At 36.1% G+C, this 144179-nt stretch overlaps 6 protein-coding genes across 10 annotated transcripts in view; 5 read left to right on the forward strand and 1 right to left on the reverse strand.

Annotated features, from left to right (window-relative positions):
• Positions 1–22792: 22792 nt before the first annotated feature.
• On the forward strand, positions 22793–44123 carry LOC126706832 (calmodulin-binding transcription activator 2). 2 transcript variants are annotated; one of them, XM_050406385.1, is made up of 13 exons: positions 22793–22978; positions 25288–25407; positions 27829–27944; positions 28189–28277; positions 29170–29212; positions 30266–30443; positions 30561–30686; positions 30796–31103; positions 34292–34828; positions 35425–36119; positions 36674–37244; positions 38047–38370; positions 43702–44123. In XM_050406385.1, the coding sequence occupies exons 1-13, from the start codon at positions 22939–22941 to the stop codon at positions 43822–43824; spliced, it is 3270 nt and encodes a 1089-aa protein (XP_050262342.1). In that variant the 5' UTR covers positions 22793–22938; the 3' UTR covers positions 43825–44123. The 2 variants fall into 2 exon arrangements, with proteins under 2 accessions (XP_050262342.1, XP_050262343.1); XM_050406386.1 differs by lacking the exon at positions 22793–22978 and having other exon boundaries at positions 25366–25407; positions 28180–28277.
• Positions 44124–49044: 4921 nt separating this feature from the next.
• Positions 49045–56432, reverse strand: LOC126706813 (tobamovirus multiplication protein 1-like). 3 transcript variants are annotated; one of them, XM_050406366.1, is made up of 11 exons: positions 55947–56430; positions 53471–53527; positions 53304–53356; positions 51993–52085; positions 51838–51909; positions 51504–51576; positions 51218–51263; positions 51068–51131; positions 50686–50739; positions 50529–50606; positions 49045–49607 (listed from the first exon to the last, which is right to left on the reverse strand). In XM_050406366.1, exons 1-11 carry the CDS (start codon positions 56008–56010, stop codon positions 49515–49517), a joined length of 747 nt encoding a protein of 248 aa, XP_050262323.1. In that variant the 5' UTR covers positions 56011–56430; the 3' UTR covers positions 49045–49514. The 3 variants fall into 3 exon arrangements, with proteins under 3 accessions (XP_050262323.1, XP_050262321.1, XP_050262322.1); XM_050406364.1 differs by having other exon boundaries at positions 53437–53527; positions 55947–56429; XM_050406365.1 differs by lacking the exon at positions 51993–52085 and having other exon boundaries at positions 53437–53527; positions 55947–56432.
• A 21994-nt stretch (positions 56433–78426) lies between these two features.
• On the forward strand, positions 78427–79218 carry LOC126704831 (uncharacterized). Its single transcript, XM_050403827.1, has one exon. It carries the CDS (start codon positions 78427–78429, stop codon positions 79216–79218), a length of 792 nt encoding a protein of 263 aa, XP_050259784.1.
• Positions 79219–88817: 9599 nt separating this feature from the next.
• LOC126707303 (probable protein phosphatase 2C 9) lies at positions 88818–98562 on the forward strand. Of its 2 annotated transcripts, none has more exons than XM_050406896.1 (6): positions 88818–89175; positions 89269–89424; positions 90991–91227; positions 91620–91896; positions 97691–97845; positions 97932–98562. In XM_050406896.1, the coding sequence occupies exons 2-6, from the start codon at positions 89389–89391 to the stop codon at positions 98070–98072; spliced, it is 846 nt and encodes a 281-aa protein (XP_050262853.1). In that variant the 5' UTR covers positions 88818–89175; positions 89269–89388; the 3' UTR covers positions 98073–98562. The 2 variants fall into 2 exon arrangements, with proteins under 2 accessions (XP_050262853.1, XP_050262854.1); XM_050406897.1 differs by having other exon boundaries at positions 88818–89147.
• An 18121-nt stretch (positions 98563–116683) lies between these two features.
• Positions 116684–117202, forward strand: LOC126704832 (uncharacterized). Its single transcript, XM_050403828.1, has one exon. The coding sequence runs from the start codon at positions 116684–116686 to the stop codon at positions 117200–117202; it is 519 nt and encodes a 172-aa protein (XP_050259785.1).
• Positions 117203–134421: 17219 nt separating this feature from the next.
• Positions 134422–144179, forward strand: part of LOC126705644 (outer envelope protein 64, mitochondrial) — a 13739-nt gene continuing 3981 nt past the window's right edge. The window contains exons 1-11 of the mRNA XM_050404750.1: positions 134422–134785; positions 134999–135151; positions 135253–135377; positions 136450–136575; positions 136968–137150; positions 137370–137514; positions 138636–138804; positions 139238–139372; positions 139467–139667; positions 141195–141322; positions 141410–141461. Of these exons, the coding sequence (XP_050260707.1) occupies positions 134529–134785; positions 134999–135151; positions 135253–135377; positions 136450–136575; positions 136968–137150; positions 137370–137514; positions 138636–138804; positions 139238–139372; positions 139467–139667; positions 141195–141322; positions 141410–141461 (1674 nt within the window). The 5' untranslated portion in view covers positions 134422–134528. The remainder of the gene's footprint in view (positions 134786–134998; positions 135152–135252; positions 135378–136449; positions 136576–136967; positions 137151–137369; positions 137515–138635; positions 138805–139237; positions 139373–139466; positions 139668–141194; positions 141323–141409; positions 141462–144179) is intronic.

The following is a 144179-nucleotide window of genomic DNA, read 5'->3' on the forward strand; positions in this document are numbered from 1 at the left end:
GCTTTTCTAATCTTGATTCTTGTGTGGTTAGTGGCACAGATGCTGAACAATTTTGCTAAAAACACTTTTTTCTCTTTTTTTTTTGGTAACTTGTTAAGATAGTAATCGTATATATAATTTCTGTAGGGTCACGTTTTACAGTCCAAGCCCAAAACGTATGGGATGTTGGCCCAATGAGTCCAATACAATAAATTTGTAGAGAATGGGTTGGAAAACTAGGATTTAGTAAATCGGATAATCGACCAATAGATTTTGATGACAAAAAGAGAAAGATAACAGAAGTTTACTAGGGAAAAACATCCTCGGATTCGTTCAAGGAGACTAATTCTTAAATATAGCTCTTAAAGCTTTGTTACAGGTCTCGTTTCTTAGTTGCTATGGTCTCTTTCCTTTTTTTCTTTCCACCCCCCCCCCCTTTATCAGGGTCTCTCCTCCATTTTATACTATCCTACATTCATTTCCACCATCTACCTGTAGATTTAGACTAATAGTGCTAATACTTGTCCCATCAGTCCCTTCCTAAAGTCTTTGGAAGTGGTTGTAAGGCTGAAAAGCACAGTTCAGTTAGCTGCAGAGCATTCAATGTGATGGTAGCAACTTTCTCCTAGATATTTCAAGGCCTTGCTTTGTCTTGTTCCTTTTTAATACCTATCATTTTCCATGGAATGGTCTGGAATGTTGCTCTTAATGGCAGACCATGCCTTCTATCCTCGGCCTTGCCTAGCCAAGGAGAGGTTCTTCCTCGGACCACCCCCGGGGTGGCTCTGATTAGATTTCATTTCTTCACTTATTAACACATATCCTTCTGAAGGTGTTTGCTCGTCCTCGGGTTGTTTAATGTCCTCAGATTGGGCCCCTGCCCCAATATATACATGGACATGGGCTCCCTGGCCTTTCACCCCCACAATAGCCCCTCGAGATTCTTCTTTCCTACTCCCTGGGAGGAAAGAAGGATTTCGATGTGATGATAGCTCCTTTGCGCCCATTTTACATCACCTATGACTGTATAGATATCTTTTTAACTATCCAAGTCACGTTCCTGATGTTTCAGTATACGAAGCGCGCCTTAATTAAATTCTTGTGGCTCCATTTTCCCTGCGTTCTACGATGTGATGCAGATCCAACGGTTGAGGATTTTGTTGGAAATTGAGCGGGATTTTTCCAACTTGTGACTCTCTCTTTGAATTTCGAGCGAATTAACTCCCACTAGATTTTGCCTTCTATATAAGGCGTTCCAAAGGAATTGTTCTTCTTCACTTTACAGATCTTTGAGTTCTCTAGAAATCTTAAGTTTTCAACCCTTCAGGGCTTCCAAAGGATCCAACCAAGATGGTGACCAAGGCCTAGGGAATGAGGTGGCCAAGGATAAAGGTAAGGGCAAAGAAACCAAGCCCTCCTCAGAAACCAAGGATGCTACCAAGGCCCAGGATGATGCAGTCAAGGCGAAGGAAGCAGAGGCCAAAGATGTTCCTGCCTTTCAACCGAGCATGAAAGAAGACTCTCCTCCTCCAGCCAAGGCCCAAGGCAAGTGTAGATCGCATCAGATTTTTGGTGTGACAAAGTTTAGGTTTCATCTGGCAACATATATCATGTGTGCATAAATGTAAAAACGATCCAAGATTGATCAAGCAAATCAACAAGAACAAGGATAGACAGGTTTCCTGTTTTTCAGCCTTGATAGCAGAACATCTTGTAGTTAGGAGAAAAAAGGGGTCTCAATGAGGGATTTCTCTTTCTCTTCGTCACCCTAACCTTCTCCTTCTGTTCTGTAGTGGAAGTTTGCCGCTATGTATAATGTACCTTTCCTTTATTTAATAAAAAGGGCTGCACTTTTTACTTTATGAATTTTTCATTTCTCTGCAATAACTATTTTACGAATGGTGGTGTTGTTATTTTTCCCTCTAATGGGACTTAGAATTGATGCTGTTAACGATAATGAAAAGTTGTCACCCTGACTTTATTAAAGCCGACAGTAGCGCATGGCTACTAACTTAAATAAATTAACTACGTAGAAATAATAAGGAAAATGACCATGTGCTTATGCTGCGAACTGTGCAACCATCAAAGAATGTTGAATCCAAAGCAAGTGATCCGAGAGGACCATCATGTATTAAGGTTCTGTTCAATATTTATAAAGATGTCATAGTATTAATTTCTCCCAAGCATTTGGTCCGAGGACCTAGGCATGCCTTAGGTTCTGTTTAATCACTTTTCAGAGATGTCATAGTGTCAATTTCCCCCAAGCATGTGGTCCGAGGACCTAGGCATGCCTTAGGTTCTGTTTAATCACTTTTCAGAGATGTCATAGTGTCAATTTCCCCCAAGCATCTGGTTCGAGGACCTAGGCATGCCTTAGGTTCTGTTTAATCACTTTTCAGAGATGTCATAGTATTAATTTCTCCCAAGCATCTGGTCCGAGGACCTAGGCATGCCTTAGGTTCTGTTTAATCACTTTTCAGAGATGTCATAGTGTTAATTTCCCCCAAGCATCTGGTCCGAGGATCTAGGCATGCCTTAGGTTCATTTTAATCACTTTTCAGAGATGTCATAGTGTTAATTTCCCCCAAGCATCTGGCCCGATGACCTAGGCATACCTTAGGTTCTGTTTAATCACTTTTCAGAGATGTCATAGAGCTAGCCCCACTCCGAATCCCCTTTGATTTGTAGTACCATCAACATATATCCTCCTAGACAAAGGATCCTGTGCAGTGAGGCCATGCCAACTGATTTTCCATTCATGTGTCGTGCTTCTGTCACTTCTTCTAATGAGGGTTTAGCGAATTTGGCCACCAAGTCCGGGAGGACCTGGCCATTGACAGAGGTACAATGTATGTACTTGATATCAAAAGCCCCCAATATTGTACCCCACGTGCCAATCCTCCACGTAGCATGCATCATTGCCGAAATGGTCTCCTCCGCCAATGATCGACATCCCGCTGCATCGCCTCGGTATGTTGAGCGTTAAACTCGCTAAAACATTAGATTTTCCCATAGACGACGCCAAGTATAGGGTCACGATTTACAGTCCAAGCCCAAAACGTATGGGATGTTGGCCCAATGAGCCCAATACAATAAATTTGTAGAGAATGGGTTGGAAAACTGGGCTTTAGTGAATCGGATAATCGACCAATAGATTTTGATGACAAAGAGAGAAAGATAACATAAGTTTACTAGGGAAAAACACCATTGGATTTGTCCGAGGAGACTGATTCTTAAATATAGCTCTTAAAGCTTTGTTACAGGTCTCGTTTCTTAGTTGCTATGGTCTCTTTCCTTTTTTTCTTTCCACCCCCCCCCTCTTTATCAGGGTTTCTCCTCTATTTTATACTATCCTCCATTCATTTCCACCGTCCACCTGTAGATTTAGACTAATAGTAATACTTGTCCCATCAGTCCATCTCTAAAGTCTTTGGAAGTGGTTGTAAGGCTGAAAAGCACAATTCAATTAGCTGTAGAGTATTCAATGTGATAGTAGCAACTTTCTCTTAGATATTTCAAGGTCTTCCTTTGTCTTGTTCCTTCTTAATACCTATCCTCTTTCATGGAATGGTCTGGAATGTTGCTCTTGATGGCAGACCATGCCTTCTATCCTCGGCCTTGCCTAGCCGAGAAGGGGTTCTTCCTCGGACCACCCACCACCCCCAGGGTGGCTTTGATCAGATTTCATTTCTTCACTTATTAACACAGATCCTTTTGAAGGTGTTTGCCAGTCCTTGGGTTGTTTAATGTCCTCGGATTGGGCCCCTGGCCCAATATATACATGGATATGGGCTCCCTGGCCTTTCACCCCCACAATTTCAATTAAAGTCCAATTTTGTGTCACGTGTCTAATTTATAAATTTTTATTTTTGTATCTTGTTCTCAAAAAAAAAAAAAAAAATTATACCAAGTTAATTATTCATTGAAAAAAACAAAGAGTAAACAAATCATACACCTAATTTAATCCTTTTTTTTTGGTCTAAATACCTATGATCTAAACCACCTTAAAGTTGATCTTGGGATAATATGTGGCATTTTATGGACTATGTAAACAGCTAGAAGCTTTGTGTGGGCATGATAAATTTCATTTTAATACCCAATAAAATGAAAAATATTTGTTATTGACCAAATTATAATTGTACACAGGTTAATTAGGATCAAAACAACTCCTTAAAGTTGTATGATAGAATATTCAAAATAAGTGCTAACAAAAAATTACGTGAAATTATCATATGGTTTAAGCTTTTTTTTTTTTTTTTTTAGAAAGTGGTTTAAGTTCCACTTTAAGTTAAATATAAGATACAATCAAAAGAGAGTTAAAATAAATAAAAAATAAAAAAAAAAACCTAAAAATATTAAAATACTATAGCTAAATATATGATATACAAATCTAGTGTATGTAGAATTGTAGCCTCACAATGCGGGCTACATGCTAGTTTTTTTTTTTTTTTTTTTGGAGAAAGACTACATGCTAGTTGTAAATAATAAATAATGATTTTTATATGGATCCAATAATTAATATCACTTTTATTTTTCATCACTCACAACTTATCACTTCAACAAATTAGAATAAAATTGTGTTATTAGTTGTATTAAAACAATCTTATTAGGGTGTCGAAATTAATTACCAATGCAGCTGAAACTTCAATATATATTGTGCAAATTTGGCTTCATAATGTTTGGTCACAATAAATTTTAGCATTACATTCTTTATGATCAATGCATAACATTCTTATAGAAGTAATATTATTTTATTCCAACCATAAATCACTTTGATATTGTAAAAAAAAAAAATTATGATACAAAATTGTTTGAACATAACTTATTTTGTCAAACATAATGAACAAAACACTTATTATATATATAAACTTATTAAATGCAAAGCATTAATTGAATTGAAATTGCAATGAAGAAATAATACCAGTTATGATTAATGTTTGCAAATGTGGGCCGCAAGGGGCAAAGGTTAGGTCCAGTGCGCCGTGCATGATCTGTTAGGATTATAACACATTTTTATTTTTGACCATGTGTCATGATCTTAACAAATCCAATACACAAAATTACTCAATTCAAGTCAAGTTTAGCCGATATTGAGTTTTTTTTTTTTTTTTTTTTTTTAAATTAAAGAATTTAGAGTATCATGAATTATGGACCATGAATTTGTATGGGAATAAAATGTCTTTCTTTTGGGAAAATGTATGATCAGTAGCCTAGTCATTACTTCTTCTTCTTCTCTTTGCCTATATATATATATATATATATGGGGAATGAATACGAGCCTGGGTTGAGAACCAAAAGCCCAATAAGATCATTTTTGTAAGGGTAAATCCAACCCAAAGGCACGAATAAGGATGAAGTGATTTGATAGACAGAAGAGAACCTCCTAGAATCATTTCCACAAAGGCCCGAACTACTATGATTACCGAGGTCAGTTGCCGAGGTGATGAACTGAGCCCTCCCTGTGACAGTTGACAAAAGGATCACGGGTAACCAATTCTCCTCTGAACCAAGATGCCACCTTCCATTAAACTCACCCCAGGAAGCACAAAAAAAGGATAAGCACCACCAAGGGTCTATTTGGGATCCGTTTATTTTGCTAAAACTGAAAACTTTTTGTTGAAAGTATTATAGATAAAGGTAGAAGTTAGCTGAAATAGTATAGTAAAGACCATGAATAGTAGCAAAAATAAGCCAAATAGTAAAATAAGCTGGCTTTTTAATTTTTGCCAAACACACACTAAAACAATCACCTCCACATTAATGAAGTTTTACACATAATCTCTACCACTTTAAATGCTAATTGACTAGTCTGAACAGTGGAAACATCCTTAAAAGTCCTATTTCATGATCAAAGAGTGGCAGAACAGAGGGGTGATGGGACAAGTATCCCCCAAATCCAACTGGAAACAGGCTAGCTGGGAAGAGAGGGTAGGGAAAAATGACTATAAAAGGTGGAGAGGTGCAACATGAGAAGGGATTCAAAAAAGTTTGGTGAGTAAGCTTAGAGAAGAACAAAAGAGAGAAAGTTGTAATAAAACAATATGTCTAAGAGATTTTAATCTTTTATCCTATCCCTTGTACCTCCGAAATCCAGTTTGTATATCTATAAAAGTCTTCTTTGGTCCTTCTTATCTTTCAATTTGCTGTTTAGATTTTCCATTGTGGAATATTTGCCCATCTTTTTATAAATTAATTGGGTAAATCATCTTTGTTATCACTTTTCTCATAGTGGTTGTTTTTGAACCCGCAATATATATAAATATATATATATATATATATATATTGCTTTAGGATCAAATTATATATATAAGAAGAGTAATGTTAGATATACAAACTTTTTTTTACAAATTTTTTTATAAATTGTTGATGTGGTGAATTTATTGGTAAATAAAAAAATGATGTTAATGGTGGGTTTTGATGAAAACCAATAAGAAGTTAGCTACATCAACAGTTTGTAAAAATATCGTAAAATAGTTTGCAACTGTAGCATTTCTCATAATTAATTTTGTATCTCATATGATCAAGGTGGAATAAAAAATTTTAGTTGAGAAGGGCCAAGTTTCAATATCTTTTTTGATGGAACAAAATAAATTATGATCGAGTTAGGAATGAAAACATGCAAATGCACTAGATTTGGAAAGCCAATGATTAGTTGATTACTTCCAAGAATTTCTCTTGGCTCAAGAAGAACAGAGATAGGCTCCTTTAGCGTTCCGTAGTGAAGTAAGATGGCATCCCTCTTACTACCCAGTTTACAAAGTAAATTCTAATGGTGCAATATCGTGATTACAATGCTGTTGGAATTAGGGTAATTGTGAGAGACTCGGCTGGCTATGTTATTGGTGCCCTCACCCAAATAATTCCACTTTCCTCATGTGTATAATTCCTCTAGCACCCAATCCCAAAAAACTGTGTACATCTCCCACTTTTTTTTTATGAACACTGTTGTGTCTATTCTGTCATATCCTTTGTCAATAAGTTTATGAACACTATTCTCTATTCTCTCATAGCCTCTACCAATAAGGAGTGGATATCAAACTCATTTGCAAATGGCATCCTTAAAACATGGCCAATCACAAAGTCAAACCACGCACTGCTGATATTAGATACTCACAGACTTTTAGCTTTTCGCAAAGACAAACATGTGTTTGATAAATTGGAAGCAATAATCAAAGATCAAACAGCCAGAGGTTTGAGTATTTCTACCTGCATGCAAGGATTTTGACATGGGTGTTTTTAGGAAGAAATAAACTCTTTACATACAAAGAAGCTGACGACTCCATTAAGCCCGTCAGCTTCGTACGCATGCGAAGTATTATGAAATTGACATCGCCATAAGCCGACAACATTACCATAATACCCGACGGTATCTATATGAGATGATGAGAATCCCCAGGCTGATGAAAAGAGAGAGGCTGACGAGAGTAAAAGAAGTCGACAGGAATAAAGAGCATGACAAATCTAGCATGGCCTTGCTTGACCCCCACGGATATCTATACAAGGAAATATCTTGCACCCCACGATTAACCGTAATCGAGGGAATCCCTATAAGGAAAGGATCCCATCAATTACATGTATTTATGAAGATCTTCCCTACAAGAAAAGACCCTCTCCGCCAAGAAACGAATGCCAGCTCTACGCTATTATAAAAACCCCAAAACCCTCACAAACCAAGGTAAGCATAATTTACCCCAGTTCTGGCACTCTAAAGTTGTGAAAGTTCTCTAACTTAACCTTCGGAGGGTATTTGACTGGTACCACACCGGTACTCTTTGCAAGGTCTTCTTTGTTTCTGTTTCGCAGGTTCTGTTTAGAGTACGTGAGGACCGTGTGGCTCACTGACGATTTTTGGCATCATCAGATTTGATAATCAATTTAGGTTTAAAAAGTTGATGCTAACACTACAACTATGTGTTTAGGATGAATTGAACATAGTTTTTAGGCTAAAATGCAAAACTCACTCTCTAAATTCCACAACTTTTTATTTTAGTCCTTTAAGTTTGCATGTTGTCATTTCAGTCCTCTAAGTTTCAATCCTTCTTAATCTAGTCCTTCGTTATCATTCCATTCACTCATGCCATTAACTTGCCCAAAACGACGTCATTTTGGCCTTAATTTAATATTTAAATTCTATTTTATTATTTATATCGTAATTAAAAAAGTTAATTAAAAAAAATAAAAATAAAAACCCAGACATTAAGGGGGTGTTTGGTACATGCACTTAAAATATGAAAACATGTGTGGAAATACGTGTGGGTGAAAAACTGTGTAGAAATACATGTAATGTTATTTAAAAATTAAAAACATGTGTTTGAGTGGCTGTACCAAACGGGGTTTAAAATAGCAAACAAGAGAGGACAGAGCTATCGAGTATTGAGACCAAAAGGGAGAAAGAGAGACCAAGAGACCGAGAGGGAAAGTGAGAGATAGATTGAGCGGAGCCGCCAAGTATTGGCCTGAGTCGAGCTACCGAAATACGTCCTCTTTCTCTCCCTCGATCTGTCTCTCGCTCTCGCTCTCAATCTCTTGATCTCTCAAACAGGTACAATACAACTACAATTTAGGACCACTACTTGAGTGTTGTAATTCATGGCTAAGTAACGTTGGGAAGAAAATCAGTTAGAATTGAAAACCCATTTCCAACTCATATGTACTACATAAATAATTGATGTGGTGAAAAGTGTCATAACCCATATGTGAAATAACCTAGATCTTACCAGAGTGGTTGAAGTATATTGGTAGAGGAGGATGTTGGTTTTCATTTAGAGTAGTTGTAGTCCGTCATCAATTCTTACCAGAGATGCTTCAGTAGTGAAATAACCAATTCTAAATTAAGGCCAAAACGACATAGTTTTTGGGCAAGTTAACGGCAGGAATAGATGGAATATTAACTGAGGACTGAATTGAGGAGGATTAAAACTTAGAAGACTAAAATGATAGAATACAAACTTAAAGGACTGAAATGAAAAGTGGTGAAACTTAGAAGTTGAGCTTTGCATTTTGACATAGTTAAAGAGCAAGAAATTTAGTGATTGAAGCTTGAATTGATGAGTTTAAATGAGTTTCTAACACCTCAAGGTTGATAATTTTGGATTATCAAATTAGATTTTGATAAGATGATGTTTGGAAAAAAAAAAAAATATATATATATATATATTTATATCTATGATAAGACGTTGGAAATTTGAAGTCGGAGAGGCATGTGCCTATTGGCTGGCAATGAGTGCTGAATATCGGCACTTGTCCTGGGTGACCAAATGTCAATGGCACTCAGTGCCCAACAAGGACATAGCTAGAAATTTATATTTAAGGGGTTGGTTTGTTGTAAATTTTTTTTTTAGAATCTCCACAACAAAAATTGTAGTATTAATACAATAATCATAATTCAAAATTTTATTGAATACAGAATTATCAATTTTGATATATCATCATATTCTTAACAATTATTTAGATCACTATAGATATATACAAAAATTTTCACTATTGTTTTATAAACTATCAACCCATCATTATTTGTAATATTGAAAATTTCCTATATTTTAATTTTTTAATGAATTATTTAACACCTAATGTCAAAAAAAAAAAAAATCAACTTAAAAAAATGATGACATAGAGAGATAAAATATATTATAATATAGCAATACAAAAATTGAAGAACAAAATCTTGATAAACAAAACATATTCATTAAACTAATTAGAAAGGCAAAAACTCATATGGTCAGATTCATATCATAATAATAATAATAAAAACAAAAATACAAAACCGTATGACCATTATCATATATATATATATATATAACAAAACTTGAGTTTATTTGGTTGTGTTGAAAAGTGAGTTGACATATTGACTTGAGAGAGGCCAATGTAGGCTGGCAGCAATAGGGAGAAAGAAGTACTAAAGGTAGCTTCTTGAGGTTGAAAAAAATGGAAAAAAGGTAGGTTTTTGTTTGAAGAAGTGATTAAATGACGCTCTTTTGAAATAGTATGTTATTATGCATTGGGTACACAACAAATCATTTGGACAATTGGGGGGCTAGCTAGTATATTATTTGAGGATTTTGTGGACTTTGAATCATATATCTATTGGACTTTGTTGAGATCTTAGGAATAATTGGGGGGCTGGTCATATTTTTTGAGGGGACCCATTGCCTATTACTTCCTTGTTGGATCAGACCTATAGCCTAAAACTACCATAATAGTAGAAGAAAATTAAGGGTTTATTTGGTAATATTGTTTTAGTAATGTTTTTTAAGTGTTGTAGAGATACGTGTGGATGAAAAAATGTTGTGGAAATACATGTTGTGCTGTTTAAATAACGAAAAATGTTGTTTAAACAACACAACCAAACAAATCCTAAAATTTGGGGGGAAGACTCCCCCCCCCCCCCCCTCCCCCCCAAGCAATAAGGTAACTCTGCCCCTAGTGCCCAAGTCCAAGAGTTAATTGACATTTGGACATAGGGTTCCAATCTTGATCAGTTTCAATTTTATTGCAGTTTTGAACTCAAAAAAAAAAAAAAAAATTGCAATTTTAACTTTTTCCACATTAGTTTTTCAGTATTTTTTTTTTTTAGAAGACATTAGTTTTTCAGTTTAATCCGACTTTGGGACCTAAAATTTACTCTTTTCAGGGTCAGATATTTAGGATATGATTGATTTTAATTAAATACATATTTCTAAGAAATTTAATTTAATTATAAAAAACAAAAGCTGTACTATTTATCCATTATAATTAAACAATCTATTCTTAATGGTGCACCCTTAATAATAACTAAATCTTTAAAGGGCCAAACAAAATTAACTAATCACAATCATATGTATCCCGTCTTAATTGTAGGAATGTATTAAATGTTGAATCTTGTTTCTAACTATAACTTTTAGTCTGGTAATCTAATCGAAGTAAATTATATATGGGTTTGACCATTAGGATTTCTAAATTATTTCAACGAACTATTGAAAATCCAACAGTGAAAATTATGTTTTTAACCTTATGTCATGAAATGATAATTTTACCCTTAGACAGAGGTTTGGTTTTGGCGTTCATGGCAGAGAAAATACTTTTACCCCACTCTGTAGCTTATGTAGAAGCAATGGCCGCAGTGAGGGCTTTAAGTTTTGTTTAGGAATTCAGTCTTTTATCCATTGTTTTGGAGGGGGACTCTGAAGTGATCATTAAAGCTCCTAGTAGTGAGGATGAGTCATTTGCTTCATATGGTCACCTTATTGTTGAGGCCAAATTATTTACAAATGCCTTCTGTTTTCTAGTTTTTTTCATATTCGTAGACAATGTAACTCTTTAGTTCGTGACCTTACTAGACATGTTAGCGGTTTATCGATGTGGCTGAAAGATGTTCCTCCACATATCAATAATGTACTCATAGTGGATTATGACTAATTTTATTAAATAATAATACCAGGCATTCTTCTAAAAAAAAGTTGCAAAATGGGATATCTGTTTAGGGCATGTTTGGTTGTGTTGTTTAAACAACAGTTTTCATTGTTTAAACAACACAACGCGTATTTTCACAACACTTTTTTCACCCACGCGTATTTCTACAATATTTAAACAACGTTATTAGAATAACATTACCAAACGGGTCATTACTCATTTTGGTTTCTATATGTATCTTTCTCTACTCTTTCTGTTGTTCCCTCCACTTCTACCTACATACAAACATATAAAAACAAAATATTTTTATATGACACTTGACGCAATGCTATTTTTGGGACTCACTGGGATTCCCTACCTCCAAACATGTAAAAACAAAATATTTTTATATGACACTTGACGCAATGTTATTTTTGGGACTCACTGCGATTCACCTCGCCTTGCTTGGTGGGATGTATATATTAAGGAAGTTGAAGTCTGTAATTGTCTTTTGGAAGTCTGTTTGTACCGTGTTTTATTATGTCTATATTTTTGTAGTTGTATTTTGATTGAAGTTGGTTCTGTGTTTGTCTTGTATTTGTATTTTGTTATGACACTAGTGTTTATCCTGTACTGCAAGTTTAGCTTTCAATAAAATCCTCAGATAATGCAATATACATATATATATATATATATATATATTATCTCTTTTTGAGAGCTAGCTATCAAATAACATGTGAGGAATGTGTACACCATAGATTCCCTTTCCCCAAGTATTTAATACATTGTTGGGAATTCCTACACCATAAAAATACCTAGATCCTAACCTTTAGTTTTTTTTTTTTTTTAAATCATTTAGATTGTTAGGGAACAGTATTTTGTAATATATTTATAATAGTTTTAAAGTGAAGACAATTGTGAGTTCAACAATGAAAGAAGCATTTGCTCGTTTAGTTTCCTAGGGATCAAGATCAAGTTTTTTTTTGATGAAAAGACAGTAACTTTATTAAGAAGAAGATAAAAGCAGTACATCTTGAGCCAAAACGGACTCAATGAAGTCTGGATTTTTCTCTATCCAAGTTACATAATTGTCAATATTCTTGGCATGTTGAGCCAATATGTGAGCTGGCCGATTCCCTGTTCGCTTAACATGTGAAAACTGGAAAGACCTGAATGCCTGTACCTTCTTACCAATGCCTGTAGATCAAGTTTGATTAAATAATCTTTGATATATTCAATTATGGACGCTTCACTCTTAGCTTGCTATAAGGCCGTTCATAAAAATATTAAAAAAAGAAAAAGAAAAAGAAAAAAAAGCTTGCTATAAATAAGGCCAGCTCTGATGTTTTATATAATTTAAAAGCATAAGTGTGTCACTATAAATACTTGCTATTACTTCTCTCAAAAAAAAAAAAAAAAAAAAATACTTGCTATTACTATTTTCATTTGCCAAAAAAATGCAATTAAACATTATATATATGTCTCCCAAATCTGTTTATTGCTTTCTCATCTTCTTCATTTATATCTTCATCCTTGTCCTTTTTCATTTATATCTTCATCCTTGTCCTTTTTTTTTTTTTTGGTAAAGGAGGATATATGCATTAAAACTAAATCTATTACAAAAGGCCCCTTCGATGTCCAAGGTGCAGAGCCGATCCACCACAGGCGGTGGATGGGCAAACAAAATGAAAGGGACATCACTATTACTACCAATTCGGGCTAAGGCATCTGTGCTTTGATTTGCTTCCCTGTACGCGTGTTCAACTCGTAGATTTGGGAACTTCCTCAAGGGGAGCCTGCAATTAGTAAGCAAGGGTTCAAGAGATAAATTAACAATAGAGTTTTTCATCAATTGAACAACAGCAAGAGCATCAAGTTCAACAATAAGATTATGCATGTTCTCCGTTGTTGCCATTTGTAACCCATCCCGAAGAGCCCATAGTTCAGCTGTGACACTATTCACCTTCCCACAATTTCTGGCAAATCCATTAATCCAGTTGCCATGTTCATTCCTCAGTATTCCTCCCCCCCCCCCCGGCCGCCCAGCGCTGTCACGGGATGATCCATCAGTATTTAGCTTCGTCCAACTAGCTGGTGGCTTCTGCCAAGAGATTGCCTGTATGTGCTTCTCGGCTTGCACCTTACCCACAACTATTATGGCAAAAAATTCAGCTGCCTTCTGTTTGCATTGCATATGGAATTTCTCATCAACAACTCCTTTCCTAAAGATGTAAGCATTTCTGTGCAACCATAAATGCCAAACACCCATTAGGGAAGGTGATCTTCCATGGTATACCATGCTGGGAGCTCACGGATGTGCAATTCAAATGAAGCCAGACCCCCAAATCTTCTAAAAAATAATTTCTACAATTAGCCGCACCCTTAGCTTATTCTAGAAATTCCTTGCATAATGACAGTCCCTAATGATATGCTGAAGTATTTCAGCTTCCCTTTGACAAATGGGGCAGATTGTATCAAGAGTAAAACCCCTAAAACCCAACACTTCACAAGTAAGCACACTATTATGGATGCTCAACCATAAAAAGAACATTATCCTAGGCATTGTGGCAACCTTCCAAATCCATTCACAAGCGATAGACGAAAGGTTCAAGGGATTTAACCCTTTAGCTAATAAATAGGTAGATTTTAAAGTAAAGGAGCCATCCTTTGAGAAGGCCCAACAAGAGACATCTTCTGTGTTCAGATCCAAATAGAAGGGGACTTCTTGAATCTGATTGCGCAACTCTTCCGAGAGTTCAAAAGATAACACACTCTGAAACCAATTACTTCCTTGGTCTCTAATATCCACTACCAGCAAGTCAACTTCCTCCCTAGTCAAAGGGCCTTGAATACAGGATCTCAAAGGGCCAAAAAGGAGCCAAAAGTTAGCCCAAAGGTTGGTTGAGGCCCTATTTTTAATAATCCATTTAATGCCTCTTTTAAAGATAGGGCCCCCTTTCTTGCATGCAGGCCATGTCCTGGAACAAGGGAGCTTCCTACCCACTTCAGTAATTCTTAGGTTTGTGAAGTATTTATTCATCAGCACTCTTGCCCACGGAGCTTCTTGCTCATTGGCTAGCCTCCAACAGAGCTTTGCAAGGTATGCTTCATTCCTAGACTGCATTTCCACCATTTCGAGTCCCCCTCTATCTCTAGGAAGAGTCACAGTATTCCAATTCACAAGGTGGAGCTTCCTTTTCTCCTCCGTTAACCCCCAAAGAAAATTTCTATGCAATTTATCCACTGCTTGGCACACTTTGACTAGAAGCGCGCAACATTGCATGTAGTATTCCACAATGGGAGTGGAAGTCGAATTAATAAGCACTCTCTTCCCTGCAGGAGATAAAATCCAAGCCTTCCAACCAACAAGCTTGTCTTGAACTCTCTTAATCACGAAATTATAAGCATTTCCATTCTTCCCCTTATGAAGTATAGGAAAGCCTAAATAACGTCCCAAGTTGTTGGTGGCTTGGATGCCTAGTTGTTGACAAATATCCAATTTCACTTGAACACTAACATTTGGAGAAAAGAAGATTTTTGACTTGTTCTTATTAACTTTCTACCCTGCCATATCACAAAGAGAACCAAGTGCTATTGTAATGGCTTCACAATTCTTAGTATTTGCTTTTGCAAACAACAATAGATCGTTTGCAAAAAAAAAAAATGTGAGAGAATCCGGGTCCTCCTGAGGATGCTTTCACCCTCATCCATTGCTTAGAATCACACAAGTCTTCAATTTGAGCATTCAAATACTCCATACACAGCAGAAAATGATAGGGGACAGCGGATCGCCCTACCTTATCCCCCTAGAAGGTGTAAAGGGGGAAAGTTTCTCTCCATTGAAGAGCAGAGAGGTGGAAGAAGAGGAAATGCAGCTCATTATCAATTTAGTAATGTTTGGAGGGAACCCAAAGCAAGTGAGCACCTTTCGGATGAAGCACCATTCAAGCCTATCGTACGCTTTTTCCAAGTCTATTTTGACTACCATGAATCCTTCTTTACCTTTGTGCTTATTCAAGGAATAAATTATTTCTTGTGCAATAATTACATTATCCAAACCTCGCCTACCAGCCACAAAAGCTATTTGACATGTGGAGATCAGATTGGGCATGTGTGGATGAAGCCTTTGGACCAGAATTTTTGTGAGTAGCTTGTACACAGTGTTGCATAATCTAATGGGTCTGAAATGGATGATGGTTTCAGGGTCCTTCTATTTCAGGATGAGAGCAATGAGGATTTGGTTAAGGAATGCTGGCATCTCACGTGAAAGGAAAATATTCATCACTTTATCCTTCACCAAATCTCCAACACAGTTCCAATGCCTTTGGAAGAAGCCCGCATGAAGACCATCAGGCCCCGGGGCTTTATACGACTTCATGGATTTCAAGGCTTCATAAATTTCAGCATTTGATGGGATGCTAGCCAACTCCATGGCCTCATGTTCCAATAGTCTACAATAGTCCATCTCTAGAGTCATGTCTCTCGTGCTAAGAAGGCATTCAGTTGTATAAAGCTTCAAAAAACCCTCTCGAAAATATTGCTTTGTTTCCTCCAAATCATAAATCCATTCCTCATTCTCCAATTTAACACAAGATATTCTGTTGGCTGATCTGCGTATAATGGTGGAGAGGTGGAAATAAGAGGTGTTTCTTTCCCCGGCAATGAGCCAATTGGTTCTCGCTTTCATTGCCCAAAGCTCCTCTTCCCATTGTAGAATTTGATTAAACTCTTCAGATTCAAGACGCCTTTTTTTTCCAAAAAATATTGCCGAAGACTTCCTTATTCCACTTCCTAGCTTTCCTTGTGAACTAATGTATGGCTCTATCCAAGGCATTCTCCTTCCAAGCCCCATGGACAAGGTCCTGAAATTCTGGATGATGGTTCCACATTGATTGAAAGCGGAAAGGTCTTTCCCCACTAGCAGGGGGAGGCTCAGTAACTTTCAACAACAGCGAGCAATGGTAAGAATTAATGCGGGCTAGGTAAGAAACATTGGCTTTTGGAAAAAGTGCTTTCCCGTGAGGGAGTAGGCCAACATCTATCCAACCTCTCTTGAATCAAATTCCCTATGCCTCACTTATTAGTCTATGTATATTTAGGCCCCGAGAAACCTAAGTCCAGCAAGTTACAGTGATCCATGCACTCTTTGTATTCTCGGACTTTTCTAACACTCAAAGAATTACCCCCAAACTTCTCACTTTCCTCAAGCACTTCATTAAAATCACCCATGAGGATCCACGGCAAGTCATGGTGATCAGAAACTTTTTTAAGGTTATCCCACAAAATGCACCTATTTTTAAACTTGGGACTAGCATATATTGCACTTAATAACCAAGAGGAAGACAAAGATTGTACCTGAAGGAGTGCGTGGATCTCTTGTTCAGATTGAGAGAGCACTTCCACTTGCACCAAAGAGGATTTCTAGAGTAGCCAAATTCCCACCACGAACCCAATGGTCTTCGACATAGCAAACCCATCAAAAGGAAGACCTTGGATAACTTCTTCAGCTTTATAACCACTTATTCTAGTCTCAGTAATTACCATGACCACAGGATTGTGCCAACTAATGAGATTAGCCACCGTTTGCTTAAATGTGGGTTTAAGCGCACCCTTACAATTCCAAATAATTATATTCATGATTGGATGAGGATTAGAGAACTTGTCAAACAACTCAACAGTGGAGTGATTCCCCATCACCCTCCACCTCCATCTCTCCATCAACACCTGCTTCGATCGGACTTCCTCGGGAAAAATCGTCACAGCATGATTCAAAATCCCCATCTCTACTTGGTTGGTTCTCACAAGCATGGTTCCCCTTATCACTAGCATCAAGAATTGGATGAGCTTCACCCTGTGGACATGCCCCATCACCGCACACTCCATCGGTGTGTTTCTAAGAACTATCCTCTCCGTGATCACCGGTTCGACGTCCTGCACTTCGAGCTCTGTCAGTGATTTTTCCGAGAAACATGAGATAATTAACCTCCTAATCCTATCTATTGTTGTTTGATTATAAAATTTGCTTAAATAATTGGGTTCTATTGTTTGAAATTAAAATTTCCACTCCATTTTGCCTATTTAACGAAGTTAGTTCACTTACCTCTTTTATAGGTTTTTCTTCTACTTCTTTGATAGTGGCATGCAATGTAGATACATAATGCAAGAGAACTCCAGCTGGGAATAGGATGTGCAAGCTCTTTTATGATGAACGTAGAAGTCAAACATGGAGTGGAATGTGCATTGATTCAATTCGTTGTTCTAATCAATGGAGTGAATAATTCAAACCCTACTTTCACAAAAAATCAATTGGTGTCTTGGCCTGATGATAAAGAACAATCATAATGGAGTGAACACTATAAATTACAATATTATTATATCTATAAAAAATAACAAAAATAAATAAATCATGATGAGTTGCAATAAAATTTAAAAGTAATTTCCATCCCCTAATAACTTCAATCTTGCTATAGAGCTTTTTGGTTTATCTAGCCTTATCAATAATAATTTTAGAAAACTAAACACTTTGTTATCACATAAAAGTCATTGGTTAATGATGAAAAGGCAAGAAGGGCCTTCATGTATTAATGTTAGTTATATTGTCATAGTTTTTGTGTTTTGTTATGGTAAGTGTGCTTACAAATGGTTATGCAACACCGACTGACAAGGTTTGGGATACTTATGGAACAATGTTATTTTTTTGGTTGGAGATAATATAATGATAATCTATGTTATGAAAGTAATTTATCTATGTTATGGTTGCTTTTTTTTTTTTTTTTTTTTTTTTTTTTTTTGTGGTTAGGAATGATGTTTTTTTATTTAGTATATGTATTACAAGTGCCTTCAATATATATTCCCTGAAGGAATATATCTTTGCATGGATGATGCTTTATCATTTTAGTTTTTGGTATGATGGATGGCTTTGTCTTTATTCAGTATATATGTTTATTGGTGCCTTGAATATATTCCTTGAAGGAATACATCTATGTTTGGATGTATTATCTATGTTATGGATGGTTTATCTCTATCCAAGATATATGTATTTTTTGGAAGTTAAGTAATAATAATAATTTTTTTTTTTTCATTTTACATTGTGTCAAACACTTGAAAATATTTTACATAGCTTTTTCATGTACACAGCCAAACACTATAAAATGACAATGTTTTCTGGAAAATATTTTACGCTGAAACTAATGGGAAGCATAAGAGTAAATTGCATTTCCTAGCCTAATTTATCATATCAATTTTAATAGTCTTTAACTTTAACAATAAGCAATCAACCTTCTAAAGTTTGGAGTAATGCAGGGCGTGATATGCTCAGTTAGTTAAATCAAAGATTCGACATAAATCAGCTACACATTAAAAAAAAGGAAGAAGATATAGTAGTAAATAAGGATTGGTGCGGAAAAGAAAAAGGGGTGGCCCCTAAAGGGTAATCACCTATAATTATCAATTAGAAATCAGAAACATATGAGAGAGTATTTGATTTAAAAAAAAAAAAAAATTATTTGTCAGTGTTCTCTGCAGTGGAGTTGAGTGTTTCCTCACAATCAAATGTGTGGCTTGGTCATGATGAATGTCATTAGTGACTAGTAGCATTGAGTAGTGTCTACTACATTCAGTTGAGTGACATCTAGGAACTATCATTCTTACCGATTATATTAATTTTTTATTTTACAAAAAGATCAAGGCATGACCTATATCTCATCTCATTTGCATTACTTTGACATTGTTTGAACATGATTTGATTGCGATCAAGGCCCTATTTAGTATATCATTTTAAACACATGTTTTCAATTTTTAAACAACATTATACTTATTTTCACACATTTTTTTACCCACATGTATTTCCAAAAAAATTGAAAACTGTTGTTTAGACGCACGTACCAAATGGGCCCCAAATCACTATTAAGCTTTATGACATTTTTTCCGAAATTGGCTAATTGTTTGGTTAATTTTTAAATAATTTCACGATGTCTTACGGATATCTTACGTTTTAAGTATGATATAAGCCCATGAGCAACCATTTTAAAGAGAATTTAATTGTCTTTCATTACTTGAATTTTTCACAATCAAGCTGCCTTATTTTTTACTAACTCTTGGTCAAACTACAATCAAAATTGTTCAAAGATGTCCAAATTATGTATTTAAGTATGATAAGATCGTAGACGAACTCAGGATTTCAAGTTAGTGAGGCCAAAGTATAAGGAAAAAAAATTCAAATAGGCATCCATATATTATATTACAAACTATCAACCAAGATAAATACATAAAATTATTGTTTCTTAATACATTAAGATGCAATCATCTATTAACAAAAACAAAAGACACAAAATACTATTGTTTGTTAATACATAAAAGTGCAATCATCTATGAAAAGAGAACTTAACCCTCTCTTTTTTATTTTTATTTCTGAGTTTGGTTTATAACTATCGGGCTAATAGGTTTTTTTATTTTTTTTATTTAATAATAATTTTTTTAAGTTTTGTTTTTGTTAAATCTTTAGGTTGGGCAATTGCCAGTTGGACTGGGCTAATTGGAGGGGAAGGGGGCCTAAAGTTTTGGAATTAGGGGGCCCAATAACAAAAATTAAAAAAAGGGTCATGATAACGAGTGTCTTTAGGGTATTGGTTAACAATCCAGTTAAATAAAGTTTTTATGGGGAAAAAAAAAGTAATTAATGTTTTGACAACTTTTTTTTTATTTTTCATAAAAGTGATGTCAAAACTTTTCTAAAATGGATTGTTAGCCAATGCCCTAAGGCACTCATTAGCATTTCCCTTAATATATATATATATATATATATATCCACTAAAAATATTCTTAGTATCAGGGGGGCTTGGGCCCCTTGGCCTTGGCTCCATCCTTGGATAAGATGAAATTTAGTGTGCGTTTGCGTAGTTGATTTTCTGTGTGCATTTGTGTAGTTGATTTTCTGTGTGCGTTTGCGTTTCACTTGGTTGGTCCCATGGCACTGTTCATGGACCAGCCAAGTGATGAAAAACGCGTGGCACTTTTCCCATGGCACTATTCCGCAATAAAAAAAATATTTTGCTACAGTATTTTCAGTAATAAATTTTCAGTTTTCAGCAAATAAGCGGTATCCAAACACACCTTTAGTGTTTCATGATGAATTTTAGGCATGTTTGACCATTGGTTAAACTTTGGTGAATGTTAGGTCAAGTAGTTTTGTAATTTTGGCTTTTTAATTTACAAAATCAGTTAATTCACCATATGATTAGGACAAATTAATTTAGTCTTTGTGATTCCCTTGGCTTACAAATAAATGTGTGACTTTTGAGATTTTCCATAATTTAAAATATTTTCAATAAAATTAAGGGTAGATAAAATACGTCATCAATAATAACAAAAATGAATATATTATTTGTGCACAATATGATATGAACATTAAATAATAAAATACCTGGCTTTTGGGTTAGGTGAAATAGATGCCTAACACTTTATTATTCTATAACCTAGACTTTGAATTTAGATTTTGGGTTGTTAAACCGGTTCTTTATTTATGTAATTTTTATTTTATAGGTTGTAACTAGGAAAGTAAAATATGTAATTTTTTTTCTAGGTTGTAACTAGGAGAATAAGTCATGTTATTTTTTCTTTTCTAATTAGGATAAAAAACTATTCATTTTTTTAATAAAAAATTAGTTAATTTCTTGAACAATTTATTTGTAAATTTAATTTGTATTCAATTAAAATGAATTACCAATTTAAGGAAATGTTAGTGGAATTTGAACACAAACACATAATTACTAATTTTGCATCTCAAAAAGCATGAGAAAAAGATTTTAAATAAAAAAATCAAATTATAAATATTATTTAATTAAAATTTAAATATAAGAAAAATGCTCCATTTAAGTGCCTCTTTAGGCCTTAAAATGGGTTGACCAATGAGCATACCCCCATTCCACCCACCCCATTTATTTATTTATATTTATTTATCATTCCTAATTTTCATGGTACCAAGTAAGAAAAAAAACTCCCATTTTTCATCAAGATACTCTTTACTTAAACCAAAAGGACTAACATATTTCATGATATTTGAGTATTTCTAATAAAACATTTAGAGATATTCATAATTCAAATTCTCTTATATGAATACAAATCCTCTTTCATATTTTTTGTGTTCTATTTATGTTCCATAAATCACAATTTATTATAAATTTAGCTGACTTATAAAATAACCAAAATTTGAAATGAAAAAAAATAAAAAATAAAAACACACAGCATATCATGATTTGTATAGCATAAATGAGACAGAAAATTTATATTCTTCTTACACCCTATTATCGAATTATTAAAAAAAAAAAAAAAAAAAACACCGCGTAAGAGTGGTGCCGTGTGGGTTGGAGGAAACGGTGGAGATGGTGTATTAAAGAGATGCGAAGCTTTTTAGGTTGGTAGACTTGACCCGAAGATCTAGCTAGAAGCGAAGTGGAAAGGGCAAAAAAAGATAGCGACAACAACTGGTGAAGGAATTAAGGAAAGGAAACCACTTTCCCTGAACTTTCCTTAAATTTGCCACACGTCTAAACATCACTCACCCAACTCAAACGTCATTCTTGACTTTCTAATCCTAAACTTGAAACTTCTGCGCTGTCTTTCATTAGCGGAATCTAAAATATTCCACTTTTATTATCAAAACCACCCACCTACAAAAACAATCATTCCAAAACCATTATGGTAGATTTTTAAAATTTTTTTTTTTTTATAAATTTAAAAATTTTAGATTCTACGTAAATTCCTACGAGAATAATGTGGTGGATGGAATTTTGAAGTCCGGATTTATTGCGTGTCCTTCAATTTTATCGAGCTTGTTATCCGAATATCTTTAAAGGTGTATCATCATAAATAAATATTATCTGTCCTAAAATATTTCATTTTATACTTAGTTAATTGTAAAAACTTATGGTCGGTAATGGGTTATTTGGTAACGTTGTTTTTGTAACGATGTTTTTACTTTTTAGAAATATGTGTGGATGAAAAAGTATATAAAAATGTATGTAATATTGTTTAAAAATTAAAAACATATTATTAAACTACTAAAAATTTTTATAAAACAATTAAGTGTATGTTTGACAAAAATTATTTTTGCCAACTTATTTTACTATTTAATTTATTTTTACTACTATTTATGGGATTCATTGCACTTTTTGATATTATTCATGGGTCCCATTATACTATTTTAGCTAACTTTTATCTTTATCTATAATACTTTCAGTAATTTTTTTTTTAATTTTATCAAAATAAGCATATTCTAAATAAAATCTAAATTTATATATATCATATCATGAATTCATGATTAAATAAACGTGTAAAGTGGGACACGCAAAATATAGGTGATGACTTATATTCCATAATCATCATTTCCATGATAAGCATTCAAAATTAAAATACAACAAGAAATCTTGCATTCAAGGATTTTTACACTTTTACTCACGTCATTTGGAACGCACGCTGACTCAGAAAGAAAAACCGAAACAAAAAGAGCGCTCTCTCTCTCTCTCTCTCTCAACAGTGTCATTAGAAGTCTTTCGTTTCCATCAAGACTCTCTCTCTCTGAGTGTTCCCTAAACCATGGCGGAGCGTGGATCGTACGGTCTGCCTCCTCGACTAGGTTTGATTTCTCACCTCTCTTTTTATTTATGGCTGATTTTATTCATTGGATCCCCTTCAGTATTTTCTCATTTCAATGAGTTTAGGTTTTTTTTTTTCTTTGATTACCTTTTAGATTTAGCGTTTTCGTTTAGGTTTTGCAGACTTTTTTTTTTTTTTTTTTGGGGCTTTAACTAAGCTTAGTATTATTAGTTTAATGGTTAATGGTATTTAATTGAGTTGCATTACTTCTCAAAGATTAATCTGAAAAATGGGGATTAATTTGTATCTGAGTGGTTTACTATAACAAATTTATAGATTACAACATGCATGCTGGTCAGCTTGTGTGAATAAGTTTTTTTTTTTTTTTTTTTTAGTAATTGAAAAATTAAGGATAAAAAAGATTACTTTGGATCTTGTTATTGCTTTTTCTTATTGTTGTTGTTGTGTATTTTTTTTCCCCTTTTTGGGTTTTTTCAACAATATAGCTAATTCTGCTTTTGATTAAACCATTCATGATATCACTTTGGAAGAATGAGATTAAGAATTATTGTAATTTAGTTAACTTGGGAGGTGGCACAAGAAAAAGTGGGAACTTCACTAAATTTGAATCTTGGCTTTTGAGCTAGTGAGAAAGGAATTGCAGAGCTAGCCATAATTTTTATTTTTTATTTTTTTTAAATGGGTAAGAAATAATTTTTTTTATTAGATTGAGGGAAGAATGCATGCAAAAAATTCAATCAATCTATTAAATCTAAAAGAGAAGAAAACTAGATTGTGGTCAGTGCATATTACCATCTTCTAGCTAGCTGGCCATAGTGATAATTTTTTCCCTTGGCTGGCAAGGTTGGTTTAGTCGCCATCGGAATGGATATATATGGATCGTTGTTCCTCATTGTTTGATGTGGTGTATTTGGAAGGAAAGAAATAGTAGGTGCTTTGAAGACAGGGAGAGCTCTCTACCTGATCTCAAGTTATTCTTTTTTAGAACCATACTGGACTGGTTATCAAAGGGGAGAAACCCATGTTATTCCCTGTATACCTGGGTGTCTCTTTTTTTATATCAATAAATCTTTATTACTTATCAAAAAAAAAAAAAAAAAAAAAAAAAAATCTAGATGCAGCCACAAGCAAGCATCCACACATACACTGATCTCAAAAGTAAGACTTAGTTGCACTGTGGAATGTTTAATACCATTAAGGTCTGTTTATTTTGACGTAAAACATTTTCTGGTCAAATCAAAATGTTTTCCTTATTTTTACGCCTGGTCAAATCAAAATCATTTACGGTTGACCAGGAAAAAAATCCTCTTTGTTCCTCTCCCTTCAAATGGTCTACATGATACATAGTAGAACAGTAGCATTCCAAATGAATCCTTCTAACTGGAAAAATCTCATGAATAACTTTCAAGAGTATCAACCACTATACTCCAAGTAGAGAGCTTCCTCTTTCTGCAAAGGAGTAGTTTTTAAAGCATTGTAACCTGTAGGAACAAAACACACAATCACGTTATTAGTTGCATAGCTATTAGGGCTTATTTAGTGATGGAGTGTAAGCCACTGGAATAATTTAACTTTCAGTTGCTCTTGAGCTTTAATATTAAACGCTGTTCTGAAGGACAATCACCAACTAATTTTCTTTTTCTAAGTAGCAGTATCTGATTTGGACTTATCCTCAGGCTAAATTGCTAGAATAAGTTAATAATGGGACTTGTTTAGGCTTCTTCCTCTGTTCAACCTCTTCTCCCATTCTTTGCAATTATGTTTGTTTTTCCTGTTACACATTAGGACATTTTTTTTAGTGCCACTGGTGTCTGTCTCATGTCATGTCATGACTCTGTCCGGTGAATCGTGATATCAAGGTTCTAACCCTGAAATATCCAAATGTCCAAACATGTAACACGAAAAACAATCTGATATGGATCAGATTCTAAGATAGTATATCAAGTCTCTGATATATATCAGATTGTATTTTCGGTGTCCAATACGTCTACAGTGCATCATATTGGCTTGAGTTTGGGTTTTTTGTTGTTGTTGTTGTTTTGTGGGAATGCCTAATTTTACTCATCAAGTCAGTCTGAACATTATTCAACTATTTGTGTGGGTGAGATTGGGAGGTCTCTGTCTCTGATTTTCTTCCTTGCCAACTCTCTCTTTTGTACTCTCTAGCTTTGAAACACACAATTCCTCAAGTTTTGAGATAATTTTCTCACGCTAATAATAGATGTTCTTCTAGGCACTTTCTTTCAGTTACTATGTTTGACAGTTCACATCTAAATATTACTTTGGGAATACACATTTTTAATTCACAGTCTGTTATTTTATATGCAGATATTAAACATATACTGACAGAAGCCCAAAATCGATGGTTGAGACCTGCAGAAATTTGTGAAATTCTTCGTAATTATCAGAAGTTTCAAATTGCATCAGAGCCTCCGAACAGGCCCATAAGTATGATTCTTGTAAATCTTACAAAAAAAAAATTGGAAATAAAATTAAGATTTGTTTGGCATCATGATTCCATGTGCAGTGTATTTTGTCTAGATTAAATGAATTTACATTGAGTATTTCATCATGATTTCTATGACTTTCTGTGTGCTTGTAAGTTTTATTGGTAGTGGATTAGTAATTTGGTTTTACTGTCAGTAGACATTTATGTTGAAAATTTTTAAGTGAAATACAAGTATACTTGTTCACATGGTCATGACTTATGCTCATACAATTACTTGTGATGTCCAAGCTAATCCTCAGACATACTATTATGCTCTAGATACGTAAATACAGTGTATTGCTGGTTCTTATCTTCTTGGTTCATGTGATGGTGAATTACTTCTTGTTCTGAATGGGTTTGGAAGCCCTGTCTCGTCATCTAACATTAGATTCTAGCTAGTGTCATATGCTGTCCAGGAATTGGTAGTTGCCCTGGCCCCAGAAACTTGTGTCTGACATAGGGAAGATCTAATGAGGTACTCCAATGGAGTCCTCCATTGGGAGATTTAGTTTTGTAGGGAGGTGCATAATCGTGAATTGGAAGCTTTCAGGAGCTTCATCAATTCCATTTATAGCACTCCTGTAAGGGGAATCGAGGAGGATAAGAGATGTTGGCTGCCTTGTAAGAGTAAGGGGTTCACGGTTAGTGCATACTACCATCTTCTTGTTGGCCATAGTGAGCAGTTTTTCCCTTGGAAAAGCATTTGGAAGCAGAAGATCCCCTCTAGAGTGGCTTTTTTTGTCTGGACCGTAGCCTTGGGGAAATGTCTGACAATTGACAATTTAAGGAAACGAAAGGTTTGCATTTTGGATTGGTGTTATATGTGCAAGTGTAATAGTGAAAGTGTTGACCATCTTTTCCTTCATTGCCCGGTTGCTTCGGAGCTATGGGATATGGTTTTTGGTTTATTTGGAGTTAGTTGGGTCATGCCATTGTTTGTTGTTGGGCGCTTTGCTTGCTGGCAAGGTCGTTTTGGTCGCCATCGTAATGGAGATATTTGGAAGGTCGTTCCTCTTTGTTTGATGTGGTGTATTTGGAAGGAGAGAAATACTAGGTGTTTTGAAGACGTTGAGCGTTCCATGCCTGATCTCAAGCTTCTTTTTCTCCGAACCTTATTTGACTGGTTCTCTGTGTGGAGAAACCAACCTTTTTCTACTATTTTGGATTTACTTGACTTTTGTAATATTCGTTTTTAATTTGTTCACCCCTGTATACTTCCTGTGTACTTGGGTGTCTCTTTGTTTTGATATCAATGAATCCTTATTACTTATCAAAAAAAAAAATAGTTACAAGAATTTAGATGTGATTGCTTCTATTTTTCATGCTAATCCATTGCTGTATCTCTAGCGATCCATTTGTTTGGAAATTCATATTCTTAATTTTGGCAAGATACTCAGATGTTCCTTATTATTGGATAAAAATACTCTTGGATTGTTTCAAAAGTATGTCCAAGTTATACGGAGTATATGTTTGGGCATTGAGCATATTATTGTTTTTAAGATAAAAATAATTCTTGGATTATTTCAAAAGTATGTTAAAGTTATATGGAGTAAATGTTTGGGCATTGGAAATATTATCATTCATTGTGTTACCAAATATTAGTGTTGGGAATCTGTTTCTTGCTCTTAAAGGTTTGTTTTTAATTCCCAATGTTCAGTGTCTAAATCTTTTTTTGTTTCACTTTGAACACAGAATTTAGAGTGTCATGAGAAAGCTCTGAACATAGGATGATTTATTATTTGTCTTTATTCCCTATTCCTAAGAGTGTTGCTTATAACATAGAAAAGCTGCAAAGAGACTTTTTGTGAGGAGATGTTGGAGATATTGCAAAGAGACTTTTTGCTTATGAGATATGGATCATGATTTTCACATTATTTGGGGTCATGTGGGTTATGCCAGAGGGTGTAGAAGATCTCCTCAATAGCTGGAACTGAAGGTTGGGACCCAAAAGTCATGTGATCTAGAGTGTGATCCCATGTTGTCTCATGTGGTGCCTTTGGCATGAGAGGAATGCATGGACTTTTGAGGGACGGGAGAAATCAATGCCTGATCTTAATTTTTTTTTTTCTTCTCAAATCTTTATTTGAGTGGATGAATGCCTATCTATTTTCCTTTGGTCACACATTTGAGATGCTTGACTTTTGTTCTTTTGGTGCTTGGTTTTTTTTGTAATCTGTGTACACATCCTGTGTACAATGGTCTGCTTTTTGATTTTTAATAAAAGTTTTATTACTCATAAAAGAAGGATGATTTATTATTTCGTTTTTTAGTTGGCTAGGCTATAACTTTGTCTTCAATTAAAAGGACAATTTATCATCTATTGCTTCAATTTAAGTAGATATTTTTAAAAAGTCAAATCGTGATAGTTTTCAATTGTGCAGGTGGTTCTCTTTTTCTTTTTGATAGGAAGGTTTTAAGATACTTTAGAAAGGACGGACATAATTGGAGGAAGAAAAAAGATGGAAAGACTGTGAAGGAGGCTCATGAGAAGCTAAAGGTAAGCTTGCAAAAAAGGTCAATTACTGATGTGTAGTTCATGTTTTTGTGATTGATCCTGTGTAACTCACACAAATGCCTAAATGACTATGACATGGCTGATTAGATATTTAATCATTTTAGTATGCATATGTTATTTTACTCATATTTATTGTGTGGAGATTCTTTTGATGAAAGGATTGTTCATACAACACTTTTAGAGGTTATCGAGGTTCTGATGGGTAACATACTTCAAGCAATTTTAGGTTGGGAGCGTTGATGTGCTACATTGCTATTATGCCCATGGAGAAGAGAATGAAAACTTTCAAAGGCGCAGTTATTGGATGCTTGAACAGTAAGTACTAACTAATTTATATTTCACTTTCTTACTAGGTCGTCTTTTGAGGTCTTATCCTTGCCTCTTTGGATACCTTGGGAGTAGTTAAACACTTGAACCATTGGACAGGATCCTCCAAAAGAAAATGCATATTTCATCATTAAGGCAAAACTTGCTAACAATGTATTATGGTCAGCTTTGAGGATGTTAGTGCGTGGTTTATTCCTATGGACTTTGTTGATTGACTTTTATCTGTATCTCTGCTACTATCCATGTTATTAGAGCTTGTCTTCTCCTTTTAGAGCCTTTACCTGCACAAGAATGCTTCCTCACCTTGGTACCTTTTCTTACTAACAAAGATTGAGAGATTAGTTGCATACTCTTAGGCCTTGTTTGTTGTGGGCCTCACAGCAGGCTTCTGAAAATGCCTCAACCAAATATGAAAGGGTGGGTGGTTGTTAGGGTGGAGTTAGGTGCTCTTAATTGTATTAACGTTCTTATATATTCTTATAGCTTGAGGTTTTTTGAGGATCATTTTGAAGATTGTTGGAAAGCATGAATATGGATATGCTTAAGGATATATATATGTTATACTTTATCTTGTATTGCACTTGGAATATGCGATGCTGCTTTTTCGTATTTTCCTCTCTCATTTTATCATTTTTCACATTATTTTCTCCTTTCTCACCTCTGATCTCCCAATTTCTCCTTTCAACATTTTCTTTGTTCTGCATGTTGACACAAATTATTAAATAGAATTTGTTGTATGTTTGAAATTTTTATATTTAGTCGCTACATTGTTTGTATGGTTTTGCTTGAGTTTAGTTTCAGAGCTTCAAGTTGCTTGAAATTAGACATCATGTTCTATTTTTTTTGTCTTTGGTTTTTCTGAGCCGGTTGATTCTTGCAGGGATTTGATGCACATAGTTTTTGTCCACTACTTGGAAGTTAAGGTAATCTACTTCTTCATTGTTATTGCTTCTTTTGTTGCTTTTATTGTCATTGCTATCACTGTTCTTAACTTCTCATATTAGGTTTTCTGAAGGGCTTGAAACCTAGGTTACCTAAACTGCTTAGGTTAGGGTGCTACCACTCTCAATGTAGCGGTTTTGCAACTTGAGCTCAGATCCACTGATTTTCTGTGGATTATTTTGGCTGGATCATGGAATTTGTATTTTTAACATCATTAATTTCTGGCGCCAAAGAAGGGAATAAAACAGGGTTTGTATGAATAAAACATCATATTTTTTTATGACGTAGGAGAACTTCACTTAGATTTGTTGTACAGTATGCTCTGTGATGTTTTGAATAAAATAAAAAAATCTTGATACCGATTAGGTTAGACTATTGATTATAAGATGTAGCTTGTATGAATTGCTATTGTCTTGATACCAATAATTCTAGTCCTTTCAGTATGGTAGGGATTAATATGTATCTGTGATTAACCAAATCTGTAGATGCATAAGATTCTGTGGGAAATGAATCATATGATTTATTGGGTAGGATGACAGAACAGATCTGGGAGCAATCCAATTTTATTTTGAGAGTCATGTCATGGAATAACCCTACAGTTGTAGGGAAAAAAGCTTATTCAGGCCCTTTCCCTGCTAACTATTCACCTTCTGGATAATGGGGTTTGTGTGCATTCAACATGTTGGAGTTTTAGACTTAGCAAACTTCAATGACCAACTGCCCCTCTTTGAATGAGGATCTTCACTCTTTACAGAGGAACCACTTGTAAACACAGAATAATCCAATCAGTTAAATCCTAAGCCTCAGTTACTGATCTAAATGTGGTGGTTCAGATCTTTTCCCAAATTTGAAAATATGATTCCTCTATGTTTAGTATTTTTTCCCCCTGAACAAAATATTAAATTTGAAGTGTAGTGGACATATTACAATATAATATATATATATATATATATATTTTACTTACGATTTATTCTTACAATATAATATATATATTTTTTATTACAATTTGTTCTTTGGACTTATCTTTCCATCAGGGTAGCAGGACAAATATTGGAGGCATTAAAGAGAGTGATGAGGTTACTTCAACTTTCCAGAAGGATAGCCCCCCGAGTTCTAGCTTTTCCCCAAATCATAATAGAGTGCCTTGTGGAAGTACAGATTCCCCAAGCCCAGCCAGTTCTCTGACATCGTTATACGAAGATGTTGATTCTGGTAATTTCTGCCTCTGATTTTGTTACTAGGCTTCATCGTTTGCTCATCCTTTTGCCCTGATCTTGACTGATACTGAAAATTTCTTTACCTTTTAACCTTGCATGTGAACTTCTGCAGAGGATGTTTTCCAAGCAAGCTCGACATCTCGCTCATTTCTCGAGTCGCAGCCAATGGAGAATGGTCCTCTGAGAGACAGGACGGATGCTGGGGTGTTGAATTCATATTTTCCGCATCCCTCTGCAGGTAACCATGTTTTTTTATATTTGTCTTTTTCCCCATCCTCCTTTCTTAATAATGGGATTTTGAACAACTTGGCAAAGATAACTGATTGTATGCTTGATAATCTTACCAGATGATCATGGTCTGTCATCAATTCCTGGAGCAAATTATATCTCTCACGTTTGGACAGATAGATCCAGAGAAAGTGATGATATTACTTCAAAAACAATTGATTTGGCATCCTGGGAAGAGGTCCTGGAACATTCTACAAGAGGATTCCATTCTACTGTACCTTCTAATGTATCATCATCTTCCTCCCAACCTGCCTCTATTGGAGTTGTCCTTGAGGAAGAAAATATGACTTTAGGTGGGCTTTTAGCAAGTGGGAGTGTTGTCAAAGAGGAGTTTCAAAATTTTGTGCCAATCCTATCAAATTGGCAGGTAATGATCTTGCAGTCCTCTATCTGTACTATTGGCATGTCTACATCTATCTCTCACACAACATAAGAAAAGGTTGATTTTTTACAGTTATTTTCTTGCCCAAAAGATTACTATTCTATTTTCCTGCCCAAAAAAGTGTCTAACATGAGAATTAGATAGAAGTTATAAAGAAGTTTAAAGTTCCAAAAAAGAAGAGTAGAAAGGAAGGTATGGTTGTTTTCTTTGATGTTTTTTGGTGTTTTTGCCTATAACTATTTTATTACTATTCTTTTGGCTAGGGTAAAGCAAAATAATGTTTTAGTTGTATTTGTACAGATATATTCTTAGTAGTCTAACTAAAAGGAGTTCCTTGTCTCTTTATATACTGTATGATATTGGTGATGGGTTGAGGGTGAAGTTTTGGCAAGACTGATGGTGTGGGGAGACACCTCTTGCTGTGAGCTATCATGAACTGTTTAAAATTTGCTGAGATAAGGAGGCAAGGCTGAACTTATGAAGTTCACTAATGGCGTCTTTTATTGGGATGTAAGTTTCTTTAGGGGTGTTCCAGATCGGGAATTGGAGGCTGTGATGAGCTTCATGGATACCATAAATAGCTCTTCTGTAAGGGGGTTTAGGGAGGATAAAATGAGTTGGAAACAAGATAGAAATAAGGGGTTTTAGGTTAATGATTTTTACAATCTTCTAGTGGGCTCCAATGATTTTTGTTTCCCTTGGAAAAGAATTTATAAGCAGAAGATCCCTTCTTGAGTGGCTTTCTTTGTCTGGATTGTTGCTTTGGGGAAATGTTTGACAATTGACAATTTATGAAAAAGGAAGGTTCGGATATTGGATTGGTGTTATATGTGCAAGTGTAATGGTGAATCGGTTGACCATATTTTTCTTCTTTGTCCAATTGCTATGGATTTGTGTCTATGATTTTGGGTTTATTTGGATTAAGTTGGGTTATGCCAAAGTCAGTTGTGGGGTTCGCTTGCTGGCAAGGCCGGTTTGGTCATCATCAAAATGGTCATATATGGATAATTGTTCCCCATTGTTTAATGTGGCGACTTTGGAGGGAAAGAAACAATAGGTGTTTTGAAGATAGTGAGAGATCCATACCAGACCTCAAGTTTTTTTCTTTTAGAACTTGATTGGATTGATTGTCTACTTTGCGAAACCAATCATTCCCTTCTACTCTTGTTTTTCTTGATCCTTGTAATTTTTGTACTTGATTTGTTGATCCCTGTACACTACCTGCGTACTGGGGTGCCCCTTTTTTGATATCAATGAAACTTATTATTTATCAAAAAAAAAAAAAAAAAAATCTTTTATCTCATGTTTATGGACCAATTTTCAACTAAATAATAAATACATGAAGGACTGGAAGTAGACTATTCTGTTTACTGGTATTCCTTCATTATCAAAGTTTAAACCAGGTAAGATTCTAGTTATTGACTTATTTCACCTGCGAGATGTTTGGGATATGACTTTGAGCCATTCTCTGGTGCAATGGTAAAAGTCTTAGGCTGTCAAGTGCAAGCAGGTGGCCATAGATGTTTCCTCTTCAGACTACTTTCATTAGTCATTGAGTAATGGTTTTTTTTAATTATTTTTTGATTGTTTGAAATTTTGCCTGCACACTCTTGTGGTTGTCAAATTTACTTTTAAGCCTTTTCTGGTTGTTTCTTTAGTTTTTTAATTTCTTTTTGAACATTTTATCACACGGCTTTGAATTTTTGGTTTTATGTATTCAAATCTTCATATGTAACATATAATTTGTTAGAGTTACTCTTGTTATTTTATACTAGTGTAAGGGAATTCTTGTAATCTTGCAATATCACTCTAATATAAATATGTGCTAAGGTGAGGGACTGGTTGATGAAGCCCTGAACCTTTTTTTTTCTAGTCTCTCTATCTCTCTCTCTCTCTCTCTCCAGTCTTCACTTCTCCTCTCTTCTCTCCTTACCTTGATATTTCATATTTTTACAACTCACTTTGAAATTAGAGCATCATTCCAAATCTTGACCCAGTCCTTAGTATGCGTTAAAACAATCTGGAGGTTGTCATCTGGTGACAGAGGTGTGGTTCTGCATCTGTATAATGACATCTGCACTGACCTCAAGATTGCAGTCACCAAACTCGGGTGACCACGTTATCTGAGTCGTCAGTCTCTTTTGAGACTGATTGATGAAGCTCTAATCCTTGTCTATAATCAATCTCTCTCTTTCTCCTTTCTTCTCTCCTAACCCTAATATTGCATGGTACTTTAACTCAACTCATTTTATTGATCTTGTTTAACCTCCAATGGTTGTGAGCTTCAAGTCTTACTCAATTGGCTGCTCGAATTTCACAATCTTTCTACTGGTTTGAGCCTGTTTTTTAATAGGAAATGGACATGTTGGGGAGAAAAATTGTCCTCCTAATGATGGAAATGATGAAGAAGAATTTGATGAGCAAGAGGGATCTGTGCCTTTATGGAGGTGGTTATTCAGGTCATGATGGATCTGTGTCATTTCTTTAGGACTTAACTGGGAAATTTTTCCTTTAAAATGTGTTTTTAAAAAGAGTGAAGGGAAACAAATTGTATTAGATCATCAAATTAATGGAAAAAAAAAAATTATTAACGAAAAAGAAAGCTCAAATGGTAAATTTTATTGAACATAGATTTAAGAACCTTTAATTTTAACAAACTCGCAGTTCTAAGAACTGCTAATTTTAAAATACTACAACAAGTTTATACAATAGTGGTCAGCTAAAAATCTAGTGGATTTTTGTATCTTGATAGACTAGCATGTGCAGTGACATCTGCACAATTTGTCCAGGCTGCTTAGTTTGAATATCTGGATTTTTTTTTTCTTCTTTCCTCTCAAATCTAAGGGTTGACTGGTTTTTAAGCTTGGCCGGTGTATTGAAGATACTGAATTGGATCCTAATCAGATCACAGTTTAATTAGTATTCAGTAAGACTGTTGGTTCAGTCTAGTTATTGATAACTATGTCCAGGAGCCGCTACTGTTACCCACCTATACCACTGGTTTTAATGACTGCTAATATACACTTTTAGTATAGGTATCTTGGTGATGTGCTTAATAGCTTAATCATTGTTTTGGTTTTTTGTTTCATTTTTAGGGGTGGGAGGGGCGGTGGGAATGTTTACTGATCTCTTAAAATTGTTTGTAAGCTCATTTTATAATGTTGGTGTTCCAGATTCCTCTTGGAGACAATTCAGTAAAACTACCCATATGGCCTACTGACCAGTCATCACATTTGGAATTGGCATATGATCCGGGCACCACATTAGTTGACTCTAAAGCTCATGATACAATTATGAGAAATGGTACTGAGCCGCTTTCTACCCAACCTGTTCAGCAAAATGAGCAGCCTGTGCGGAACAAGCATCAAATAGAGCTTACAAATACAGAATCTCAGAGTTCAATTAAATCAATTTCCAAAATGGATATGCCTACAGAAGGAAATATTAACTATGCTTTGACTCTGAAAAAGCATTTAATCGATGGTGAACAGGGCTTGAAGAAACTTGACAGCTTTTCTCGGTGGGCTTCAAAAGAACTTGGAGATGTAGATGATTTGAATATGCAGACCTCATCTGGTATATCCTGGAGCACTGTCGAATGTGGAAATGTAGTTGATGATTCCTCATTGAGCCCCTCTATCTCTCAGGACCAGTTTTTCAGTATTATAGATTTTTCACCGAAGTGGGCATACACAGACTCAGAGAATGAGGTATGAACATATGTTGACTATAGTATCCCTGCAAAAAAAAGAAAAAAAGAAAAAAGAAAAAAGAAAAAAGTTGTTTGCACTGCATGTAACTTAACGAACCTTCTGAATAGTGAGATTTTAACTGCTCCGGAGACGCACACACAACCATGTTTTGTCCTTTCTTTACTAATTAATAAATAGTACTACGTTTTTATTAAGGTGCATAGATTAATTTCATACTGTGCAAATCTGTAGTTTCATGTGTATGTGCCATTGTGCATTACTCACGAATTGTTATATTCCTATAATATGGTAATGGGAAATCTTCTTTGCTTTAACTACAGATATGAGCTGCTTTTTCCACACAAACAAATTTTGTATTACATTATGAAGCATTATTGAATGTTTCCAAATTAAGTCAAGTACTTTGCTTCCTAACTTCACAAAATATTTCAATAAATTGTGTAAGTTTTTCTTTTTTTACTGTTTCTGAAATGTTCTGAAATCCCACATAATGTTGCCATCTCTATTGAGATTTGATGAGTGGCTGTGTGACTGTGAAAGAAAAATAATTGCTGTATTTCTTAGTACTTATTACTTTCTTCAATATAAAACAGGTTCTGATTATTGGAAAATTTTTGAAGAGTCTACCTGAGGTAGCAAAATGTAACTGGTCATGTATGTTTGGGGAAGTGGAGGTTCCTGCAGTAGTTTTAGCTATTGGGGTTCTTTGTTGCCGTGCTCCACCTCACAGTGTTGGGCGTGTCCCTTTTTATGTAACATGTTCCAACAGGTTAGCTTGCAGTGAAGTACGAGAATTTGACTATAGAGTTGGCTCTATTAAAGACATAGACGTTGCCATTATCTATGGTGGTGCTACAACTGAAATGCTTCTTCATATGCGACTTGAGATGTTACTGTCTCTTATATCTGTCAGCCCTCCAAGTCATTTTGTTGAAGGTGTTCCAGAGAAACAAGACTTAATCAGTAAGGTTATTTCATTAAAGGAGGAAGAGGAGTATTACCAGATGGCAGAGCCAATCTCACAGAATGATCCATCTCAATATGAAGTGAAGGAGCATCTCCTTAAAGTTCTGATGAAAGAAAAGTTGTACTCATGGCTACTCCATAAAGTATCTGAAGATGGCAAAGGTCCAAGTGTATTAGATGATGAGGGGCAAGGTGTGCTACATTTAGCAGCTGCCCTAGGTTATGATTGGGCCATAAAACCAATTGTAACATCAGGAGTTAGTATCAATTTCCGGGACATAAATGGTTGGACTGCCCTTCACTGGGCTGCATACTGTGGCAGGCAAGAACTATGACTTTGATTTCTTACTTATTTATTTTACTAAATTCTATGGATGTGGTTGCATTCTATGTTTCTAAAATAAACCTATGTACTTTTGGCTTTGTGCCTAGCCTACCCACCCTGACCCATTTGGACTGAGGTAATGCAATTTTCAAAGTCTTTCCCCATATAGTCAGCATTAGAAAAGAAAGTTTTTAATAGGCTTGTTGTCCCTGCAGAAAGTCAAATGAAGACATCCCTCTTGTTGCTCTCTCTTTGTGGAATCACATATGTAGGCTAGAATGCCTGCATGCTATATGGTTACAAAAGCCTTAAGTTCACTCTTATATATAATCCTTCAAGCTCTAAGTCTGTACATTGCTTTCCTTTGTTCATATGCAGATAAACTTCTTAAAACTATAATAAAATCTTTTCAAAACATCCAAAGTAATTGCATTAGTTACTTGGCTAGGACTGAATTGCAATTTGTATTGTGTGCTGTGTGGTCTGTATCAGGTTCAGAACAACTAATATTTCACCTGTTGTGTTCATGTTTGAATCCTTGTTAAATTCAGAGAGCAGACAGTCGGGTTCCTAGTCTCTCTGGGTGCTTCTCCTGGAGCATTGACAGATCCATCTCCAGAATTTCCTTTGGGTAGAACACCCGCAGACCTGGCAGGTGTAAATGGACACAAAGGAATCTCTGGTTTTCTTGCAGAACATCTTTTGACTAGCTACCTCAAATCCCTAGAAATGAATGATCCAAATGAAGTTAGAACAGAAGTTTCTGGACAAAAAGTTTCAGAACAGACCGTAACACCTGCGAATTATGGTGACATACCAGAGGCACTGTCGCTCAGGGATTCACTTACTGCTGTCTCTAATGCCACACTAGCTGCAGATCGTATACATCTAATGTTCAGGATGCATTCATTGGAGAGGAGACGGATCACTGAGTATGATGATGATGATATAGTTAGATTGTCTGATGAACATGCTCTTTCAGTTGTAGCTGCCAAGACACGCAAGGCTAAACAAAGTGATGGGGTAGTCCATGCTGCTGCAACACAAATACAGAAGAAGTTTCGTGGTTGGAAGAAAAGAAAAGAATTCTTAATAATCCGTCAAAGAATTGTTAAAATCCAGGTTCGAAATGCTACCCTTTCCCTTTGTTGAGTTCTAAGGGATCTTGCTATTGTCATCATTGGGTCCCCCCCTCCCCTTTCAAAATATTGAACTTTTACATGGTAATCCCTGAGGCCAGAGTGCTTAGAAAAATAAGTAGAAGTCTTTTATAAATGAGATAATTTGTGGGCTTTTTTGGGTATCAAAGGGTGTAATCAGATTTTCTGCACACAATTAAATTTTGCAAATCATGGAATCAGTTGTTAGCTTCTTTTTTCTTACTTATCAAAAAAAAAAAAAAAAAAAAAGTTGTTAGCTTCTTTTCAATCTATGAACATGTTTTGGAATTAAGGTTGTGTCCATCTTTGGATGTATATATTATCATGTTTCCCATTAGACTATAAAAATGACTTATTTTTAGGTTTTGTTAAGTAGTTAGATTTTATTAACAAAGGAGAGAACATCAAGATGTAAGGTTCACTTACAAAATTACAATCTGACATTTAACAAATCTAGAAAATCTATGAATGTAGTAAAGCAAGGGGCATTCCCAAAAGCAGTTCTCCATCATATGAGGATCTCAAAAACGTCAATTATAAAATGCTCAAGCCCCAAAAGAAGATACTTTTATCCCTTTTTTCCCATTGTATGATGCTAAAATGCAACTTACCTAGGAAAACAAAAGATGTTAAAATGTGAATTCAGACATATGGTCAGAAGCATTTGGAATATACTTTTATGCCATCCGGTGTACTTCTTCCATATATACCTGTAAGCCATCAATTATGGATTGGTACTGATTTCTTAATTTTATGATGTGAAGGCCCATGTGAGGGGACACCAGGTGAGGAAGAAATATAGAACAATCATCTGGTCTGTAGGGATTCTGGAGAAGGTTATATTACGCTGGAGACGCAAGGGAATTGGTTTGCGGGGATTCCGATCAGATGCGCGAACTGAGGACCCCAAACCTCAAGATCTTCCATCAAAGGAGGATGATTATGATTTTCTTAAGGATGGTAGGAAACAGACAGAGGAAAGGCTGCAAAAAGCACTCACTAGGGTGAAGTCTATGGTTCAGTATCCTGAGGCTCGGGCTCAATACAGTAGGCTGCGAACTGCTGTTGAAGGGTTTCGAGAAACCAAGGTATATATATTTATATCAATGTTTTTACTTATTCATTTAAGAATGAAAAATGAATCCACTTAAATAAATTTATTTTCCAGAAGAAGCTAGTTTTCCAAAATGATATAATTCATATATGGTTTGGCAATGGAAGCTCACTTGTTTTTGTCATATGCTTGAAGTTAAATGAGTCACATTGATTGGGTGTGAACCTTAATATGTTTTATATACCAGTTGGATCTCTTTACCTAATAGTTTTAAGCTTCTGGGTTGGTGCCCTAACACAGTATAAGAGTGTTGGTATATGCTGGAATTAAGTGGGCTTACACGTGCGGTGGAGTGTTGTTATATGGTCTTCTTAATATATGTTGTTGGTTAGCTTTCAAATAGTTTAGGCTGTTGTGCCTGTTGGTTAATCAGAGTTTTTAATTTCTTATGCTTGGACTCCAAGTGCCAGGCCTCTATGCATTTGTTTGTCAGTTGGGCCCAGTTATTTTAGATCTGTATCCATCTTTGGGTCAATTATGCCTATTTGTTGGGCTTGTAAGTGAGAGGGGTAAGAGCAAAATCTCACATTAGTTGATTATGGGCCTTAATATAAGTAAAGATACTATTTGAGTCTCTCCATCTATCAACTTGAGCTTTTGGGTTGAATGTTCTAATACTGTCATTGTTGTTGGGCTTGTTTATCCCATATGGAAGTTAATTTCTTGTGCTTGGCTGCTTATTTGTTCGATTATTGGGAGATCACCATGTAAAGGCCACCGCTATGATCAGCTGCTTTCTATAGGGGGCTTTTACAGACCTCTCGCAAGTCATAATCTTTTGAGTATCATTCATGTTTGAAATATCTCATATATCTTGCAGTCCCAGAATTTCGTGTTGAAGCCCCCTTTTTTTGTTATTCATAGCAAAGTTGTCAATTCTGTTCAGGTAGCTGTTCCAGTTTATTCATTTTGAATGAGATATTTCGATACTGGTCTATTATGCCTACTGTTTTAGGGTTATCGCTAACATTATATACATGTATAAGTCTTCTTCACATAATGAACATTCATAATGTCATCATTATATAACATAATATGTCATGTATGAGTAAATATATAAATAAATAAAAAATATTCTTAATGAAAAAAAATGTCATATGTAATTAAACAAAAAAAAAAAACATTGTTAATAATAATAAAATGTAATATGTGAGTAAAGTAATGAAAAACATGGGTTTAGGAAAAATATGATTTGTTTACGAACCGGCCAAAATTTATATACTGGGCAGAATTTAGTGGACTGGACCAAAACCAGCGAAATGGACTGGAATGGGCTGGAATTCAGAATGAGATGGAATAGAGAGGTGATTTGTATTAGTTAACTAACTGGAATGGAATTTTTCACATTGATTCATAGCAATGATTGGGACTATAATATTGCTGAAAATTAATAACATTGATTCATAGCAATGATTGGGGTGATAATATTGTTGGCTATGTCTTGTGAATCAAAGTCGGACAAAAGGGTGAGCAACATTGAATTTTATGCATGGAATACATTTATATTTCTTTGATGAGGTTTACCAATTAATTTTTTAACTAGGAAGACTTTCCTTCCTAATGGATTAAGTCAAAAGTGGAGGCACATCGTTGATTGAGGACAATGAAGTTAAGAAAGGGATAATAAAATACTATTAGAAACTGTATGAGGAGCAGGTGGAATGCAGCCTAAACGTAGATGACGTTGAATTTGCAACACTTAAATGGTTGGAGAATGAAGAGGAAGTCTTTATAGCTATAAAAGTATGAACACTTAAATGGATGGAGAATGAAGAGGAAGTCTTTATAGCTATAAAAGTAGGAACTGGGTTAAGGCTCTAGGTCTTGATGGGTTTATGTGTTGTGGTAAAGGAAGACCAAAGAATTGAAGTGTTCAGGGAATTTCATATGATTGTACCTTTGAGAGGGGCCTCAATACTTGGAAAGCAAGGACACGACATTTGGGTTGCCATGCCTGTGTCCAACATGGCAGGGATACAGGACACGTGTTGGACATGGCTGCACGCATGTCCCAGCTGTTTTTTTTTTTTTTTTTTTTTTTTTTGAAAAATGATGGACACTGCGGGACACAGTTGGGACACGGCTTGGGCCAAAAAAAAAGAGCTGAAAACCTAAAATGCACCTCTCATGCCGATCTCCTCCCTTGTCTCCTTCTTCTTCTTCTTCTTCTTGCGTGATCTCCTCCCTCTTCTTCTTATTCTTCTTCTTCCTCTCATGTGATCTCCTCCCTTTTCTTTCTCCTCTAATGCAATCTCTTCTTCTTCTTCTTCTTATCGCTCAGGCCAGATCTATTTCTCCTTTGCAATTTTCCCCTTTTGCCATTTTCCCTTGTTTTGTCTGTGTTGCTTTCTTTATTTTTTCGGCCACACACTGACACACACGTGAAGCATTTATCTCCACCCACCCACGTGAATAGCTTCTTTTCAAATTTGTCTTTTATGAGTTAAAATCCATTGCCCGTCAAGCCAGGTAATTATATCCTTTTGCAATTATTTTTCAATTATCTAGGTAGACAGTAGACACATGCGCGCACACACACACACACACATAGTGGCTAGGTTTAATATGCTTTTAAAATAATTTTTAACAATTATTAAAAAAACATTATTTTTGTTATAAAAAAATTTTTGTAAGCTTTGAAATTATATGTATAAAATTAATTAATATATGTATCCCTGCTGTACCTATGTCTTAATTTTTCAAAAATTGTGGTGTTTCCATACCGTACTCATGCCCGTATCCATGCAAGTGCTTCCTAGCTCAATACTTAATTCATCACTCTCATTACCAAGAAATCGGGTGCATCAAACATGAGATTTCTGTCCAGTAAATTCCTGCCTTTACAAAATATTGTCCAAGGTGTTGGATTGAAGAGGGTAGTAGGTAAGTTCGTATCTGACTCACATGATCCATTTGTTGGAGGGATACAAATTCTAGATTTTATGTTAACTGCAATTAAATGATTGGATAGTAGAGTTCATGCTAAGATATAGGGAGTCATATGCAAACTGGATTGAGAAGGCTAATGAACATGTTAATTGGGGACAGTCTTCTTCATGTACTTGAGAGATATGGGTTTGGGGAGAAGTGGACTTGGATCAGCATGTATGTCTTGTGTTAGATTCTTGATTCTTATTAATGGGAATCCCTTGGTCGTCTTCCATATATAAAAGGAATTAAGGTAAGCAGACCTGTTACCGCTTTGGAAATTCTTAGCAAGATGATTGAGAAGGTACTTTTGGATTGTAAGGTATGTTCTTTACCTATGACTTATTTGGCTTTTTATAGGGACTGTTCTTTGAGGCTAGTTTTGTTTGGAACGGAGTTATAGAATTAGAGAGGATGGAGAAGAGATTGGTGGGTTGAAAGAAATTAGACTTTTTAAATGCGAATAGAATTACTTTAATTAAGACTACTTTGACAAAGCTACCTATCTACTTTGTGCCTATCTTTACTATGCTAGTTAATTAGCCAATAGAGTGAAGAAGTTGTAGAGGGAGTTTCTTTGGGGTGGCTTGGGGGAGGAGAAAAAAATACATTTAGGGGAGTGGAGTATTACCTGCACGTCTCTATGCAAAGGAGGATTGGGTATTAGAACTTTGGGTACATAACTGATGCGCTGTGGAAGGGATTATGGAGATTTATTCACGATAGTGATCACTTATGGAGAAGATTGGTGGAAGTAAAATATGGGGAAGGTGACCGAGAATTGGACTTGGCATCCAGTTCACATATCACATGGATTGGGAGCATTCAGTGGATGGTGGAATTCATTTTCTAGATTTATGGGGTTGAAAGTTGAGTTAGTTTGTCATGATGTTTGGTGCACTGATACTGATATGTCATCTTTGTTTCCTGAGCTTTTTTGAGCTAGATGCTAACATTAATGTGATATCTGATTACATTGAGGTCAATAATGGTGGGGTTTGGGATCCCACTTTTGTAGTCATGATCTAGATGGGTAGATGTTCTCAATTTTTTTTTTTTTCCCTTTTTTGTTGTTGCTACACTTAGTTCAAATCCGTGTGGAATTGGGGAGAAAGGTGTAGTTGAAATTGGATTAAATAGTTGTTTTACTGTTTTTATAATGAGGAGCTGCGAGGGTCTATGTCAAACTCTTTGCTTGGAAGGTAGTTTGGAGAGTGAAAGCCCCTATGAAGGTGGTATGGACTGTGGTTTTGGTGTTGGGGAAATTCTTACCGTGGATAATCTAATTGAATGGGGGATGGTTGCAGTGAATAGATTCTGTATGTGCAAAAGAAGCATACCGAAAATAGGTTCTGTATTGCATTGTCCTGTGGCCATGGAGTTAAGGGATTTTGTGTTTGTAGTTTCTGGAATAAAATGGTTCATGCCTAAAATGATGAATCTACTTCTATATTGGCGACATAACTCCAAAACTTTAGAATTAGACTTTGGAACATGGTTTCATCTTTGGATGATGTGGCATATTTGAAGGGAGAGGAATAGGAGGACCTTTGAAGGAAAGATATCTGTGGAGAGACTCAAGTCTCATTGTTGGGTCCTTTTTCTATTGGATGGGAATAGACCACCAAAGATGTATGATTTCATAGATGTATTTATTTTTTTCATCTTATTAGGGGAACTTTTGGGTATGTAGCTGGTTTATATTATTTGTTCCCTATGTATTCTTTAAAAATTTTTAATCAATAAAATTCCTGTTATATATATCTCAAAAGCCTATAAAGTTATTGGAATTTTATTAGACAATGGAATGTCATTCTGTGCATGGCTTGCAAATTCTAGGGAGTTCCATTTTTGCAAATGGTTCTGGACCAAAAATACAATCTGATGGTGGATGTAAAGCATTTAGAATTCAAAACTTTTATGTAATTTGCAAAAAAAAAAAAATTGTTCTATATTATTTTTAAGATTCTTCTCCGATTTTGGGTGAATATGTAATGCCAAACTGTCATGCCTGCTTTAGGAAAAACTTTTGGATGCTATCAAATTATAATATTCTAGGTCTACTTTATTTATTAGAAATTGTTTGAAGATATGTGTGGTAATACCTGCCAGGGGCTTTCTTATAGTGATTCTTGCTATCGAAAAAAAAAAAAAAAAAAATCATCTATGAAAAGGGGGAAAATATCTAAAATGATGTATTTGTGACCCTCTTGATCCTGACAGGATGCTGTGTAACATTAGACAAGTATTGAAACTTTTTTTTAGAGTTGAATATATATAGTTGGAATCAAACTGGATGGGTTTGCCAGATTATCTCTTCTCATCAGCAGGGTCTGTAAATACTGACTGGATGTTTTTTGCACTACAATTTTGGCAGGCATATAATCTGGTTTTGAATAGTTCAGAAGAAGCAGTTGTTGCTGATGAGGAACTGATTGATATTGATACACTATTGGAAGATGTAGAAGATGACAGTTTTATGTCTATGGCATTTGAGTAAGTCTTTGCCATGGCTCTCTGACATGAGCCCCTCCTGTATTGTAGATCTCTGGCTTAGTTGCAGCATTATAAAGGTTCTAACTTCATATTTCTGTATATAGGATGTCTAATTTATTAGGTCATTCATGATTTTCTAGCAGGGTTACATAGTATTGAGAAGAAACATTACTTTGCACAGTTATTATAGTGATTACATTGTCTTCTCATGCTTAAAGGGACTTAATTTTACTCTGTAGTTTGTTTATAATTGACAATATTGGTTTACAGCTACATAATTTTAAGAAGTAATTTTATTTTTCATGTTGCACTTTTTTTAACATGATTATTATTTGTATTTTCAGTCTTTGTAAAGGGGCTGGTGTAGTATTCATTGTTATTCCCAAGTTTATAGCATGCGGTTCTGTTGTTGTACTATGTTTGAAATTATGATATTCATTCCCAAAAAAAAAAAAAAAAACAGAAAGTATTCTTGCTTGGAAATAAGGCGAAACTATAATATTGGTCCTTTAAGTTTACATATTAAGTGCTATTGGTTCTTGAAGTTTAAAATGAGCACTATTAGTCTTTAAAGTTTTAAAAATGAGTGTCACTTTTTAAATGACGAGTGATCTTAATTTATATTAAAAAATGAAAAATCAGTAAATTTTTTACCCCAAACCCACCTAAATTAAAACACACCTCTGATCGAAAGTGTTTTTTGAGTTCCAACAAACAAAACACCATGTCACTAGAGCTATCCATGGGTAGGGCCACGTCGGGTTTGTGCCCAACCCGGACTTGACCTGAATGAGGCGGGTGGATAAAAATTTGACCCGAAATCGACCTGGAGATCTGGTTGGATTTTTCGATTCGGGTCTCGTTGGTTTCGGGTTGATTCAGGTTGGTCTCAGGTTTATCACCAGGGCCAAAATCTGGTCAGATTCGGCAAGATCTGGCCGAAATCTGATCGGATCCAGAGTCGTCGGATCGGGTGGCGGCGGGTTGGTCACGGGCGGGTGTGCCGGGTTAAGTGGGTTGCCGGGTCTTTTGGACAGCCTTACATGTAACAATTGATTCAAATTTTTAAAGAGGGTGGGCTCTACATTGAAGTAGCATGTACTACTCATGGAACGAAGCCGGAATCCAAAAGCAGAAAGCCTTTAAGCATCTATGATACCTTGGCACTGACGATGGTAGCTTGGTATGGTCTAGTTGGATCAAATTTATCTCATAAATGGTAGAAAAGTTTGGATCAAATTTATCTCATAAATGGTAGAAAAGTATGGGAAGTGATAATTTTTGGTGAATGTTCTTGGGCCTAGAGAAAACTTGGGAAACTTAGGACGTAGGCCTCTGGTTCGAGACAAAGTTCCTTCTAAATGTCTCCATTGATGGCAAGTTCTCCACCAAGGATGCTTGGGAGTTGGGAATGTATTTGTCACAAGAGCCTAACCCAAAAGATTGGCAAAAACTTGGAGGGAGTTTGCAAATTATCATCATTTTTCAAACAATTTTGTTAGTTAGTAACGTTTCCAAACTATTTAGGAAACTAACATCTCGAGTCTTTTAAACTTGAGTTCATTGTAGCAACTCGAGTCTTAGAGACTCGAGTTCTATGTGCTAGCAGAGTGGAACTTGAGTTTTATAAACTCAAGTTGCTGGCAGAGTGGAACTCGAGTTTTATAGACTCAAGTTGCTGGCATGATTCACCATTTCAACTTCAACCTAGAGAGAAACCAAATCACTTCAACTTCGACAGACCCATAGAAAAACGAAATCAACAAACCCAAGCAAACCCAAAGACCCACAACGAAACAAACAAACCCATTTCAAGTTCAACTTCAACTCCAACAACAGAGTTTAGATACACACAGAAACCACGAACCACGAAGATCAAACCCATGAAGATCAAACCCAAACAACGAAGATCAAACCCTGACGGCGAAGGTTCACTCAACCCAGGAAGCGGCAAAGGCTTTTCTTCTTTGGGTCTTTGGGTTTGTTGATGTTCCTTCGTTTTCTTATCTAATCTTTGGGTTTGTTTAAGTTTCATTGCTTCTCTTTGGGTTTAGGGAACTCGAGTCTCCACAGGGATAATTTTTATGGAACTCGAGTCTCTAAAAGACTCGAGTTTCTACAGTGAACTTGAGCCTAAGAGAGTCAAGATGTTAATTTTTTAAATAGTTTGGAAACCATGCTAACTAACAAAATTGTTTGAAAAATGGTGTTATTTTGCAAATTCGTCCCGAAAACTTGTCTGGCACAAAAAATCCTTTCACAAATATGCCATGACTCTTTGGCTAGCTACCTGGGAAAACTTAAACGCTCAGGACAAATTGCTTTCTCTAGGCATTATCCAAGTGCTCAGCAAACTTCTACCAAAGGGTCTCTTGGCAAGTGCTCAAATTGTTCAATTACATTGTCGGAGCTCTTTTTTTTCGCTGGAGCAAATTTCGAAGGGGGGAGGAGCCTGGAGATTACAGCTCAGATAATATGAGTAAGGTTTGAAGAATTTGGGTAAGGTTTTTAAGCTTTTGAGGTTTGTAGTTAGGAGTTGAAAAATGACCCTACTTTTTAAGATTGGAACAAGTGAGCAAGGTTTTGAAACCCGGACCGGACCGTACGATCTGACCGGGAAAACCTCGAATCGTTCATGTTTACGGTTCGTTTAGCCTCAAGAACCGCTCCATGGGAAAATAGCAGGAACTCGTGAAAACCACGGTCGGACCTCACGGTTCTCAGAACCGTGATCAAACCGCTTTTCACGGTTCCCTGCTTTCGTGAATCTGAACCTCAAAAAAAAAAAAAAAACAAACAAACAAACACAGAAAAACAAAAGAAAAAGAAACACAACTCTGCTGGGAGTACATCATGTCTTCAGAAACATTGCCACTGCCATCTCCAGAGAAACACAACATGTCTTTATGTTTCTTCTTCTACTTCTCTCTTCAGAGTACATCACGCAGCTCCCTCTATTCAAAAACTCTTCTCTTGGGCGAGTCAAGCTTTAAATTTCGGCTTTGTTCTCCGCCGGTAATGTGTGTGTGACAGGGTGAAAGTATGAGAGAAAGAGAATGAGAAAGATAGAGCTAGAGATGAAGAAAGAAAAATAAAAGCAGAGAGGACACGGTCTGGACAGTGGAGGAAGAGTTCTTGAAAAATAAAAACATGATGAGACTTGAGAGGAGTGGGTCAGTGGGGATGGGGATACGTGTGTGGAGGAAAAAAAACAAGAGAAAAAAAAAAAGAAAAGAAAAGGAAAAGAAACGTATGGACGGAAGGGGAGGAAGTATAAAGAAAAAAAAAATCACAATTAAATGTTGCTATAATATTTTCATAATATTTCACAATAAATTTCACAAAAAAAAAAAAAAGATTGTCATTAATTAATATTGGTGAGTAAAAAAATAATTTCAATGGTGGGTTTAAATTAAAACTAGTAACAAATTTTTACATAAATTTTATTGTGAAAGTATTTCTAAAAATGATGTAAACTTACTGTTTCGGGAGACTTCTTCTTTGCTCTGCGTGCTTGCTTGCTGTCACAATATACTGCTTGCTTGCTGTCAAGCACTTACTTCTTCTTGGAGTTTGTTATTTATTTAACTTTGACCATTTTTAAATGCATGGAGTCAGATCTAGCTTTTGATTTCTTTTTTTTTTATTTTTTATTTTAATTCATGATAAATGGTGAACAGTGACTATTCAGATGGGCTTGGGAAAAAAAAAAAAAATGATCCACAGTCAAATGGGCTTCGCCATGAGCAAATAACTAATTTGTCTCTTAACTATTTTATTGAGTTTCACAAAATAAAAATTATTGGGTACTAAAGTATGTTTGTCATGACTTAAAAATAATTTAGAAACTCAATAACTATTTATTTTTTTTTAGAATTTAATAATTTTTATTTGTATTATGAAAGTTATGTTATAAAAAATACTATCTATATTTGTTTTGGACTATTTTAGTTAATTTTTCTATTTTTTTTATTAATTTAGTGTTATATATATTTAAAATAATTATTAAATTAATTATGACGTCATCACGGTTCGATCCTGGTTCGACCTCGGTTCGACCTTAAAAACCTTGAACCTCTCCCTTTTACGGTTCAATGAACAGTCTGGGTTTGAAAACCTTGCAAGTGAGACTTAAAAAAAAACTAAAACTCAAGATAAGTCTATTTTTTAAGCTTAGAGAAACGAAGTTTGGGATTCACAGCCACAATATCTACTCTGGCTACATGTACGCATCAATCAACTTTCTTCCCCTCTTATTTCCCTTTCAAATTCCTTTCTATTATTATTTTTTACAATTTTCCTTCTTTATTTATTTATTTTTTTATGTATGAATTCCTAAAAATTTAAAATAGTTCTTCTCAACAATCAATATATATATATAGAGGCTAAATTGAGCTGGCATTGTTGGGTTTCTGGGACTGCTGCATCAACCGATAAATTGGTGGCCCAAAAACCGGTGGCCTGAAACCTGGTATCAACAAGCGTCTCACAAGGCATTGAGAAAGTACTAGACCATGATAGAGGGCCATGTAGATGGGCATGTCCCCAAAGCATTGAGGAATCACTAGACCATGACAGGATTTTGAATATATTTATAATGCAACAGATTGGAACAAAATTTTCTAATGTGTTTGAATCTATTAATAATATATTAACCATCACTCTTATTGCTCTACGACTTCATCAAAATATTCCAACAATCTTTGACTTTCCTTGCACATTAAGCCAAAAACTAAACAGAGAAAATTTGAACTATGTACGTATTATTACAACATTATTCTTGCAACCACGTTCAAAAGATGATTTTCATGAAGTACAAATTAAATATGAGAGAGAGAGAGAGAGAGAGAGAGAGAGAGAGCTCATATCTACAAAACTTTGTAGTAGTTCAAGCAGGTCACATAACCTTCCAAAGGATTTAATCTTAATATTGCCTGCTAAAATAAACACACTTTCTTCTGATGTAGTAATAGCTATCTGAAATGCGCATTGGGGACAACTTTTGTAGGATGAAGAGCATCAAAACAGATGGAACAATGTATACCAACCGACGCAGGACAACCAGAACAAAACTGAAACAACAATAAAATAAAGGATATGACCTAGGAGTCAGCACCTAGGTCTTGCTTGGAGTTAGCACCAAGCGGAGAAACCACTAGGAGTCAGCACCTAGGGTAGACTTGGAGTCAGCACCTAGGGTAGACTTGGAGTCAGCACCAGATCAAAAAAAGAGAGACCAAATGACCATTTTTTTTCATTTATCAAAATATTAACTATCTCCTCAAGGAGTACAATATGTTGCTTATAAAGGATTGCTAAACCCTAATTCTAATTGGCTAAGAAACCCTAATTGCCTTATTACAAAAATAACCTTGCTTTCCAAATTAAAATACTAATAGCCCAATAAACTACTAGGACTTGAAATATAAAAATACAATTGACTTGCAAACATAAATAATATTAAATAATAATTTTCTTGCATCTCCCGCATCACCAACAGTTCCCAAAAGCCCAGCCATACATGGTAAAAATGAATCCCACAAAAAGAATTAAGAGACATCATATTAGCTCTAAACTAAGCAGGCAGGTTTAGTGTTGAGCATGCATGTTAAACTAAACATTAGCTCAAGTAGACCACAGAACCTTCCAAAAAAGTTAGTCTCAATCTTGCCTGCTAAAACGAATAGGCACTTTTCATCTGATAGGGTAATACTGATCTGAGACACGCCTTGGGGGCAACTTTCGCAAGATGAAGAGCACCAAAGCAGATGGAACAATCTCTACCAACTGCACTCGAAAAGCAAGGCATACATAGTGAAAATGAATCAGTCTGAAAGAAGAGACATGATTGACTACAGAGTAAGCAGACAAGTTTAACATTCCACCAAAAGCCAGTATAGTGTATTTTCAATATTTACCATTTTAATCCTTTTCTGATCATAGGTAAAATACTCCACTCAAGGTTGTCATATTTAATGTTAATTAAGTACAAAAGTTGAAGTTCTAGAGGAAGTTTCTTCCACCACTGTTGTAGAGAATGAACCAAAAAAAAAGAAAATGGAAAAGAAGAAAAAAGGTAGTAATCATAGTACATCCGAAGTCATTTTTATTTTTGAGCCATGCTAAGGAGACTACATTTTCTCAAAACATGCTAATTTGTCAACTCTCAAGTTGTGAGTAGTGTAACATTACTTTTACATGGCTCCAGCATTGACATTACTTTTATTGTACATCAATCATAATGTCACCTCTAGAGTTGTGACCAAAGTTGTAAAAAAAATTTGTGTCACTAGACTTATTGTTTTTATTTTCATGGAGTTCTCTTTCCAGGACACCTTTTTTGTTGCAAATGGAATGTGGTTTCAAGAATTAAAAAAAAAAATGTACTGTGGTCAGACAAAAGGAGCACTTTCCCTTGTTTTGCAAGTAAGAGGCATCCTTGGAGGGAGAGGATATTCATCTTTCCCAAATATAGACCTTAGTCAAGAATTGACAATGTGAGCTATTCTGGTAATGAAAGCACGTAGATGCTTGCAATTAGGAAATTCAAATATTTTCTACTTGATGCCAGTATCATAAGCATTCCACCCAATGAAGAGTTGGAACAAACTATTAGTATAATGTGGAAAAAATAGGCAGCATAGACAAAGATGACATCCCCTTAAAATATTATAAATACAAAGTATTAGATTTAGTATCAACACTTACCAGGTAATATATTAGGTTCAGGATGGGATGATCCAGAATATCAAAATCTGTATCCTTGTCAAATGCTGAGAAAGCAAGCTATGACAAACAAATAAAGATGTAAATGATATGGAACTTTGGATTTTATGTATAAATTTCAGTATTAAAAGGAACTCACCATAACGCATCTTATCAAGAAACAAGTACAACAAATTCCTGTGACAAAGCCAACCTGCCAATAAAAAAAGTGAGGCACCAAATGCTTTTAGGAATGCCAAGATGTTTTGTGTGTTTCTAACTCTTTATAGCATTCTCCTTGGGATGATTATGATTCCTTTTCATTCATCATATTGTTCTGAAACTCCACCTAAAGAGAATCTTCCGCAGAAATCATTGACAGGGATAATAAGATCAACCTCATTTTTTAATTAGTAAAACTGTGTTCACTTTTTGACAAATTTTTATAGCATACTTGGAATTCAATGGAAATAACAAGGATACACTGTCATTCATCAATTTCAAACTATTAAATAACTCAAACTGACACCTTAGGTACAAACCTCATATAGCTTTTTCTGACGACCTCTAGACTCAATCGGGAAATGCCTTAGCATGACAAATAGCCTAGAAGGCACAAAAATTTAAGAATAAGCACATTTTTTATAGTGTGTAACAAGGATACAGCCTTTAAGGTGACATCAAGTTGTTACCTCCCACCATATATCAAGAATCCGAGAGCAACAGAAAATGAAATAACTGCAAAAGAAATTGAAAACAAATAATTTTTAATAGACAAGCCTTAACATACATAATTCATAACTGTACGACTGCATGAATAATTGATTCTATCAGCGTCATGATTTATTATTAAGAATTACATCATTTTTGTGCAACATCATCAAATAAATTTATGTCTGCATAAATGTAACAACAACGGAATAAAAAATTATATACAGAATACTGATATATTGCCAAAATTATCTAAACAGCATTAACCTGAAAAGAAGAGTTTAGCTGTTTCCACTGCAACAGGACTTCTGCTTAATCTTATGAATATCCAGATGCACACCTACTATCACAAAGGAATGATTTAAGAAACTAAGACCCACCGAGTGTAATTAGTATTATTGCAGGGGCAGACCCAAAATTTTCATCTTAGAGGGACAAAGTATGGGATATATATTAATATATAGATAGGGCGCTATCTTTGATAAGCATATAATATTTGGGTTAGGGGGGTGGGGGATCCAAATTTTCGTAGGGGGACAAAGTATGGTTCATTTCTTCCTGACCAAATTGCAATAGAAAAAATTTAAGTTTTCTTCCTTACCTGTATGATGTATATAAGTCCATTTATTACATAATAAGCTGGCCTAAGCTTATTAGTCGGTAGGCTTCTTGCCTGTTAAGAATCATAAAATGATCACCAATATCAATTATATGGCTCACTTTATATCATGATTCACAGAAAATAAGAAGACATACCTGGTGATAAATCTCGGCCCAGAACAAAACAAGTAATGTGTAAGTTGAAAAGAATAGAAGAGTGGGAAGTTCCATTAGCACCATGTGAAGTACCTGTACCAGAATGTTAATTTTAGGCAGGGCAATCAGAAAAAGAAAGAAAAACTAATACAGTGCTCCAAAGAAACGTTCAAAGGCAGTCGAACAAGTTATATGAGGAAAGATGGATTTATATAAACCAGGTTTCTTTCAAATTTGTTTCTAAAAACCTATACACAAATCATTAATGTTAAAACACAAGGTTTTGGCAGTAAATTTTCAGCTATATCTTGCTCTCATGTATTTTTATATTTGACTGCTGTCCAATATTTTATCTCATGTTTTTACAGAGTTCATGTGGGACCCTCATGTGTGAGGTTCAAACATGTTATGAGAGAGAGGTCTCATAAACCGTCTCATACGATACTTTTTCGTGAAAGAGAAATAGTCAACAGAAATGTACGTTCACATTTAGACTCTGCTTATAGTACAAAAGAGTAAATTTCCTCAACGATTTACTAATGCAAAAGGGTGAAGCATGTTGTTAAGGGAGATTATATAATAGATTGTCACCGTACCCGATGGGTAAATCCAAAACAAGTATTGGCAGATTGGAATTTGATTAGTATTTTACTATGCTCACAATCATCCTTCATAAACATTATATCGAATATTTACTTGGTTAATGAGAATAGACAATAAAAATATAGCCTTTCTATTGGTATTCAGATGTCCATCCTCTGTGTGTGCATGTGCGCACTCTTGCCTTTGGGAGATTCTTCATAGTTAATTGTATCTAATATATTTAGGCAAATTTACTTGTACTCCAATTTTACACATTTTTAATAGACAGATTCTTGTAGAAACAGGACCCTTTATTAAATTGAGATACTTTTGAAGAGTTCATGGTTTGAGAAACTGAATTTTGATGATACAAGTTTAACAAGTATCTATCACAACGGTTACTTCTTTGGTGGTTACTTCTTTGTGTGCATGTGCGCACTCTACTGAGTTGAAGTAGTTACTAATTCTGCAAGCATATATGTTTCAGTTGAAAATTTCAAGAATAATTTTATGGAGAAAATAACCAAGGACGAGCCAAGAGCCTTGTAGCTCAATGGCATAGTCTGCTCTTATTTACTAGGAGGAGCAGAATTCCAATCCTCCCTCCCCTTGTTATTGCAACTATCAAATTATTTTTTAAAAAGGGATAATTATCATTGAAAGCACAATGCAATTAGAATTATGAAATATTGGAGCTCAGACTACCAGAATTCAAAATTAAGAACATACCTTGGGTCTAATAAGGAACACACTTTTGTAGAGACCAAAGAGGACAGACCTCACTGTGAAAATGCAATTTGGTTTCAGCAAGCTTATACAAAAGATACAAGAAGAACTATGACAAGTGATACACAACCCTTACATCCATTCACAATAAAATTCATCAAGTGGAAAACCTTTTGTGTTGTCCACCCATATTCTGGTACTCTTAATTGAATGCGCAATAGTTGTACCTGAAAATTATTAACAAATATGCCATCATAAAATTAGTTTTACTATAATTGGTTGGTGAGTATCATGGACAGCGGATGCCATGAAAAAAGTATAAAAACAGGAACACTTTCAAAAAATTGTAGCAAAATCAGTAATGATTTTATTCTATCACTTATGCCTAAGGAGAGCCAAACAAGAAGCCTATTTATTGATGATACAGTTGATATCAATACAAAAATTCTTCTCTAATATACAAAGATAAGTTTGAAGCTGCTCAAAAGACCTGTAGGAACTGATAGGTGATGGATAAAAACAATGCATCTCCCTCCCAGAACAACACATTTCTGTGTTGTATATGTGACAATGTGCTCACCTTTCTGGCAGCCTTACTCATAGAGTATCCTACACTATGTAACATATATCAACAAATCTATATCCTAATTGATGTTCCTGTTGTCTTAAACCTTTGATAGTCTAACAAATTCTTGTTAACAACTTCTTAACTGGCCAAATTGATATCAAACTAATAAGAGGCTCATCTTGTAATTATCAGATAAAGAGACTGCACACAACAGAGATATTACATTTTGTGCAGCCTGAGCATGAGTGTTCCAGAAGAAATACCATTGAACTGACAGTGCGACTATAATACAAATAAGGACAGGAAAAATGACAAGATGAAGGATTCCCTTTTTCACCTAGTTAAATGGCAGGTGTAAAAGAACGTAAAAACTATATTTTTTCGAAGTTCATATGAGCAGAATAGCTTTTGCATAGAGAAGCAGAGGCTTCATCTTGATGAAGTTACTGAGAACAGTCCAAGATTTACGTCTTTGGTGGCAACAATCAAGATTCAAGAGTATTAAACTTCCATCTACTATACATATATTGCTGATTGACCACACAATCAATGGATATTAGGTCCACCATATCCTATGCTGTTTACAACATGCAGCAAAGAAGATTCTTTATCAGGAACAACTGCTATCAAGAGTAGCACAAACTTCACACTAAAGGTTTGGAGCATTTGAAATGGATAATTCTAATGTGGTTTGGAAAGTGATTACTGTCTCATAAGAGCTACTGTTGACAGATCCATCAAACTTTTGGACGAAACTCTTAAGAATAGTAGCATAAAATGATCATTAGAATTGTAACAATGGCATGCATAAAATTTTCTCTGTTTCTAAACGTTCTTTTGATTTATTAGGTAATTTGCTTCGTGATCTTCATCATTTCCTACAAAATACAGCTAAAAATTTTGCTCCTAACATTGTTTTAATTTATGATTTGCAAGAATTGCCAAAAAATAGGGTACTTGCTGGTGTACTAAACATCTTAAGCATTCAAGAGTTAGGTCCTTTTGAAGGTTTAAGTATTGTAAGTCTTTATAACCAAAAAAAAAAAAAAAATCCTACTGAGCTGGATTGTGGACTTCTTGCATCATGATTAGGAACAATATATTATTAAATATAATTCATATACTTTTTGTTTTATTGACTAAATATCATTCATATACTTGAGAAAGGTTTTTCCTTTCTTTCTTTTTTTTTTTTTTTTGGAATCACTTCACCCACAAGCGTGAAAGCAAACTCATTTTAATTGCTGCCATAAAGCTAGTGGTGCTCACCTTTCCAAGTACGTGCTTCAATAGCAACAAGAGTGTACATAAAATATGGTTTCCTGATTACAAATCAGAAAATTGGTTGTGAATTGCGCTTAGCAGCTACCAACCTTTGAAAAACCAAGTTTTCTGTAAATCTTAGTGACTAGTGGCAAGCTTAATCTTTTATTAATTTTGACAAGTTAGTGCACTGGGGAAAAAATCACAATGAATACTTTGGCAAATCTTCTTATATAGTGGCATATATATGATAGATATAACGAACAATATTCTGGCACAAAATAGGAAACTAGCTGTGATTAGAGCTGTCTAATAAAAGCGTTAGGACTTTGGAGTTGGAAGTTTGAAGCCAAAGCCAATTCAAAACTCAGCCAAGATTACCTTATTCCTAGTGTCTGAATTTATATTAAAATAACATAAAAAACACTATTTTTAGGATTGTATAACAAGTAAAATTCTTAATTACTCTTAAAGTATAGTAAAATAGTGCTCCCTTCTCATCATGAATTTAATGATAATACCCCACCATAAATGTGAGAAAATGGATTACCATTCTTCATGTGCCGAGAGTATCTAAAAATTAGATGATGCCACACTCTTAGTAAACATTTTCAACTTGTTAGTGTTCCATTTATCTACACAAATTAATAATATCATCAAAGATGAAAAACACAACAATCAAGATTTTCTGGGTGGGTCCAAAAAATGTTGAATAAGATAAAAATTAAATAATAAAAAAAAAAGAAAAAAAGAAAAAGAAAGAGGAAAAGAGACCATGATATGATAATCAATTCCCAGAAATAAAAGGTACATACCAGGGTAATGAAGGAGACCAAGGCATAAGATACACATAAAGCATAGTAAATGCCTCTTTGCCATTGTTCTGACTCCTCAATCTCATCCCACCAATTAAACAATAACCCAACACCACCACCATTGTCAATGATCTCTCCATCTTTAACCACAAAACTCTTTGTTCTCAAAGGCGTCCATGCCATTTGAGATTTGATTCAAAGCAAAACACAATAACAACAACAACAACAACAAAGAAGGAGGAACAGAAACAGAGAATAGTTTATGTTTTTGCTTTTGCTGTGTTTAGAAGCAGAGAGAGCTAAGCTGGACATGCAGCACGTGGAGGCAAAGGAAGGAGGACACGTATACGAAGGTTGAGCCACGTGGGATTCAATAACGGCTTGCACGACGTCGTGGCATATTCTTTGATTGAGGAAGCGGGCATGCTTTACTTTTTTTGTTTCATGGTTGTGAGAGAGAGAGAGAGAATTGCGACGTCGACATTTGTTGTTCTTTGACTTAAAAGACTTTCTTTATTTTTCTTTCCCTTTCCGGCCACCGAAAAATACACAAATATGTAAGTAGTAGGTAAGGGATTTTTCACCTTTTTTTTAAGTTGGTATTTTTCTGCCATTCTTTTTTCCCACTCTTTTCTTTATTAATCAACTCTTGTATGAAAACTGGAAAGTCCATATCATGTGAAAAGTCCTCTTCCAAAAATTTTAATTTTAATTTTAATTTTAGTGGAAATAGACTATAGAATGGGTTAGTTATTTTTTAGAATTATTATTACAAAGTTTGGCTTCAATTTTTTTTTTTTTTTTAATTTATCAATGGTTGGATGAGGGGTATTGGAATTCTAAAAATAAAAAAAATAAATAAGGAGGTGTGAACTAGTTGAACACTTGAACTGCAAGGCTTTTTGGCAATTTTTCCTTCAATGTTTGATTTTTTTTTTCTTATTAACTATAAATAGTTATTCAAGAATAGTTATTTCCTTACTAAAAAAAAAAAATCCATAACAATTTTATCCTAAACAACAAAGTTTAGCAACAACATGCTCAGGAGGAAACCCCTCCAAACCGTTAGGTGGCAACATGATACAATGACATAGAAGCAAGGGACAAAATTGGCCTTTGCCCCTTTCTATCAAACAATCCAGCATTTTGTCCCTTTTTTCAAACTAATTGGGGAAATGCTCCTTTTCTGAAACTCGATTTTCTCAAAATGGAGTTAAGCCATATAGTGGTGTTTTAAGGAGCCTATAGTGACGTTTTAAGGAGCCTATAGTGGCGTTTTGGAACTCAAGCTCTATGAACTTGAATTAGAAACTCGATTTTCTTAAAATCGAGTTTAAAAAAAAAAAAAAAAATTCTGAAGCCCTATAGTGGTATTTTAAGGAGCTTATAGTGACGTTTTAAGGGGTTTATAATGGAGTTTTGGAACTCGAGCTCCATGAACTCGAGTTATAGGTAAAAAGAAAAAAAAAACTTGTATGTAACTCGAGTTCATGGAGCTTGAGTTCCAAAACACCACTATAGGTCCTTAAAACGTCACTATAAGCTCTTTAAAACGCCACTATAGGCCTTCAGAAATTCTTTTTTTAAAAACTCGATTTTGAGAAAATTGAGTTTAAAAAAAGAGGCATTTCCCTAATTAGTTTGGAAAAGGGGGCAAAATGCTGGAAATTTTTTTTTTTTTTTTTTTTTTTAAAAAAAAGGGCAAAGGCCCATTTTCTCCTAGAAGCAAGAGTATAAAACTTCCGAAAAAGGTTTATCTCCAAGTTAGTTTGGAGAGAAACCTTCATCTATCTCTTTTTATTCTTCTAAAAAAAAAAAAAATCTATCTCTTTTTATTGGATGTAAATTTTGAAAATCTAATCGTTGAATTACACGTTATTTATGTTCTTAACACATATGTCAAATTTCGTTTAAATAAGATATTATTTACTATTCGAACTTGAATATTAAATATTTTATTGATGACATAACTATTGATCTTTAATCTTTTTGAAATTTTGCAAGCATAGAGGATATAATAAGAACATGTAATTCAACAGTTAGATTTTTAAAATTCATAACTAATAAAAAGATATAGAATGAGTTTGAAGGATTTGTTTCTAAACTAGTTTTGAGAGAAACATTTTTCCAAAACTTTAGTCTCTTGTATTTTGGTGATAGACCACACAATCAATGGATATGAGATCCCTTATATTCTAGACTGTTTACATCATGAAGTATATAAGATTTTTTTTTGCGAACATCTGTTGGGGTATGCACGTATGAGTGAAATCTCACATTTAATAATAATAACAATAAGAATAAGTAGTTTTTTTATTTTTTTTATTTTTTTTTATACAAGATAGAAATTTTACTCTAATTTAATTTAAGTGTATATATGTGTAAAGTTCCCTCCTAGAGACTTGAACCCCGATCTTTGACCCCCACACCCCACAAGCATTTATACTTGTAGAGTGATTATTGCACCAAGGGTGTGCAGTAGTTAAGAATAAGTAGTTAATATAACATAGTTGAGCTCATACCCATAAGATTTAGGCTTTTTAAATTAAGTGTGTTTCTAAATATTATATTAACTATTTAAAGTGTTTATCTAATGTGGTTTGGAAAGTGACCGCTAACTTTCACATAGGAGAGACTGTTGACAGATTCATCATACCTCTGGACAAAACTCTTAAAAAGAGTTGCATTAGAAACGTAGCAATGGCAGGTATAAAATTTTCTTTTTGTTTTTCATTTGATTATATTAACTATATTGCTTCATTACCTTTGTTCCTACAAAATACAACGAAAATTTTTGCTCCAAACATTGTTTTTATTTATGATTTGCGAGAATATATAGCCCCAAAAAAAAGGTACTTGCTGGTGTAGTAAACATCCTACTGAGCTGGATTGTGAACTTCTTGCACCTGGATTAGGAACAATATATTTTTAAATATCATTCATATATTTAAGATTTTTTTTTGGAATTACTTTGACCACAACTTTGAAGCGTAAGGACTTTTAAGTTTTAACTTTTGAAGCCAAGACATTCAAACTTGGCCAAGGTTACATTATTCTTAGTGTCTAAATCTATATTATTACTAAAAGTTGAAGCATAGCATTTAATGTTGCTGCGCTCACATGGAACCACATTAGCAGTCATGTCATTCACATCTTCTTTCCTAAATTTATTCTACAATTTTAAAATAGCTTTTATCAATTTTAAAATACTAATAAAACTAAAATTATTTCGAGCCTCTCTCCACCATCAAGCCCACTTCTTTTAAATTTAATTCCAACAGCCTACTTCTTCTAAATTTAATTCTAACTTAAAGCCCAAACCCAAGCCTTTTAAACTGAAAACCCTTAGAAAACCACGGTTAAAACCTCTAAATTTCCTTCCCTTTTGTTTCTCACGTGTTCCTTCCCCTTCCCACCTTCTAACGGCAGATTCCTCATGCAAACTGTGTGACTTCCCCTTCCCCACATTCTAACCATAGACTTCTTGCGCAAAACGTGTTCCTTCCCCTTCCCCACCTTCTAATGGCAGCCTCTCTGTCTTCCTTACTCCTTTCCTTACAGTATATAAATACTGACAGAAGCTGGATGCTTTAGTTCAACTATCTCTAAATCCCAGTTTGTTTTTTGCTTTATTCTTTTTGCTTGATTGCTTGATGTTTTTAATTCCCTTCTTATATTTTGTTACTGCCTACTACCTCTTGAGTGTTGTGACGTGACTCAGATTAGTTCGTGTAGTCTATGCAAAATAAGGCAATATTGTTGCAGCTGAAATAATTTCCTGTATATTTATTACAAATTTACAATGCCAAATATTGTAGTAGATCTCCTCTGTGTATGTATATAAATTTAAACAAACTGTATTAAATATCAGTGTCATTGTAGATTGGTACCGAAGGTAATTCGATTGTAGTTTTGAATATTGTAGTGGCTTTCCTTTGTGGTATCCCCCAAGCTTCTATTGGGAAGTTAGAAGGATAGGTTGTCTCTTCCGTGCATATATTTCTAAAGATTTGTTTTGTAATTTCTTTCTACATGACTGATCCCCCCCTCCCTAATAAAAAAGGGAAGGCTTCACATGGCATTAGGAATACCAAGAAAAAGGAAGAAGGTTACTTGCTGATAAGAGGAATGGTGTCTCTTAAGAATTGTTTTCCCTTAACTGAACATTTATTATTTTGATGTTCCATGTGTTACGGTTTGCCATGTTTGACCTTGCCAAAGCATTTATCAGTATTGGAAGCTCTGTTTGCTGATTAAGATAAGAATTTTCAACTCCACCTTTCAATGGTAACTTCATTATTTCTTAGTTTTAAAAACTAAGAATTATTAAATTAAGTCCAAACAAAAAGGATTTTGGTTATGGTTTTTTATTTTTTGTTGGCTATGTTATGGGATGTAGCAATTCTTATATTTTAGTTTGGGAAGTTTTTTAATTTGAAGTTTTCTTGATGTTAAACCATTTGATAGGTTACCTTTCTGTTAGATTTTGTTCCTTCCTCTTCCCCACCTTCTGTTTCTCATGCAAATTTAGTTCCTTCCCCTTCCCCACCTTTTAACAACAGTCCCTCTGTCTTCCTTCCTCCTCTCCTCACAGTATATAAATACTGACAAAAGCTGTCTTAGTCATTTTTAGCCTTGAGATGTATCCCAAATTATTTATTGAGCTGTTTGGAAAATTCTTTGGATCTTTTGTGATATTTGTTTCTAAAGGGCACGTCCTAACTATTGTAGGTGCTATATTTTCCTCAAATTGAGAAGTTGTAATTAATTGCAGACTTTTAAAAAAAAAAAAAATCTATGCCTCATTTAAGCACGATGAGCTAAGGAAAAAGAAATCAACATTGAGATTAGTGTCTAGCACATTTTTCAGCAACCATGTCGATGCCTTAGCCTTTATTTTCGGTCATATCATTTTTTATTGTGATAATTCATAATGATCTCTAGGTTGTATGGAGTCTACTTATTTTATTTTATTTTATTTTTATGTGGATAATTTAAAAAAGAGAAAGTAATACAATGTTTGATGTGGATAGCTCATTATTTCTTTTGGATGAGGTTTCTTTCCAGAAATTGATATGTTGTAATTATTTGAAATGGGTTTTTATTGGAACGTGCTTGAACCATATCATTGTGGCTTTTAGATGAATGTTGTTTATTTGACTAATCTATCCATCCAAACTAATAAAGGAAAAGAAAGTCTTGCTCTCTAGGCTAAAGTATGTGCAACAATATCACCTTGCCTTACAGTATGAGAGAAAGAGAAACTTCTCAGGGAGCTAACATTAACTAAAGTATCTCTAAAAAGAATGGGTTTCCCAACATATATATCATATGTAATGTGGCATACATGGGAAAAAAATAAAGTTGTCATTTTATAATTTCCTTTGGAGTCCAGTTGGAAAGGTATACATATTCTTTCTCCTTTATTTTGGAGTAATGATTGAATTAAATAACAAATTGGGACGGAGGGAGTAAATATTATCATTATCACCCAACCTTTGTTGTGAAGTGTCACAATGTCTTTTTTATCTTCATAATTTTTCATTTCAGGGCTTGCTGTGACTTGAGCCACATTGTCTACGGAAATGAAACACTTCAGTGGATGTTCTACTTTTGTTTATATGTGTTTGAAATTTGTTTAGTTCATAGGTTTGTTTATTATTTATTCCCCTCGATGTGCTATATCATAAAAGACTTTTTTTTTTTATATAATTTTTTATGGTAATTATCGTCATTTTTGTTGTAGTTGAATCAAAATAAGATTATGCTAGATTTGCATAATTAGTAGTTGTTGCATCTTCATCATTATCACAAGTTTAAGATGGAGATTACCCTTATCAATAGCTGTTGCGTCTTCTTCATTGCCAAACTTGATCATCTTGACAAACCTTTTATTTATTTGATTGTACCACATGTATTTATTTACATTTAAGATGGATTCTATTTGATTGTAAGATTTTTATGTCTTTTGATATAAATTAACTATCTGGTATGCTAGCCAAACCGTTTGCTTCTTCAGTTTTTTTTAATCTTTTACTTTGCCTCCAACACCATCATAATTGGTTCTCTCTCTCTCTCTCTCTATATATTTTGTAGGATCCAAGCAAGAAAGAGTTTAGGATGCTTGCTGTGTTATTCTCTCAATTTTTTTTTACAACATGAACAACTTGTAGCATTGAAGGAATTAATGAATATTTTATATCAATAGCTATTTGTTAATAGGTGTTTGACTGCTTTAGAATATGAAAAGTTTTAGGTTAAATGGGTAACAACTTTAATTTTGTTAAATTTTGCTTTTTAAATTACTAATAGTGATTTATCATGTTAAATTGGTAGTTTATTTGTATATTAATCAGCTACAATGTTGTAATGTTATTTATTTTTTCTTTCTAATTTGTGAGGTTTAATTCAAATAATTTTGAATAAATCCTCTGAAATCAAATTCAATACAAAAGGAATTTTGTTAGGGACTTTGTAAGGCTAAGGGGAGCTTGAAGATAATATAAGTTTTGGCCTCATGTAATATGCTTATATTGTGAGTTTCAGTTGCTACAAGTAGTATTGTAGTAACTTAGATATGAACCTCTAGATGCAACACAAATAGCTAAGGATAACAACATTCACTAATATTTATCTTTTAATTTAAATGGCATTTTGCATAATTGTTTAGCATTCATTAGATTTCATTTTAAGTAATTTTCTCATGCATCACACGGATTAGCGACTAGTTAAAAATAATAAATAAATGAATAAAAATCATTTTTGCAAACAATACGGACATGCTTTCCAAAAAAAAAAAAAGAAAGAAACTTTCTGTAGGGGAGTGTTCTTCCTATTGAGCTCCATAGGCCATGGACAACAGTCCCATCAAGAGAATAAAAGGGCCTGAGGGACCAAATCCGGCCCACGTCCTCTAGTAAGGAGGATCCAAGTTTAGGAAAGGGGAATAAGGGTCAACATCAAACCAGGAAGTGATCCCCCCATTTGCCGATGGAAGCGGATGAAGTCCATTGTAGCTTGGACAATTCCGACCAAGGATGTATAGCCAACAAAGTAGTCGAGGAGAAGCTCGAACCTTGAAATGCGGTTGAGGGGTCAAGTGAGATGGCTTACAACCTAAGCAACAGTCACCTCCATATTAATTAAGTGTTCCTACCTAACATAAGTCACATTTATTACTGAATGACCGGCCTAAACAATGATTTACCCTTAAAAGTCCATACTCATTATGAAAAGGAGGGAGGAGACACTTGTTGGGGCAAGTATCTTCTAACTCCTATCATGATAGCCCACTACTGAAGGGAAGGTCTTGGAGTATAAATGGCACCTTCATCCACACTGAGCACAGAAAAATTAGAGAGAGAGAGAGAGAGAGAGAGAGAGAGAGAGAGAGAGAGAGAGAGAGAGAGAGAGAGAGAGAGAGAGAGATTTGAGAGAATTTGTAATTGCCTTGGTATGAACATATCTTCAACAAAGCCTAGTTTGTAAATAATATTAGCATTCATATCCTATTCTCTTGTTTAGATCTCCCATTGTGAATTTTTTACCCTTATTACAAATTATTTGTGACGATAATATCCTTTAGAATGTCCAAGGAAAGTTGCAAAGATTTGACCCACCACTTCCATTTATCCCAACTTAGGGATGATGCTTTTCCAATCATTGCAAAATCTAAGAGTGCGATGAAAATTATGTGTTTGAGAGTGTGATAAATTTTTTGTGCTATAGCTCATCACATTTAGGGGTGGCAATTCATGTTTGTGGGTCGGGTTTGTGTCGTGTCGAGCCATAAGGATTCAGCTATATGGATTGACTCGAACCCAACCTGTTTAGTAAACATGTCAGGAATCCTCAACCTGAACATGACCTGTTTATTAAACAAGTTGACTCGACTTGGCACGTTTAACTTGTTTAATTAACAAGTCATGTAAAGGTCAATACAAATGACCCGTTCAATAATTTATTTGATTAATAAGTCATATCTAACCTATATAATTTTTATCAATTCTCATATATCTAAAATTAAATTACAATTACAACCATAAATATAGTAATAAACGTATAAAAAAACCCATAAATTAAGCAATAATATCAAAATAACTAAAAACTTTCTAAGCTAAGGAGTTAAAAGGGTCAAACGGGTTCACATGTTAAACACGAACATGATCCGTTTATTAAACGGGTTAGCCGTGTCAACCTGAATATGACCTGAACTTGTTTAGCCTCAACCCATGACCTATTTATAAACGGGTTAGTCGTATTGGGTTCAAGGGTCATGTCAGATTTTGCCACCCCTAATCACATTCACAAACACATAAATCTCATCACACTTGGCACTCCTAGGTTTTTCAGTAATTTGAAAATGCATCAACCCTAAATTTGCTTATTTGTGAGGTATTTAATTGATTTTTGTGTTGTTTGTTTGCTAGAAAATGAAGTATGAAAACAAAAAAGCCGACCTCCTCTAACTGTGGCTATCATGATCAATATGATGTGGGTTTGTCAGTGTATTGGTTGGTATTGGTTTTAAAAGTAACAAGTCAAAAGTCTTGATTTAGAGAAAAAATCCATTTTCACTTTGTCCAAACCGCACCAGAAATTACCACTATGTGCAATGCATGGGAAAGTTTGATAAAATATGATTTAAAAAAAAAATTTGTGTCTAAATATGAAATTTTATAATTACGATAGTTTTTAATAGACATGAAATTAGAATATAGAACTCTATATTCTATTGTCAGTCATTTATTATGATTGTGCTTGTATTTGAAACAATAAATTCTATCATATAAAGAAAATTTGATGTGTTAGGATTCTAATAAAGTGCTTAAATATAGAATATAATTTAAATTCAATTAAATTAAATATATATGTGTGTGTGGGGGGTAGGGGTGTCAATTCGGCTTAGTGTATCGGGTTCGTGTCGTGTCAAGGTAGGGGTATTCGACTAAATGGCTCAACCCTAACCCGACCCATTTAATAATCGTGTCATGATCCTTCAACCCTAACCCAACCTGTTAATAAGGCGGGTTGACCTGACCCAACCCATTTGACACACTTAATAAACGAGTCGTGTTGGGTTGACACGAATGTAACACAACTCATTTCAACCTGCATAATATTAAATATAACATCCATCTAGAAATAATTTTTTTTACATCCCAAAAAGCAATGCATACACTTCAAGTCTTCAACTCACATTCAAAATAATATAGTTTAACAAAAATATAACATTTATCTAGAAAATAAGTTCTTTACACTCCAAAAGAAGTGCATACACTTCAACCAAATTCAAAATAACTAAGTTTAACAAAAATAAAATAACATAGTTCAAAAAAAATATAATATCCTTGGAACTCGTCAAATACTAAGTATCAATATTGAAAGAATTTGAGTAAACAGTAGACTAATCCTGACTATGATCACTATTATCATCTATAGATTCTTTGTTGATGTCCAAATTCATAACATCTTCTACAAGCTCATCCAATTTTATTTGTGCAAGTTCTATGCCAAAAAAAAAAAAAAAGTATTAGTAGTTCTAGGGTCTGTAAAGTTTCAATTTCCAATTATATCCCTTGTAAATTTTTGTAATTACTCACTTTTCTTTTTAAATTTAAAATATATGTTGGATATAAAAGGTATTTGACAAATCTAAAATAAAATAAATATTTATTTGTTAAATGAGTTAAACGGGTTGTGTTAAGTGGGTCATTTCGGGTTGACACAAATAAATTGGCGTGTCAAACGTGTCTATTGCGGGTTATGCGGGTTGACCCGCTTATGACACGTTTCTTATCGTGTCGCTTTCGAGTCGACCCGTTTATGACCCAAACCCATTAAGGTCCAACCCTAACCGGAAAAAACCCGTATTGGGTTCGTGTCGTGTTCGCGGGTTGGGTCAAATATTGACACCCCTAGTGGGGGGGGGGGGAGGGGTCTAGTTAGCTCAATTGGTAAAGTCTCTGATTTTTTTATTTATTTTATTTTGTAAGAGATCTGAGATTCAATCCTCACCAATACCAAAAATCGATTGGTGTTCAGAAGTGGACGCCATAGGTTAAAACTCTCTAATATATATATAAGAGGATTCCCTTCTTTCAACTAGACTTTTTCATGTCAAAAATACCCTCATCAAGTATCCAATAACTTTTCTTACAAGTTTTTAAAAAATAGGGTCAATAACATCACACCAATTTCCTTCCTTTTTTTATTTTTATTTTTTTATACTTTCAAAAACAAACATCCTTAAATTTAGGTTTCATTTTTTTTCCAATTTCTTTTCACGTTCTTTTAAATCCAATTCAAAATTTTTTTTTGGCTATATTTTTTTCACGTTCTTTTTCACTCAGTAAGGATGAGTTTTTTTTTTTTTTAGTTTTTTAATTCAACCTATTGGATGAGATTTTTTTCTTTTTTGGATAGAATTATTGATGTAGGTGACCGTGGGATAAGGATTAGGGGTGTGCAAAAAACTGACAAACCAAAAAAACCGACCGAAATCGACAGAATCGTTGCCAAATTTTCGGTTTGGTTTCGGTTCGGTTCGGTTTGGTTTCGGTTTCGGTGCTGGATTTTTTCACACCAAAACCGACCGAATTGACAATATGTATATATATATATATATATATAGTACATAACTGATTAGTGGCTTAGTGGTATGCTCCTTGTGGTTTGGCTAGCTGATCCTAGGTTTGAGCCTTCGCATGGGGTGTGTGTTTTATTTAATTTTTTAAAACCCTAGAGCATGAGATAAATACGGAAATACCCCTCCCCTATTTTATTCTTCCCTTTTCTTTTCTTCAGTTCAGCCATCCCCTTCCCCAACTTTTTCTCTCAATTTTTTCTGTTTTTTTCCTTGGAATCATCGGTGCGATTGTTTGACACACACACAGAGAGTAAAATGGAAGAAGAAGCTTTCTCAAGCTCTCTTCACTCAAATTCTTCAGTCTCTTTCTTCAATTCAGCCGCTCCCTTCCCCAACGTTTTCTCTCAATTTTTTATCTTTTTCCTTGGAATCATCGGTGCGATTGTTTGACACATACACACAGAGCAAAATGGAAGAAGAAGCTTTCTCAAGCTTTCTTCACTCAAATTCTTCAGTCTCTCCGACTTGTATATCTCTGATTCTCATATAATCGGTGAGTTTTTTTTACACTTTAAACTATGTTTGTTTTGTTTCATTTATACTGTGATTTTTTTTTTCAAGTGAACGATGATTTTGCTTTAGAGTGATCTGTGTGAAAAGTTTTGAGCTTGTGGTTTTTAAAGATTTTGAGTGTGATTTTATATGCTTTGGTTTTTGCTTTATCGTTTGAAAAAGTGTGGTTTTGAAAATCTCAATAACCCTTTCTTTGAAAAACCGAAAATCGACTGAAATCGACCAAAACCGAAATACATCGAAACCGATTGATTTCTAGCCATTTCGGTCGGTTTTGGTTGAGAATTTCACAAACCGAAATATTTGGTTTCGGTTGGCCATACCCATACAAACCGTCCGAAACCGAACCGAGCACACCCCTAATAAGGATAGGGTTTTTTTTTTTTTTTTTTAATTTTTTTTCTTTCAACTAACAGTAGGTTTTTGTTTTGATAAGTAGGGTTGTTTTGAAAACATGAGTTAGTGGAAGAATGATTTTAATATATTTTTTTTAATTTTATCCTATTCCCAATCTTTTCAAAACACTTATCCCAATCTTTTCAAATACTACACCATTTTCAAATATACATTCAAAAAATAAATTACATTTACTACTTATCTGTCAAAAAAGAAATGCACATTTATCTTTTTATTTGTTTGGAAAAAAAAAATCACATACTACTTTCAAATTCAGATATTAAAATCACGTTTTAAAAAAATATCTCACATTCATCTCTTTTGTTAAATAATTATCTCTTTTAAGTGGTTCCAAAAATACCCTCAAAAAATAAACCGTTACTCCTCTTAGAATTAGGGTTAGCAATGTCAAACACCATTCAACCTTTCCCTAAAAAACATAAAATCAGTGAACTCACTAAATACACAATCATCCACCTCCTGCCTCACACTGTTTTTGAAAGCCATTTTGTGAATGAATACTACTTAAAAGGTTTGTAAACATTTAATTTTGGTACCACATCCTCTTTGTACAAAATATATATATATATATATATATATAACTCCCACGCCTGTTGCTTGTTGCTGTGCAAAGACCGCTCTATCAATGTTGATCTTGTACCAAGGAGGTTTTGGATTAATCCACAACTTCGAGTCTTTCATAGTAGATGTTAATGGCCGAAAGTTTGCTACCTGGAATTCATTGAACAAAGAACTTGCTTTGTGATTAATCATTCTAGCTGTCTATCTAGTTTTCCCTTGCCAAACTTGATATTGGTTGAACCAAATGCTCCAAGCAATAGTGATAACTAGTTCCAGAATATCATTACCCACATGTTGCACGAACTTAAGATATGCAAAGCAGGTCAATAAACTCAAGAAAGTGTACCCCATTGAAGTCAAGCAGAAGGCTAGAGAGCATCCATAAGTCAAGAGTTTTTTCACAATGCCAAATTAGGTGCCCGCTAGTCTCAGCCTCCAACCCGCATGCCTCACATATTGGACTGTCCAAGACTTTTGGATGGTAGAGGTTAGCTTTGGTTAGAAGTATATTTCGACTTGCATGCCATGCAAATTTCTTAATCTTATTTGGAACATTAAGACTCCATAGAGATTTCTAAACGCTCCACGTTGCTGTTCATTCGAAGTTTTAGGACTTGGGCCAGTTGTGATGGAAAAAGCAACTTTGTAGGCGCTACAAACCCTGAATTGACCTCTAGGGTTATAAACCCAGATCAAGTGGTCCACTGGTAGTCTAGAGGTCAAGGGAATGCCTAGGATCATGGTGGCATCCTCGGAAGAGACAACCTGTCTGATCAAGTTCGTGTGCCAGCATTTATCCAAAAGATTAATGAGAGTACTCACCCGTGCATCAAGTGGCAATCCAACCGGTGGTGAGGTTATTTTAAAAGTGGAAGGAGTCGGGAACCATTTATCATGCCGGCCAGACCCTAATAGATTCCCCATTCCCCACTTGCCATTGGTAACCTCTTTGGACAATTGATCAAGCCGAGAGAATGCTCCTCCAAGCATATGATAGGTGGTGGCCCAATTCAGCAGATAGAAAATCACTAGTAGGAAAGTATCAAGCTTTAAAAATTCTGTGGACTAACTTCTTGTTAAAAAAACAAATATAAACAAAGTTTTTCACAAGTTGAACTCAAATTATACATAAACAGGTTGGTTAATTCATAGCCTTAATATATACCAAGGTGCTATGGCTCTCGAAGATCGGTGGCAAATGGTGTAGATTTAGCTACCAAAGAAAATCTTGAACTCAATCATACAAAATACATATTTTTTTACTCAAAAAAATTGTACCATAATTATTCTAACATAAGAAAACTGAATATATGTTAATTTTATCTACAACTAAACTGACAGAAAACTCAAGAAAAAAAAAATGAAAACCATAAATATGAAATTTGTACTCAAAACCCAAAATCTTAAAAAATTTAGCTCTAAAATAAGCCCAAAGTCGTACCATTACCAACAGCATGATCTTCATGCCCATTGTTGTCATCAACATCACATTCATAGACCAACTCCCATCACATTATTCTTAGATCTGAATTAAATCAAAGAAACTAAAACTAAAGAAAGATGTAGAACTTTAATCATAATTGACTAAAACTAAGGAAACCGATATATCAAGCTAGCAAAAGCAATTGAGTTGAAAGAGCACTTGCAAACTTGATCCCTATAAATTTCCCTATTGATAGCGGAGTAGATTGGAATACACCCAACAACACACCAAGGGAAAAAAAAAAAAAAAAAACGTTTTCAATCACAAAATCAGAATTTTTATTTATTTATTTTTTTAATACAATGGCCCTAAATTCTTAAACAAAAAAAAAGAGGAAAAGAATTCATAAAGCTGTAGAAAAACAAATAAAAACCGGTATAGTGGTTTACCAAATGAAAGTGACTAAAGCATGTCCTAAAGCCATGTTTATAAAAAATGTGGCCATTGGTCCGATCCTATAGCCTCGTTTTAAATGTGGCTATAGCTTTCACCTATAGCCACGTTTAAAACCCAGTTATTGGTCCGATCCTATAGCCACATTTTAAACGCGGCTATAGCTTTCACCTATAGCCACGTTTAAAACGCGGCCATTGGTCCTTGCCTATAGTCGAGTTTGAAAAAGTGTGGCCATAGACCCCTCAGGCCTATAGTTATGGGGTTTAGGCCATGATTGAAAACGCGGCTATAGGCCAAAAACGTGACTATAGAATCTTTTTTTTTTTTTTTTTTTTTTTTTTTTTTTGTAGTGTGTATTTGTAGTAGAATTAATAGAAATTCAAAATATTGTTAATCATTAATTTAGAGTTTGGATGGCTCTTCATGAATTGAAAACTCTGAGAATTATAGCTAATATTAGTATGAAATCTTTTAAACGATTAAATCCCTAACATTGCTCATAGTGAAACATAAAGGAGTTTAGTAAAAATACACACTCTCTTGTCTGAAGCAGTCAACATCTAGATACATCGTTTTCTCAAGAAACAATAATGACACTATGAAACAAATTATTATTTTAAGAAAAAAAATGAACATGCAGCATTCCAAGGCCAAGGGAATCCTCTTTGCCTTGTCCAAGTAAATATTGCAATTTCTGAAAATGGGGTTTTCTTCTTTGTAACAATGAGCTTCAACCTAGGCTTGTATAAAAGGTTAAGAAGTCTACCTTGAACAAAGGCAACTTCAGTAGCAACAGAACTCAAAATGGAGCATTTGACCAACACCCATATAGATCTATCAAGTCTTGGACGCTGAACATAATAGTTTGTATCTGATAATGCAAGGAAATCTGTCTAAATATCACTTTCAAACTCTGAGTGACAGTGATACTACATTACTACTTGAGCAACAATTAGATCAAAAGGGTTAGAGAAGCAAACCCAATGAAACCACATATATTATCAAGCTCGTTCAATCCCATATAACACACACAATTTATCAGCTAGATTATAAAAATCAATATTAAAAAAAAAATCAATTAAACCATAGAGAAATTTAGAGAGAGTGTGGCTGTTGTGTGTGGAGAGCCAAAACACCAAAATCACACATCTCACAACATAAGAACCCTTTATCATCTGCTCCTCTATTTCTCACTCAATCTCCAAGAAACCCACCAAAATAGCCTTTGCTTCCATGCATTTTTTGGTCGTGCCTTCCCCTTGCAGCCTCACCAACTCAACGGAGTCCTCTTTGCCTCTCTCTCTCTCTCTCTCTCTCTCTGCAAATGAAAAGAAAAATAATGCAAAAGATCAAACTGCCCACAAACTTTTTGGTCCATATAAAGTTTTAAGGATTAAAAAAAAAAAAAAAAAAACCGCTTAGAGAATTTGCATCCGCAATTTGCATCCTATTCTATTTTACCATCTTAAAAAGCTACTTTATCAATTATATCATATCATTTTATAACACAACCAACATCCTAACTTTTATTTTCCTATTCTACTCATTAAAATAATATATTTTACCCACTAAAATAATATAATATATTCCAATACAACTCTTGCTCTTTCTTCTCCCCCATCTCTCTTCCACTTTATCAATTAAAATATATTATAATTTTTACTAAAGTGCTACAGTGTCATCCTACATTTAGGATGACACTGTATCACAATTGCAAAAAAATTTGCAATGGTAAGATTTTAAAAGTTTGGCTGCTGGGCTTTTTTTGTACCTTTATGCTAAATTTTCCCTACATATACCATTTACAATTGCCAATGAGAATGCTCTTACAACAAGCCCAAGTTTTCACACTTGCGTTGTCTTCATGCAAGGCTTTCATATATAAGTGTGTCGATTAATTTTTCCTAAGTCGTTTTATCAAACAAAACCAAACCAATTCTCCTTTTTTATATATAGTATAAGATGAGATAAGAAATATGTTTTATTCCATTGTTAAGTGGAATTAAACAATATATTCAAAAAGAAAATTACCACACATTCATGATATTAACAAATACTCACAAACACAAAGAACATGAACAAAATAAATTGTTCTTAACATTTCTGAAACCTCATGTATAAGGAAATACTTGGGTTTCTCCTTAAACCCCAGAGGAGCAGCCCAGAACAAGCATAATTTCATTGTGGAGAGAGTGATCTCAAAACTCTCAGGATGGAAGGAAAAATTTCTCTCCTTTGCTAGGAGGACTGTGCTTATTAGATCTGTCATGACAGCGCTTCCTAACCATGTTATGAAAGGGGTAGCACTTTCGAGCCATTTGTGTGAAAAACTTGACAAAATAAATAGAGATTTCCTTTGGGGTTCATCTACGGAAAAGAAAAAACTACACTTGGTGGGTTGGAGCAAAATTATCAGGCCTAAGGAGGAAGGAGGCCTTGATATATAGGCAATAAGGGCAAAAAACATTGCCTTGCTTGCAAAGCTCAACTGGCGATTATATCATGAAAAAGATTCAATTTGGGCGAAAGTCCTCTTGAGCAAATATTGCTCTCACCAGCATGGGCTGTCACTAGACCTCGATAAGCTTCCTTGTTCCTCGAATTGGGTTGCGATTTAAGTGGGGTTTCCAATCTTTAAGCAAGGCATCTGTTAGAATGTGGGAAACAAGTCGGGTTTGAGTTTTAGGGAGAGCAATTGCGTGAAGGGCAACTCTGTTAGAGAGCTTATTGAAGGCCCTCTTACTCAACAGGAGGAACATCGGACTGTTGCTGAAGTCCACCAAAATGGGATTTGGAAATGGGAAAATATTTCTTTTGAACTCCTTAGGCAAATTGTTGATAGAATCCAAGCCATACACATTCAAGCATTTGGCGAAAAAGATGATTCTTTGATGTGGAAATTCTCCCTTGATGGGGATTTTAGCATGGCATCGGCTTATCACCTGGCCATTGTTGAGCAGCCTAAGCCCCCTCCATTCATGGGCAGCTGGATTTGGAGTTTAGAAACTCTGCCAAAAATCAATCACTTCTTTTGGCTATGCAACCATGGTAGCATACCAGTGAGGCAAGTCATAAAGGCTAGAGGCATCAATTGCATTGGAAATTGCCCTTTGTGCTATGTACAGGAAGAATCTATATTACATGCCCTCAGAGATTGTCCAGTAGCGAGGAAATTCTGGTTGAGCATGGGAGTGCCTCAAGCCTTGAATGATTTTCTTTCCCTTGATCTGATGGATTGGCTTAAGCTTAACTGCTTATGCAATAGCAGTATCCATGCCAACGGTCTTCCTTGGAGCTCTCAATTTCCCTTTGCTGTGTGGCTATTATGGAAACAAAGAAATAAGGCTGTTTTTGAAAACTCCCCTCTCAACTCGAAGTTGAATAACCTGTGTATCCAAACTGCTAGAGAGTATTTTTATTGTGTGAGCAAAGGCCAGAAGATTAAGCAACAAAATGTAGTACAAGGGCGCTAGAACAGACCACCAGTGGGATGGTTTAAATTGAATTCTAATGGCGCCTCTTTTGGGAATCCAAGTAAGGCAAGTGGGGGTGGCCTTATATGTGATCACCATGGGAAATGGATAAAGGGTTACATGAGGCATATCGGGTTTGCATCCAGCATAACAGCTAAGTTTTGGGCTCTGAAGGATAGGTTGCTGCTTGCATCACAGCTCGGCATCACTCAGCTCCTTGTGGAGTTGGATGCCAAAGTTGTGGTGGACCTAATGCGCTCTTCAAAATCCTCCAATAACTCCTTTTCTTCTCTTCTCAATGATTGTAGGTACCTCCTTCGTCAATTCCACCAAGTCAAGATCAACCACATTTTTCGAGAAGCGAATAGATGCATGGACAATCTCACTAAAGGAGGCTGCACCCTTATAGGGAATTTTTTTATTTTAGACTCTCCTATTTCAGAAGAATTATGTATTATCTTAGACTCCGATGTTTCTAGTTTGTATTCCTTAAGGCTTTCAGCCAGTACTACGCCTTTCATGGCTAGTTAATTAATGCAGATCATCCATTTTAACCACACAAAAAATAATAAATAAATAAAATATTAATTTATTTCATTTCATAGGGTTACTATTCCCCTGCAGTTTGAAGCTACCAAACACATCTTGACACTTGTCTAAGATTGTCTCCTCTTAAACTTGGTGCATCTTCATTATGTGCAGCCCTAAGAATTTCTAGATCTTCCAAAAAATGATTGTTCTCATTGATTTCAACAGTCTTCTCCATTTGAATCTGTAAAAAGCCAGAAGTTTTCTAATAGCATTCAAGAAAATGTTGTAGTTTACTTCTACCACATCCACATGGTTTGTACAACTTACCTTTTAACAATGCCTGATGTGCAACTTTTGCGTCCAGCTCCCTCTTCCTTTTGGCCTCAGCTGCAGTAGCTTCTGCTTTGGCCTTCCTTCTAAACTCTTCGGCAGCCTTGGCCTCTGCTTGCAACAGTGCATTTTCTAATGACAAAATGCAAAGTAAAAAAATCAATATCTAGTATGGCTTACTGATTAGGATAAGCTCCAGGCATACAAAAATGCACATTGATCACACAGAAGTGAGGTTTCAAGATAAGCAGTCGCTGACCTTGTTTCTGCCACCTTTCAAGTTCCTTTCTCTCTCTATTTAGAGTTTTTCAGGATCCCTTTTTCAACCTGAACCTAGAATCACACAGTAAATAAAGTTCCGAATTCAAGTGCCTAGCAATCCTATGGGAGCAACCAACCTTTTCAAGTGCCTTTTCTAAATCTTTAAGGGGCTTGCAAGGAAGGATGCCCAAGAGCTTATAAATGCATGATTAAACTTATACTCAATCCATAGTGTGTTGTAAGGGAAGGGTGCCCAACAGTTTATAAACATATGGTTAAGCTTATACTTAATCCATGTGAGACACTAGGATCATAACATACCATCACGCTTCGCAGCCGACGTCTATGACGACTCACTTTAGTGATACTGACCCAATGGTAGGATCCGACCACAAAGTTGCAACTCATTTGATCCTACCTGATGGTAGCCCTTTCTCTTTTGGTGGCTCCACTCACCTATCAGTAATTTTAATTTAGCCTCTAGGTCGCCCCCTCCGGGATCCAACCACAAAGCCGTAACTCATTTGATCCCATACTCAATGAGTTACGTTCGATTACTTGACGTGGTGGTTAGCTCTGATACCAAATGTTACAAACCCATGGGTAGAATTCACCCTGGAAAACCGGCTTGCAAGAGGTGCTCAAGAGCTTATAAACACATGTTTAAAATTATACTTAATTTATGTGGGATACTAGGATCATAACATACTCTCCCCTATAATGTTACAACGTGAAGGATGTGATCAATGATACCCCAAAACTAACAGTAAATATCTCATTAGTAATATAAATGCTCATTCAATGCTCTCTTGCTTGGCTAAGAACTTTTAGCTCCTCATATATATATATATATATATATATATATAACATCCTTAATCATGTGTTTCTCAAACGAGTCCTGATCTCAAAATGATTTAAGCCTAAACCTAGGATGCACGAACAGGAACATAGGTATAGGTATAACATGGCGACATAAGCAAATTTTTGAAATATTATGACATGATACGGCAGATTGGACACTATTGAACACCATTTACGACACCCCATGAAATGTCTGTGCATCCTAGACCTAAACAGGGAAATCCTCCACTCCCCTCTCCAAATTTCAGTAAATTGAAAACAAATTGTGAAACCAAAAAAAAAAAAAAACAAATGAACAGTTCACAAAAACACAAACCACCACCGGATGAAGACTTTGAATCATACTGTGCTAGTGTTTTCTTCTTTTTAGAGGTTGGAAATTGAATAGTAGTTTCATCAGTCCTAACTGTAAGCTTCTTCTCAATAGTTTTCCATCTTGTTTCAAAAAATTCACTTAGTTTTTTGGCCATAGGATGAACAACATTTGTGGTGGAAGGGTTGTAAGCCATTGCATTGGAGTAAGCCACACATCTGAAGCAAAATCCCATGGACTGGTTTATTCACCTAAAGCCGTCTTAGTCTTAATCGTTTTGGTGCTCGCTCTGTTTGTTTCACTGGAAAACCTTCTGTAAAGATAGTTTTTCATATTTTCCAATGTTTGGTAGCATAAAAAAAAACTGGTCAATGGAAAATTATCTTTGGTCAACGGAAAACCCAAATAAAAATAAGGCTTATTTTCTATAAGTTGTTTTCCCAAAAAAATTTTTGGAAAACAATCTCTCTCTCATGCGTTGCATCTCCTATAAATATTATCTTCATTTGTAGCCGTGGGAAACATAGTTTTTTGGTGCCTTCTCTCTCTCATGGTAAGCTTTCTCACTTTTTCTCTCTTCCCTTTGCTTTTTCTCTCTTCACACCCTCACTGTCACTAACTCTGGTCTTTCCTCTTCCCATAGATCTCTCTCTCTCTAATTGTCTCTCTTCTCTATGTTCTCCATGTTTCTCTTCCCCTCTATAATACAATTTTCTGATTAGATTTTTTTTTTCCTTCACTGATTGATTAATAGCACCGACTTCTAGAGGAGAACAAATTTGCAGTGGTAATTATTTCATTTTTTTTTCTACCAAAATCCCAATTCTTTGCTTTGAATTTCAAGCTTGATTTTCTTTTTCTCTAAGAAATTTTTGGTTTGATGGATTTCAAGCAGAAGTTACTTTTTTTTCGTACATAAAGTGCAAAAAAATTAAAAATTAAAAAGAAAAAAAGAAAAAGAAGAAAGAATGAATGAAGTAAAAGATGAAAATTTTAAACATAGTACCTATATTACTCTAAATTTCTTTTACATGGGACAATCTTTACTGTAGACTAATAATATTGTTATATAATGGCTTTTCTCTCTCCCTCGTAGGAGCACCTCTCTCTCTCACTCTGTAAGAGCCTTTCACTCCTCTCCCGTTTGGAAGAGATCTCAGCTCCCCTTGGTGGGGTTTTCCGCCCCATAAACACACTTCTTTCCCAATGGAGCAAGCAGTGATTGAAGAACTACAAAACCTCTACCTCACCAAAGAGGAAGAAGAGGAAATACAAATAACAGTACAAAGCCGGGATGATCTTTTAGAAGAGTGCTCATTAAGTTTGTTTGGTAGGCTTCTTTCAGAGAGGCAGCAAAATGTAAGAGCTCTGAAAAGCACTCTAAGAGCTGCATGGAAAATGGGGTCAGAGCTGAGAATAGTTGAGGTAGGAAGCAACATTTTACAATTCAAATTTAGCTACAGTTATCAAAGAGATTGGGTAGAAAATAGTGGGCCATGGAACTTTGAGAATAATCTGCTTCTCTTGTGTAGATGGAGAAAAGGCCTCACTGTAAAAAATATAGTCTTCACTCACTCCCCTTTTTGGGTCCAGCTGTGGGGATTGCCTTTTGAGCTTATGTCAGAGGAGGTTGGGCAAGATATTGGAAGAAGTTTGGGACGCCTTATTGAAGTAGATAAACGGGCATGCCAACTGGACCAGGCAAAGTTCATGCGCATCAGAGTAGATGTTCCAATAGATAAGCCTCTCCGTAGAGGCGGAAATGTTGTAAGCAAAGATGGTGAGAAGTTCTGGATTCATTTCAAGTACGAAAGACTTCCAACATTTTGCTTCCTTTGTGGAATGCTCGGTCATGACGATAAGCATTGCCAGACTTCTACAAACCAGCAGGGCACTCCAAAGCAATATGGAGAATGGTTAAGAGCAAATGGAAACTTCAAAGGAGGAAATCCAAGTTTCAAGGGAGGGAATGCAAGGCAAAGAACTTTCTCAAGTAACAATCAAAATGCTGAGACTGAAAACAGAGCAAATGAAGATGGTACCGCTGCTATGGGCCGATCCTCTGTCTCTCCGGCGTGTCACATGGAAGAAAACAGGGAAAGTGAAAGTTTTCAAAATTCAAAATTACACGGCAAGTCCACTCAGAGGCAGGGCAGTGGCGTGCTAGACACTCACATAAGTCAGGTGGCTGATGTTAGACTTGGATGGGACATAAAGGCAACTGGAGACATGATTTTGGGACAAGCTGAAGGATCATGTGGAGTGAAATCTGATCCAATCCCAATGGAAAAGTTTGAATCAATGACTAGGCTTGAGGAATGCAGTGGTATACTCAGTAAAAGTTACCCCACTTCAACAGGGGAGTACTACGCTGAGGTAAGCAACCCACTTAAGCCCAAAAATTGGGCCGAAACTCATGGAAAAAATAAGGTCTCAGCAACAGCCCAAGTAGTTACAAAAAGCTCACAGAGGAAATGCCGTATAAAGAAAATAGCAAGGGAACAAGGCTCGGCCCAGGGAAAAGAAAAACAAGCCAAAGGTCCAAATATTGGCACAAAACGTCAGTTAGCTTTGCTCTTAGCAGAAGAAGAAGAAAACACAGCCAGAAAAAAGACATGTATGGAAGTTGATGGAAGTGTTACTGAGGAAGCGATTTCATCGGCGGTGGCTGCAGTGCAGCACTGCCGGGAGCCATGAACTCCCTAGGATGGAACTGCCGGGGGCTTGGGAACCCCTGGTCAGTTCGTGCATTGCACGATCTAGTGCGATATTTAGATCCCAAAATAGTCTTCCTTTCGGAGACTAAGGTCAGGCAGCGGAGAATGGAAAGAATAAAGGAAAGAATCGGTCTTGCGAATGGACTTTTTGTTCCGTGTCAAGGGCGCAGCGGTGGCTTGGCTCTTTTATGGTCGAGGGAGATAAATCTGGAAATTCAAAGCTACGGCAGCTACCACATCGATGCAGTTGTCACAGAGGAGAGCTCAAATTTTAAATGGAGGCTCACAGGTTTTTACGGTCACCCCCAAACTCACATGAGGCAAAAATCTTGGGATTTACTGGCTTATTTAAAGAGTCAATCCCAGCTCCCTTGGTTTTGCTATGGAGATTTCAATGAAATTCTATCAATGGAAGAAAAATCAGGTGGAGTGGCAAGATGTCAAAGTCAGATGGATAAATTTCGGGGCGTGGTTAATCTTTGTGGTTTCAAGGACCTGGGTTACTTGGGGACAGACTTTACTTGGTGCAATATGCAGTCTGGTGACAACAGAATGTATTTGAGGCTAGACAGGGCTTTTGCAACTAGTGATTGGATTGATAAGTTTGGTGAGGTAAGAGTTAACCACCTGGTGGATTCCACTTCAGATCATTGTGTTATGTTCGTTGCAGACTCCAGAATTCCAAAACAGCCTCGCGCAAGGCGTTTTCACTTTGAGGCCATGTGGACGAAAAATGAAGCATGCACAGATATTATTGAGTCGGCCTAGAGCAGTGTAGGCAATGCAAATACATCGGAAGGTATGGTTGCTGCTTTGAATGCTTGTGCAATTGATCTTAAAGCCTGGAGTTCTACTAATTTTGGTCAAATCCCGAAAAAAATTCAAGAGAAAAGAAAACGACTAAATTCTCTGGTTCAAGCTGATAAAGATGGTCTGCTGGGGGATGAAATAAATCAGACTAGAAAAGAAATTAATGAGCTTCTTGACAGTGAGGAAACTTACTGGTGTCAGCGGTCTAAGGCTCACTGGCTCAAAGAGGGAGACAGGAATACGAAATTTTTCCATACCCGTGCCTCAGAAAGAAGGAAACAAAATACCATTCTAGGTATCTGGGATAAATCTGAGAACTGGTGTGGTGACCAGGACAGTATAGCTAGAGCAGCTATTGCCTATTTTGAGGAAATATTTACCACTTCCTCGCCGAGTCAGATTGAAAAGGTGACTGATCTCATCCCAATGAAGGTGACTGATGAAATGAACATGGAGCTAACCAGAGGCTTCACCAAAGAAGAAGTTGTTGCAGCCCTAAAGCAGATGCACCCTACAAAATCTCCTGGCCCTGATGGTATGTCCGCACTTTTCTTTCAAAAATATTGGAGCATAGTAGGCACTAATGTTTCTAATTTAGTTCTGAATGTTCTTAATCATGGCATGTCTATTTCTGAAATTAATAGAACTAATATAGCCCTTGTACCAAAAAACAAAAATCCTCAGAGAATGACTGATTTTAGGCCAATTAGCCTTTGCAATGTGATATATAAGTTGATTTCAAAAACTTTGGCTAACCGTCTCAAAGCTATTCCGCCTTTTATCATTTCAGAAAATCAGAGTGCTTTTGTAGCTAATAGGCTCATCACTGACAATGTCTTGGTAGCTTATGAAATTATGCACTATCTAAAACACAAAAAGAATGGGAATGATAGCTTCATGGCAGCTAAGCTAGATATGAGCAAAGCTTTTGATAGGGTTGAATGGTCTTTCATTGAAATGGTAATGAGGAAATTGGGCTTTAACGAGTCATGGATTGGTCTGGTGATGAAGTGTCTAACTTCGGTTACATACTCAGTTATCATCAATGGCTCGGTTCATGGAAGTATTGTGCCTACTAGGGGACTCAGGCAAGGAGACCCTCTGTCTCCCTATTTATTCCTGCTATGTGCTGAAGGTTTTTCAGCTCTCATAAATGAGGCAGCCCGGAGTCAGCTACTAAATGGTATATCCATTTGTCGAGGTTCCCCAAGAATAAATCATCTGTTCTTCGCTGATGACAGTCTTCTCTTTTGTAAAGCCAATGGTACTGAATGCAACAAGTTGAAGGAAATTCTCAGAACTTATGAAGATGCATCGGGACAAAAGATAAATACTGAAAAGTCTTCAATCTTTTTCAGCCCAAACACCTCTCAGGAGCACAAAGATGAAATCATAAACATACTTGGGCCTATGACCGATTCCCATCACACAAAGTACCTTGGCCTCCCCTCAATCATTGGTCGGTCAAAAAAGCTTATTTTTGCGGAGATAAAAGAGAAGGTTTGTAAAAAGCTGGCGGGTTGGAAGGGTAAATTGCTCTCCTTGGGGGGTAAGGAAATTCTTATTAAAGCGGTGGCTCAAGCCATCCCCTCTTATACGATGAGCTGTTTCCTTCTTCCTAAATGTCTTTGTGATGACCTCGAAAGAGAGATGAGAAGCTTTTGGTGGGGCCAAAAACATCAAGAGACCAAGATTGCTTGGGTTGGATGGCAGAAAATGTGCAAGCCCAAATCTCTTGGCGGGATGGGCTTCAGGAACTTGCAAGCTTTTAACCTTGCCTTGCTTGCGAAACAAGCTTGGAGGATTCTTACTAACCCCTCCTCCCTAGCTGCTCGGGTGCTAAAGGCCAAGTATTTCCCCTACGATGACATCCTTAATGCAAGCCTAGGCAGCAGCCCCTCTTTTACATGGCGAAGCATTTTTCATAGTCTCGAAGTCATTAAGAAAGGAACTCGTTGGAGAGTGGGAAATGGTCGGTTAATTCACATTTGGGAGGATAAATGGCTCCCCACCCCTTCCACTTACAAAGTCATCACCCCTCCTAGGGATTTTGAGGGCTTTCCCATGGTCTCCTCTCTCATTGATCAAGAGACTAAATGGTGGAAAACTAGTGTTATCCAGGCGCTCTTTTTGCCTTTTGAAGCGGACATTATTCTGAAAACTCCTCTAAGTCAGAATTTACCGGAGGACAATCTTATTTGGATTGGAAACAAAAGAGGTGTTTTCACTGTCAAGAGCGCTTACCACATAGCTGCCAATCTCCAAGACGGTATTGATGTGGGGGAATGTTCTTCTGGAGACTCAAATGCTCATCTTTGGAAAAATTTGTGGAAGCTGAAACTTCCTGCAAAAGTCAAAATATTCTCTTGGAGAGCTTGCGTGGACGGGCTTCCAGTGAAGGTAAAGATGGTGGAGAGAGGTATTAAATCTGACTCTGATTGTCCTGTTTGTGGGGAAATGCCTGAAAGTCTTTTTCATGTTTTAATTTCCTGTGACTTTGCTCTATCGGTGTGGTCACTTTGGCAAGATTGCCCTTTAATATCCCTGCTGAATGCAAAAGACTTTACTGGTCTGCTGCACCAAATTTGTTCAAACTCTGATGGAGTTTCATTAGAATATTTTTTTGCAATATCCTGGTCCATATGGTATAACCGAAATCAGATAGTTCATAATGAGCGTGGTCTTTCCCCTCTGCAAGTCTGGGAAATGGCGAAGAGAGTTGTTGATGACTTCCAAGAAGCTAACTTGCTGCATTTGTCCTCGACACAACCATCAAACGGTGGCTGGGCAGCGCCTCCCCCAGGTTTTTTCAAAATTAATGTTGATGGTGCGTCGTCCTTGGATGGTCAGGGGGTGTCGGGAGTGGGAGTGATCATTCGTGATGCTAATGGTGGTGTGTTTGCTGCTCTCTGTAAAGCCTTGCCTATGCACTATTCGGCTGAATGGACTGAACTCTTTGCTATGGAGCAGGGTGTCCTCTTGGCTCAGGAAATGGGTGTTCAGCAGGCAATCTTTGAATCTGATGCTTCCTCTGTCGTTCAAGCCATTTCTCAAGACCTCTGTGGTGGTGAATCGGGCCACTTGATCCAAGGAATACAGAGCGCGAAATTGCACTTCTTGAGCTGCTCATTTCGACATGTGAAAAGGGACTCCAACAGGGCTGCCCATGAGCTTGCCCAATATGCAAAATGTAAAAATGTCAGCTGTGTATGGAAAGGTGTTTCTCCGCCTTTCTTAGATTCTCTGCTTCATTCGGGTATAGGCTGATTGCTGTATGTTGTTTGACTGATGTTTGTTGTAGGCTAAGGCCCTGTTGTACCCCTTTTCTTATGTTAATGATATTACACATTTTCTCTTCAAAAAAAAAAAAAAATATATTGTTATATAATGAATGATAATTGTTTAGGGGAATTGCATTTGTTGGTAGATACTTTATGTAGATACTATGCAGTGATGATATATTATGCAGATACATTATATAAATACATAATTTAGAGTAATATTGAAAATTTGTGGTTGACCATAGTAGACAATTAGTATACCAACAAAAAGAGTAGACAATTAAAAGTTATTGTTATTTATACTTATTGAAAATGTATTCCCCTGTCAAATTTGTGTGTGTGTGTGTGTACATACGTACGTATATTATTGTCCATATATATGGGCAAAATGAGTGGTAGAGATCATGAAAATTTGACAACTAATTAATTTTGATTGTGTCTATTGTCAACATTTTAGTATGAAAACCAAATTCATTATTGGTTTTTTATTTATAATGATTACATTAGTTGGTTTACATAATACACATATTTTAAATTATACAAGAAATATTTTTAAAAAATTGCATACCAAATTACATTCTCAAGCTCATTTTCAAGGTCGTTACCAAACACTAAAAAATGAGATAGTTTTCTTGAAAATGCTCTTTGGAAAATGAACAATTTTCCAGAAAACGTTTATGTTGAAACAAACAGAGCATTAATGACAGTGAAATAATCAGGGTTGTTCAACTCAACAACATTAATTGGTTTATTAAATACCCAAGCAAGCTGATGCGACCTCATACTCTCCAACAATGTCTTACATCTTTCCAACAACATATCATTGGAGGAAATGCTCGTTGGTCTACTCTTTTTCTTGCTATGTGTAACTTCAGATCACGTTTGGGTTTCTTGTGGTTGTTGTACGCTTAATGGGAAGCTCATGGTTAATGGGCTATTTTGGATGAGGCCCAATAGGGTAAAATCTCAACTAGTAAATGGGCTATTTTGGATTCCAGTTAGTTCCATTGATAAATCTCATATGGTTGTATAAGAGATCTGGGGTTCAATCTTTGTCAAAACCAAAAACTGATTGGTGTCTTAGTTTGATGATAGAGAGCTATCATCAGGAGCGGACGTCATAGGTTAAAACTCTTTAAGAAAAAAAAAAAAAATATATATATATATATATTTTTTAAATGAGAGAGAAAGAGAACTTTGTAATTGTGATATTGGCGTAAATGGACTTTTGGTCCCTACATTTTGATTTCATTTCCATTTTGGTTCCTACTTTTCTATTTTACCATTTTTAGTCCTCAAAATGAAAAATGGAGATTAATGTGGTCCTTACTGTTAGCCCACTAATGGAAATTGCTTATGTGGCAAACAGAGTGCACTGCTAACTTATTAAACGCTGATATGGCCGTTAAAAAAATATTTAAAAAAATAATTTTATATCTTTTAAGTGCCATGTTAGCATTTTAATTAAAAAATTAAAAATAAAATAATTCCTTTAAAAAAATCATTTTTCCATTCTTTTTCTTCTTCTTTAAAAAAAAAAATAATAAATAAACCAAAAAAAAAAACTTATTATTTTTCGGACAAATTTAGCTACAAAATTGATTGTATCCTAAGACTATAACCTTACTCAATAAAATAAAAACTTCTACATATTTTGAAAATCCAACCATTGAATTGCATGTTCGTTACACTTTTAATATACATGTCAAATTTTGTGTTAATCAGATATTATTTACTATATGATTTATGAGCTAATATTTTATGCATAATTTTAAATTACAAAAACTTGCAATTTAAGTAATTTATTGATGACATAACTATTAATATACAATTTTCTAGAAATTTTGCAAGCATTGAGAATATAAGAAAAATATGTAATCCAATGGTAGATTTGTCAAAATTTACATCCAATAAAAAGATATTGAGTAAGGTTGTAGCCTTATGCTATAATCAATTTTGTAACTAAACTTTATCCTTAGTTTTCCCTCACTCTCTTGTGCGTGTTTGTGTTTGTATCTTTCTCTAGTGGAGGTGGTGGAGGTAGCCTTGGTGGAGATTGGCGGTGGAAGTGGAGAAAGGAGCTCATATCGGTGGAGGTAGAGAGAGAGGGTTGGGTCGGTTGGGTTTGACGGCCTCGCTAGATCGGTAGAGGTGGAGGTCAGTGGTGGTTGGGCCAAATCAGTGGTGTTGGTTGGGTTTTTTTTGGGTTGCAAGTGGTGGGTAGATATGGGTTTTCTAGGTCCAAAGGTGGTGGATCGGCTGGGTCCATTGGTGGTGTTGGTTGGATTTTCTAGGTTCGTAGGTGGTGGGTAGATATGGGTTTTCTGGGTCCAAAGGTGTTGGATCGGTGATGGAGGTTGTGAATGAGAATTGTTGTGTTTGGTTGCCAAAAAAATGGTTAATAAAATGTTATCTGTTTAACTGTTATTGATATGAGTTTTGATGTGTTTGATTAAAAAAAAAAAGTATAAGGAAGACAAAGTGTTAGGTTCTAAGGATTAGGAACTAATGTATTAGAACTCTAATTTGTATTGTTGGTAAACCATGATCAAAACAGGTTTTAGTCTTGTTTAGACTTGCTCAAAGTGTATGCGTTTTATGTAAAGTTGGAATTGAGTTAATGTAGAATTTACTATGCAATTCTGTTTGGCTCGATCGATCGAGAATTAGACTTGATCAATCGAAACTCGGACAGAATGTTTTTCTGCAGAATTCTTCCAACTCAGCTCAAGCCCGTTTGACGTGTAGGGTTTTATGTTTTGTCTTAAGTATAAAAGGGAAAACCCTAGCCACGTTTTTGGTTGTCCATTATGCTGTGTGTATGAATCTTTTGTGAGATCAAGAGGTGATTGCCTTCATACATACTTAGGGTTTCCAAGATTCAAGACTATGTCAAGAACTTGGTGATCGATTTAGTTGCTGCATTAAAGAGCTTAAAGAAACACAAGCGGGTGTGCTTGTATTTGCTGGAGAATCCAAGAAAGAAGGAGTCCGTGGTCTCGAAGCTTGCACGTGGTTGTGTTAGTAAGTTTCTACTGGTAGATAGTAATAGGATGTTAGTGGTCTAAGTCCTATTGTAAAACTTCGATTCTTTCATAGTAGAATCAGGTTTACCTTGAGGATAGCTAAGTTAAATCCTCCCCAGGTTTTTACCGGTTTGGTTTCCTGGGTCATCATATCTTTGTGTTCTTTATATTCCGCACTTTACATTGATATGATTATATGATTGTGTGTTAACCTAGATCTGAAATTTGGACTAAGTAATCACTTGGCTAATTAACTAGGTTAATCCAATTGTGTTTTAAGGGGTCTAAAAATGTAGACAAAGAAAAGATAAGAAAATAAGGACTAAACATGAGAGAGAGAGAGAGAGAGAGAGAGAGAGAGAGAGAGAGAGAAAGAGAGAGAGGTACATTGTTCATGTTCTAGATTTGGGTTCTTATGTTCTTCTTGAAAAATAATGAAAAACTAAAAAAAAATTATAAGATGAACATGACCAGTCATGTTCTTTGGAAAAACTAATGACTTTTTTTTAAAAAAAATTTTAATTAGATTTTAATGTTTTTTTTAATTAATTTTTTTTCAAACTTTTTTGAGATTTTTTTTCTTTAAATTAAAATGTGTCAAGGTATTTAAAAAATATAAAATATTTTTTTTAATAGCTATGTCAACATTTAATGTGCTAGCAGTGCACTTTGTTTGCCATATAAGCAATTTCGTTTAATGGGCTAACGGTAAGGGCCAAAATAACTTGCATTTTTCATTTTGAGGACTAAAAGCAGTAAATAGAAAAGTAAGGACCAAAATAAAAATGAGGCCAAAATGTTGGGACCAAAAGTGTATTTACGCTTTTGATATTTTATGGCATCCCACTAGTGAGACTTCTGCATCAAAAAAAAAAAAAAAAAAACCTAAGTGCAAACATGTGTATGTGTAAGCGTGAGTAATGAAAGACCAGCCTAGTTTGGGTTTCTTATGGATGAGGCTTAATGGAAAACATGGTTGATGGGTTATTTTCGATGAGAAACAATAGAGTATAAATTTTTGTCTTTTGTGTGTGTGTGGACAAATCGATAGTTATAATAGGGGTAGAAGTTATTTAAACCCTGGATGTTATTATAGAAAATACCAAAAGGTACCGATTGAGTTACAAGCCTCATGGTGGGTATAAATTTCTCCTTATTTGCATTTCAACCTACTCAAAATTAGACATAACATATACTCTTATTTTCTATTTCAGTGAGAGAGAGAACTTTAGTGATTTTGAAATTTTATTGCATCTCGTGGGTGAGACTTCTATAGATGTTATAAGAGCAAACATATATATATATATATATATATATATATAAAGAGAGAGAGGTTGAGTTCAAGTTACATCACTTAATAACTTGTTATTGAATTCATATTTTGAAAATCTCATCGTTGAATTACATATTTTATACGTTTATTGTTTAATTTATTTGTCATTTTTTTTAGGGGGAATTTATTTGTTCTTAAATTAAACTAAACACAATCTCATCCATTTACACGTGCTTTGTCCAAATTAAAATAAAATAAACCCAAACAGAGGAAATCCCTTAAATAATAGTATAGATACACATTTGAAAAACTGAAGACCAGCCCAAAAAACCTAAACTTGGTTTGTTCCATCAAAATAGTCCGAAGCCTATAAAATTTAAAAGCAAGCCCTGGCCCGATATAACTAAACTTGGTTTGACCCATCAAAATGGCCCAAAGCCTATTAAATTAAAAACCAAACCCAAAGTCCATCATAATTAAGACCAAGCCTGAAGCCCTTCTAGAAATTTTAAAAAATAACTCCCTACTTTTCTGAAACTACATAAAGGCCCTAAAGCTTCTTTGAAATTATACGATTGCCCTAACAATTAATTGAAATTATAATTATGCCACCATTTTTTCCTAAAATTATGAAATAACCCATAAGACATCACAGAAATTACCAAAATTTCCTCAAAGACAGTAAAATTATTATAATACCCTTGAAATATCTAATATCACAAAATAGACCCAAAAACTTCACCAAAATTACTAAAAAACTTCAATACCACTAAAATGTCTAAAATAACAAAAAAATAAACCAAAATTCATAGAAAATGACCAAAATACCTTATCAAACTCACCAAATTGACCTTGAATCATATCAAATGACCAAAATGCCCCCAACCTCTCACATTGACCAAATTTGCCCTAGTTATCATTAAAATTACCCAAATATCCTTACAACCTCCAAAATTTACCAAATTAAGCCCAAAACACACTAAGTACCAAACAACCCCTAATTTTCACCAAAATTACGAAACTCCAATTACATGTAGATACCGTTTGACTTTTTATTTTATAAGAGATAAAAGGTTGTTGTGCAGCAATTACATGTACTAGTGTCTGTTTCAGTGTTTTGTATAAATATTCTTTAGCTTTTTTGAAAACTGGGTTGTTTGAAAAAGTTGTACCCACGAAAATAAATAAAAACTTTAAAAAAGTTATTCTTTGAAAAAAAAAAAAGAAAAGAAAAGAGGTTTGAAAACGCGTTACAAAATGGGAACATATATATATATATATATATATTGGCTAAATAAAATGGGGAACATAATTACGTATACGGTTTGATTTTATAGTATTTCCTAAACTGTGTGTGTGCACAAATTCAACATAGTTATCCTTTCAAAATAAAAAAACATAGTTATCTATAAATGGAATTGTTTCCTGTTTGCATTTCTTTTTTCAGAACAGAAGAGTTGAAATCAAGACCTGGTGGCTAAGGCTAACTAGTCTTTAAAAAACTACTCCAATAAAGAACCATTAATACCAATACCAACTCTCTACGTTACACGTATCTAATTCGCTAATGCCAATGGAGACAAAACATTTAGGTTTCGTCTCCGAGTTTGAATAAACATTGGCTGACTTTGAACACTGGTCCCCACTTCCAACACACTCACCGGTGACCAAACCAAGGAAAGACTCCTCAGATCAACGTCTACAAGAACATTATTTTTCTATAAACAAAATAAAAAAAATTATATAAATTTTAATTTAGTTGGCTCTTCCATAATTATTATTTTTTATCGTCAAACTAAAATACTTATTAATGTTTAATGTAGACCAAAAACATCTTTTATTTAATGGTAAAAAATTTATCTATAATCACAATTTACTAGATAACAGCTGTAATTATAAATAAATAAAAAAACAAAAACAAACAAAACCAACAGTGGCAACAAGAGAAGCAACAAAAAAAACACAAATACACAGTGTGTGCAAAACAAAAAGTCAATAAGTGCAACCTGTGCCTTTTGGCAGCCATTGTTTGGCTCTCTTTAAAGACTTAGGCCCTCAAAACAAAACTTACTATACATACATACGCACGCACGGTTACTCATTCAACGATTCTTTCCTCATTGTACATCCCTATATTTCTTGTTTTGTTTACCAATATTCTGTTTACTAAGTGGTTCTATTATTTATCATCTCTCTCAGAAAAAAAAAAAAGAAAAAAAAAAAACTAAGTATTTGGGAATTGATAATTCAAGTCCTGTGTAAATTTGGTCTCTCTTGTTTTGTTGGAAATTTGCTGTTCTTGGATCGGTGAGAGAAATTCTTAGATACCCAATTGGTAATTTTTTTTTTTTTTTTTTGTTATTTTCTTTCTGGGTTTCTGTATGTTGGACTGTTTGGATGATCAGAATTCTATGTTTTGATGTTGCAGGTTGTGAAAAAAAGTTGTTTTTTCTGAGGTGGGGTTTTGGTGTTGGTGTTGGTGTTGGGAATTGGCAGAGCAGGTAGATGCGGAGTGGGAGAGGAAGAAGGTGAGGTGGGGCTGGATTATATGGATAGTTTGTGTTGCTTCAATTCTGTGTCTCAGGTCAGGATATCTACACTTTTTTCAATCATCTTTTTTTTTTTTTTTTTTTTTTTTTTTTTTTTTTTTTTTTTTAATGTATTGATATATTTTTCAAGTATTTGTATTCGTAGACTTGCTAATTTTTTTATTTAAAAAAAATAAAATGGAAAAGGCATATGATTTATCTAGGTATGTGGCAACTTTTGTAGTAGAGTTAGAGATTTTATGTGGACTGTTTAAATTTAGTGAAAGGGTTGGGTTTGTTAATGACAAGATAAGGAAAATTATGCTTCTCTTTTTAGTATAATTCAGGTTAAGTCTTGTGTTTTTGGCAATTTTTCCTTTTTAAAAGTTTTCTGCAACATCTTGGTGCTTCCCTCCCTTCTCTGTATGTTGCAAGCAAATATGAGGGTAAATGAAGAGAGATGCTTCAAAATGTTAACTTTTTAATTTTTTTTCTTGAGTTGAAAATTACACTAAGGAGACTTCTTTTAGCATTTTTTTTCTTCACTTCCATTTTTCAGTTTGTTAACCTAATATGCAAAACTTGATACACGGTTCTTGCGGGCAGGGTTGTGTATTTGGGGTTTACTCAATAGTGGGTGGGCACATGAAATGGCCCTGCCTTGAAGAGGTTCCTTGTCATCAAAGAACCTAATATGAATAATTTTGAAAATGAAAATGCTGAAAACATTTTAACTTCTCTAATAAATAGGCCATATATGGGGAAGTAACTTTTTTTTTGATAGGTCATATATGGGGAAGTAATTGAAAACTGTTTCATGAACATAATATCAGCACTTTTACTTTATCATCTTTCATTTAGTCAGGTTGCAATAATGAAATCTGTTTTTCAATTTAATCTAAGTCACATTTTTCTCATGTTTTTGTGGAAAACTTCTTTTGTTCTTGGATATGTGGATTCACAAATGGTAGGAATAGTCCCAGCAGTCTGTCTTTTACTGCATCAGATGAACAATCATTAATTTGTTTACAAATTTATACATTTCCTTCAGTATGGTGGGAAGTAACTTCCTTTCTTTAGTGGGTTGGGCTCTCTTTCAATTGCTAGCCTTATGCTGATCATTCTATGCTAGTGTTTATTGATATTTCTCACAATTTTCACTTCCACAAGAATAAGCATCCGCAAAAGGTGGGTGCCAAGCTTTCCTATTCATCATTTTCGTATTGAAACAATTGCATTCTTAATTTTGGTTTCCAAATCAACTTTTGAGTGTTTGATTCGTAGATTTTCTTTAGAGTGCTGATAATGGGGTAAATCATTGGGTTGTATGCTCGTTTCTTTACAAGTTAGTCATGCTGAAAATTTGGATAATCCTAGCTAAACATGAAATTTTGGATGGACCATATATTTCTTGGTTTGTCTCAGAGTTTGTATCATTAAATAAAATTATATATTGCCTCTTAGATATATATGTCTTGTGTTATTTTGTTATATTTTTCCATCCTTTGTGGTGATTTTGAGCAATAAAGGATTCGGTTTTACGTTTCATCTGTTAGAGCATTCTTCTTTTCCTTTAAAACTTTGCATGAGTTATTTGGATTTTGAAATTTCCTTGTCTTTAGGTTGGAGGACGCTCTTCATGTAGCTCTGGCAAGGGCAGGAGCCATCAGGGCACAGTCAAGTATGGCTTCAGCCTAGTTAAAGGGAAAGCAAATCATCCCATGGAGGATTACCATGTCGCGAAGTTTGTTCACATCCAAGGGCACGAGCTTGGACTTTTTGCTATATATGATGGGCATTTAGGAGATAGTGTACCTGCCTATCTACAAAAGCATCTGTTTCCTAATATCTTAAAGGAGGTGAATATTTGGTCCAAAAAGATGCATTATGTTTATGTGTTTGAATTGCTAACTTAAGGTGCATTTGGATTCTTTAAGGGAAAAATATCTTTTGATTTTGCTTTATGTTGCATTTAAAATGTGTATTTCTTGTTGGTCATAGAAATTGCAATTAAGTATGAATTATTCCATCAAGATTACTCATTTAACTTGCTTTTGGTAATGTAATTGGTAATACTCTCTTGGAAAAAGAAGAAATGTATTGGATACATTTAAAAAGATTGATATGGTACTGATCTTATGGTATGATATGGATTTAGTTTTTTGGTGACATCTTAATGCCCATTTACATAATTGGTTTGGAAAGGTTTACTGTATACACTACTTAAGTTATGTTTTATCATCGATTCCAGGATGAGTTTTGGACTGATCCCAACAGGTCCATTTCTAAAGCCTACGAGAGAACAGACCAGGCAATTCTATCACACAATCCTGACTTGGGGCGAGGTGGATCCACTGCAGTCACCGCAATTCTGATCAATGGTCAGAAGTTATGGATAGCCAATGTTGGAGATTCACGAGCAGTTCTTTCAAGGAGGGGGGTGGCAATACAGATGACAATTGATCATGAGCCCAACACTGAGCGTGGCAGCATTGAGGACAGAGGTGGATTTGTGTCAAACATGCCAGGTTCTTTTACATATCCTCAGGCCCTTATATGTGGGTGGGTGTGGGTGTGGGTACATGCATTTGTGTGTCTGTGCACGCACCCATTTGACTTTCAAACTAGAAGCCTTTCTTGATTGAGTTTTTGGTGAAAACTAATGTGAGTCTTATATTTCCAAATATGTTCTGGCCTGCATCTGTTATAGGCCTTGCATTGGAGGTTTTTGGTCTGGCCAATTGTATATTACTTTGCATATCAAAAGAATTTAGAAAGGATCACCTTTCCTGCTTTGTGAGCAATACTGTTTTTAGATGAATATTTGCTGATTGTGATTAACCTCAAAATGGGATGTGTAAAGTAGTTGTCAATGTGCTTTACATTGATAGGGTTTTTATCTAGTAAATAAGTATATTGATCAGAACTGTGCAGAGAGGAAGGATGAAATTGATTGGAAAGGATTGCTCTAAGAAGTGATGATCGATGAAAACCACATACTGGAATAAAATTAGGATGGACTTATAGATCCTTGTTGAGTAAGATACTTGTGGTATCTATGTGAAATTTGTGAAGTTGCATCTGGAGTAGCCCTAAAAAAATGAACTTGAAAATGTGGAATTACATTTGAGACTTTGAAAGAAAATGGGGATGATTGCCTATCTTGTTCAAGTGACAACGTTAGTAACGGTCAAAATGTTGACCTACCTTCAAATTGGACTTGACCTAGCAGGTGTCCTATGTTTTGTGTCTTTTGAATCTATGGATCACATGTTGCTTCACTTTCCTTTATTTTTTTCGGATCATGCTGTACTCAACTGTGTATTCTTTTGGTGCCCATGAAGTTAGAGAGGTTTAATTTTTATGCCATACAAAGGATTGTAGTTAAGGAAGAGATCAAGTTGAGAAAGAATAATAGGGAACTGCACAGATTACCTTCTTCCTGTGGTGTATGCACTACTTTAAGAAATTCTATAATGCGATGATACTTAACATAATCAGAGAAAAACTTATTGCATGAGCATTTATTGGAGGACCTCTCCCTTTCCTGCTGATAGGATTAGAGTACCTCCAATCCTTATTAAGCTATGGTACTTCTGGGACCTTCGATGATAATTATTGCTTTGTACTTCCATGGATACAGGACATGAGAACACAATATGAATGAGCTGACAAACAATTCCTCTTAAAACTATGAATGACATAGCAAGGACATGACTCGCTCTCTCTCTCTGTATACATGCACACTCGCTTACTCTGATTATCAAAGCAATTGCATATCCTCTTAATTAGAAAAATTTCCGTTTGAAATGAAATCATACCCAAAGTTTTTAGTTTGTGCCTCTGCATGACTATTGACTCAATTTCCCTAGATGATATATCTGTCTCCACACAAATGTTATGCTGATATATGGAATGTTGGCACAACACCACTTATATTATGTTGATTTTACGGAAAGGCAACATACCTTATTATGAATTTCATTGTGGATTAGAACTTGGCCTCTTGTGACAAATTACACCTTTGACTTTTTAATTTTTCCATTTTAAACCCGAGACTTTATAAGCCATGACAATCTAACCATCTGCCCATATCTGTTGAAAAGAAGTAACTGAGCAACCTATCTAATAAGAGGACAATTTTCATTTAACACCACCATTTTGTCTTGTGTGGTTTATCTTCTTATCCACATTAAAAGAAACTCTAAGAGAGGACAAACACAGTAGAGAGAGAGAGGGAAAAACAGGCCTGTTTGGGTGTAATAGATGCCAATTAAAATTGAGATACGCTGAGGACAAAAACAGTAGAGGAGAGAGAGAGAGAGAGCATAGGATAGAGGGTAAAACAGGGCTGTTTGGATGTAATGGATGCCAATGAAAATTTTCCTTCTGCCAGATAGGTCACTCCATTTGTGGTTTTTAACAGATATAGACAGAGTAGTTAGATTGTCATGACTTATTAAGTATTTAAATTGACAATTAAAAAGTTTGGATATAGTTTGTCACAAGGGATAAATCTAAGATTTATTTATTTTTTATTTTTTATTTTTTTTCTGGACTTTACCCTAGCTTTTATGTTGAACCTTTGGTTCTTATCCTTGAAAACCTTCCAATTACATTGTTCCCCTTAATTGACTGGATAATCACTGGAGAATTGAGTTTGAAACTTAAAGGTAACATACTCCATCTATTAAATGAGTGTATTTTTTTTTTATAAGTAATGAAAATTTTATTAAAAGTCATAAAGAGTCACCCAAGTATACAGGATGTATACAGCTGGGGACTAAATGAGTGTATTAATATTCAGCTGGGTGCCTTTTCTTCATGCATGTGCTGTACAATTACATTCTCCAATGAAAATCTCCTGGATCTTTTATGAAAATTGATTTAGGACGGAAGTTGTGATGAAGAATAAGGTTGTCTAATTCACAGCCTATATGTTTTGTGCAGAGAACATATTAAGGGTGCGTGGAAAGGAAGTTTAGGGTTTCTAGGTGGAGTAAGTCTCAATTGGTAATCGGTTCATAAATAAGTTGACATGATATTTCTATTTTTGGTGAGTGAGTTTTTGGCCCCATGGGGAGGGGGAAAGGAGATTCAAACTAGTGATCTCTGCTTTATAAGGCATGGTCCTAAGCCAATTGTATGGTCCCATGGGGATAATAAGTTGACGTGATAACAAAAACATCCAGCTAATGAACTATATCTCAAATGGCACTTCCTCTCCTTGTAAGTGCAAGGTGGAGGGTGAGATCATAAGTCCCTACGTATGTAATTTTCCAATAAAAGAAAAATATCATTTGATTGAGGTGGAGGTTTAATAGCAATGGGAAGTTCGTTTGTGCTTTATATTGAGGCATTGCAAGGGTCCAATGTGGTGATTTTTCCTTGGAAGAGTGTTTGGTGTAGTAAGTGACATTCTTTGTGCGGATAGTAGCATTACAGAAAATTTTAACCAGTGATAACCTTCTTAGGAGAGGCATAATATTGGTAGACTAGTGTTGCATATTAAATGCAGTGATGAAGCTAGGGATCACTTGGTAATGCATTTTGATGTTGCCCAAGCGTTGTGGTTGTTTGTATTTTCTTATGTTTTGGGTGTGTTTGGTGATGCCAAAGCGAGTTGCGGAAGTACTCTTTGGATGGAAGAAATGATTTGGTAAAATGGCAGCTCCTTTGTTTGGTATGGTTCCCTTATGTCAAACGTGGGTAATGCGTGGGAAGAGGAACAATCACACATTTCATGGTGTGGAGGTATCAGTTATTGAGTTGAAATCCTCATATGTAAGAACTCTGTATGAGTGGTCTCACACTCTTGGATGTAATATGCATTCAATTGAGTTTATAGACTCTTGTTTTCTTAGAATAATTCTTTCACATTGCCATTTTTTAGGAGAGCTTTGCATGTACATCCTTAGTACATAAAGTCTCTCCTCCATTTCATTTAAAGCTATTATTTATTTGAAGAAAAAAACACCTGATTTACAATTTTAGAGCTAAGAAAGACCCTAACTAAGGAAATGTGAAAAACTCAAAGAAATAAGAATGCATAAGAGATCAGAATGACTTACTGAAGAGAGAGAGATCAGAATGATTTGGTATCTTCTACAAAGTCAAAAAGATTGCAAATTAGACAGTTAACTTCCCTGATAAGCTAAACTTTTCAAATTGAAAACTTTCAATGCCCTACTAAGAGCCTTGTATCTCAACTGGCACCTCTTGATGTTTCCAAAGGAGACGTTCAAGGTTCAGATTTCCTCTCCCCCTAGAACCTTAATTGCCGACACAAACCTAATAATGTATCCCTGTCATGATATAACATAAAAATAGCAACTCCATTAATTCTAGACTGGGGAGACTGTTATTTATGTGTCTTTGTGAATCCACTATATGTAACATTTTTATTTATCTCTGTTTTAGCAATGTTTGCATGCAGAAGAATTGTAGATAGTAAAGGATGTTGAAGAAAATAACTGTCAAAGTTACTTATTAAAAAAATCAAAAATTTTTTTTTTTTTGTAAGTACTTATTAAAAAATATCTGTCTAACTTGCATGCTTTAAATATAAAAGAAGTTTAATACTTTTAGCAGTCTCCAAGCAGATTTGGGATATTGGTGGACATTAGTTTTTTTTTTTTTTTTTAATTTTTTTTATCTATAGGAGTATTGTGTATATAAGGTCTGACTTGCCAACTCTTACTTTTTTTGGTTTGTGTTCTGCTCATTTTTCCTGAAATTGTTTTATTGGTACACACACACACACACCCAGTGGGTATTGAACCCACAACTCACCCTCCACCTTCCTCTTACAAGGGGATGAGGTGACATTTGAACTAAAGCACATTGGCTTATAAATTTTCCTCTATCTAGCTCATTATTAAACTTTTGTGGATTTCTGCACCGAAGATGCCATTAACTTCAATGATGTTTATCTTGAATAGAAGTAAATGAATAGACCTTGAATAGAAGTAAAAGATACAAAGCTATATTGCTCCTAGGTATGAGCATAAATTACTTAGCCCGTCAGGGGTGAATGCACTTGATTACTCGGCAACTAGTTATGGGGGTTAGTTGCCTGTAGGTTTTATTGACTAGAGGCATGTCCAAAGGACTTGTGTGTGTTTTGATAGGCCTAAGGGAGAGATTTCAATTTGTTTTCTTCCTCATTTCTTTTCTTTTCCCTTTTGTGTGTGTGTGTGTGAAAATTTTGTTAGGCCTAAGAGGGAAATTTTGAATTTTTTTTTTCTTCCTCATTTCATTTCTTTTCCCAACTCATTTACTAACCAAACAATGGAAAACAAGAAAAATAAAATTTTTCTTCTTTTCTTTTAACTAGTGGCAAACCAAGTATAGAAAACATAGTTTACAGCAATGAAATCATTTTAGATATTAAAACTAAGTGAAGAATATTACTTACTGTTACTAGTTTCTAATGGTTTTATACCATTCTTTTTTGACAAAAACTTCTTATATCTCTATTTTGGTAGGGTAAGCTGTGTGAAAGGGCATGTCATAAGTGCTAGAGTGGCTGCATATCAGATTTATTATGGTGTATGACTAAAAGTCAATATATGTCAGGTGCCAATTTAAATTTTGAACCAATGGGGTTGAATAGAATTGGTAGAGAAAGGTGACGTAATTGCTTGATGAAGCTAGATGTTGCACATTAAACAACTTGTCCTTGGAATAATTTTGTATGAGTGAGGAAGGTCAGTCAGATGATTGTAAAAACAAGTAGTTTCCTCTCATATGGGACAACCAGGGCTTTTGTTGATGCTGAGTGTGTTCAGTTTAGAGTCTAGAATGGGGAGATCTGAATTATATGATCTACTGAAGGCTGCAATCTGGGCCCATTTTTGGTGCAATGGTAAAGTCTTGTACTGAAAAGAACAAGTACATGAGTGGAAGTCTTGAGAGCGTTCGCTTCATGCAAAAATACTATAGGACCTTATCCAAGCCATCTCTCTAGGACTATTCTTAGTTGAGACCAGCACTGAGTATTTACATATTTACTAAAGGCTCTGCTCACTAAATTATGATGGCAGAAAATGGTTTATGTTTGATTGCATTAGGTCTCTTCCTCTTGTAAGTATTTTTATTGAAATTTTATATTACATTAGCAAGCCTGCCACTGGTGTTTGTTCTTTTAGTGGGGACTGCTACTCTTCTTTATTACTCATTTTCCCTTTTAACTTTTCCATACTTCTTAATCAGTCACCCTGTTATACTCTTATGAATTGTGAGTTCAATCTGAATGTGAAACCATATATGTGTTGGAAGTTTCTAGTCATAATAACAAATGCACGTTGCACACCATATTAGGAGATGTTGCTAGAGTTAATGGCCAACTAGCAGTTTCTAGAGCTTTTGGAGACAAGAACCTCAAGACACATTTGCGATCAGATCCTGATGTACAAAATGCTGATGTTGATTCAGATACTGAGTTTCTCGTACTTGCAAGTGATGGTCTATGGAAGGTGATAAATCTCTCTCTCTCTCTCTCTCTCTCTCTTGCTGACATTATATTGTGTTTATCTATATGGTTTCTTTTCAATTAATCCAGGTCATGGCTAATCAAGAAGTGGTTGATATTGCAAGAAAGACAAAAGACCCACAGAAAGCAGCCAAGCAACTTGCTGCCGAAGCATTGAATAGGGACAGTAAGGATGACATCTCCATCATTGTAGTCCGTTTCATGGGGTAAACCAGAATTATAAATTCTCCCTACGCTCCAGAATTTGAATATCAAGAGTTTCTAGGCATGGATGCAATTCTATAGGTTAAAATCAGTCGGAAATCTCATGAAGTCCTGCATAAATTTGGAATTTGTTTCAAAAAAGTTATTTATGCCCCCCTTCCCTACCTTTGTAAAATTAAAATTTCTTGCATTTAGGTTGTGTGATTTGATATTTCTTACATTTCTTTGATGTGTAGATTTCATACCATTATTTTTCTCTGTAATTTGCGTTGTGACTTCAAAGCGGTGTGAAGTCGTTCATTAATTTATTATATAGAACAATGCATGGGATGTATGCAATTGTTACAATTGATAAGCAATGTATCATAGCCTTGAAATGCTGCTACAAGGATTGACTCCATTTTAAGGATTGGTGAGTTAATGTTTAATTTGATGGCAAACTATACATGGAATTGTAATTTTAATATGTTTTGAATAAACTCTTTATGTGCTTAAAGACTGTTTAAGATTAGGGATACACCTTATAGAGCTGTTAAGCTCGAACCCTAAAATCTAGTGGCCGTCATTATGCGCTTAAGATTCGCTTACAATACATAGTTATTTCCCAATGGTTTTACCAGATATCAATTTTTAAAATCTGAATCTTACCATCAAATATCCAGTGATGCAGACCTGATAATGGACTTGTGCATATTAAGCAATGGTGGATGGCAGTTATATTTGTTGAATGTTAAAGAATCAATGGTATTGTGGTGCGTAGCTGCAAATGCTGTATCATAAAGATATGTGGAGATGTTAGCCAGTTCAAGTTGGTAAATTTTATGACAATGTGTCAATTCGAATTTTACCTTTGGAGTGTATCTTTGCTTGAATAACCCATTCATTTAGATGTAAATTTTTGGCGAAACTACGATATTGGTCTCTCAAGTTTACCATGTGTATGTAATCGGTCCCTCAAGTTTGAAACGTGCGTAATTGGTCCCTTAAGTTTTCAAAATAAGCAATATAAGTAATTTTACTAACTGTTATTAACGGTGTTACTTATGTGACTAGCGAACAATTACTTGGCATTTTATTTTAATGATGTGGCATATTTTAATTAAAAAATTACAAATTAAAATTACAAAAACAAGTCCCAGCATTATTTTTTTTTGTTTTGTTGTGTAAACTGGGATTTTATTTTTTTATTTTTTTTTATTTTGAGGGGAAACTGGGATTTTATTAAATGTAAACAAAAACACACTTAAAAAGTCTTACAATACCACATACTTCACAACCCAACTAGGCTGATAAAGATACACACACTAACAAGACATATATTAACACTACACAAAACTGCAACAAAATACAGAAACAGAATAAACTAAAATAACTAAACATTTGTAGACACTCCACATGATGAAACAAAACCCATGGAATCTCAGTAGAAGCATAGTAGCAAAAAAGCAGGGCATGTATCCTATAGCACTTCGTAGCATCTTTGCTTCTCTCTTGTTGTTTCTTTCTTTTATTTTCTCTAAATGTTTGATTTGGTTTGTGTTTTGTGGGTGAGGGTTAAACTCAAATGAGTTTTGTTTTCTAGGTTTGAGATTCTATTTTTATGAATTTTGTTTTGTTAGTGGGGTTAAATTCAACTAGGTTTTATTTTATTTGAAACAAGAAGAGACCACCAAAACAGCAAAACAGTAAACACCAAAACGGAAAAAAAAAAAAAAAAATGAAGAAGACCTTAGACCACCAGTGTATGGGTTCGTGCAAGAGAGATAGGAAATAAAAAGAAAAAGAAGAAAGAAGAAGACAATCAATGGGTTTCGTGCAAGAGCCGGCAAAATATATATATATATATATATGAGTTTTTTTTTTTTTTTTTTTTTTTAATTTTAATTTGGTACCGTTGTAAAAAAAGTTTCTTATGTGTACTTTTAATTTGTAATTTTTTAATTAAAATATACCACATCATTAAAATAAAAATATCAAGTCATTGTCTGTTAGCTACATAAGTAACACCGTTAATGGCAGTTAGTAAAATGACTTATATTGCTCATTTTACAAACTTGAGGGACCAATTATGCCCACTTCAAACTTGAAGGACCAATTGTGCACATAGGGTAAACTTGAGGGACCAATATTGTAGTTTCGTCTAAATTTTTTAAAATTTTTATTTTTAAAAAGGTTTGTCTTGTTGTGAAGCGCTTCAATATTGAACATATAGTGGAGCATAAAAAATGGGATGGATGATTTGTATTCTATTGAAAGTAGAACACAAAAAATGGGTTGGAGGATTTGTATTTTATTGAAAGTGGAACACAAAAAATGGGATGGAGGATTTGTATTCTGTTGAAAGGGTATGTTTTATTGTCCGGCACTCAAATCTTACTAAAACCTATAACAGTTTTATGTTAGGAAGAATGGATATTTTGGATATGGATATGGAATACATATATTAGGATTAAAGTTTAAATACTTATATAAAATATTTAGCATAAAAAATGGAAATGAAAAAAATATAACTAAACGACATTTACAAAAAATATCATCTTATCTTTAACTAAAATATATTTTAACTTCTTTATATATTATTTTTATTAAAATTGTTAAATTTTGTACATGTATTTTATTTATTTTTATATTAATAAATTATTAAAATAATTATTACGTCATCCGGTCCAACCTCGATCGAATCTCGGTCAGACCTCAAAACCCTTGAACCTCTCTTTTTTTCCGTTCGTTGAACGGTCCGGATCTAAAAACCATGTATTAGAAATATGAATAAAAATAAAGTATAAAAGAATGCAAATATATGTATCAATGAAAAATTCCTTTAATCTATTCTATTTAACAGCATAATTTATATTATTTTAGTATTTTTGTAACATATTGTAAAAAACGAATTGATTTAAAATATCAATTATATAATTTAATGGACAAAATTTAGCTACAAAATTAGTTGTAGCCTAAGGTTACAACCTTATTCAATAAAATAAACATTGCTATATATTTTGAAAATCTAACCATTGAATTATATGTTCTTTACACTCTTAATACATATATCAAATTTTGTATCAATCGAATATTATTTACTATATGATCCATAAGCTTATATGTTATGCATAGTTTTAAACTACAAAAACTTGCAATTTAAACAATTTATTGATGAAATAGTTATTGATCTTTAATTTTCTATAATTTTTGCAAGCATGAAAGATATAAGAAGAAGATGTAATTCAATGGTAGATTTGTCAAAATTCATTTCCAATAAAAAGATATTGAGTAAGGTTAGGCTTAGGTTACAACCAATTTTGTAACTAAACTTTGTTCTAATTTAATATATTAAGTATGTTTTTCCTTAATTTTTGTCATGCTTTCAAGCAAACTAATAAGAAGAGTCCATCCCGCTTAACCAAAGTCTTTCATGCTGATGAAGTACACCAAGCACTCAAGCAAATGCATTCTAAAAAATCTCATGGCCTTGACAGTATGCCCCCTCTCTTTTACCAACATTTTTGGATTTTATTTGGTGAATGTGTCATTAAGGCAGTACTGGACTATCTGAACTTGAGCATTACAACCCCCCCCCCCCCCCCCCCCCCCCAAAACTTCAATGAAACTCACATTGTCCTCATCCCAAAAATGAAGAACCTCACCAAGATTACACAGTACAAACCCATTAGTTTAAGCAATGTTATCTCTAGGCTCGCATCCAAGGTCTTGGCGAACAGATTGAAACACTTCCTTCCAAGCATTATTAGTGAGAATTAGAGTGTTTTCATGTCAGACCGTCTCATTACAGATAATGTTTTTGTTGCTTTCGAATCCATGCATTGCCTAAACCAAAAGAAGAAAGGAAAGACTGAGGAGATGGCTTTGAAGCTCGACATGAGCAAAGCTTTTGACCAAGTTGAGGGGGGTTATTTACAAGACATTATGAAAAAGATGGGCTTCAATGATAGTTGGGTAACTCTTATGATGCAAGTTGTCAATTCTGTTACCTATTCCATTAAACTTAACAGGAAGCCCCGAGGCCACATCACCCCCACAAGGGTCCTCCAACAAGGTGATCCCATATCCCCCTTCCTTTTTTTGTTTTGTGCAGAGGGACTATCAACTCTTCTACACCAAGCCACATCATCTGGACTACTTCGGGGAATGGCCACTTGCCCACAAGGACCTCGGATCTCACACCTTTTCTTCACCGATGACAGTATCATTTTCTGCCAAGCAACTAGAGAGGAATGCAGCCAACTAGCACAAATTTTGGAAACTTATGAGCAAGCCTCTAGCCAGCAGATCAACAGGGAAAAAACATCTCTTTTCTTCAGCCATAACACACCACAAGACCTCTAGGATGCCGTTACACACTATTTAGGAGTGGAAGCGATACGACAACAAGAAACATACCTTGGCTTGCCTTCCCTTGTGGGTCGATCCAAACAGAACACTTTTCGAGCTTTGAAAGAACAGCTCAGCAACAAACTTTCCAGCTAGAAAGAAAAGCTAATCTCCCAAGTCGGAAAAGAGGTGCTCATCAAATTGGTTACCCAAGTCATTCCCACATACACTATGAGTGTGTTTAAAATCCCAGATGGCCTTTGTGATAAAATGACTAACATGGTTTGAAGCTTTTGGTGGGGGCAAACCAACGGGAAAAACAAAATCACCTGGCTAAGCTAGGACAAGGTTTGCATGCCGAAGAGAGACAAGGGGGCTGGGCTTCCGTGACTTGAAATCCTTCAACTTGGCTCTCTTAGCGAAGCAGGGGTGGCGGCTACAATGTAACACGCGCTCTCTAGTACATTGGGTCCTCAAAGCACGTTACTTCCCTCACAGTGACTTTCTTCATGCTGGTTTGGGAGCAAAATCGTCCTTCGTATGGCGGAGCCACATGGCTGCACAAAGAATTATTCATGTTGGCTACTGTTGGTAGATTGGTGATGGGGCCATGGCGAGCATTTGGCATGACAAGTGGCTGCCTAAGCCAACCACTTTTCAGGTCACATCCCCACAAAATACATTACCTAAAGATGTCACAGTTAACACACTCATTGACGTTGAAACTGGGGAATGGAAGGCAGAGTTGATCCGTCGTGTTTTCCTCCAAGATGACGCTGACACCATCCTCAGTATCCCACTGAGTAAGCACTGACCCATGGATCGCTTGGTCTGGGCTTACACTCCTAAGGGTACTTTCTCTGTCAATAGTGCTTACAAAGTAGCATTGTCCCTCACTTTGGCTACAAACTCAGAAAGCAGTTCCCACGGGCAAGACAAGAGCTCATTTTGGCATACTATATGGGGCCTCAATATCCCAAATAAGATCAAAACTTTCACATGGAAAGCATGCCGAGACACCTTACCCACGAAGACCAACCTTTGCCGACGATAGGTTCTTGAGGATGCAAACTGTGATGCTTGTAATTTGGCCGCGGAGAGTAGTAGCCCCCTCTTTTGGGACTGCACTAGAGCACGAGAAATTTGGACACTCTCAGGCATCTCTTTTGATGACAAAGGCATCCACTACAGGGACTTCATGGACCTACTTTGGCACCTAATCTATTTCCAACACGTGGGGATAGAGCTACTTGAAACAAGACTCGACTTGGCAGCCCAAGACAACCCAGCTGCGAGATTCTACACAAAGCCTGCATGATTCTTGAAGAATTCCAGCTAGCCCATCTTCGGGAACCCCGGTTTAGACAAGCCCAAGACATGCGATAGGTCCCTCCAACGCCACCCTTCTACAAGACTAACGTTGATGCCGCTATTTTCGACAAGTCGGTAGGTCTCGGTGTGGTGATTCGAAACCATGAGGGGGCGGTGATTGCAGCTCTGAGTAAGCATCTCTAGCTACCTCTAGGTCCCTTGGAAGCCAAAGCTATGGCTATGGACGAAGCGGTATCATTTGCTTGGGACATCGGCGTGAGGGATGTGGTTTTTGAAACAAATTCTAGCATGGTCACTGAGGCACTTAACGGCTCCACCACCCCACCGGTTACTATAGCCAACCTCATTGCTGATACTCAACATCGACTCTAGGACTTCAGAGTGACTCATCTACAACACATTGGCAAGGGAATATATCTGCCCATTTTTTGGCAAAATATGTCAAAGGAATTGCAAATTTTGTAACTTGGACAGAGAAAAATCCACCTATTATTGAATCAGCTTTGATTCAAGATGCTTTGCATTTCTCTTCTTCATGAAATAAAATTACTGAACTTTTCATCCAAAAAAAAAAAAGTCCATATTATTTACTTTCTTATGTTATTATAATGAATATAAATTAAAGTAAATTGATTTTTTTAATTTAAAATTTAATGTGTATATATATACACACTTTTTTTTTTTTTTTTTTTTTTTTGTATATGTTTGATGCTATGATATAATAAATCAAATTCTAAATATATCTTTATTGATCAAGGGAAAATTTTGAGTCAATTGGATATTGTGGGGCCAGGGAACTTATGATCCGGCCCACGCTCTACTAGGGCCCAGGGCCCGTGCCGAGGAGGGTATTTGCTGAGGACGAATGGGGAAAGGCCGAAATGCCGGGGGCACAGCCGAGGATGACCCTGTCCTCGACACTCCAAGACTTCAAAGGGAAGAGCAACATCTCGTTGAAGGCTGCCCCCAAAAAGCCCCCTACAGGAGATGCGAGTAGAATGGGACCCATGTGGGAGTACGGTGCGAAACTGATTCAAGGTAAATACGTCCCCTCTGCATTAAATGCACCCGCCAACGTCCTAACCATATTAATGAGAAAAGACGCCTGAACAGGGTGACTTCGATCATCGCAACTAACAAAAAGCAAGGGGAGGCAGCTGATGGGATGAGTACTGAAGTAGGCACCTGCCTGATCAATAAGTGGAGGGCTAAGATCAACCAAGAAGGGTTATATAATGTGAAGGTCGAGGCGCCAAAGAGGGGGCTTGGAAAAAAGGCCAAGAACCAGAGTCTCCCAGACCACCTCAAGGAGAAAGACTTCTTGACCGAACACGGCCTAATTCTGTACGAACAAGACGACTAACCATCGTTCAGTGACCAAGGCCTAACCTTTCAAACCCACACTCTACAAATGATATTGTTTGGACCTTTTTACGTGCGAACCCAACATCATTTTGGGTCGTTACAAATTGAGTCCTTACAGATATTATTTACGCTTTTAATATACATGTCAAATTTTATATCAATCAGATATTATTTACTATATGATCTATAGGCTTATATTTTATGTATAATTTTAAACTACCAAAACTTATAATTTAAACAATTTATTGATAACATAGCTATTAATTTTTTATTTTCTAGAAATTTTGCAAGTATGATGGATATGAGAAGAAAATGTAATCCAATGATAGATTTTTTAAATTTATCTCCAATAAAAAGATATTGAGTAAGGTTGTAACCTTAGACTATAACAAATTTTGTAGCTAAACTTTGTCCTAATTTAATATATTAAGTATGTTTTTCCTCAATTTTTGTCATGCTTTCAAGCAAACTAATAAGAAGAGTCCATATTATTTACTTTCTCATATTATTATGATGAATATAAATTAAAGTAAATTGATTTTTTTAATTTAAAATTTAATGTGTATATATATACACACATTAATTTTTTTTATTATATATGTTTGATGCTATGATCTAATAAATCAAATTCTAAATATATCTTTATTGATCAAGGGAAACTTTAAGAATATAATGATTTTTAAATAAAATATGAAAGTAATAAATTTTGACAGTAGCAAAACATGAATTTATAATTATATATTGATTTGATAATTTGTTGTATGTTATAATAATATTTTATTTTTGAGAAACAAACAAACACACACACACCAGAGAGAAGGGATGGGGTTCTAACATAAAGATATGGAAAAAATTGGCCTTTGCCATTTTTAAAAAAACAATTCAGTATTTTGCCCTCTTTCCCAAACTAATTAGGGAAATGCCATTATTTTGAAACTCGATTTTTTCAAAATCGAGTTAAGCCCTATAGTGACGTTTTTAAGGAGCCTATAGTGACGTTTTAAGGATCTATAGTAGCGTTTTGTAACTCGATCTCCATGAAGTCGAGTTATAGTTAAAAAAAAGAAAAAAAAAATTGCATGTAAATCGAGTTATAAAACATCACTATAGGTCCTTAAAACGTCACTATAGGCTCCTTAAAACGCCACTATAGCACTATAGGGCTTTAGAATTGTTTTTTTATAACTCGATTTTGAGAAAATCGAGTTTCAAAAAAGGAGCATTTCCTTAATTAGTTTGGGAAATGGGGCAAAATGGTGGATTTTTTTTTTTTTTTTTTTTTGAAAGGGGCATTTGCCCATTTTCTCCTAAAGATATATCACAAATTTTACTCAAAAACCATTATAACTTTCAAGGGAGGGTAATTATCCCACATCGGTAAAGTCAATTATATTATTTTAACTTGGTATAGTAAAAAAATATAATATTGAGTGCTATAGTTCAATATGAATGGATACATTTAACAAATCAACGATTAGCTACTCTACTCAACCAACCCGAAATACTCAACTTGGAAAGGAAATGTTTACTCTGTGCCATATGACATGTACGCAGCTATGCCAAAACTTTTGGTTAATTAGGAGGCACGATTCCCACATATAGAGACAATAAAGGAAAAATGAGTAACACCTTAAACTGAGCATCGACATTTATAAGATTTTAGTGGCCATTAAACATGGCAATAGGATTTTAGGTAACAATTCTCCATGAGTAATTGTTGATGGCAACCTTAAAAGGGCAAAGGGATTCAAGTAACAAGGTAAGCATAAACACTTAAGAAAAAAAAATACTCCTTCTTAGCACGGTTTTCAGAACCGGACCATTCATTGAACCGTAAAAGAGAGAGGTTCAAGGTTTTTAAGGTCGAACCGAGGTCAAATCGGGATTGAACCGTGATGATGTCATAATTAATTTAATAATTAATTAAAGCCTAAATATAGATATTAAACTTATAAAACTAGCAAACTTGACAATATATCTATATATGTGAGGGAAATTTAATGATTTTCAAGCATATATTTAATAATTAAATAAGAAAGTTAATAAAATAAAATAATAACCATGAAAACATTAAAATTTATGATTAATTTTTGAAGTAAAGTTGAATATCTTTGAAGGATTTTAATTATATTTTTTTTTATTCCTTGTAAGAGATGGATAATTTAATTAAGTAGATAAAATTGTGTTAAGTTGTTTTTTTTTTTTTTTTTTTTTTTAAAATTGCTAAGGGGTTGGACCACATGGTTCTCACCGGTTTGTGCGGTCGAACCCCGGTTTTAGGGGTTCACGGAATTAACAAAAAATCCGGTTCTTTAGGCTTAAAAAACTGGTTTTCATCCCAGTTCTCAGTTTTCACGGTCCGACCTCCCGGTCCGGTTCGATCCGATTTTGAAAACCTTGCTTCTTAGTTAAACATGGGCCTAATTAAAGTATTAGTGGTTGGCATCACACCAATGTCCTCATCTTTTCTTATTCTTGCAAGGATCCATCTTTGAGTTGATTGTGCAATTAAATAAATCATCAATTGGTGTCATTTGTGGGAACATGAAAAGTTTCCTTAAGGCAAAGACTGTAAGGTTCAAACTCGATCATTGGACACTCACCATAACACTAGTACAACCTAGCTAGAATGCTTATAATGAGTTAACACAAATGTAATGCTTGAACAACAAGAAAATTGACTCAAAATGTGCAATAACTAGTTCCTAACAATGATTGGTTTTAAAAGTAGTGGTTAGCATTGTGATCATAACAAGTGGTATCAGAGAAAGGTTGTAGGTTCAAATCCTCAGGTGTCATTTTTTTTTTTGGGGGGGGGGGGGGGGGGGGAGGGGATGATTAGATGAGGAACCAATAGAAGGGTGTGAGCTTATGCTTTTGAAGGAGTGACATTGTTAGGAATTTTAATTGGCTTTCTGTTTAGCCTCTTATTAACACATTGATGATAAGCAAGTGGTATGAGCTTATGCTTATAAAAAACAATGGACTTCCCATCAAAGCATGATATGCTACAATGTAGTGGATGACATGGAATCTCGTGGGCCTACTATGTGCTCAACTCTTGGTAAAAATTTGATATGGTTGATGGTGCATTCAATAGCTCCTCCATATCCAATAAGTTTTATAGGTGGCACATGGATATTTTGACATAGGATGTTGGCGTCTTCCAAGGTACTCATTGGGATAAGATTGAGGGATGATTATATGTGTTAATTAGAGCTTGCCTAGTGTGAGCATCATTTAACATCACTACAAAATAAAGTGACATACAATGATTGGTGTGTTGGAATTCTATGCCCTTATTAGTGAAGGTTATGACATTGGTCATCTCCATGAAACCTTGACTTAAGTAGGCTTCGTTCGTAAATTAATGAGGTTCCAATTCAATTGCAATATATATGATGATCATGGTTTCTAATGGTTTCTACTTCCTTAACTTTTAGTCATAGTCTAAGTTGATTAAATATAGACATTAACATAATACTCTTTTATAAAGCCATGATGGTTGCCTAAGTCATGCTCAAGGCATTGGACTGCTTATCATCTGAGTTGCTATTGCTCCTATGGTTGATGTTAATGTATATTATGTTATGGGCTTTAGGCCCAATTAGGTTACTTGTATAGCACACTTGTACTTGTACTACATTCTACTTGTACTGCACACATATGCCTCCTATATAAAGGCAGTGATGTATATTCTTTTATTTATGAAATACAATACAATTATTCTGTATTTCTAACATGGTATCAGAGCCACTACTCTGATCCTTTGGTGTACCGCTCTTAAGCAGTCTTGTCTTCTTGGGTGTCCTCTGTAGCTGTTTTTGTGAGCAGCACTGCTGCCTTCACCGCGACTCCAGTATATCAAAGACCACTGCCTTGCCGCCACCACTGCTTCCGCTTCTCCGATCAGACCACAGACAGCATCATTGGAAAGTAGTCTCTCCGATCTGCCGTTCTGTGAAATTTCGTCTTCATCGGACCTCCCACGCGCCCCCACGCGCCGCCAGAATTCTCGACGTCACAGCCACGAGCCTCCACGCGCAGCCACGCGCCGCCACGCGCCTCCACGCGCGGCCTGTCTCTGTCACGCGCTTCCACGCGCCGGATTTGTTTGCTGACGTCATCACCTGTGCCACGTCAGTCCTAGCTGCGTCAGCATCCACTGATCTGCTGACGTCATCGACACGTCATCCTGTGACGTCATCTGCCGACCGTTGACCGTTGACTTTCGCCAGGTTGACCGTTGACTTTGACCAGGTTGATCGTTGACCGTTGACTTTTGACCAGAGTTGACTTTTTGTAGTCCGGGTCCTCCTTACCCAGTTTTTCGCGTAGATTTCATTTTTGCGCTCCATTTTTGCATATTTTGCTTCAAAATGAAGAATAAGGACAAGTCTTCTACCTCTTGCAACAATCGTCGCCGACAATCCAACAAACGTTTTTGCAATTTTTGCAAACGTTTTGGCCATAATATTGAGACTTGCTATCAACGCAACAAATCAGCTGTTTCCATTTCTGCTGCTACTGTTGCTAACACTGAGAGTGTCCAACTTATGGCTCCTGTCTCTGCAAAGTCTCAGTCTTCTGGATCCACTTTCACCATTTCCAGAGATGACCTTATAAATATCATCGCCAATGTCATTCGTACGGTTGGTAATGCATTTTATTCCTCTTCTCTCTCAGCTTTATCTGGTATGTCTCCTACCTCTTGGCTTATGGATTCTGCTTGTTGCAATCACATGACACCTCACTCGTCCTTATTTTCTGACCTTAAACCTGCACCGCACCCTCTTAATATTCGCACAGCAAATGGTTCCACAATGTCTGGTCATAATATAGGTTCCGTTGTGACCTCCAATCTCTCGGTTCCTGGAGTCTTTAATATTCCTGACCTTTCTTATAATTTATTTTCTATTGGACAATTAGCTGAGTTGGGTTATCGCATTATCTTTGATTATTCTGGGTGTATTGTGCAGGATCCGAGGACGGGACAAGAGCTTGGGACTGGTCCCAGAGTTGGGCGTATGTTTCCCATGGACAACCTTCGTCTTCCACCTGTTGCTCCTGTTTCTGTTGCTGCAGCTGCTACAGCTTCTTCAATTCCTTCCCTTGCACTTTGGCATGCTCGACTTGGTCATGCATCCTCCTCTCGGGTACAACAATTAGCTTCTAGAGGTTTGTTAGGTTCAGTGTCTACAAAAAATTTTGATTGTGTTTCGTGCCAATTAGGAAAACAACCAGCTTTGCCCTTCAATACTAGTGAATCAATATCCACTGATATCTTTGACCTTATTCATTCTGATGTTTGGGGCCCTTCTTCTGTCTCTAGTATTGGTGGGTCTCGATATTTTGTTGTCTTTGTTGATGATTACTCTCGCTATAGCTGGATTTTTAATATGAAACATCGTTCTGAATTATTGCAAGTATATTCTAATTTTGCAAAAATGGTTGAAACTCAATTTTCCAAACGCATCAAAATTTTTCGATTTGATAATGCTCTTGAATATACTCAATATGCTTTCCAAGCTGTTTTGCATTCCTATGGCACTGTTCATCAACTAACTTGTCCAGGTACCTCTCAGCAAAATGGTAGAGCCGAACGGAAACTTCGTCATATTCTTGACACTGTTCGTGCTCTTCTTCTCTCTGCCAAAGTTCCTGCTCCTTTTTGGGGCGAAGCTGCTCTTCATGCTGTTCATACTATTAATCGCATTTCGAGTCCGGTTATCCAAAATCAAACTCCATATGAGCGCCTTTTTGGGTCATCTCCAGACTATCACCACCTTCGCTCCTTTGGTTCTGCTTGTTTCGTTCTTCTTCAGCCACATGAGCATAACAAACTTGAGCCTCGGTCAAGGCTTTGTTGTTTTCTTGGCTATGGCGAAACTCAAAAGGGGTATCGGTGTTATGACCCTGTCTCTCATCGTCTTCGTGTTTCCCGCAATGTTGTCTTTTGGGAACATCGCCTCTTTGTCGAGCTCTCTCACTTTCGTGCCTCCCTATCTTCCTCCTCTGTTTTAGATCTTTTTCCAGATGAGGCACATATTCCTTCTGTAGCTGCTCCTGATCCTCCTGTAGTTGCTCCTGATTCTCTTGTAGACTTCTCTGTCCAACCACCAGATATCACTGATCCCTTTCCTAGTTCACCCTTTAATGAACAGGTGGAAGATGAACAGGTTGAAGACGAGCTACCCAACCCCAACCCTGAGCTTGGGTCCCCTGCTCCTGTTCCGCCTGAAGATCTTGCACAAGACATTCCACCTCGTCACTCAACTCGAGTAAGATCTATTCCTACACATTTACTTGACTATCATTGTTACACTGCTCTTGCTACATTACATGAGCCTCACACCTATCGTGAGGCTTCCACTGACCCTTTATGGTAGATTGCAATGAAAGAGGAACTTGATGCATTATCTAAAAACCATACTTGGGATTTGGTGACACTCCCTCCCGGGAAATCTGTGGTTGGTTGTAAGTGGATCTACAAGATTAAGACTCGCTCTGATGGGTCCATTGAGCGCTACAAAGCTCGTCTTGTTGCAAAAGGTTTTACACAGGAGTATGAGATTGATTATGAAGAGACCTTTACTCCGGTTGCTCGTATCTCATCTGTCCGTGCCCTCTTAGCTGTTGCTGCTGCCCGTAAATGGGATCTTTTTCAGATGGATGTCAAAAATGCATTCCTTAATGGGGATTTACATGAAGAAGTTTATATGCAACCTCCTCCTGGTCTCTCTGTTGACTCAAATAAGTTTGTTACCTTCGACGTGCACTTTATGGCCTTAAACAAGCTCCACGAGCTTGGTTTGCCAAATTCAGCTCCACCATCTCTCATTTGGGTTACATGGCCAGTTATTATGATTCTGCCTTATTTCTTCGTCGCACTGACAAAGACACTATTTTACTTCTCCTGTATGTGGATGATATGATCATAACTGGTGATGACCTCAGTGGCATTCAAGAACTCAAGAATTTTCTCAGTCAATAATTTGAGATGAAAGATCTTGGACATCTCAGCTACTTCTTGGGTCTTGAAATCACTCATTCTACTGATGGACTTTATCTTACTCAAGCTAAATATGCTTCTGAACTCTTGTCTCGAGCTGGACTCACTGATAGCAAGACTGTTGACACTCCAGTTGAGCTTAATGCGCATCTGACTCCCTCAGGGGGGAAACCATTGTCTAATCCCTCTCTTTACAGACGATTGGTTGGCAGCCTAGTTTATCTCACAGTTACTCGTCCAGACATCTCCTATGCTATTCATCAGGTGAGCCAGTATCTGTCTGCTCCACGATCAACTCACTATGCTGTTGTTCTGCGCATTCTTCGATACTTGAAGGGCACCCTCTTTCATGGCCTTTTCTACTCAGCTCAGTCTCCTCTTGTACTCCGTGCATTCTCTGATGCTGATTGGGCAGGAGATCCTACTGATCGTAGGTCTACTACAGGTTACTGTTTTCTCCTTGGTTCTTCTTTGATTTCTTGGCGAAGTAAGAAACAAACTTTTGTGGCCCACTCCAGTACTGAAGCAGAGTATCGTGCTCTTGCTGATACCACATCTGAGCTCCTTTGGTTACGATGGCTCCTTAAGGATTTGGGTGTGTCCACCTCCTCTGCTACTCCCCTTTATTGTGACAACCAGAGTGCCATTCATATTGCTCATAATGATGTCTTTCATGAACGGACTAAACACATCGAGATTGATTGTCATTTTATCCGTTATCATCTTGTCCATGGTGCTCTTAAGCTTTTCTTCGTCTCCTCCAAAGATCAACTTGCAGATATCTTCACCAAGTCACTTCCTAAGGGACGCACTCGTGATTTGGTTGACAACCTCAAGTTGGTCTCACATCCACCTTGAGTTTGAGGGGGGCTATTAATGTATATTATGTTATGGGCTTTAGGCCCAATTAGGTTACTTGTATAGCACACTTGTACTTGTACTACATTCTACTTGTACTGCACACATATGCCTCCTATATAAAGGCAGTGATGTATATTCTTTTATTTATGAAATACAATACAATTATTCTGTATTTCTAACAGTTGACAATAAAGGAAATGCCTTTTTGTTTGTAGTTTTGGGGTAGCATTGTTGGTGGTCAATATTCTCTCTTGTTGATTGTTTTTGGTGTGAGCGATTTGCTGCTTTTGTTTTAGTTTTTATGTGGAATGCCTAGTTTCCTTAATTTGTCGAACAACTTCAACGAGCTTAGATTAGGTTTATTGCACATTTTCCAACATCTTGCATAGCAAAGTAATATAAGGATCCACCATTCTTTGCTTGACCGAAAATTGTTTGTTTTGTGATGAAGCATTTGTGTGGCTTAGATTGGTTGTGCAACAACATATTCATGTTATATGCTCCTTCCTTTTGTAGGCTTCATGACTCTAGCAACATGTTTCCTTTGATAGCGTTACTTGACTCGATGTGAGTAGCAAGCTCGAATCTCCATCTTGAACCTAGACACAAAGAAAACGGACCTAACAATCTAAGTGACTTCTCAACACATGTAGTATTAAAGGCTACTTGTGTCTTTGTGTCTTTAAAATGGAGATTCGAGCTTGCTACTCAGGAAAAAATTGGCTTCTGCCCTTTTTGGGCAAAATAAATAGCATTCTACTCCCTTTCCCAAACTAAATAGAGAAATGCCCCTTTTTTTGAAAATCTACTTTCTCAAACTCGAGTTAAGTCCTATAGTGACGTTTTTAAGGACCTATAATAGCGTTTTTTAACTCAAGCTCCATGAAATCGAGTTATAGGTAAAAAAAATTGCATGTAACTCAACTTCATGGAAATCAAATTACAAAACGCCACTATAGGTCATTAAAATGTCACTATAGGCTCCTTAAAACGCCACTATAGGGCTCCAGAATATATATATATATATATATATATTTAACTCGATTTTGAGAAAGTCGAGTTTCAAAGAGGGATATTTCCTTAATTAGTTTGGGAAAGAGGGTAAAATGCTATTTATTTTGGCCAAAAAGGGCAGAAGCCAATTTTGTCCTTGCTACTCACATCAACACATGTAGTCTTAAAGGCTACTTGCATGCCTTAAAAGTTGCATAAAAAAAGGAGCCACACACAAAAAAGTTAAAAACATCGATTATCATCTTCAATTCACATTAATAGGTCACAAAAATAAGTAAATTTGGAGTATGATATGAGGGAGAAAGATAGAATCTTGCCTGTGCTTCAAAGCAAGAAAAAAAAATTATATTGACATTTGCCTTATTTACTCTCTTGGTAGCAAAGTTGGAGTCTCTTGGTTCTTTGGAGTGTTAGATTGCATGAAAATTAATCCTAGACAACCTTACTTTTATGAAATTTTGGACCAAACTAGACAAGTCTAAAAGTGATATTTGTTATGATATGCTGTTTGATTTGTCACAAACTTAGTGTGTGTTTGGCATTAAAATTTTAGTCAGCTTATTTTACTTTTAGCTTATTTTTGCTCATCAAGTGGGTCCCATTGCACTATTAATGTGGGCCCATGAACTATGTAAAAAAGCTAGCTTAATTTTCCTGCGTTCCGTTTGGTGAGAGTTTTGCCCAATAGAGTATCGTTTAACAATGGCAAAATTTTTTATTTTTTCCCTTTCCCCTCAGCCCCGACTATGTGAATCTTTGTAGAGAAGATCAGTTCAGCTCTTCAATGCCCACAACCTGGACTTTCTCCTCTTTAATGCCACAAACTCCTTTCTCTTCAATGTTCTTCAATTTTTTATCTACCCACCAACAACCCAAATAAGTGGTTCAAATTTCACTCTTTTCTTTCTTTTTTTGTACAAACCCCTAATGGTGAAATAGTGATTGGAAGAGGCTATGAAAGATCGAGAAAGAGATAGATGATGCCGTTTGTTAAAGATTGTGAATGTCAAATATTGTGATTTATTAGTTTATTAAAGATAAATTTGTTAAAGATTATGAATGTCAAATATTTGGTTTATTAGTTTCTGAGAAAATAAGCAAAAATGCTTGGTATTTTCTCAAGGTTTTCTGCTAGCAAGGTTGGCCATCAAAGAACAGAAAGTGCACTTGTTTCTCTTCCTTTGTGTGTGTGATGGAAAAGCTGAGTTTGGGTTTGTCACCTGCGTTCAGATTTACTCCTACAATCAAGGAGCTCATCGAACTCTTCCTGAAGCTAAAGATCATTAGGAAAAGCTGAAGTTGAGTTTTATAAATTGGAGCTCTGGGATTTACAATGTAATGTTCTTAATTTTATTATCACACACCCATTTGCATTTCTTGGAAATTTATTAGTTTGTTGTAAAAGATTGGAAAGTTTTTTTTTTTTTTTTTTCCTTGTAGTAGTTTGTTAATTGTTGTTGGAACTATGCTGTAGATTGGTGCCTGTTTTGCATGCTTGTTATAGATTTTTTTTTCCTTGGACAAGTATATTAGATTTATTGATCAAAACATGTGGTTATAGTGATCATGGTGGATACCTGATTCTATATTCCAGTCCTAATAGTGTGTGTGTGTATTTTCAAGTATGTTATGTCAATTATGCAAGGTGTTTTTCATTTGTATATTGAAGAGGGTAAAAATATAGCCTGACGGATCCATGTCCATGGGCCAATAGAGGGCAAGCCCAACTTGTGCAAAGGTCTGTTATGGGTAGATCCAGCAAAAACCCTAGATGGGAAATACTTGCGACACACACTTAATCACCACAGAATCCCAAGGTAAATGGAGTCCTAGCACGAAGAGGATTTTGGAAGATACGCGCGTTGATGAAGATCTTCTCTACAAGGAAATGTCTTGTCCATCACATTTGGGACTATTCAAGAGGATTCTTATAAGGAAAAGACTTTTACATCAAGGAAGAGATGCCAACCTTTTACTACAAATCGAGGTACGCATAATTTACCCTTCTCTAGCACTCTAGAGTTGTGAGAATAGTTCTAACTTGACTTTCGGAGGGTATTCGGCCAGCACCACACCGGTGCTCTCTGTTAGGTCTTCTCTCTTTTATGTGCAGATATCGTTACAAGTGTGCGAGGATCGTGTAGCTCACTGGTGATATTTACGGCATCATCAGTTGGTGTCGTCTGTGGGAAATAGTATCATAACTGTAGCTTGTAGGCCATACAAACGCTACCCGGACAAAGGGCTGCATGGTACTTACACGCTCGATGGCACCACCAATAATGTTTAGGAAGACGAGCCACAACCTACTGACCTGGAGAGACAGGTCCTAACCCTTATAGCGGTAGTGGAGTGCTTCACCAGACAAAACCAGGCCCTAAAGGAACAGCTGCAACGGAAGAACGCGACAATGGGAAACCAAGAAGAAGATTAAGAAGGTGCCAGTGCTGATCGCAGGAACCAGGAGAAACTGGAGGGTAGTAATGCCCTAAGTAGACCGGAGCGACAAAACATAAGCCTCCCAACCCTCATGGATACGGCTCCACCTATTGTTGCAGAGATGCAGGCAATGAAGGAGCAGATGGAAGTAATGATGAACGCCCTTAAGGGATGAGTATCCAGCGATCTTGACAACCTAGTCAACCGAACAGACTCACCGTTCACTGCCTCCGTCAATTGCTTCCCTCTGCCGCATAAATTCCGCATGCCACATATAGACAGTTACGACGGAGTCAAGGATCCTCTAGATCACCTGGAGACCTTCAAGACCTTGATGCATCTTCAAGGAGTTGCAAATGAAATCATGTGTAGGGCCTTCCCTACAACGCTGAAGGGTGCTGCGAGAATTTGGTTCTGTCAGTTAACGCTTAGCTCTATCAGTACTTTCAAGGAGCTGAGCGCCCAGTTCACTTCGCACTTCATTGGGGGGCACAGATACAAGAAGTCAACTACATGTCTGATGAATATTAAGCAGCGGGAGGACGGGACGTTGAGGTCCTACATAACCCGTTTCAACAACAAAGCCCTCTCAGTTGACGAAGCGAATGACAAGATACTCGTGGCAGCATTCACTAATGGGTTACGAAAGGGTAAGTTCTTGTTTTCTCTATACAAGAACGATCCAAAGACCATGTTGGATGTGCTTTACAAGGCCACCAAGTATATGAACATAGAAGACGCAATGCTGGCTCGTGAGGATAAGCTCAGAAAAAGGGGAAAATAGGAGGACACACGACAGGATAGGGGGTGCAAGGTGGCTAGGACCGGAGAACGACAGGATGATAGACGCTCCAAACCCCCCATGGGGAGGTTCACAAGCTTCACCCCATTAACTGCCCTAATAGATCAGGTTTTGATGCAGATCAAAGACGAAGGAGCCTTGACGTTCCCCGGCAGTTAAAGGGAGATCCCAGCAAGAGGCCAAGGGACAAGTACTGCTGCTTCCATCGAGACCACGGGCACGACACAACTGATTGCTACGATCTAAAATAGCAGATAGAGACCTTTATAAGATAGGGAAGCTATAGAGGTTCGTTAGCAAGGAAAGAATGGATCCACCCCAAGAGCGGCTCTGCGACGGGAGAATGAGCGCCCAAGGCCACCCATTGGAGACATAAGGATGATTGTAGGGGGCACGGCAACTTCTGGGTCGTCCAAAAAAGCCCGGAAGACCTACCTGAGAATGGTCCAAAATGTTCAGCTTATGGGCACTGTACCCAAGATGGCACAGATCGACAACCCCGTCATCGGATTTTCAGAAGAAGATGCTCGAAGGCTGCACCACCCGCATGATGACGCTCTTGTTGTCAGCCTAAGGGTAGGAGACTATAACATGCCCCGGGTTCTGGTCGACAACGGCACTTCGGCAGACATCTTGTATTACCTAGCTTTTCAACAGATAAGGATTGATAGAGAACAGTTGGTCCCGGTTAATGCCCCTCTAGTTGGTTTCGGAGGGATGAGAGTGTTCCCCATTGGTACAGTCACGTTGTTAGTAACGGTGGGTGATTACCCCCAGCAGATCACTAAGGAAGTAGCATTCCTGGTGGTTGACTGTTCGTCGGCTTACAATGCCATTCTCAAACGACCCACCCTCAACTCATGGAAGGGTGTAACTTTAACCTACCATTTAATGATCAAATTCCCAACGAATTATGGAGTAGGAGAACTGCGTGGAAATCAGGTGGTTGCGCGAGAATGCTATATTGCTATGCTAAAGATGGATGATCATTAGCTAACAATGTGCATAGGAGAACAACGAACAGTGGCGGAGCCAGTTGAAGAATTAGAAGAAGTAATCCTTGATGACTCAAGGCCAGAATGGACGACTAGAGTGGGTACACTAGCAAGCTGGCCGATATGCCAAGAGCTCACGGCATTCTTAAGAGACAATCAAGACGTGTTCGCCTGAAGTCACGAGGACATGCTAGGAATCGACCTCTCAATCATAGTTCACAAGCTGAATGTATCACCCTCATTTTCCCCAATCCGGCAGAAGAAACGAGTATTCGCTCAGGAGCTGGACAAAGCCATTGCCGAGGAAGTATGAAAGTTGCTTGAGGCAAATTTTATCCGAGAAGTGTACTACCCCGACTGGTTGGCAAACGTCGTCATGGTTAAAAAGGCTAATGGAAAATGGAGGATGTGTGTAGACTTCACGGACCTCAATAAGGCCTGCCCCAAAGACAACTATCCACTCCCTTGGATAGATACTTTGGTAGACTTAACCGCAAGACACCAGCTTTTGAGCTTCATGGACGCTTTCTTGGGCTATAACCAGATTAAGATGGAAAAAGCCGATCAAGAGAAGACTTCTTTTGTCACCAACTAGGAACTGTTCTGCTACAAGGTGATTCCATTCAGACTCAAAAATGCTGGAGCAACATACCAAAGATTAATGAACAAGATGTTCGTGCACCAGATCAGGAGGAATATACAAGTTTATGTTGATGACATGCTGGTGAAGAGCCTACATGAAGATGATCACCTAGGCAACCTCCGTGAGATCTTGACACCCTCCGCTCATATAACATGAAGCTAAACCCAGGAAAATGCACGTTCGGAGTGACGGCGGGGAAATTCTTGGGCTTCATGGTATCCCAAAGAGGTATAGAGGTTAACCTGGAGAAGATACGGGCCATAATAGACTTAGAACCGTCAAGGACGGTTAAGGAGGTGCAAAGTTTGAATGGCAAAATCATGGCCCTAAACAGGTTTGTCTCGAAAGCGACGGACAAATGTCTACCTTTCTTCCGCACCTTGAGAAAATCGTTTGAGTGGATGGACGAGTGCTAGATGGCGTTTGACAACGTAAGGCATATCTTTCATCACCCCCGTTGCTCAGCCCCTCCAAGCCAGGAGAAGAGCTTTACCTATATTTTGTTGTTTCATAAGCCACTGTTAGCATAGCTTTGGTGAGAAAGGAAGATGGATCTCAGAGATCAGTCTACTTTACAAGCCGAGCGCTCCGAAGAACAGAAAAAAGGTACCCTCAAATGGAGAAGTTGGCCTTCGCATTGATAACCGCAGCGCGAAAACTCAAAACGTACTTCCAAGCACATACCATCGTTGTCTTGATGGACAAGCTCTTGAGAAGAACCATGAGTAGCCCTGAGGCTGCAGGACGAATGGCTTTGTGGGTAGTGGAGCTTAACGAGTTTGACATATAGTACCGTCCGCGAACGGCTATAAAAGGGCAAGTAGTGGCTGACTTCATCGCCAAATTCATCCTTGGAGACGGCCAGGGGGCAGAGGAGACATGACAGTGGAATATTTACACGGACGGATCTTCAAATAGACGAGTAGGAGAGGCCGGCGTGGTGATCCAAACCCCGAAGGGGGATAAGATCGAGTGCATGATCCGACTGGATTTCCCCACAACCAACAACGAGGCAGAATATGAAGCCTTGGTGGCAGGACTAGACCTTGCAAAGGCTATAGGTGCTGAAAACGTGGTCGTGCATTACGACTCACAGGTAGTAACAAGTTAGATTAATGGCGGCTACGAGTGTAAGAATGAAAGGATGAAAAGGTATCTAGAAGAAGTGAAGAATCGAATCAGCAACCTCGAAGTCAGATTCGTTCAAATCCTGAGGGGGGAAAACGAATGTGCAGACCGATTAGCAAAAGCAGCCTCAGCAGAATTTATGCTTGTCCCTGAACAGGTATTGTCATTTGTCCAAGTCTCCTCACTTATTGATAACGGAACAAATGTGTAGGAAGTAAATTCTGAAAGCAATTGGACTATGCCATTGAGATCATACTTGAAGACTAGCGTTTTACCAGACGGGAATGATGCCGCTGGAAAAATAAAAATCCAAGCATCACTATTTATGCTGATAAAAGATGTTTTATACAAAAGAGGGTTCTCTCAACCGTACCTGAGGTGTCTATGCCACGAGGAAGCAGATTACGTAATGAGAGAAGTCCACGAGAGTATCTGCGGAAACCACTTGGGGGCACGGTCATTAGTGCACAAGTTGATCTGAGCAGGATACTATTGGCCTACAATGCTGAAGGACGCGCAGGCTTACGTCAAGGCTTGCGACAAATGTCAAAGGTTCAGTAATCTCATCAGACAACCATCCAAAGAACTGACCCCCATGACGGCCCCTTGGCCCTTCGCTCAATGGGGACTAGATATCATGGGCCCCTTCCCAACAACAGTTAGGCAACTAAAGTTTTTGGTGGTTGGTATCGACTACTTCACTAAGTGGGTGGAAGCAGAAGCCCTAGCTACTATCACGGAAAAGAACATTAGAAGTTTTGTTTGGAAGAATATCATTTGCAGGTACAGGATACCCAGAGTGCTTGTCTCCAACAATGGAAAGCAATTCGATAACAGCGTATTTAGGGACTTCTATTCGGAGCTAGGTATCAAGAACCACTACTCGTCGCCCTCACACCCACAGGCCAATGGACAAGTTGAAGTCACGAACCGATCCTTACTCAAGATCATCAAGACCCGACTCGAGGGGGCAAAGGGTATTTGGTCGGACGAGCTACCAAGCGTTCTATAGGCATATCGAACTACAGCAAGAACACCCACTGGAGAAACGCCGTTCAGACTAACATACGGAAGTGAAACTGTCATCCCAGCAGAAGTAGGGCTCACAAGCTATCGAGTGGAGAACTACGACGGGGATAAGAATGAGGAGGCCATGCGCCTTCAGCTCGACCTAGTAGACGAAGTACGAGTGATAGCGGAGCAAAGGATGGCCCGGTATCAGAATCTCATGGCGAAATACTTCAACTCCAATGTCAGGCATCGAGATTTTCAAGTTGGAGATCTTGTACTACGGAAGGTAATGGGCGCTACTAGAGATCCTTCACAAGGAAAGCTCAGCCCCAACTGGGAAGGATCCTACAGGATTGCATCATGGCAGAGGAAGGGCACCTACCATCTCGAGTTGCTAGACGGGCGAAGGCTTCAGCACCTATGGAACACGGAGCACCTATGGAAATACTACTAGTAGAGATGAAGAACAACGACGCTTTTTTTCTAGCTTTTACTACAATTACCAGTTTTACTTAGACAATTTTTGCTACAATACTTTAAGTTTCTTTTTAAGCCCAAGGGGGCAGGTACTTTTCTACAAATACTTTTTCTTTTTAAAAAGAAGAAGAATATTCAGACACATCTATGTCTTTTCTACCTGAATTCTCATAAAGTCCATAGAGTGGACGGATCATACCAGAAGGATGAAAATTCCAAGTCCACAAAAGTGGATGGGTAAAAAAAACTAAGTCCAGAGATTGGACGGATCATCCCAGAAGGATGGATATTCTAAGTCCACAAAAGTGGACGGGTAAAAAACTAAGTCCAGAAACTGGACGGATCATCCCAGGAGGATGAAAATTCCAAGTCCAAAAAAGTGGACAGATAAAGACAAGGTCCAGAGATTGGACGGATCATCCCAGAAGGATGGATATTCAAAGTCCATAAAAGTGGACAGATATAAATAAAGTCCACAAGCTGGACGGATCATCCCAGAAGGATGAAGATTCTAAGTTCACAAAAGTGGACGGCTATAAATAAAGTCCACAAGCTGGACGGATCATCCCAGGAGGATGAAGATTCTAAGTCCACAAAAATGGATAGATATAAACAAAGTCCGGATACCGGATGGATCATCCCAGGAGGATGAAAATTCTAAGTCCACAAAAGTGGACGGATATAAACAAAGTCAGGATACCGGATGGATCATCCCAGGAGGATGAAAATTCTAAGTCCACAAAAGTGGACGGATATAAACAAAGTCCGGATACCGGATGGATCATCCCAGGAGGATGAAAATTCTAAGTCCACAAAAGTGGACGGGTAAAAAACTAAGTCCAGATACTGGACTGATCATCCTAGGAAGATAAAAAAGTGGACGGGTATAAACTAAAGTCCAAAGACTGGACGGATCATCCCAAGGGGATGAAAAATTCCTAGTCTAAAATGGACGGTATAAACTACCTAGTTCATGAAATGGACGGTTCACCCATACAGGATGCAAATTTTACTTAAAATGGACGGACCATCCTTGAATATTAAGCCTATAAGGTGAACGGTCCATCCAGGGCGACGGAAATATATATAGGAAAGGGTGGACGGACCGTCCATTAAGGATAAAAATCTAATCGAGTCCGTAAGAAGGACGGTCCCTTTAGACGATAAGACGGACGCAACTTATAATTCCATAACACAACGTGGACGGACACATTTTGGAAGTTCGGTTTTAACCCAATGACCATAAAATTAAAGGCCTCACATGATGGACGGGTCGAATGAAAAACGGACCACTACATTCATAGCAACCATGAAACAAGCAATTAAACCAAAATGGGCAGATAGAAATATAAAACCCTTAAAGGGGAAATTGTTTAACATAAACATAGTAACGGATAAAATTAAGGGATTGTTTTCCCAACTTACCAAAAAAAAAATAATAATAAATAAATAAATCTACTCCTAAGGATCTGCATCCTTCTCCTGACGGGTGTCTTTTGCCACAATTTGAACTTGACCTTGGGCATTCTGGGCCAAAGCTGACTCTCCGTCGCCTTGAGTTGCACCTTCAGCAAAAAGGTCGTCAATGTCCTCTAAGGCGAAGGGCATGACGGAGGTTTGAGCTTGGTCCTCAACTTTAATGTTTGAAACATCCAGGTCGAGGTAGGCCTTTTTAACCTGACGGAGGGCGTCGTCAAAATCCTACAGGAAAGAGTCTCCCAGCTCTAACAGCAAGGCGTTGGAGTCACGGTACTCATGTATCGCTACCTCCTTAGCCTGACGGAGCCTATCCTTCAAGTCCTTTATCTCCTTGTCCTTTCCCTCAAGGGCCTTCTTCGCCTCCTCCGTGCTCTGCTCAAGATCTTTTCTTACCCTATCCAAAAGTTCAAACTTTTTCTCCATTGTGGATTTCCAACTATGTAGCTGGTTCAGCTCATCCTCCTTCTGCTCTGCCTTTGCCCGTACATGCTCTAGGGCTGTCTCGTGGGTAAGACAGCGTCCCATCAGCCCTTTCATCATAGCCATGGCCTGAAACACAAGAAAAAGGTGAGTTAGATGGAAAGCAAACTGGAAAGGACGGACATAAAGGTGACGAGCTGGATTACTTGGGCGATTGCAAAAAGACCCGTCTCCCCCATGGCTTCCATGGAGTGGTTGCCCAAGTTCTCATAATCCTCTGACGAAATGATGGACGGGAGCTACTCCAAGGCATGTTTAGAATCTTCGCGGAGGAGGACGGGCAGCTTCTCTTGATTGGTGGACAGAGCCTTCACAGGGCCTTTGCCAACCCCATGCTTCACTAGGATGACCGTCTTCGCACCCTCAGCCATTAGCCTTACAACGAGCTCCAAAGAGACTTCGGCTTCTTAGCAGGATGGTCCCCTTTAGGCAGCTGCTTCCTCTTTGTGGACGAGTTGCTTGAGCCCATCCCCTTGGGAGCCACGTCATCGGTCTCCTTTTTCTTGGCAACCTGCGACCTAATCAGTGCTCTCCTCTTAGCGTCATCCATTTCTGAAAATGTGAACGGGTGAAGTTAACTACTAAGATAAAATTGAAGAGCATTCAAATAGAATGAGGACGACGGATTTACGTCTGCGAATTTTTTCTTCGTATCTGACGGCTGCTGGCGTTGGCTCAGGTCCGTCACAATACCAATGGATGTTATTAAGTGTAACTAATTTTGCCCAAGTCCTTTCCTTCGGCTGGGTCTTAGAAAAAATCTTCTCAAGAAAGCTAAACTCCTAAAGTTCAACTTGTGGGCGCCGTCTAACTGCAAAGAAGAAGAACGGTTAAAATTGTTGGAAAAGTTATATTAAACTGAACGATTGTAAAAAGTTCACACACTAGGACGGGTGCATACTGGACGAATGCAATATGCCCTAAGTCGTGTCGACGGGCATGTGTTCTGTGTCCCCTGGAGGACACATCCACTCGTCACCTTTTATGAAGAAATAACGGCTTTTCCAATCCCTATTCGAGTCTGGTGTTTCAAATATAACCTTCAACAACGAACTCCTAGGCACGAAACTATACATCCCCTTTGACTTGTCTATCTCATCCGGACGGTAGCAGTGAAAGAATTCCCTCACCATTAGCCTCTTGGCACCGTCAGTCATAGCACCGTACAGGACCTCCATTGCTATGAAGACCCTCTAGGCGTTTGGAGACACTTGGTTGACGAATAGGCCCAAGTATTTGAGGAGCTCACGGTGAAGGGAGCTTAGTGGAAACCTAAGTTCGGCCTTCAACATCTATTCATACACTCCGACACCTCCTAGCCCTTCATAGTAGCATTTCTCTGACTTATAGGGCAGACGGATGGGGATGTTATCAGGAATTTGGAAATTATCCCTAAGAATTTTGAAGTGTTTCTCCTTGATGGTGAACTTAAAGTTATTCACCGTCCATTCCGGTAGCATGATGAACTCCCTAAGTCCATCAACACTTACGACGGATCTTATTTATTGTTCCTCCCTGTCATCAGAAACCTCCTCTGGTTTAGCCATCTCCGTATCCTTATTTGTTGAGGATGAGGAAGAGGCGGACGGACTCCTCTCTTTGCCCAGACTCTCTTGGTCTTTATGACTAGACAGGTATACTTTCTCGTAATCCGCCCCGTCACGAGTAATTGACTGGTTACTTGACGCACTAGACATTGCCTACACGTGACGACGAAACCTAAGACTCTGACAGATCTAGAAATGATGACGGGTGTATAAAGTCTAGGAAAATGAGAAAAGGTAAAAGTATATCTGTTGGTAAAAGGGACTTGTGAAAAGAAAGTACTTACCAATTTTGTGAATGAACGGAGGAAGTGTGTTGATGACGGATACAGCAACTGAATGGAGTGGTCTCTGAAAAAGATGACGGTTGCACTCTGACAGTGTGTTTCGGCGAAAAATGGAGAAATGAGAAAGGAAGACACTGATATCTATAGAGGAAGTGCACGGAAAACGAAGTGACGCTTCGATTTGAGGTAAGATCCAATCGAAGAGCGACATGTGTCATACATCATAATGGTTTTCGGACAACCTGTCAGGTGTTGGCGCAGTTCACGGCAGTCGCATTGAAACCGTCGACCCATAGGCCTTTTGAACCGTCATCCCTAGAGCCTTGAACCGTCACCCCATGGGTCCTTCCCAGTTGGATGACAAACCCCTGGGGTGAAGGGGGCAACTGAAGAGGGTAAAAATATAGCCTGACGAACCTCCTTTAAATGGGCCTAACAGATCCATGTCCATAGGCTGATAGAGGGCAAGCCCAACTTGTGCAAAGGTCTATTATGGGTAGATCCAACAAAAACCCTAGATGAGAAATACTTGCGACACATACTTAATCACCAAAGAATCCCAAGGTAAATGGAGTCCTAGCACAAAGAGGATTCCGGAAGATACGCGCATTGATGAAGATCTTCTCTACAAGGAAATGTCTTGTCCATTATGTTTGGGACTATTCAAGAGGATTCCTATAAGAAAAAGACTTCTACACCAAGGAAGAGATGCCAACCTTCTACTACTATAAAAACTCCAATACCTTCACAAATCGAGGTACGCATAATTTACGCTTCTCTAGCACTCTAGAGTTGTGAGAATAGTTCTAACTTGACCTTTGGAGGGTATTCTGCCAGCACCACACCGGTGCTTTTTGTTAGGTCTTCTCTTTTTTTTGTGCAGATATCGTTACGAGTGTGCGAGGATCGTGTAACTCACTGGTGATATTTACAGCATCATCATATATTCTTGTATAACTGATGCTTTCTTGGGGTATCTTCCTCTAGTCTTGTATAGTTGTTTTCTTTTTTAATACATGTACTTCGCCAAAAAAAAAAAAAAAAATTGAATATGCCCTATTCTTTCTATGCAGTTTTGCTGGTCTTGTGAAGGGCCCATAGATTTTCCATCCCTTGGAAACTCAGTCCATAAGGAAGACCATAATCCACACTAAGCGTGAGTTTGGATAGTTGAAAAACTCCTGCATTTTCAACATTTTTCTTATTTTTGAGCTGGAGGTGGGTCCATTTTCACTGTTCATGGGGCCCATTCACAAGAAAAAAATGCAGTTTATTTTGCCAAAAACGCACCGTTTAGCAATAGTAATGTTTTGAAATATTAATATTTCTCTTCAGCCTAGCGGTGTGTATCTCGCAAGATCTCCATTCTTCAATTCTGACAGGCCGACCTCCTCATCAATGCCCCAACATCTTCCTCTTCAAAACTCTTAAATTTTACATTTACCCACCAATTGCCCAAATTTATGCTTCACATCTGATACACAAACTCTATTCTTCCTTTATTCAGACAAACCCACCAGCAACCACTCTTTTCTTTCTTTATTCAGACAAACCCTTTCTGGTGATTTTCTTGGCTGTGAGAGAAAATCAACCACAAATTTGATGCCACCACTATGAGGGAGAGATGTCAATGTTGTCAATGAGTTGTATTTAAATTTTTTATATTCTAATGTGTCAGTGTGTTTTCCCTTTTGTTGGGTGTGGCTGAATTTTGCATCAACAAAATATCAATGGAATTGTGTGGGTTTGTTTGTGGGTTTTGTATTTTTGTGTGACTTATTTGTGGGTTTCTCTCTATTTCATTTAATCCTATGGGTTTGTCTTTCTGTCATTGTTTGTATTTGGATTGTGTGGGTTTCATTTGGATTTTTCTATGTGGGCATGTATCCGCTAGTAAATTGTGCATAACAATGTTGTTGTGGGTTTTAATTTTTTGAGTTATTTGTGAGGTTTGGTGAACTGAGTTGATTTAGTTTTATAAAGATATTTTCGGAGAATAGATGGAGAATTTTGAGAAATATGCCACCCTATGATATATGCATTCAAGAACGCAATATTGTTGCTACAATGGTTCTTCATAATTTTATTAGAGCACATAAAGACGGATAAGGACTTTCTAGACAGGGCACATGTGAAAGTAGCAAAGGAGGTTATTACGAGGAAATGACACGTGATCTCTTTTTTAGATGAACCTGAGATGTAAGTGGTTGGGAACAGTATCATAGCATCGATATGTGGGATGCTTCCATCCTAGAACTTTCATTGTTACTAATGTTATAATTACCATTCATATTATGATTTTTTATTTTTTTTTGTCAAAATCTAAAAACTTGTGGTTATAATTACCATTAACATCATGGTATTTTTTTTGGTAACCATAATTGATGGCTTTGATGAAATATGTATCTTAATTATGATACACAAACTTTTTTTTTTTTTTTTTGAGAAAGTATGATACACAAACTTGATAGTAAATTAATATCTAAGACAAAAAAAATTAGTTGTTATTCTTGTTGTTGTTGTTGTTGTTAAATCTTTGTTTTTCATTTTTGGAAGTCACTTTGCATATTCAAACATTAAAATAGGGTTCAAATTACCCAAAAAAAAAAAAAAATTCTACAGTACTTTTAGCACTTTCAGCTTCAGCTACAGTACTTTCATCTAAAAAATAATCAGCTAGCTTTTAGATTATTTTGCTATACCAGTTCAAATAAGTTTTTAGTTTCAGTAAAATAAGTGGATTCCAAACAGACACCTAAACCAGTAATAGCTCTACAGTCCATACTGTAGTAGTAACAACTCTACAGTAGCAATAATAACTCAAAGTCCAACTCCATAGTCCACACTGCAACAGTAACAGCTCCATAGTAGTAGAAATAGCTCCACGGTCCTCAAAATAGCAGTAATAGTTTCACACAACAGCAAGAACAGCTCCATAGTAGGTAACTCTTTCATGAAGATCTTAACAATTACACAATTATAACTTTGTTAAATTGTTACTCTTGTTTGTTACATGTCTTTATTTACACAATGTTAGTTGTCTTTTATTTAAATGAATGTGTATTAATGACAATTTACACACAATGATGAGATTCTAATTAGGAAGGTTTAATGGAATATGACTTGGAAGGTGTTTGTGTTTTATATTTGTAATTTTTTAGCATATGATTTATAGGAAAGGATGCTTATGAGTATAGAATTTATTTGTAGCTAAAATGGTTAAGGGGAAATCGAAAGATGTTGAACGAAAAGATGATCGAACATAATGGAAAGATCTAATAGAACTAAATGCCCTTTGTGATTTGTGTGCTGCTCAAGTCCTAGCAGGTAATAGGAGTGGAAGATATTTGAGAAAGGAAGTGCATGTCAAAGTGATAAAGTAGTTGATGCTAATTAACAAAGTGATCAGTTAGGTCCAAATTAAAAACAAATGGGATCATCTGAGAAATGTATGAAAGGTATGGAAGTTGCTTTTTGAGCATGAGACTAGATTGGGTTATGATCCTGACACTAGAAAAATTGATGTAACTAATGAATGGTGGGAAAGAAAGATTAAGGTTAGTTTACTTTAGAGAATGTTGACAACCTCAATTTTCTACAACTAAGAAATAGTACCATAACTTTTGTTTGTAAACATGTAGGAATGTCCAGAAAAAATGTTTCATACAAAAGGATTGATGAATGCAAGGGCTATGGAAATCATGTTTGAAGGCACTGTTGCAACTAGAAAAAATGCATGGATCCTAAATAGTCAAATACCAAAGGACAACACCGAAAGTTCTAGGAAATTTTTTGATAATGAAGAATTTGTTGACTCCCAATGTGAGTCCCCTATGGACATTGATAAAATGGATGTTGAATGTCCATTATTGTCGAGAGCAGGATCGGAAAGTAATAAGGGAAAAGGCTTGGCAAGAAATGTCCGACTCTGCAAAGGAATTCAAAAGAAGCGTGGTAAAAAATGTTCAGCTGTGAAAGAAATGTCCGACTCTTAGAAGAGCATGACAGAATTCATCATTGAAAGTAAAAGTGTAAGTAGTCCTGTAGCATTTACATCCGCAGCAGCTATTGAGGTACAAGCAATAATGGAAATGGTGTTGAGTCTTCCTAGGGTGCATTCGGGTCATCACCTCCATATGTTCAACTCCTTATTTTTCATGAAAATTCAAAGTACGATGAACATGTTTGCAGCAAATAATATTATGGTATTTTTTTTTGGTAACTCTAATTGATGGCTTTGATGAAATATGTATCTTAATTATGATATAACAAACTTGATAGTAAATTATAACTAAGACAAAAAAATTAGTTATTATTATTGTTGTTGTTAAATATTTGTTTTTCATGTTTGGAAGTCATTTTGCATATTCAAGTATTAAAATAGGGTTAAAATTACACATAATTTTTTTTTTCTACTGTACTTTCAACTTTTTTCTACAATATTTTCAGCAAAAAGCAATCAGCTAGCTTTTAACATATTTTATTACAGTATTTTCAGCAAAAAGTTTTCAGTTTTAGCAAAATAAGCGGTTTCCAAACGGATCCTTAATGTTAATGTTCAAAAGATTATTTGTTCCAATAAAAAATTCAAACCTCAAATTGGCAGGCTCTTTAGTAGAAGATTTTTCATTAAAAATCAGTCATAGAAAAAACAAATTATGTATTTAAATTTTTTAACATGAAAGTTAAAAAAAAAAAAAAAAAAAAGGGGGTAAAATACAGTTAACAAGGTTTGAGATGTTGATAGTTACTAAACAGTCTAAACCCAACTTGGCCTCTAAACTCAACTTGGTCTCATTTTTCTCATTTCACACACCAATAGTCCAAACCAAGGTGGGGTAATCTATATATATATATATATATATATATATATATATAAACCAAAACCTTTAAAACTCCCACAATTTTCCACGTCCTCAAAATATTTAAAAAAAAAAAAAAAAAAAAAAAAAAAAAAAGCAAAATAAAGCTTTTCTAAATTCTATAAACTTTTCTCCCCCAACGCTCCTTCCTCAGTCCCACAGCAAAGCCCACCTTCCATCCAAAGACACACCACTTCTTCCATCAAAAACACAAATTCCTCAATCAAAACCCACCATACCCACAAAAAGTATGCTCTTCTCTCCCTCTCACTCTCTCTTAAATTATTTTTCTGTCCACTACTTTGAAACATTTCTTTGGTGGTCCAAGGCGGGGATATTTGTAGACTAACATTGTGAAGGGATAGAATGTAGTAAGTTAATACGGGTTTGAAAGATTATTGCAAACTAGCATCTCGAGTTTTAGAAACTTGAGTTCCATATAAATCTTGAGGCTTAAAGACTCGCTTCCTACTTGCTGAGTTGGACACGTTTATGCCACATAGATCTCGAGTTTAGAAAAATATGAATCTCGAGTTTTTTACACTCGATTTCAAATAGAGAACCCAAAACGTACAGATCCAGAAAATGAAGAAGAAAAAAAAAAAAACCTAGAAGAAAGAAGGAAACCCAGAAGAAAGAAAGAAAGAAAAAGAAGATCCACAACAAAGAAGAAGACCCACGGCACACATAAATCCAGTCTCCATCAAGCACATCCCGATTGTTGATCTACGACACAGTTCACGATCTCCAACACCAAGCAAACGATCTAAACAAATTACACACAACTCTTAAAAATGTGAATGATTTGAAAGAAAAAGCTATGGAAGAGAGATGAACAAGATTGAGACTTTTTGTTGATTTTTCAACCAAAACTGCCTTAGTTGGTCTAATGCCTATGTGGGCATTGCTTGCTTTTTGTTGTCTTGGTTTGTATTGAAAAGGGTCTTGTTGCTTTTTGGGTTTTGAAGGGTTGAACATTTGCTGGAGATTGGTGGGTTGGTTCTTGATTGGAGCTTCTTCTTTCTAAAGTCAGGTACGTTTGTGGGGTTGTATTCTTTAGCCACGCATTGGAACTCGAGTCTTAGAGACTTGAGTTCCATGTGGAATTTTTATTCACGTCAGCTGTATTAGAACTCTGGAACTCGAGTTTTTAAAACTCAATTTGCTATTGAACTTGAGATGCTAGTTTTCCACTTTCTTTCGCAACTTGTCAACTAACAAAATTCTTCTAATAATAAGGTTAAATGGAAAAAAAATTCGGTCCAAGGCCAATTTACTCCAACCCACAAATCTCCGCAACTTCCATTACCGAATGGCTTAACTAATTGAAGAGAACACAAAAGAAGGATAACAAAGAGCAATACTACAAGAGAAGGATTAGTGTAGAAAATAGCACTACTACAGGAGAGGGATAACAAAGGATTTGATTGTGGGGAAAAGAAAAAGAAAAATAAAGAGGCAAGAAGAGATAGTTACAAAAGACACGGTGAGAAAGAGACAGAATTTTTCGTACTGGTACCTTGACATCGTCCCACCCTTTTTTTTTTCCTCTTCGTGTTGCTTTACCCAAATGTGTAGTTTGGATTTCCTTTTTAACTTTTTTAGTATGATGTTTAGTTAAACGTGCCCATACCCATTTGACACACCACATGAATTGATTCTAATTCAATTTGTGCACATTACCAATGTTAATAGCATCTGGAAACAGGTGCTTTTAGTCTTTTAGTTTATAATAATAATATAATAATTATAATTGTACATAAATTTTTATTGATAATATTGAAGTATATCAACTATTGTAAATCTTAAAGTTTTTAACAATTTATTTAAGTTTTGCCTAATAAACACATAAATGCATAAATAAATATTTATATCTATTTATTTATATATAAAATTAGCGGTAACTTCAAAACAATTCAAAGGTATTATCAAAACATGTTTCTATTCAATATTGACTCTCTTGAGATAGTCCCGTGGGTAGTGGTATACTTTTGCAAAAGTGAAAAATGAAGCCTTTTGGAAGGTGTTTGATTTACAAACACCATTCCATACTTATTTACATAGGTACCTTTTCATTCAATAAACACATTTTTAGTTAATAAATACATTTTCATTCAATAGGCACATTTTGGTATATCTAATACGAAGAGTTATGACATTTCAATAAGCACCTTTTAGTATATATATTACAATATATATTTTATATACCTATACATACAACACAAATTAAATTAGAGATTCAACATTCTGTCTCTTATTCCTTCCCACAAAAAACTAATAAATGAAACAACATTTCTTTCTACTAATAAAACTTTGAGCTATTTCTTTCAATATATATATATATATATATTAATTTTATGCAGTTTTGCTTGCTACTCCAACTCAAAAATAATGATTTTTTTTCCCCTAAAACTCATCCAAAATCTATTCCCGTGCATTGCACGGGTTAGCGACTAGTTATTGGGTATTTCCAAAGTACCATAAATGCGTATTCCCCCCTCTCACATAATTGTGAGTACTAATATTTAAATTTATGGTGGGACCCACAATTCATGTAAGAGGGGAGATTACACATCAATATATATATATATATATATATATAACCAAAATCTCTAAAACTCCCACAATTTTCCACATCAGTACAATATTATAAAAAAATACCATAAACCCCAAAAAAAAAAAAAAAAAAAAAACATAAACCCGACCCCGATATACGCTCTGCCCCTTCTCTTTCTCCAAAATGCAGACCTTAAGCTTTTTTTACCAGCTCCCCCAACCCAACGCTCCTCCTCTACCAGTTCCCCCAACGTTCAGACCCAAGGCAGATCTCCTTCCTCATACCCACGACAAAGACACCATACCCACAGATTCCTCAATCAAAACCCACCATACCCACCATACTCACAAACCAACATAGATCTCCAAGAATCAAAACCTACCATAACCACACAAAAAAAAAAAAAACTATTTCTAACTTAAAAATTTCAATAAAAAAGAAAAGAAAAAAAGAAGCTAAAACCCGAAATTTTTTCCTCAATTATGAAAATCTTCTATACCCTTCTCTTCCTTCAAACGCGATTCTCTACATCAGCTTCCTCCAATTTGTTTTAAAAAGAAAGTCCAACTCCTTTGCTCCACAAACTCTATATTGTCCTTCTTCCTCAACTCTACCTTGATGCTGTAGTGGCAATAGCGAGACACTTCGTGTTTTCAAATCAATGTTCTTAATTTCGTTCCGTGTTTATTTTTCCTCACATCAATGATCAAACATAAAACTTCAGATTTGCTACTAAATGATTTGTGAGGAAAAAAAAAAGTAGAAGAAAGAATTCAGTCATGGGTTGGGATGGACGAAGAAGCATTCCTCTTGGTTTTTGAAGGCTTGCATCTGTACTTTGTAAGTTTGTAGAGTTTTCAAACTGGAATAGTGAGATGACTAAATGAGACTTGGAAATATAAAAAGGCAAAAGCATTGGAATGTGGTATCACGTGGGTTGGTTGCTGGACTTGGGAGTGGAGAGGTTTCATGATTTATAAAATTATAAATATACTAATATATTTGTTTATTTACAAGAAAACCCAAAATGTGAATTATTTTTTCCTTAACCATTCTGATAACTTTATTATGATTTTCTTTTTTGAAATATTGTAATAAATAAAATTCATTAAACTATATTATTTGGCTTAATAATAGTCATATATAAGTAATATATATGACTATTGGATATATGATTATTATGCTGTGTATTCAAGAGTTAATCTATTTTGAATATACACCATTGTAATTTGCTTTAAGATCTCTTCTTCTCTTCCCGTGTGTGTGTTAAAACACTCGGTATTTAAAAAAAAAAAAAAAAAAAAAAAAAACTTACATCGCAACATATATTAGATTATTGAATACTAATTTTTAATTTTGATTTTTTGTTTGATTGATATTTTCCAAGAAAATGTTAATGCTAAAATAAAAAGAAAGTTAGTAATTTAGTGTTTCATATCGAATTTTTAAAATTGGAATCTTAATATGTAACCAAAGAGGTTACAAAAGTTATATTCATAAAACATTCCCATAAAATAATAAATCATATTCAATAGCTTTTCTATGCATCACATGAATTAATGACTAGTTTATGATACTACGAATTATTCAATAATTTTCTACCAAGGTGTTCCAACACTGACTTTATTTGTCCCTAAAAATCAGTATAAGAAAAAAAGGAAAAAAAGTTAATGCAGTAGAATATTCGCGCCTCCTGTCCAAGTCAAAGCACAATACACAACTTCATTGAGACAGAGAAGCATCAAAGCATCCACTGACCCAAATAAATAAACAAGTCCAAAAGTGTGTCTAAAACCCTCCCAAAACCCTCCAAAGAAGCCTCCTTCCACTTCCAATCCTTGCTCCATGTCAAAGGCAGTAAAAGTTATACAGGCCAATGCTTCCAATCCCAAGCTGTTGATCGCACTTGGGATCGGCCTTGCCGCCGGTGTCGTGATCCTCACCGAGACCCGCCGGAGGAGGCGGAGGCGTGCCAACGCCGCTGCCCAAAGAAAGGACTTCGGTACTTTCGTCGTCCGATTCGAGCTTCTCCCTTTCCCTCAGCCTCCTCCTCCTGCCGCTAGACTGCCTCTCTCTTCTCTTACTTTCGCCATCAAGGACATGTACGTTTTCTATTCTCCCACTCTCTCTTCTTTTTCCTTTCCTGATTTCACTGTGGAATTTCGATTTTCGTTCCTAAACTTTTATAGGAACAAAAAATAGACTTCATTCTTATATTGTTGTAGAGTTTTCCATAAGATCGGACTGGGGTTACTAGTGTTAAAAAAAATTGATTTTTGATGTACATTTTTTGATGGGTTTGGTGGGTTTTGTAGATTTGATGTGAAGGATTATGTGACGGGGTTTGGGAGTCGAGATTGGGAGAGAACACATGAGGTTTCAGAGAAGACGGCGGTGGCAGTGACTGCTCTGTTGAAAAATGGGGCTACTTGTGTTGGCAAGACTGTTATGGATGAATTGGCATTCGGGTAAGCCTTTTTAAGTTCACCATTGCTCGTTTTGTCTCTGTCGAAAAGATTCAAAGTTACGCCAACTTGTGTATGCTGCTTGTGCCTGATTGTTATCTCAGGATAACTGGGGAGAACCGGCATTATGGAACCCCCACCAATCCACAAATGCCATCATGTATCCCCGGAGGTTCCTCTAGTGGCTCTGCTGTGGCGGTTGCAGCTGGACTTGTCGATTTTGCTCTTGGTATTTTTTCCCCCCTTATGTTTTGCGTTGCAATCTCATCCGTTGTATTGTTCAGGTCCAGTTCTGGTGAATAAAATGGATTGTTCTTTCGGCAAAAGTTGTGTTTGAATTTATTGCATTCAAGGTTTATTCTTTTTGGGGTGGAATCTGTTATTTATTTCACAGAACTTTGTGTTTGTGTGTGACACTAGATTTGTTTTATCAACTTATTTTTAGCTTTTGTCAACATTCTGAGCAAAAATCAAGGCATGGGCATTTACCTTTCCTTTTCCATACCAATTGTTAGCATTATTCAAGATATGCCCATTTTATCAAAGTATGTATAAATGTTTTTTTAAAAACTTACTGCCATGCCAAGAGTTTTGTCAGTTGTAGCTCAGTTGGTACCTCATTATGTTTCCAACGGAGACATGCAGAGTTTGAATCCTCCTAGCCCCAACCATCCATGTTTCAAAAAAACTTACTGCCATAACTTGATGTTGAGCACTCCATGGAAGCCTTGAAAGTTGAAATTCTTGATTTTTTCTATTGATGGAGGCTGCAAGATGAAAAGGATGGTTGTTTGTGGGGAGGATGTTGGGGGGGGGGGGGGGGGAGAGAGCTACTCTGAAACCCTATTATCCCATATTTAAAAAAAATGGCAACTTAATGGGCCAGTTGCCATTTATTTAGGGTGAAAAGCCCCCCGTCCCTACAAAAAAGAAGAAGAAGAGGTTGGTCCATACTATTATGGGCCCAACATAAAATAAACATAAAAACCACTTTTATATAATCACATCAATAATGACTATGCTAGTTCATACAAGATAAGAAAATAAATACAACAATATCCCACCCTTGTGGCCAGTCAATTGCCATTGTTTCCTGATTTTGTTAGTAATGTCCATAAAAATCAGATGAAAATGAGGATAGTTAGTGCATACTAAGTGCTTATTGTTTTTTATGGTTGATGTGCCTATTGATGTTTTTTATGATGTCCTCCTTACCTCATTGTGGAGACTAAAATACCTGTTTATATGTTTTTGCTTCTTAACAATGCTGTCTGATCCTCTTAAGGTTCTTATATTTGTAGGTACTGATACTATTGGATGTGTCAGAATCCCAGCATCATTTTGTGGTATCCTTGGATTTCGACCGTCTCATGGGGCTGTATCTATGATTGGAGTACTTCGAAATTCACAGAGCTTAGACACTGTTGGTATGGAAAATAATTAGTGCCAAATTTCTAGACTCTTTAGGTTTATAATGAATGACCATGTGGACATGTTGACAACCAGATTTGTATCTATTCAGGATTGTATCACTCTGTGTCTGCTTTTCCTTTTTTACCTATCAACAAAAAAGTGTCTGCTTTTCCTTTTCTCTGGTTTCATGGGCAAATCGGTCAGGGCAGGATGTATGAGTTTTTAGTCTTACAAATGAGTCATACTTTATTAGAATTTGAATTATGTGGACTGTAGTTTTCCTTTTCCCAAGACTGATGTCTGTTTGTGCACAAGTGCATGCACTCGTAGTGGGGGTAACTTTGTTTTGCCTATTTGTTTCTAATTTTTCCTTATTAATTTACCTTGTTTTTGTCCGGTCTTCCAGGATGCTTTGCTCGTGATCCATCTATTCTACATCGTGTTGGACATGTTTTACTTAAACTAAATTCAGTGGAGCCTAGAAGGGCAAGACGTCTTATTTTTGCTGATGACCTCTTTCAGTTTTCTAAAGTTCCCACGCAAAAGACATTAAATGTTGTTAACAAAGCAATTGAAAACCTTTCTGGGTGTAAGTAGCTGAACTTCATGATAATATAATATGTACATAGATTTTTACGTAAACACGTGTATAAAAAAAAATCTGAATTTTCCTATTTAGTTGCTCTTATTTATGACTGATTATCAATACTTGCTACAAAATATGTTGGTTCTCATTGGACAACGATACTTACCTAAAGAAATGTAATGCTGATGTTGAAGTTGCTATTTTGTTTTGTTGGTTGTACAGACCAGCCTCCAAAGCATACGAATTTTGGTCAGTATATTGGTTCAAATGTGCCCAGTTTAAAACAGTTTCAAGAGCCGTCATCCAACTTGCAAAATGGGACATCTACTTTAAAAGCGCTCTCTTCTGTAATGGTTTCACTGCAAAGGTAATCAGGAGATTTAGTTTTTTTCTTCTTCCTTTCACTTGGGTCTTTTGGTTTTCATTAATAAATATATATGATGAGATTTGAGATTCATGTTTTCCCTCTTGTTCATGGTTCCTATTTTTGTCATTACTCAATAGGTGAATCTGGAACATTGTTTGGAAATTAGAAAAATTGTCATTACTCAATAGCTGAATCTGGACCATCGCTTGGAAATTAGATAAATCAAGCTGACAATTATATATATATATATATATATATATATGTATGCACACTATGTACTGAGAACATTTACTGGTTTGTTCATGTCCAATGGTTGTACAATGATCTGCTGATGTAACCTTGATTTTAGTCTGACTTCAACATTTGATATATTTAAGGCTTATAAAGATGTCCTGGATGTATCTGTGTGATGTGTATTGTAAGGAAGCAAATGCTAAAGTAGCACTCTTGCTGTTACACAGGTGATGCAGCCGCGGAAAAAGAGTTAACTTGCTATCTTTACAGTAATTTTCAGTTCTGGCAGCTTAAGAGTGTGGGGCCATCATGTGATGTGTGATTGAAGCATTTGATTAGCTTTTTGTTGAAAGTTGGCAAAAGTACAATTGTACTTAGAAAAAAGTGAGGCTTTAAAATGTTGTACATAAGAAAATAAGCTAAAAAAAATCTGAAAATTAAAAAAAAAAAAAAAAAAAAAAAAATCCCAAACTCACAAGATAATTTTCTTTTTAATGTCTTACTTAAATTTGATTAGTTTTTGTGTTCTTAGCTGTTCAGAGAAAGATTGTTTGTACTTAGCTTATAGCCTGTATGATATTGATGTAAGTTTACTCCATTGGCTGCAAATTTCCTTCATGGTATACCATTGGGCCAATCTTTGTTTTGGGAATAATTTGCTTAGTTCTGTAAGCCTTTTCTCCTGCTTATAATTCCTTCTAAAATTGTCTTAGATGATTTTAGTTCATATTCATACCATCCATTGTGATACAAAATTGATATTTTACAAGTTCTCTCTCTCTCTCTCTAGCTGATGCAGCCCTTGGATATTGGTAGTACTATTGCAGTCTAGTTGATGCCCTGGTTTCCTTCTCACTAACGTCTATGATGTGTGCACATGTTTTCAGATATGAATTCAAAACAAATCATGAAGAATGGGTAAATTCAGTCAAACCCAAGCTAGGACCTGATGTGTCTGATCGTGTTCTTGCAGCAATTAATACCACACACAAGAACATGAAAATTTTATATAAAGTCAGAACTGAGATGCGGGTTGCCCTTCAAAATCTCTTAAAGGTACCCTCAACTTATTTATTATGTTTCATATGGACTTCAACTCAAAGTGTTAAGTTCTAATAATATTTTTGTTGTTCTTCCATTTTCTTTAGTTGGTCCTATTAGGATTTTTTTTTTTTTTTTTGGGATAAGTAATAAAGAATTTTATTAAAGAAAAGGAAAGCTTAAATGAGCCTCCTAAAGAATTACAAACATAGGTTTTAGTTATCCATGGAATCAACTGAATTATGAAAACCCCAATCATTGTACAACATCAAAATAAAAAAAATAACTCAGGAAGGTATAATTGATCTTAATGACAGATCATTCCAAACCTTCGAGATTTTGGTTGTTCTGCTCCCTCCAAATTTGCCACACAAGAAAATGTGGAATCGCACTTGCATATGCCACTATTTGTCCACTTTATTATTGTGTTTTTTTCTTCTTTCTCTAGGATGATGGTATATTAGTAATTCCTACGGTGGCTGACTCCCCATTAAAGCTCAATACAAAGAAGGGACTTTCAGCTGAATTCCATGATCGCATATTTGCACTGTCAAGCATTGCTAGCATATCTGGATGCTGTCAGGTGACTTTGTATTTGTTGCTTCAGTTTTTGTCTCTATGCTGTAGATTCTGTAGCCTAGTAGAATATTTATATCTATTTTGCATTTTACTGGCAGGTTTCCATTCCCTTAGGAAAGCACAATGATTGTCCAATCTCTGTTTCATTTATCACATTCCATGGTGCTGATAAATTTCTTCTTGATACGGTCTTGGATATGTATTCATCTCTCCAAGAGCAAGCTAGCATCGCATCCAATTCAGTGCATTTGCCAGATACCAATGGTAACATGGATGCTTCTGAACTCTTGAAAGAAAAGGTATGTTCACCCTTAAGTATTTTGTCATGAAATATTGATTCTGCATTTGATGAAAAGTTTCTAGTGCAATCTTTAATCTAGTTATTGATCAGGTGAAGCATTTTTGACATTCCCTTTTGATTATTGCTCTATTTGTACTTACCAACACTTAATGCATAAGATTAGGGACTGGAATTTGACCTTTCCTGATCATGAGGCTTTTGGTGTGCATACTGCCATCTTTCCCAGATAACAAAGTTTCAGTATGTTTCTTTTTTCCTTTTGCCAATAAGCCTGTATGTTCCATGGGTGCAAATGGATTACTGTGTGCACTCTCACTGTTACTCAAGTTTTCCTGAACTAGGGTAATCTGTAATGGCAGGATTTAGTGTCTTCTTGTTTTGCTTTTCAAAAAGAAATAATGTGGCTGGGGATAGATGTTAGAGATGATCATTTTAAAGTTAGTTGATAACTGCTCTGTCTTTATCTCTCTCTCTCTCTCTCTCTTGTTGAATCTTCCTTCTGCTTCTTAATCATGTAAGGATTTGAGGGAAGTGATTAAAGATTTTCAGACGTAATTAGGGGATCTATTTTACTACATTTTACTTATTGCAAAAGAAAAGAATTTCTTGCTAATTTAGATTTTACATCCCTCTGCTTCCGTATTACTTCTACGTCATCTGTTTGTTGATAAGTGAATTATCATACATTTATGGAGTGAATGGATATGATGCTGTAATGCGAGCAGAAAGATGTGATTTGTCTGTTTCTGCGAAGAAAAAACCTGTAAACTTTGTCTGGCATTCACTTAAGATGAATATATTTGTATCTGAAGTTATAGTTACTGAATTACTGTGCCTGGAACTGGTATTTATATGTCACTTCGGATACAAAGGATATGAACTATTGATTGACTGTTTCAAAACTTAAAGAGTACATAATCACTAGTATTTCTTCATGTTGGATCAAACATAAGATTATTATTATTATTTTTTTAGAATTTTGATAATGTAAATGGATTTAGAACTTTGCTGTGTGTCAGTGCCATAATAAGTCTGATTAATTGTTTTTCTGGTCAAGCTTCTTTGGAACCTTGAAGGGAAAAATTTGAATCCTGTATGCTGTCTTATTACCGTCTTCCAACATGATTTTTGTTGCAACTTTCAAAAGTGCTTGGTCGGCTTTTCATAATGAATTTCTCTGGTCATTATTGGGTGTATCTAAAGAGGTGCACATGTAAGTTACTTTATTGCCACTAATGATGTTCTTGTGCTGAAGATTTATCTTTCCATGTCGGTTTAGATACAGGCATCCAAAAACTGTTTTGGTTACATTTCTCTTGAAAATGTTGTTTTAGTTGTTTTAGTTTTATATTTTGCTGAATTTTTATTTTTTTCATCATCAATACTACAAGTCTTGTTTGAGATTTAAGATGAGCCTTATCTATATTAATTATTAGTCTCTTATGATACAGAGATGCATACACACACGGACACACACATAAGGTATGCTGTCTGAGCCTTTTCTTGTTATAAAATCTTGTTGCAGGGAAATGCTGCATTTAAGGGAATGCAGTGGAATAAGGCTGTCAAATACTACACTGAAGCTATCAATTTGAATTCGACAATTGCAACTTACTTTTGCAACCGTGCCGCTGCTTACCTAGAGCTGGGATGGTATGTTCTTTAATATATTATTTGATATTATTAATTTCTGTGCATTATAGCCGAAGTCTTCATATTTGTTGTTCTGAATACATGCAGTTTTCAACAAGCTGAAGAGGACTGCAGTAAGGCAATATTACTTGATAGGAAGGTGAGCAGACAAGTTTGTTGTACTGACTAGTCCCTGCAAATCATTCTCTAAATATCTGCATCTTTTTAATTCTTTAATTTTGTAGCCATTGTCCATAATACCACATATCAGGTCCTATCATGTTTAAATGATTAATCTGGTATCACTTTTTGATAATTCAATTTTTATAATAAGTGGGAGAAGGGGCATTTGAGCCTTGGTTCTCATCATACAGGAGAACATGCAATACCATTGAGCTACAAGGCTCTTGGCGATTGATCTGGTAATATGGAATATATTTTATAGTTGTTTTGGTTTTCTTTATTATCGTGAAACATGGTATAAGAGTAAGGTGGATGAAGTAGAGAAGCTCTTTTGGAGTATTGTGTAGTTGTAGAGTACCAATTAAGTTAATTTAATGTAATTTTTTTAAATATTGCTACAAGACCAGCTATACATGTGTTATTGAATGTCGAACAACATGTTCACAAATGAGTGTAATTGAAATGAGAATGTTAAGTTGGGTAAGTGGAAATATAAGAAAAAATAGAATTCGAAATGAGGAAATTAGCTTAAAGATAGGGGTGGCCTCTATTGATTGAAATATGAGGGAGAATCTCTTGAGCTGGTTTTGTCATGTGCAGAGGAAAATGATTAATGTACCAATGAAAAAGAGTGAGTTGATTCAAGTTGAAGTAGCAGAAAGGAAGAGGAAGACAAAAGATAACATTAATAAAAGTAGTAGAAAAAAGACATGTCAATTAAGGAGTTTACTTAGTAAACTGGTAGATAAATCTGTTGGGGTCAATTTTTTACAGGATTCAAGAAGGCTCGTTCTTCCATTTTTCCTATGACAATCTCTCCAATCTTCTGTTCGTTGATGATTCATTGATCTTTTGTGGTACTGAGCTGGCTGATACTACATCTGATGTATTTTGCTATGTATTGAGGCTGTGTTGGGTTTAAAAATCAATTTGAGTAGGTCTGAACTTGTCCCCTTCGGGGTTGGTCCCAGGGTTGCATTGAGTTAGCTGGCGTTTTGGGTTGTAAGGTTTTTCAACAGCCTATGAGGTATTTGGGGTGGAATGGGTGATTTTCTTGAGGTGGAATGGGTGATGAATTTAAATTTCACCTTTTTAATTGGAAAATAATCTGTGCCCTGATACAGCAGTGTGGATTGGGTGTGCGTGAGGTGGTATATTTTAATAAAGCTCTATTGGGGAAGTGGCTTAGGCATTTTGCTATGGAGGAGCAGGCTTTGTGGAGGACCGTGGTGGCTAGCAAATATGGTTGTGAATGGGGTGGTTGGAGTTCAAAGGAAGTGTGGGGAGGGCATGGCTTCAGTTTGTGGAAGTTTATTAGATTTGGTTGGGAATTGTTTTCCAGTATATTCATTTTGAAGTAGGCCACATTACTAAGGTCAGATGGAGTTGTTTCCCCCTCTATACCGTTTAGCTGTTAATAAAGAAGCAAATGTGGCTGGTTATATTTGCTGGAACATGGGGGCTATGCATTGGGATGTTACTTTTGTGCAAGCTGTTCATGACTGGGAGTTGGTGCTTTCGGCTGACTTCATGACTCATTTATTCCATCAAGATCAGACCGGAAATTGAAGATTGTATTTGCTGGAGTCCCACAACTAGTAAGTTATTTGAGGCTAAAGTGCAAACGACACTCCTAAAGTTTGGGGGTGTTTGGATATTACACCCTAAAGTTATATTCTATTTGCATTAGTAGCCCCTTCGTCCATATTTTCTATTAAGTGGCACATAAGCTTGCCATGTATGTTTAGTTTGTCTAATAAAATGATGCCACATCATTTATGTAGCCTAAAAAATTTAAATAATTGAAGATGACATGGCATGATAAAAATGATGTGTCATCATTTTATTGGATGAACTATATACACCTGGCAAGTTTATGTGGCACTTAATGAAAAATATGGATGAAGGGGCTGTTGATGCAAACTGAATAGAACTTCAAAGGATAAAATCCAAAATTTGAAATTTCAGAATATAAAATCCAAACACCCCAAACTTTAGGGGTGTAGTTTGCAATTTAACCTAAATCTTATTATAGTCTATTTTCTGCTGGTGGCAGTAGGTCTTTACCATGGAAGACTATTCAGAAGGCCAAAATACCTCTGAAAGTTGCTTTTATTTTTATTATTTTTTGTATCGACTGCAATGTGGGGCAAAATTCTTACTTTGGATAACCTTCAAAGACGTGGGAAATGGTGTTGGTTAATCGTTGTTTCTTATGCAAGCAAAGTGGGGAGTGTTGATCATATTCTTATGCCTTGTGATTATAGCAGGGAATAATGGTATTTGGTTTTGTGTTTATTTGGAGTGCAGTGGGTTATGCCCGAGTGTGGTACATTTGTTGGTGTGTTGGAGGCGGCATTTTTGTAAGTTTAGAAATCGGAAAAGCTGGAAGGCTATTCCTTTGTGTTTCATGTGGGCCATTTGGCTTGAGCGGAATAGACAGGCTTTTGAAGGGTTGGAACGTTTGACGATGGAACTTAAGATGCTGGTTTTGTGATCTTTGATTGTATGGATGTCTATAACCCCATAACACTTGAGCTCTAAATTTTTAGACTTTATAGATTCTTGTCATTTGTAATTTTCTGTACTTCCAGCACGCATCTTGTGTATTGGTTGTCATTTTTCTTCAATAAATTATATTATTTACTTATCCAAAAAAAAGAGGTTACAGAGAGTATGACTTCAAATAAAATAG

The sequence above is a fragment of the Quercus robur genome, chromosome 11, assembly GCF_932294415.1.
Source record: "Quercus robur chromosome 11, dhQueRobu3.1, whole genome shotgun sequence".
Lineage (NCBI taxonomy): Eukaryota > Viridiplantae > Streptophyta > Magnoliopsida > Fagales > Fagaceae > Quercus > Quercus robur.

Bases quoted from the DNA above. Each gene is read 5' to 3' on its own strand.
- LOC126706832 (XM_050406385.1), top strand. From the start codon at position 22,939: ATGGCGGAGCGTGGATCGTACGGTCTGCCTCCTCGACTAG. The intron at 27,945-28,188 runs GTAAGCTTGCAA...AAGCAATTTTAG, and splicing joins AGGCTCATGAGAAGCTAAAG to GTTGGGAGCGTTGATGTGCT. The intron at 31,104-34,291 runs GTAATGATCTTG...TTGGTGTTCCAG, and splicing joins CAATCCTATCAAATTGGCAG to ATTCCTCTTGGAGACAATTC.
- LOC126706813 (XM_050406364.1), bottom strand. From the start codon at position 56,129: ATGGCATGGACGCCTTTGAGAACAAAGAGTTTTGTGGTTAAAGATGGA. The intron at 50,607-50,685 runs GTGAGTTCCTTT...TGTTTGTCATAG, and splicing joins TCTTGATAAGATGCGTTATG to CTTGCTTTCTCAGCATTTGA. The intron at 49,608-50,528 runs GTAAGTGTTGAT...TTTCGAGTGCAG, and splicing joins TGAACCTAATATATTACCTG to TTGGTAGAGATTGTTCCATC.
- LOC126704831 (XM_050403827.1), top strand. From the start codon at position 78,427: ATGAACTCCCTAGGATGGAACTGCCGGGGGCTTGGGAACCCCTGGTCA.
- LOC126707303 (XM_050406896.1), top strand. From the start codon at position 89,389: ATGGATAGTTTGTGTTGCTTCAATTCTGTGTCTCAG. The intron at 91,228-91,619 runs GTGAATATTTGG...CATCGATTCCAG, and splicing joins TTCCTAATATCTTAAAGGAG to GATGAGTTTTGGACTGATCC. The intron at 97,846-97,931 runs GTGATAAATCTC...CAATTAATCCAG, and splicing joins CAAGTGATGGTCTATGGAAG to GTCATGGCTAATCAAGAAGT.
- LOC126704832 (XM_050403828.1), top strand. From the start codon at position 116,684: ATGCCACATATAGACAGTTACGACGGAGTCAAGGATCCTCTAGATCAC.